This window comes from Taudactylus pleione, unplaced genomic scaffold, assembly GCF_031769625.1.
Source record: "Taudactylus pleione unplaced genomic scaffold, aTauple2 ptg000768l, whole genome shotgun sequence".
In the NCBI taxonomy this organism is placed as follows: domain Eukaryota; kingdom Metazoa; phylum Chordata; class Amphibia; order Anura; family Myobatrachidae; genus Taudactylus; species Taudactylus pleione.
The window spans coordinates 1,001,208-1,145,386 of NW_028285170.1; the positions used below are offsets into that span (position 1 = coordinate 1,001,208).

The following is a 144,179-nucleotide window of genomic DNA, read 5'->3' on the forward strand; positions in this document are numbered from 1 at the left end:
AGCAAGGATGTTAGCAGGACAAGTAGCCTCGTCCATAGTATTCCAAGGACAGGACGGAGGATTCTAATACCAATAAGAATAAACTATGCCTCCATATTATTATAGATGTGTTATCAGATTATGCCAGAAGTCATCCAGTGCTTGCATGCCATAGAAGGTAACAATCATGTTAGAGGGCGTGATAATGTGTAATGGTTCTGTAAATGACATGACCAGTGTATAAAAGGTCTGTGATTTGTTCTCCTCCTTGTTACTTGTGCACTAACCCTGAGAGATGCATTTATACTCTCAGTAAGATTATTTAATTAATTAATAAAGTAGTATATCCGTGCCGGAGGAATTACTTGGTGAAGCAGCACCTGGGAGAATTCATACCTGAATCTAAAGGATTTTTAAACAGAAGTAACAAACCATCACCAATGTGGGTGCCAATATATATAAACACCAAAGACCATAATTTATAAGTGTATGATTCATGAATTAATGATGGTGTTAATGAGCGCGCAATAAAAATATAATATGCAATAAAAATTGATAAACACTAAATATCTAACAGATATCACTACAGAAAGCAACTGTGAGACAAACCAATGTCACTGTCACCCTGACACTGATACGTGTTACTAAACCAGAGTGTTACAAGGTCAAATTCAGTAAGAATCTTGTTTGTGCAATCGCACACAATCTCACCTTGTACAGAAATGGTGATAAGCTTCTGCTCACTGAACAATGTAAGCATGCAGCTGCACATGTAAGACAATGAATAGTCCCCCTAGTGCTGCGTCCTAGATCTGTATGTCACCCAGCAGTGGTAGAATAAGCAGTAACATTATAACCACACACTAGTGCTGCACCCTAGGTCTATATGTCACCCAGCAGTGAAAGAATGATGGGCTGTAACACCACACACTAGTGCTGCAACCTAGGTCTATATGTCACCCAGCAGTGGTAGAACAATGAGCTGTAACACTCTATAACCACACTAATTACTAGGGTAACATTTCCCCCACTCAGAGCAGGGGCGGATCTAGACTTTTTTAGGGGGGGTGATTTAGTGATCTATCCTGACTCCTCCCCTTTCTGGTACCTACTCCTCTCCTTTACAGGTTTTTTTTTTTTAGTTTGTCAGTCACATTGATAATTCCAATTTCTATATGGGTGGGATGTACTAAGGGAAAAAATACAGACAAAACATCGTTTAGACCACATTTCCATTTGTACCTAGCTCAGGAATGTATCCTTGGACCTGGTGGACTATGGGCTTCTCTTTACATTTGCATCCGTGAGAGATCCAATCAGATCCCTACCAGCACCCCCTGCAGAAGGACTCCAGGGTCATAAACCCAAAAGTCCCTCTACCGCAAAGGACAGAGAGCTGTCCTTTACGATTCTATTTGCATTTCTAGGTGCATACAGGCGTTAATGCTGGTATGTTCCCGTTAAGTGGCGGGATGTATCACATGTATACACTGTAGGTGAGATGTATCATGTGCATCTCTCCCCATATCGCATGCATACCAGCATTTGTTAACGCCGCATGCATGATTACTTATGTACAGGACAGCTCTGACGTTAAGAGCTGTCCCAATGCGAAGTTACGACTTTCAGGTTTCTTACAGACGGCCAGCACATTTGAGGAAAAGGAGAATCCTACTGCGGATTTCTGCTGAAAGAAGCCCATAGGCTTCTATAGGCAACGCCATCTATAGATGGTGTTGCCTAGCAGCCTATCGGGCACATGCGCCGGAAAGTTACATTTTCTGGAATTTTGTACATATGGGAAATGCAGTCAAAACTCCAAAAACTACACATTTTGGAGTTTTGACCACATTTTAGCATTAGTACATTCTGTCCTGTGTGAGTCTGACCATGTATAATGCAAGTGTGCTAAATGCATCTATACAAACTCACAGGCTACAGTAAGAACAATAACAGAGCTGCCTGGCACACTGCAGGGTACCCATCCCTTGGCATCTCTCCTCCAGAAATGTGCAGCCAGTTTCCCCTGCACAATGCCCGGGACACAGCACCAGACCCTGCTGAAAGTAGGAGCTGGAAGGTGCCAATAGCCATGTGCCAGCCAGGGCTGAGTGCCCAGATTTGCAGCCACTTACCTGGGTGAGAAGGGGCAGGGAGTACATGCTGCCTGGTGTGCACACTAGAGAGGATGTAGTGTGGCCAGGGAGGGGACAGGATCACAATAGGCTACTGCTGCTATTACATGTCCTACTCTGCAAACTGCAGCTCCGTGAGCTGAACTTTCAGCAGCCCCCTACCCCAGGATCTCGGCAAAAGCCCCCCAGCACTCGGTGCCTGGCTTGTGCAGGAGCTGTGTGCCCTTAGCCCAGTTATAGGCTGGGAGCTGGCTGCACAAAAAAATAACTCCAGATACTGTAGCCCTCCCCCACCACCTCCATTCTCAGCACACCGGCAGCCTGACCATGCAAAAAGACTGATGAACTGTCTGCAGATGAAAGGCTCCGGGTGTGTGTACAGCTAAAGGGAGGAGTGGGACCTTAACCATTTCAGTGCAGGAGTGCAGCAGCATTGTTGAAACATAATCAAGGATGGACCCTGCTAGGGGGGGCGATCACCCTGATCGCCCTCCCCTGGATCCGCCACTGACTCATAGCATGTAACTGGTTTCTCACCTCTATGAATTCCCTGATGTGTAACAAGAGGTGGTTTCTGTATAAAACACTTCTCACACTAAGAACTAGGGATGGATATCAGAAACAAATAGTTACCAACCATCAATGTTCCTGATCCGTTTAAAGTACTCTTTTCCAATGAAAAGAGGGTTTTGCGACAGTTGCCAGCTATCTGCTGCTGTCTCCGATGCCCATCCATAGAGTGTCTGAATTAAGCCGAGGACACCCAAAAGTGGGTTCTGCAGCTTAGTTTCTATGACTATTGCAGCTGTTTTTTTCTATGCAAGGTTTAACCACCAATGGTTATGATGCGATAGCTAGTAGCTATCGTATTGCATGATTTGATGACAGAAGCTTGGCAATCAATCGACACCAAGCTCTGATGTCCATCCCTATTCAGAGCATGGAAATGGCCTCTCATTTGTATGACTTATCTGATGTCTAACAAGATTTGATTTCTTTATAAAATATTTCCCACATTCAGAGCATGGAAATGGTTTCTCACCTGTGTGACTTCTCTCATGTGTAACAAGAGCTGATTTTCTTGTAAAACATTTCCCACACTCCGAACACTGAAATGGTTTCTCACCTGTGTGACTTCTCACATGTGTAACAAGAGTTGATTTATGTGTAAAACATTTCCCACACTCAGAACATGGAAATGGTTTTTCACCTGTGTGAAATCTCTGATGTGTAACAAGATATGATTTCTGTGTAAAATATTTCCCACACTCAGAACATGGAAATGGTTTCTCACCTGTATGAATTCTCTCATGTTTTACAAGATCCGATTTCTGTGTAAAACATTTCCCACACTCAGAGCATGGAAATGGCTTCTCACCTGTGTGACTTTTCACATGTGTAACAAGAGCTGATTTCTTTGTAAAACAATTCCCACACTCAGAACATGGAAATGGTTTCTCACCTGTGTGACTTATCTGATGTGTAACAAGATGTGATTTCCTTTTAAAACATTTCCCACACTCAGAACACTGAAATGGTTTCTCACCTATATGAATTATCTTGTGTATAACAAGATCTGATTTCTGTGTAAAATTTTTCCCACACTCAGAGCATGGAAATGGTTTCTCACCTGTGTGACATCTCACATGTGTAACAAGAGCTGATTTATGTGTAAAACATTTCCCACACTCAGAACATGGAAATGGCCTCTCACCTGTGTGACTTCTCTGATGTATAACAAGCTCTGATTTCCTTTTAAAACATTTCCCACACTCAGAACACTGAAATGGTTTCTCACCTGTATGAATTCTCTTATGTGTAACAAGATCTGATTTCTGTGTAAAATATTTCCCACACTCAGAACATGGAAATGGTTTCTCACCTGTGTGACATCTCTGATGTATAACAAGATAAGATTTCTGTGTAAAATTTTTCCCACACTCAGAACATGGAAATGGTTTCTCACCTGTGTGACTTCTCACATGTGTAACAAGAGCTGATTTATGTGTAAAACATTTCCCACACTCAGAACATGGAAATGGCTTCTCACCTGTGTGACTTATCTGATGTCTAACAAGAGCTGATTTTGGTGTAAAACATGTCCCACACTCAGAAGTGACTGTATCACCGCTATGATCTGTACTATGTGCAGCAATATGTGAGTTACCAGAAGTACATTCCTCAAGAATAGAGGGATCAGATGATATATCTGCACTAAAAAGTGATGGATGTATATTTAGGGTTATGTAATTTTCTTCTGGAGATCCTTGTGTGAGGTTATCTTCTAATTTAAAATCTGGACACCAAACAAGATGTCCTTCCGAGGTCTTCCTTGTATTCGGTCCATCTGGTAGAAATAAAATAGTTATCCAAGTATCCCACAGCAAAGGCATAATTAATAAATATTAATCTCACCCCTATTCCCATAGGTTTGTGCTTAGTACAACATCATGAGGAACACTTTGGGCTTCTACCGTTCACACTCATAAACATAATATAGGAGAAGAAACAAACCTTACTAAATAGAGCAGACCCCTAGCACTCTAGGTTCTTTTTACTAGCCCAGGAGCCGGCCAGCCCTAGATAATGCCCAAGGGAACTTTCACCCGGTTCCCAAGTTATAGGCTAAGGGTGAAAGGTCAATCCCTCACCTCAGTATTTAGGCCATACTTCTTTATGAGGCTGTCATTTCCTTTGACATAAGAAAAAAAAGGCAGACATAAATAAAAAATGTGTAAATACTAATTGATTAAGGATGTAATATATCCTATATATTAATTTAATAGAAAATTTGTATATTAAAGTATACGGAAAAAAATAGCTGGTAGCTCCAATGAGGAATAGTGATAGTTCCACAAAAAGTGAAAACAAAGCAAAAAAACTGCTGATAAAGATAAATATATATATTTATTTATTATTCCATAGTCCTAAATAAAGGAACAGGCGGCACTCCCATACAAAGTACAAAAAAGTGCTGAATTCAATATATCATGGTGACAATTTACAGATACATCAACGTTTCAAGGCTTGACGCCTTTTCGTCAGGATGCGTCACTACAAGTGCAAATAAAGGCCTTTATTTGCACTTGTAGTGACGCATCCTGACAAAAAGGCGTCAAGCCTTGAAACGTTGATGTATCTGTAAATTGTCAGCATGATATATTGAATACAGCACTTTTTTGTACTTTGTATGGGAGTGCCGCCTGTTCCTTTATTTAGGACTATGGAATACTGTTGACTTATTAGGAGGGCACCCCACAGCTGCATGTATTACTCGAGTGCCAGGCTCATTGCTACATATATATATATATATATATATAAAATATGTACATTTATCTAACTTTGTCTAGCTATATAGCTCTATCTATTGTAATAAGATTGGGGTAGGAGGTCCCACTCCTGGGGTAAATGGAACCTCCAAATACACAGCAGTCAGGTAACAGCACACCAGTCCAGGGTTTTCGTGCAAGCTAGCTTCAGTTAGTTTTTATTGTGCAGTATAAAGTGGAAAATATAAAAATAAATCCTAGCCCATCTGGCCACTAAACAGATTCCCTCTCTCAAAGTGGTAGGGCCTATTTCCCTCACCACAAACATAGGCATATGCACATTACTTACAAGTAGTACAGGAGCCAAACCCTGACACAGCTTATATGAGCCTCTCACAGCTGCAGGCACTAATTAGCCTGCTCTCAGGCTGAAGGCCGGAAAAGATTAACTGGCCTTGTGGATGGAGCCCTCCCTTCACTCTCACATCCACACCCACAGGACCCATTATCCATCTTTCCTTAAAGCCCAAAACTCTCATTAAGCATAAACAGACATTTCCTGAGGGTTTAAAATACATAGGGTTAGAAACCTTGGAGAAATATATTTGCCATTTAGTACTTTACTAGTGCTTCTGTTACTCTATATATACAGTATATATATTTTACAAGTCGTCCTGAGTGCTGCCATAGATGCTATATATTTATTCCTTTCCTGACTGGGAAAGGTAATTGGTGGGCACGGGGCGCAGTACCGGAGGCAAGCATGGGTGTGCCGGCATTACCGAGTATCATGCATATGGTAGGGCAGTGAGAAATCAAGAAGCACCCATGTTGTTTGCAAATGAATAATATCAATTTAATAATAATTTACAAAGGCAGAAAATATATATTAAAAAAATGATTCAAGACTATAAAAAAAACTTCTAGCTTATATAAGCCCCATGAAATACAATAAAAAGCATAGATGCTGGTCTCATTGCTTTATCTACATAGATAAAATTTGGAATTGGCAGAGGTATATAGATGATCTGTTTTTCGGCTGGAATGGGTCCCATGAAGAACTGTAGGAATTTCTCATTTACATGAACAGTAATTCTCTAAATCTGGAATTCACAACCACCGGTGGTATTTCTGGATCTTGAAATTTACATAAAAGAAAACAGTATCCAAACAAGACCCCATATCAAGAAAGTGAATGGAAACAATATGTTGGCATACAACAGTAATCATCATAGACAATGGGTAAATATTCCAGGAGGACAATTCCGACGCGTAAGACGAAACTGTACAGAAGACCATATCTTCATGTAACAAACCAGAGAAATGAAGAAAAAATTTATCCAAAAGGGCTACAAAGAAACAGCATTACAACAAATAGACAAGATCTCAAAAATAGAAGAAAATTACTAACTACAAATCAAAAACCAACAACAAACAGAAACACAATCCATTTTTATCACACAATACAATGGGAACCATAAAGAAATTGAGAAAATCCTGAATAACCATTGGATGTCTTATTATTGGATGAAGACCTGAAAAAAAGTTCACCAACACAATCAAAAATCATGTACAGAAAGCAAGAAATTCAATACAAAGCTTCCTCCCCACACTACTTCTGCCAGGCTGTAAAAACCAAACATCAACCATGAAACCAGCTCAAATTTTCCATTCAAGTATCACAAAAAAAGAATTTAAAATCAAGAACTGTATGTCTTGTGACACTGAGGGAGAAATATACTTATTGGAATGCCCACGTGGCACCCAATATGTTGGCCAGACAAAAATAAAAACAAGAATATCCGAACATCTGTATAATATACAAAAAGGACTGAAAACCCACAGCCTTTCAGCACATTTTGCAGAACACCATAACAGAGCTCCAAAAGGGCAAAAATTTGTTGGTATGCAGAAAGATATACCCCACTGGAGAGAAGATCTGGTTAACTCTCAAGAAGAATGAAACGAAATGGATATACCAGTTACTAATGTCGGAGTCTAATGGTCTCAATATAGACATTGACCTCAAAGCCTTTTTAACATAATTTTAACACAATTGCAAACACGTTCACAACACATAACATTTTAACTTCAGTGATCTCTCATTCTCTTCTTTTATCGCCTATTTTGTATTTATCCTTTGATTTATATTTTATTTTGTCAAAATAAAGCACAGCAGTATATAGTTTTTAAATATGGCTTATAGGAACATGAGGTTGCTGCTATAACAGGGCACTTCAGGTTCCAGTCATTCCCAATTCTAAATAAAGTTTTTTATTCAAAGACCTAAAAAAATGACAGCAAATATCCTTGAAAAAGCATCCCAACGAATGTGAAATGCGCTGGTTTAACCGTGGACAGTGCGAGAGAATACTAGCTGGAGGAAGCGAGACTCTCGTGAATATAACGGTATCTGACATCACAAAGTGCCGCGACTATACGACCGGGTCCCAGCCACATATCGGTGACTGCAGGGAAAGGAGGAATGCCGACCTCAGGTAGGGGGAGGTAGGGATAGGGATACCTTCAACCCCAACAGGGTGAAGAACCCTCTGAAAAGCGGACACTGGACCTCCTATCACCGCACCCATAAAGCCCTAAAAGGCTATAAACATTAACAATATACACATAGTGGCCATAATACCCACTTTTTAACCATATATACTGTTGATGCTGAATTTTGTGCTTATGTTTACCTAATTATTTTATTAACATACATTGACGCTAGCGCTCAGTCCAGCCTTTGATGCTGTACACATAACCTAATCTATTTCCCTAACTGAGATGCTCATCTCCAGCGCAGCACGCCAATCCTTTTCTGTTCAAAAGAACGTTGCAGGTCAGTTTCACTAAACATCTCACCAAGGCAGAACAAGGCAGGTCCAGGCAAGAGGAAAGGAGAACCGGTGGTTAATGTCAGCCCCTGTGCTGACATTGGCCCTCATTCAGAGCCGTACGTTCTGAGCAGAGCGCACACTCTGAATGAGGGCCGTCCTCCATTAATATGGAGCGTCCTCCTGGAGGCTCATATAGCTGTGGGTCACCACCCACAGCCTGTACGAGCGTGCAGGTTGATGGCCGCGCTGGTCTTGACCATCGCCACTGCGAGCCGGAGCCTGCGGTTGAGTTTCTCAACCACAAGGCCCTGAGTGATTTTGGCTCTATCAGAGCCAAAATCACTCCCACTGACATCACTAGTGATGTCAGTGGGGCCGGCTTCTGACGGTAGGCGTTCCCTTGAGAACGCCCCCGTCAGGGAGGCACGCCCCCGGTACGCCCACCAAAGGGGGCGTGCTGTCAATCAACATCGACAGCACGCCCCCTTTGATCAGACACAACGAGCGAAGGAAAGTCCTTCGCTCGTCACGTCTGGCGCATGCGCACGACGGAGCTCCCGCCGTCGTGTGCATGCGCAGTGCACAACATCGACCCACTTGCGAGCGGAAAGCCGCTTGCGAGTGGGTCTGAATCAGGCCCTTTATCCACCGGTTCCCTGGACTCTATGCACAAGTAATGTATGCCCTTGTGGTCTATTGGAGTCCCGGATGGACCTGTGTCCGCATCGGCGCCTCTGGTCTGTCTCCAGAGACCGGAGGCGAGACTGCCCGCCTTACCTGTCCCCTTGCGTCCCAGCTGCAGTCTGGGGACAGAGGAGCCACGCTAACCAGGTCCCGCTCGATGCCCCGCCGAGTCCCGGTGTGCAAGAGGGATGATGGAGCAGCAGCACAGACGTCCAGAAGACTGTCTAGTACTGCTTGCTATGTTAAGGGGCCTATCCATTACAAAACTTTTTGCACGATCCAATTAAAACCAGGAGGTTTTGGTCACAATGTACAGAAAGTTGTGTAATGGATAGCCAGGAAGGACCAGCGATGCGCGTGCACTCTGGGTCCTTGCCGACCCCGACTATCTACTGAACATGCCCGTCAACCTGATGACGATCGTCAGGTTCCGCATGTTCAGAGATAGGAGGTCAGTCTCTGCACTGAATGATGTTCAGTGAACACCGTTCAGTGCTGGCACTGCACCTCAGCGACCTGAAGGTCTGAACGCTAGTCGTTCAGTCTTTCAGGTCGCCTAGTGGATAGACCCCATTACAGTAAAGTAAAATAAAAAGAAGAGATATGGTAAGAACCTACCTTTGTTATCTCTCTATCTATGAGGTCCTTAGGATCCACAGGGATACCTTGGGGTATCGTGATGGCAGAGGCATCTGGGCACCACATAGTTAATTTTTTCTTCCCAGGATGCACCTGGCTTCCCCTCTATACCCTGCCTCCCAGCCAGAAGCTCCTCAGTTTAGTAGTAAGCCAAAGGCCAGAGGAGGAGAAAATAAGAGAGAAAGAAGAAGTCTGGAACACTCAAGAATCACATTCTCACACCATATATCTTCTTTTCTACTTCAGGGTCCTTAGGGATCCACAGGGATGTCACAAAGCAATCACTTTAAGGGTGGGGACGTTCCTGTGCAAAAAGGAGAATCCACCGCCCAAAGGAAGTATCCTGAGAGGCGAAGGTATCAAAAGCATAATACCATACAAAAATATGGACAGAGGACCGCGGGGAGCTGCCCATGAAGGACCCACAGACCCTGTACAGTGAGCAGAAACAGAGGGCAGCACTGGAATGCCCTCCAGAGTGTAAGCCTCAGAGATCGCCATGCAAATCCACCTTGCCAAAGTTTGCTTATTGGCAGGCCAACCCTTCTTGTGGAAACCGTAGAGGACAAACAAAGAGCCCAACTTCCGAAGGGAACTGGTAGGGTCCACGTAAATCCATAGAACCCGTACCACATCCAATGAGGCCTCACCTGCTGAACGGTCTGGTGACTTAAAGGCCAGTACTATAATATCCTAATTAATGTGGAAACTAGACACCACCTTAGGAAGGAAACCAGGGCGAAGTTCTGCCCTGTCCCGGTGAAAAATTAGAAAAGGAGGGCGACAGAAGAGAACCCCCAAATCTGATACGCTTCTGGCCGAAGTAACAGCCAGAAGAAACACAGTCTTCACTGCAAGCCACTTGAAGTCCACTGAGCCCAGAGGTTCAAATGGAGGTCCTTGGAGAGCCCTAAGGACCACAGCCAAATTCCAAGGAGCTATTGGAGGGACAAAGGGAGGCTGAATGCGAAGGACACCCTGCCTAAAGGTGCGAAATTCAGGAAGCGGAGCAATCCTATGTAGAAACCACACTGACAGTGCAGAGACATGCACTTTTAAGGAGGCAAGGCAAAAACCCTGATCTAAGCCCGTCTATAGGAAAGCCAGAACCCTGGATATCCGAAACACCTGGGGATCGACCCCCTAAGGCGACACCATTTAAAGTAGGTATGCCACACCCTGTGGTAAAACCTGTAGAAGCCGGTTTCCAAGCTCTGAGCATGGTGTTAACCGCAGAGCTGGAAAAACCTTTCGACCTTAGGAGAAATGTCTCAAGAGCCAAGCCATCAAAGATAGACAACCCAGGTCCGGGTAAAAACAAGGATCCTGAGACAACAGGTCCAGATGTTGAGGTAACAGCAACAGAGTGTCGATGGAGAGACTCTGAAAATCTAAATACCAGTGCCCTGTGGGCCACACTGGAGCCAACAGCAGGATAGTGCCACATTCCAGCTTGAACTTTCGAAGTATTCGAGGAAGAAGGGACACCGGAGCAAAGAGGTACACAAATTGGAAGGTCCACTTGACTGACAGAGCTTCTACAAGGAGAGCGTCTGGTCTGGACCCGTACACTGGCAGTTTGCAATAGTGTCGGAAGGCCACGAGGACTACCGTCTGGAAGGCCCCACCTTTCCACTAGGAGTAGAAACAACTCTGGAGAAGAGACCATTCCCCAGGATGCATGTCGTGATGGCTGAGGAAGTCCGCTTCCCAATTGAGGACTCCGGGAATGAAAATTGACAGAGGTCGCAAATTAAACTGGGCATACTCCACCATGACAAAGGTCGATACCATGGATCCCAGTAGTTGCATTGCTGGGTGAATGAACACCTTGCTACCCTGGAGACATTTGCATATTTGCATCTGAAAAACAAAGATCTTGTCTGGTGTCAAAAAGATCCGTTGCTGTTGTGAATCCAAGAGGGCTCCCACGTGGAACATTCTCTGAGATGGAGTCAATGAGGACTTCTTCCAATTAATCAGCCACCCGTGCGACTGGAGCACCGAAATGGTAAGCTGCCGGTGGTGGAGAAGTACCTCTGGAGATACTGCCAGCAGCAAGAGATCATCCAGGTAAGGTAATAGGCGGATCCCTTGTAGTCTCAGATGGAATGCCATTACCACCATACTCTTGGTAAACACCCAAGGGGCCGTTGAGAGGCCAAAAGGTAAAGCCCGAAACTGGAATGTTGTTGCCATATACAGTACCAGTCAAAAGTTTGGACACACCTTCTCATTCAATGGTTTTTGTTTATTTAAATAATTTTCAACATAGTAGATTAATACTGAAGACATCAAAACTATGAAAGAACACATATGGAATTATATTGTAAATAAAAGTGTTAAACAAAATCAAAATATGTTTTATATTTTAGATTCCTCAAAGTAGCCCCCTTTTGCTTGTATGACAGCTTTGCACACTCTTGGCATACTCTCAATCAGCTTCATGAAGTAGTCTCCTGGAATGGTTTTCCAACAGTCTTGAAGGAGTTCCCAGAGTTGCTGAGCACTTGTTGGTGGCTTTTCCTTCACTCTGTGGTCCAACTCATCCTAAACCAGCTCAATTGGGTTTAGGTCGGGTGATTGTGGAGGCCAGGTCATCTGACACAGCACTCCATCACTTTCCTTCTTGGTCAAGTAGCCCTTTCATAGCCTGGAGGTGTGTTTGGGGTCATTGTCTTGTTGAAAAACAAATGATGGTCCCAGTAAGCGCAAACCAGCATGGCGCTGCAGAATGCTGTGGTAGCCATGCTGGTTAAGTGTGCCTTGAATTTTGAATAAATCACCAACAGTGTCAGCAGAAAAGCACCCCCACACCATCACACCTCCTCCTGCCTTGCTTCACAGTGGGAACCACACATGCAGAAACCATCTGCTCACCTTCTCTGCGTCTCACAAAGACACGGCGGTTGGAACCAAAAATCTAAATTTTGGACTCATCAGACCAAAAGTACAGATTTCCACTGGTATAATGTCCATTCCTTGTATTTCTTGGCCCAAACAATTCTCTTCTTCTTGTTGTTCATCCTCAGTAGTGACTTCTTCACAGCAATACAACCATGAAGGCCTGATTCACACAGTCTCCTCTGAACAGTTGATGTTGAGATTTATCTGCTACTCGAACTCTGTGAAGACTATGTGGTCTCTAATCTGAGGTGCTGTTGAGTAGCAGTTTCTGAGGCTGGTAACCCTAATGAACATCCTCTGCAGCAGAGGTAACTCTTGGTCTTCCTTTCTTGGGGCGGTCCTCATGAGAGCCAGTTTCATCATAGCGTTTGATAGTTTTTGCAATGGCACTTGAGGATACATTCAAAGTTCTTGAAATTTTCTGTATCGACTGACCTTCATGTCTTAAAGTAATGATGGACTGTCATTTCTCTTTACTGAGTTGAGTGGTTGGTGCCATAATATGGATTACAACAGTAGTCTAATAGTGGTGTCCACTGTGTACTAACCCTACCTCTGCACAACACAACTGATGGTCTCAAACACATTAAGAAGGCAAGTAATTCCACAGATTGACTCTTGACAAGGCACATCTGTTAATTCAAAAGCATTCCAGGAAACTACCTCATGAAGCTGACTGAGAGAATGCCAAGAGTGTGCAAAGCAGTCATCCAAGCAAAAGGTGGCTACTTTTAGGAATCTAAAATATAAAACATATTTTGATTTGTTTAACACTTTTTTGTTTACAACATAGTTCCATATGTGTTCTTTCATAGTTTTGATGTCATTAATCTACTACGTTAAAAATAATTTAAATAAACAAAAACCATTGAATGAGAAGGTGTGTCCAAACTTTTGACTGGTACTGTAGCTAGTCTGAGAAACCGCTGGTGCGAAGATGCAATCGGGATATGCAGGTATGTATCCTGGACATCCAGGGATACCATAAATTCCCCAGTTCCATTGCCAGTATCATGGAGCGTAGGGTTTCCATCCTGAATCGAGGTACCCCGAAGACTTTGTTCAGGGACTTGAGATTGAGGATAGGTGCTATGAGCACCAGAAAGAGGTTTGAATAATATCCCTGTCACCTTTGCGACATTGGGACAGGTACAATGACTCCTGCTTGTAGCCAGGAATGTACTGCTTTCTGGGCCTGCAAGGCTTTGTCAGACTAGTCAGGTCCTCAGCATGTCGGGACGCCTTGCGCTCCAAGCCTGTCTCTTGGACTTGCCAGTCTGACTGACTCTTTTAAACCTTACCTTGGTCCCTAAAGGGCCGAAAGGACACAGTTCTTGACCCGGCAGGCATGGACGCAGAAAGCAGGCATGCTGTCGAACTGAACTTTACCATTATAAGGCAAACCCTCCTTAGAGTTTGCATCTGCTCTCCAGGAGCAGAGCTACAAAGTACGGCGAGCCGCAATTGCGGCCGCCGACCCCCTTGAAGATAGGAGAGTAACATCCAAATCAGCCTCATTAATATATGCGGCTGAATCACGAACATTGCCCACCAGAGTCACATGGTCGCTATTAGCGTCTGAAGACAGGGACTCCTCCAGGGAGTCTGCCAAGGACTCCATAGCTCTGGCTACCCAGCAGAAAGCTATAGCCGACCTGGCCACCGCACCCGACAGGGAATATATAAACTTCAGGCAACTTTCCACCCTCCTACCTGTAGTGTCCTAAGGACGATATGGAAGGCATAGGCAAAGTCGCGCTCTTGACCAAGCACGTGACATGTGAATCCACCACAGATGGAGATTCCCATGTGGCAAAATACTCCCCAGCAAATGGATACGCGTGAGACAGGCGTCTTTGCACCTGTAACGCTTTCCAGGAGTTTTCCATGCTACCTCCAAATGATCCACTAGTTGATCAGAAAAAGGAAAAATGGTAGCAGTAATTCTGCTTGGATATAGAAGCCGGAAATGGTCCTCTATGGTCAAGACGGAGCGTACGGTCATGGGTCACATGGGTTGCAGCATATATAGCACAACCCGATCAGGTACTTTGAGTCTGATTGCAAATCCCAAGGGTCGGGAATCTGTGCATGCCCCAGACCCATACTGCAAATGTGCTACAAATCAAGCTTTGCTCTTCCAAGATAATTAATAAGCGCCTTCTTACTCCATCTGCAGTTGTCATGCAATGTCCCAAAAAGACCAAGCCTCACATACATTACTATATGTGTGTGTCTATATGTATATACAGTGCATCCGGAAAGTATTCACAGCGCTTCACTTTTTCCACATTTTGTTATGTTACAGCCTTACTCCAAAATGGAATAAATTCATTTTTGTCTTCAAAATTCTACACACAATACCCCATAATGACAACATGTAAAAAGTTTTTTGGGGATTTTTGTAAATGTAATGAAAAAAAAAAACCTAAGAAATCACATGTACATAAGTAGTCACAGCCTTTGCTCAATACTTTGTTGATGCACCTTTGGCAGCAATTACAGCCTCAAGTCTTTTTGAATATGATGCCACAAGCTTGGCACACCTATCTTTGGGCAGTTTCACCCATTCCTCTTTGCAGCACCTCTCAAGCTCCATCAGGTTAGATGGGAAGCGTTGGTGCACAGCCATTTTCAGATCTCTCCAGAGATGTTCAATTGGATTCAAGTCTGGGCTCTGGCTGGGCCACTCAAGGACATTCACAGAGTTGTCCTGAAGGCACTCCTTTCATATCTTAGCTGTGTGCTTAGGGTCGTTTTCCTGCTGAAAGATGAACCGTCGCCCCAGTCTGAGGTCTAGAGCGCTCTGGAGCAGATTTTCATCCAGGATGTCTCTGTACATTGCTGCATTCATCTTTCCCTCTATTCTGACTAGTCTCCCATTTCCTGCCGCTGAAAAATATCCCCACAGCATGATGCTGCCACCACCATGCTTCACTGTAGGGATGGTATTGGCCTGGTGATGAGCGGTGCCTGGTTTCCTCCAAACATAACGCCTGGCATTCACGCCAAAGAGTTCAATCTTTGTCTCATCAGAGAAATTTGTTTCTCATGGTCTGAGAGGCCTTCAGGTGCATTTTGGCAATCTCCAGGTGGGCTGCCATGTGCTTTTTACTAAGGAGTGGCTTCCGTCTGGTCACTCTACCATACAGGCCTGATTGGTGGATTGCTGCAGAGATGGTTGTCCTTCTGGAAGGTTCTCCTTTCTCCACAAAGGAATGCTATAGCTCTGACAGAGTGACCATCGCATTCTTGGTCACCTCCCTGACTAGGGCCCTTCTCCCCCGATTGCTCAGTTTAGACGGCCGGCCAACTCTAGGAAGAGTCCTGGTGGTTCCGAACTTCTTCCATTTACAGATGATGGAGGCCACAGTGCTCATTGGGACCTTCAAAGCAGCAGATATTTTTCAGTACCCTTCCCCAGATTTGTGCCTCGAGACAATCCTGTCTCGGAGGTCTACAGACAATTCCTTGGACTTCATGCTTGGTTTGTGCTCTGACATGCACTGTCAAGTGTGAAACCTTATACAGACAGGTTTATGCCTTTCAAAATCAACTGAATTTACCACAGGTGGACTCCAATTAAGCTGTTGGAACATCTCAAAAATGACCAGTGAAAACTGGATGCACCTCAGCTCAATTTTGAGCTTCATGGCAAAGGCTGTAAATACTTACGTACATGTGATTTCTTAAGTTTTTTTTGGTAACTCTGCAAAAATCTCAAAAAAACTATTTACATGTTGTCATTATAGGGTATTGTAGAATTTTGAGGACAAAAATGAATTTATTACATTTTGGAGTAAGGCTGTAACATAACAAAATGTGGAAAAAGTGAAGCGCTGTGAATACTTTCCGGATGCACTGTATTTGTGCAATATTGTCCAGATAAAATCACCAGTACATCCAGAGGGAAATGTGCCATAACCACGTGGTCCCGTCCCTAAAATAAACATGTCATATGATCATCTCACAAGAATGGTGAAAATGTTCACTCTAGTGCACCCAAAATAACTGGAAAAACAAGATAAATCCAAACGTAATATGATTAAAATATATCATTCACTTATTTGAAAAATCTTTTCAAAAACATTGAACATAATAGACACCGACAAATGTCTCCATCAGTCTATAAAACGCGTTTCGTCCTAACCACCAGTGTGGTCCGTAGGACTTCCTCAGGGTTATATACAATAATAACAAGCCTAAGTTATTCTACACTGTGACCTTCAACTAAAAATAGAAACCAGTGTAAATACTATGTAATAAAATGTATATCTGGAGTCCTAAGACGTCCATCTCTAGAAGATGGCACCTCTAGTAAGGTGGAGTCTTAGTACTCAGGGATATCCGTTTGCAGCCGTTTTGACCTTATTGCTAGTTTTTTACACTAGTCTGTAATTTTAGATGATGGTCCCTCTAATATAGTGGAGGGTTGGTGCACATTTTGTAAGAGCATCACACAGACACATTACTGTTGGCCCACTCTGCTACACAAGAATGCAATATAAAGTCATGTGTGTAGTATGATCTTAGGGAAAGGGGAATCGCCTCTTATTCTGCTTTAGTATAGCAGTATTAGTATACACATATAAAGAATGAACTAGTATGGTATTATTATTCAAGAGGATAATCTCACATGTGGTAGAACACAGGTATGGGCGCAGAGGGGTGGGACCGGGTACTAATTACCCAGACCCAGGCTTGCTGGTGTGGCCGGGCTCCCCTCCCTCTTACCTCACACCAGCCAAGCACACGTTGCAGCAGCCTCTTGTGCCTGTAGGGGGGAAGGGGGGGGGGGGTGATCACGCCTCCCCCTGGCTTTTCGCAGAGTTGAGGGGCTCACAGCGCACCACTACAAAATTAATATTTTTCCTTTTTTTTAAATTTAAAATCATAAGGGGCATGGCTACACCTCAAGTGATTAGCCAGTGATTTGGCGCAGCTCTTTATGGCCCTGAACACAGGTAGGATCATGCTGACATCCCTTCTACTGATGTATGAGATACAAGAGAGTGTGAGGAGGAGACTGGACAGATGTCTGGGCTGGTAACATACAGTGACATGATGTGAGGGGGAGAGCAGGAGTATAATAGGGGCTGATGGCTCCAGATGTATGAGATACACCAGAGAGTGTGGGGAGGAGACTGGTCAGATCTCTGGGCCGGTAACACACAGTGACATGATGTGAGGGGGAGAGCAGGAGTATGATAGGGGCTGATGGCTCCAGATGTATGAGATACACCAGAGAGTGTGGGGAGGAGACTGGTCAGATCTCTGGGCTGGTAACACACAGTGACATGATGTGAGGAGGAGAGCAGGAGTATAATAGGGGCTGATGGCTCCTGATGTATGAGATACACCAGAGAGTGTGGGGAGGAGACTGGTCAGATCTCTGGGCTGGTAACACACAGTGACATGATGTGAGGGGGAGAGCAGGAGTAGAATAGGCGCTGATGGCTCCTGATGTATGAGATACACCAGAGAGTGTGGGGAGGAGACTGGTCAGATCTCTGGGCTGGTAACACACAGTGACATGATGTGAGGAGGAGAGGAATATAATAGGGGCTGATGGCTCCTGATGGATGAGATACACCAGAGAGTGTGGGGAGGAGACTGGTCAGATCTCGGCTGGTAACACACAGTGACATGATGTGAGGAGGAGAGCAGGAGTATAATAGGGGCTGATGGCTCCTGATGTATGAGATACACCAGAGAGTGTGGGGAGGAGACTGGTCATATCTCTGGGCTGGTAACACACAGTGACATGATGTGAGGGGGAGAGCAGGAGTATAATAGGGGCTGATGGCTCCAGATGTATGAGATGAACCAGAGTGTGGGGAGGAGACTGGTCAGATCTCTGGGCTGGTGACACACAGTGACATGATGTGAGGGGGAGAGCAGGAGTATAATAGGGGCTGATGGCTCCTGACTCCTCACTGTCCAGGTACTTTTCACTCTATAGTTGGTACTGGAAGAGGATGGTGCAGAAGAGATTGCTGTAGTGACTGAGCAAAGCGAATGTGACATTTTTCTGCAAAAATATAAGTGCTGATTACCTGTGTTGATATCTGTAGGGATTTCATCCTCCTTGAACTGCTGATCACCTCTTGCATACATCTCTTCTCCCTCTGTATGTTCTGCTTTATTATCATCACTCACATTTATCTCTTCTTCCTCCTCTGTATTTTCTGTCTTCATAACAGAAACATTTATCTCTTCTTCTCCCTCGGTAGCTTCTGTCTTAAAATAAGTCTCTTCTTGTTTATTTATATCTTCTGCCTTCATATCAGTCACATATGTCTCTTCTTCTCCCTCTATATCTTCTGGCTTCATATCAGTCACATACGTCTTTTCTTCTCCCTCTATATCTTCTGCTTTCATATCAGTCACATACGTCTCTTCTCCCTCTATATCTTCTGCCTTTATATCAGTCACATACGTCTCTTCTTCTCCCTCTATATCTTCTGCCTTTATATCAGTCACATACGTCTCTTCTTCTCCCTCTATATCTTCTGCCTTTATATCAGTCACATACGTCTCTTCTTCTCCCTCTATATCTTCTGCCTTCATATCAGTCACATACGTATCTTCTTCTCCCTCTATATCTTCTGCCTTCATATCAGTCACATACGTCTCTTCTTCTCCCTCAGTATCTTCTGCCCTCATATCAGTCACATACGTCTCTTCTTCTCCCTCTATATCTTCTGCCTTATTATCAGTCACATACGTCTCTTCTTCTCCCTCTGTATCTTCTGCCTTCATATCAGTCACATTCGGCTCTTCTTCTCCCTCTAGATCTTTTGCCTTCATATAAGTCACATACATCTCTTCTTCTCCGTCTATATCTTCTGCCTTCATTTCTGTCACATACGTCTTTTCTTCTCTCTCTATATCTTCTGCCTTCATATCAGTCACATACGTCTCTTCTTCTCCCTCTATATCTTCTGCCTTCATATCAGTCACATACGTATCTTCTTCTCCCTCTATATCTTCTGCCTTCATATCAGTCACATACGTCTCTTCTTCTCCCTCTGTATCTTCTGCCTTCATATCAGTCACATACGTCTCTTCTTCTCCCTCTATATCTTCTGCCTTATTATTAGTCACATACGTCTCTTCTTCTCCCTCTATATCTTCTGCCTTCATATCAGTCACATACGTGTCTTCTTCTCCCTCTATATCTTCTGCCTTCATATCAGTCACATACGTCTCTTCTTCTCCCTCTGTATCTTCTGCCTTCATATCAGTCACATTCGGCTCTTCTTCTCCCTCTAGATCTTTTGCCTTCATATAAGTCACATACATCTCTTCTTCTCCGTCTATATCTTCTGCCTTCATTTCTGTCACATACGTCTTTTCTTCTCTCTCTATATCTTCTGCCTTCATATCAGTCACATACGTCTCTTCTCCCTCTATATCTTCTGCCTTCATATCAGTCACATACGTCTCTTCTTCCCTCTCTATATCTTCTGCCTTAATATCAGTCAGATCTTCATTGTAAATTTCACAGAAAACAATACCTTAATAATGTCTGAGTACATTATTTGAGAATAAATAGTATAATATCAGCATGTTAAAATATCAATTAGATGCAGAATAATTAATAAATACAGGTCAATTAATGAAAAGTCACTTTGGTTTTTGTGGTCATTGGGAAGAACCTATATTACCTGATGCTCCTGTGGGGTCCTGTGATTCTCCTCTGTACAATCCTGTGAATGTAGAGGACATCTCTCTGGGATATTTTTGTTACTGGGTCAATCTGTAGGAGACACACAGTGACTGAGTACATTGTATATATGTGATTATCACATGATGTATGTCTATTTGGGCCTACACACCTGCTCTCCCCGCACATAAATTACATTCTCCTCTTACCCAGTGATGTGAGGGGCCAGTGATTCTCCATCATCACGTCCTTGTACAAACCCTTGTGTTCCTCTATATACTCCCCCTCCTGCATGGAGACATAGACAGTGACATACTGACACCTTATAGGAACCTGACACACACAATGATACAGTCATCACCCAGACACATCCCCTGGTGTTACTGTATAATGTTCCATTCCCAGCAATCACCTCTCCAGTCATCACCCAGACACATCCCCTGGTGTTACTGTATAATGTCCCATTCCCAGAAATCACCTCTCCAGTCATCACCCAGACACATCCCCTGGTGTTACTGTATAATGTCCCATTCCCAGCAATCACCTCTCCAGTCATCACCCAGACACATCCCCTGGTGTTACTGTATAATGTCCCCTTCCCAGCAATCACCTCTCCAGTCATCACCCAGACACATCCCCTGGTGTTACTGTATAATGTCCCATTCCCAGCAATCACCTCTCCAGTCATCACCCAGACACATCCCCTGGTGTTACTGTATAATGTCCCATTGCCAGCAGTCACATCTCCAGTCATCACCAAGACACATCCCCTGGTGTTACTGTATAATGTCCCATTCCCAGCAGTCACCTCTCAGACACATCCCCTGGTGTTACTGTATAATGTTCCATTCCCAGCAGTCACCTCTCCAGTCATCCCCCAGACACATCCCCTGGTGTTACTGTATAATGTCCCATTCCCAGCAGTCACCTCTCCAGTCATCACCCAGACACATCCCCTGGTGTTACTGTATAATGTCCTATTCCCAGCAGTCACCTCTCCAGTCATCACCCAGACACATCCCCTGGTGTTACTGTATAATGTCCCATTCCCAGCAGTCACCTCTCCAGTCATCACCCAGACACATCCCCTGGTGTTACTGTATAATGTCCCATTCCCAGCAGTCACCTCTCCAGTCAGCAGCTGAATGATCTTTTTGGTGAGTTCCAGGATCTTCTGGTCATTGTATCGCTCATGTATTAGTGATTGAGGTGGAGGCACTGTGAAGGAGGCACAGCTGTGAAGGAAACACAAATGTCTTCTGACTACTGTGTAACCCTGTTTAATGAGAGACATCAATAAAATGTAAATTAGAAGTCTACTTTAGGAGATAATATGAAAATCGTGGACTGTATATAGCCAGGGTTATATATTTGTACCGTAGAGTCGTTTTGGAAGTTCATGTAAAAAAATTACGCCATCTGGAGCGGCGGTCCAGAACCGCATAATAATTTTTTTTTTAAAGTATGCTAGCAGTATACTACAGCGCACCATGAGCTGGGGGATCTCCTACCTGTTGCTCGCCAGCAGGACATCTTGTCTCTGACTACTGTGCTACTGACTGGGTCGGCAGCCATCTTGCAGAACACGGCTGGCTGCACATGGTCCTGCCAACGGCCCCCCTCGCCAATACAATTTTACTGATTCAGGGCCATCCGCAGCCGCGCTATGCCTGCACATGGCTGACTGCGGGAGGAAGGCAGAGGATGCTTCCTGGCCGCTCTGTCACAATGCGAGCAGCTGCACCCAGACAGCAGTCTCTGTTTCCTCCCAGCAGTCAGCCATGTCCATGTCTGCAGCTGCACATAGTGTGTGGGCCAGTGGTGCCACCCGTCTGGGCCATCGGCTGGGGCTGTCTTTCTCTGCTCTGTCCCCCTCTTTCCCCGTCCTCCTATTCTTTGTGCTGACTCCTTTCCGGGCCCCAGCACCCATGATCTGTCCCCCCTCCTCTTCAAGAACAAGGGGTCATCAGGGGCAATTGGGGTGACAAAGAGGAGTCATCAGGGAGAGAGCACTATCGGACTGACAAGGAGAGCTCACCTAGAGGAGATGATGGAGTCAGGAAGAGGGTACAGTATGGGGGAAGACATGGGACAAAAGCAGCGAACAGAGACCTTAGTTAGGAAAAGTGGAGGAAAGAGATTGAGGTCATTAGGAGTGGGGACGGGGTGGGGCAAATGGAGAGAGAAGTCAAAAGGGACACGGAGAAGGGGTAAAAAGGGCAGAGGAAAGGATAAGTCAGAATAGGAGATTATGTCATCAGGGACAGATGGGAGGAGACAGTGAGAGTTATAACAACACCGCCACAGCCCAAACTCTGTTTAAAAAGAAAAATGGTTTTATGCCCCAATTGATGCCCCACCCCTCTGTAGCTCCACCCACATTATTCACAGCTCCGCCCATCAATGCCTCTCCCCCTCCCAGGAGTTCCTGAACCTATTTTTCTAATATAGGATGAGTTTTATCATTCACGAGTGAAAGAACTCGCTGCGTAAGATAAATGATGATCCAGCCAATCAGCTCCCAACTGTCATTTTTCAAACAGATAACAGTAAGGAGCTGGTTGGTTGGAGTAACATTGTCATAGGAAACGAGTTTTTATCCCTCGTGTATTATAAAACTCATTTATAAATAAGGCCCATAGTACTTTATATAGCACTTACCTCTCCTATATGTGACCATTTATAATATTACCCCAAATGTACTAAGTAATACTACAAATTATATGCTCACTGATACAGCATTCAAAATAGCATGGAGAGGAGCTCAGCCATCAAACATACATAGGGGTCAATCCAACGAGGTGCGAATTGCGAGTAGTGAGTTTGTTTCTTGAAACTCACAGACTTCTCATCGAAGCGAGCGCCCAAGAATTCTCCGATCCAATTAATAATGGCTATTTGTGGTGCTCGCAGCGGAGGGGTATGATTTGACTGCCAAATGAGATTTGAGAGAAGTGCATGAAAAAGTGGGGAGACCATCCTGGACCCCGCAAAATGTATATAATTTTGTTAGAAGGACCATATAGTGGGCTGTTTGTGAGCATTAGGAAGGTACTGTAGGTTTTTAAATGGTGTCAAATGGCTGATTTTTATTTTTTAAATGCAAGAAACTGATAAAAAAACAAACTTTTTTGTTTAATCTCAAACGAATGAAACGAAAAATGCAAAAAAAAAGTAAGAAAAAAAATGTGATTTTGGGGTACTTTGAAGGCATCTTGAAAAATTGAAAAAATAATAAATAATTTTTCAATTAAAAAATTATTGTAATTAAATTTGGGGTGCCTAAAATAACGAAAAAGTTGATTTTGGGGTAATTTGAGGAATTTTTTTTTTTGTACCTCAAAAAATTACATGCAATTATTGGACTAATAATTAAGCTGACTGGAAACTTCCAATTGCTTAATTAGTCATTAGGGGGGGTCCAAGGGGTTCAGCAAAATATCCCAACAATTTAACCTTAAGATAAAGATTTTCCTTCCCATCTCTCACCCTCAGGGAGGTGCGAGTGGAAAGATGTGAATTCAGTCTGACTGATCAGTACGAGTTGCTAATTGGAGTGCAAAATGAATTTGCTATGCAAATTCGAAGAGAAAATAGCAACTCGCAATTTGCACCTAATTGGATTGACCCCCGTAGTGTTCATTCTAGCACCCTGCACCTGTCACAGCCCGTGCAGTTCCTCTTTCCTGCCTGGGGTGTCGCTCTCTGCTCTGGTGCCTCTAGCACACTCAGCTGATGCAACAAAGTGCTGAGATACAGACCAGAGTGTGCTAGAAGCACCAGAGCAAAGAGCATGCAGGTCTGACTGGAGATATCGCTGACAATGCATGGGAGAGCGCAGCATTAGTGACATTGAGGATGCACTAGACCAGGCCTGGCCAACCTCTGGCTCTCCAGCTGTTGTGAAACTACAAGTCCCAGCATGCCCTGCAACTGTTTTAGCATTTTCTAATAACAAAACTGTGGCAGGGCATGCTGGGACTTGTAGTTTCACAACAGCTGGAGAGCCGCAGGTTGCCCATGCCTGCAATGGACGATATGCCCGATATGTACCCGCCATTACACTGACCATTTGGACTATGACCATCACCAGCACCAGATGCAATGAGAAAGTGTCATTAGGCTACAGGGGCCCAATTGGCCCTCTCCCACCTCATCTGGTAATTCAGGGGGATGGGAATTGTGGAAATAGGTAATTTGTCAAAAAAACTCAACACCCAGCGCCGTAAAAACCAAACCACAAAGGAAATGTAATAAACCAACGCAAAGCGACCAAATACTAAAGTTACGCTGATGTTAAAATACAATAATTCAAAAGGCAGAACTAATTTACCATAGAACAGACTGAAATCATCACTCCCATAATGCAATGCATAGAAAAATGAATTAGCCAGTGTATGTATGTATCATTGACTATAGACCGGCACTCCTATATATTATCATGTACCCGGGTGCACATCCAAGGGATCCTCACAATACAATATACAGGCAGCACTCCAAAGGGATTTTTCAAGCAGACAATAAGCAATTACATATAGATATATATATAGATCTTTCAGCCAGTGCATTCATTTTGCCCAAAAGATCAGCTGTTATATAGACCTGCCTGTACCCTGAGGACGTCAGATTGCGGCAGGCGCTGCTATGAAGTAGGGGGATTCTCAGTACCCCGATCAGTCCTTATTGTTTTCGCCCATAAGACCCGTATGGTAGTGCTGCCATCCTCGCCATCAGTGCCAGTGCAGGGATTACGTACACTATGATGATAGCGGGCGCGTGCCAGTCGATGGTCGGCGCTGTTATACACCTCGCACACCGATTAACCCGTGAATTTCCCAGGTCTCAGTCCCTGACCCTAGTACAGAGCAGGGTCGTGGGCCTGGGACATTCGTCCCGGGTCGTTTGCTGTCACACATAGTATAAACCTGGGTCGATGTACATTGACGTGAGGTAATCCGCATCCCAGGGTGCAGGATCCCGACGGTCCAAATACGGGCTCCAGAATCCCGACTGCCGGCATCCCGAAGGTAAGTATTAGGGGAAGGGTCAGGGTTAGGCACTAAGGGAGGAGGCGAGGTTGGTTCAGGCACCGGGGAGTTAGGGTTAGGGGGAGGGTTAGGCAGTAAGGGAGGAGGGGAGGTTAGGTTCAGGCACCAGGGAGGGAGGGTTAGGGGAAGGGTTAGGCAGTAAGGGAGGAGGGGAGGTTAGGTTCAGGCACCAGGGAGGGAGGGTTAGGGTCAGGCACCGGGGAGGGAGGGTTAGGCAGTAAGGGAGGAGGGGAGGTTAGGTTCAGGCACCGGGGAGTTTGGGTTAGGGGGAGGGTTAGGCAGTAAGGGAGGAGGGGAGGTTAGGTTCAGGCACCAGGGAGGGAGGGTTAGGGGAAGGGTTAGGCAGTAAGGGAGGAGGGGAGGTTAGGTTCAGGCACCGGGGAGGGAGGGTTAGGGGGAGGGTTAGACAGTAAGGGAGGAGGGGAGGTTAGGTTCAGGCACCGGGGAGGGAGGGTTAGGGGGAGGGTCAGACAGTAAGGGAGGAGGGGAGGTTAGGTTCAGGCACCAGGGAGGGAGGGTTAGGGGGAGGGTTAGGCAGTAAGGGAGGAGGGGAGGTTAGGTTCAGGCACCAGGGAGGGAGGGTTAGGCAGTAAGGGAGGAGGGGAGGTTAGGTTCAGGCACCGGGAAGGGAGGGTTAGGGGGAGGGTCAGGGTTAGGCACCAGGGAGGGAGGGTTAGGGTCAGGCACCGGAGAGGGAGGGTTAGGGGGAGGGTTAGGCAGTAAGGGAGGAGGGGAGGTTAGGTTCAGGTACCGGGAAGGGAGGGTTAGGGGGAGGGTCAGGGTTAGGCACCAGGGAGGGAGGGTTAGGGTCAGGCACCGGGGAGGGAGGGTTAGGCAGTAAGGGAGGAGGGGAGGTTAGGTTCAGGCACCAGGGAGGTAGGGTTAGGGGGAGGGTTAGGCAGTAAGGGAGGAGGGGAGGTTAGGTTCAGGCACCAGGGAGGGAGGGTTAGGCAGTAAGGGAGGAGGGGAGGTTAGGTTCAGGCACCGGGGAGGGAGAGTTAGGGGGAGGGTCAGGGTTAGGCACCAGGGAGGGAGGGTCAGGGTTAGGCACCAGGGAGGGAGGGTTAGGCACCGGGGAGGGAGGGTTAGGGGGAGGGTCAGGGTTAGTCAGTAAGGGAGGGGAGGTTAGGGTCAGGCACCGGGGAAGGAGGGAGGGTTAGGGGTTAGCGTTAGGGTATTTACCTAATGGTGGAGGCTTTGTGACTGCCGGTCATACCTGGGAAAACCAGTCCTAGAGCCAACTGGCCTGGTATCATGGTGGAGGAGGGGGGTTCCTGTATGGTTCCGGCAGCCCCCAGGGGCAATTCATGGTGCAGGGGGGAACCCCCATCTCTCCCCCTGATTTTGGGAGTACCAGAGCTAGTAACAAATAGGGGGGACCCCAACATTGGGGGGGAAATGGTATATATATGATGTATTACAGTAAGAGTGAGACAGACAGTATACAGTGTGTGTCCTATGTACAGGTCACACACAGCCCCCAGGTCACACACATATAACACATACGTACATGTATGACGGGGGCAGCAGCAGCTCAGGCCGTGTCTCCTCCTCCTCATATTGTCCCGTCCGCGTTCTCCTCTCTCCTGCTCCACTGCGGCCTCCGTCACTTCCTGCCACTGGCCGCCGCCGCCATTACTCTTCCTGGCAGCTGCCAGTTCCTCCCCTACTTGCCGGTGTCTCCGCGCTGCCGGTGCCCCCATATTAGTGACGGATCCGGGGGGGGGGGGTTAGAGTTATCGCCCCCCGGTAACACAACTGCAAAAAGATTTTATTTTTCCCCATAAGGGGGCGTGGCCACGTGTCAGGTGCTGGGGAGGGGGAGGAGCAGGGGGAGGAGCAGGGGGAGGGGCACATACGGGATACAGCGGTGGCCGGAGCAGCAGACCCGGGAGGAGGAGGAGGAGCAGTGTCCCGCTGCCAGAGGGCAGGTGAGCTGGAGGGGGCCGGGGAGCAGGTGGGTTGTTCAGGTTACTCAGGAGGCTGCAATGACAGGGGACAGAGGGGGCTGGAATGACAGGGGGACAGAGGGGGCTGGAGGAGTCACAGGAGGCTGGAATGATGGTGGGCTGGAGGTGCAGAGGGGGCTGGAAGCTGGAATGATGGGGGCTGGAAGGGACACAGGGCTGAAGGCTGGAATGAGGACTGGAGGGGGTATTGGAGGCTGGAATGACAGAGGTCTGGAGGGAACACGGGGGGGGGGGCAGGAGGCTGGATGGGACACGGGGCACATTTCTGGTTAAGCTTCTGTTGTATGATGGTGACATTGGTTATATTCCTACACACAGGCATTTTCCGGACCATGTGATCTTCAATGTGCACAGTGACTACTGATTGAGGACACTGTCTGCCCACGGAGGATCAATTTCTTCAGAGGTTCCCCATTGCCGAGAAACCCCCATATAGGTAAGGTGAGATTTTTAGTACACACATAAACAGTATAGAATATTTTATTTTTTTTGTCCTTTTAAGTGGGGAACCAAAAGCAGTTTTCGCCCTGGGCTCTACTTGGTCTAGAACCGACCCTGATGTGATACACAAGGTCCCCCTCCTACAGATGGCTAAAACCATATTAATGAGGAGTCTGAGGACCCAGGCGAGTAACATACCTCTCTCCCAGGGGCCTCCATTGGTATCCATGATGGACGGATCACGGGCGCGGTGGCAAGCACATCCTTGACGCCACTGCACATGAAGAAAGGGGAGGGTACTTTGCTTGGAGGACCTCCCCCTCACATGGAACCACTTTTGCAAAGCTAATGAGAGAAGCTCCTCACCTTCTGAGCAAGAGCTTTCTCTAATGTCCACTGGCAAGGTCAGCAGCATCACTAAGTTCTGCTCTAAAACATTCTGCTGGTTCAGCTTACAATTCAGTTAAAGGGTAACTCGGAGAATAATCATATATCCGGATCTGTGACCCAGCATATATGTGTACAATTGTATTGGTGGATTTCATATGCTGAGCATAAAGGGCCTGACTTATATGTGACCCGTACAGCTACAATACAGATGCAGCAGGAGGCGTCTGTAGGAACTAGGCTCCTCCTACATTAAGTTACCATCCCAGTGCTGCGTCCATAGATGCTGCCTAGGATCACCGTTGCGATCATCAGTTGCAGTAGTCGCTGCCCCATCGTGACACGTAACAACGCCCCTCGTCACACATGGCCACGCCCAGTTTTCACAGCGTGTCTCCATACCCCCACTTCGAAATCCCCACCTCGACCACTGTGTGTTATAATATACCTTTATCCTGCGCTCACACAATGTCACAAATAGAGAGAATCCGATGGCTGCACCTTCACACCCGCCCCCCTGTTAGTGGGGTCACCATACAGACATACACATAGCAAAGGGAAAAGGGCGCTCAAAGTTGAATAATTGTCACAGGTTCTATAGAACATACAATAAATTGTACAGTGGCTTAATCTGTATAGAAAGTTTTTGTGACCAGTCTTTAGGAGGTATAGACGTACCAGGACTGATGGTAGCACTCACCTTTTCTTCTCCAGACATGGGTTTTCCAGATGCCCCAAACAATCTGAAAGGGGATTCATCAGAGAAAATAACGTTACCCCATTCCCCAGCAGTCCAATCACTGTACCTATTGCAGAATATCAGTCTGTCCCTGATGTTTTCCTGGAGATTATTGGCTTCTTTGCTGCTCTTCCTGACACCAGGCCATCCTCCAAAAGACTTTGTCCTGTGTCATGCCAACAGTAAAGCATGGCGGGAAGCCACCTGACAAAATCCCAACATCTAAATTTTGATTATCCGGGAGGGTTAGGTTAGGGTTCAGGGAGGGGGATAGGTTTAGGCGCCCCCGGGGGGACTTATGTTTAGGCACCACTCTGGGAGTTTTATGGTTAGGCACCACAAAGGGAGGTTTGGTGGGGGAGGAGAAGTGTAGGGTTTGCTAACTTACGTTCCCCGTCAGTATTTCACCTGGAAGTTTTTCAGCCACCAGGATTTCATACCCCACCGCGGTGATGACCTGCCGAGACGCAGTCCTGTTCCGCCAGGGCTGAGGACTCCCTGGGGATGACAGCATGGGGAGCCAGGCACTGAGTCCTTCGCTTCCACTAGGCGACCAGAGACTGCAGGCTGGAGTGATGCGGAAATGCTCCAGCGTCCCGGGGGTTAAACGCTGGCCAGGGCAGGCTGCCTTCCCTGTCTTAACAGCCGGTTCCTCCTCTCAGTTCAGCGCGCCTTTCCACTGCGGCCTGGCTACGCTGAGCTGCTCCCCTTCTTGGGCCACGCCACCTCTAAAGTCTCCAGTGGCCATTTTCTTGGATGGCAATGTGGCAGTTCTCTTTGCCCAGCATGTGCCCAGTCCCCCTGCATACCTCTCCCTTTTGGGTCAGTGTATGCAGCACTATTGCCTACCAGGCACTGAGTCTGTGTAGTTGATTATAGTGCCATGGTGCAGGTTAATTTCTGCATTGTATGTGACTTATGTTAGCGCTGTCTGTCTGAAACTATATATTATTTTTTTTTCACAAACTGTCATTTCTTAAATCCTTGCTCAAGCAGAAGTCATTGTACCTGTCCCGTTGCCTCAGAGGGGAACGGGTTGTTATACCAATCTTTCTGGTTCAAAATTCGACTGGATCCCACTGGCCTATAACTCCCTGAACAAATTCCTCAGGGTACCTCTGTTCAGGATGGAAACCCTACGCTCAGTTATATTGGCTATGGAACCTGGGGATTTTATGGTGTCACTGGATATTCAGGATGCATACCTGCATATTCCGATTGCTTCATCTCACCAGCGTTTTCTCAGGTTTGCTGTACTGCAACATTTCCAGTTTCGGGCTCTGCTGTTTGGCCTCTCTACTGCACCTCTGATGTTTACCAAAGTTATGGCAGTGATGGCAGCCCATCTGCGGCTGCAGGGAGTCCGCCTGTTACCATATATGGACGACTTTTTACTGTTTTTACAGCTTTTACTGTTGGCAGGGTCTCCAGAGGGACTTCACCACCACCACCTACAGCTGACTATATCTATGCACGGGTGGTATATCAATTGGAAGAGGTCCTCCCTGATCCCATCCCAAAGGATGCTGCATCTGGGAGCTCTGTTGGATTCACAACAGCAGCGGATCTTTCTGTCTACGGACAAGATCTCCACTTTGCTGATGCAAGTATGCAGATGCCTCCACAGTCGCCGAGTGTCCATCCACTCTGCAATGCAGTTACTCGATTCCATAGTGTCGACGTTCGACATGGTGAAATATTCCCTGTTTCCTTCCTGGCCTCTGCAGAAATTGATCCTCTCCAGGTGGGACGGATTACCCCATCGGATAAAGCAAACAATGGTGCTCTCTTCGGAGGTGCGTCTGTCTCTTGTTTGGTGGCTGCAGATGGGCCACCTCATCAGGGGGTGCCCCTTTTGGATGCCAGTCTCCAATTTTGGGGTGCAGTGACTGGTCCACACATTTCGGGGATGGTGTACAGCGGAAGAGGCCGCCCTGCCAATCAACATATTGGAACGTCGGGCGGTCTTCAGAGCCCTGCAACAAGCCATACTCTTACTTCACGGAAAGCCTGTGCAAGTTCAGTCAGACAACGCCACGACTGCGGCTTACATAAACCAACAAGGAGGGACTTGAAGTCAGGCAGCAATGACAGAGGTGTCACACATTCTGACATGGGCGGATGGCCATCTCCCAGTCATATCTGCAGTGTTCATCCCTGGAGTTCTCAATTGGGAAGCGGACTTCCTCAGCCGTCACAACGTGCATCCCGGGGAATGATCTCTTTACCAAAAAGTGTTTCAGCCCCTAGTGGATAAGTGGGGCCTTCCAGACATGGACCTCATGGCCTCTCGACAAAATCACAAACTGCCAATGTACGGGTCCAGGACAAGATACGCCAAGGCTCTCTTGGTAGATGCTCTGTCAGTCAAGTGGACCTTCCTGTTTGCGTACCTGTTCCCTCCAATCTCCCTTCTTCCTCGAGTTCTTTGGAAGTTCAAACAAGAAGGAGGCACTGTCCTCTTGGTGGCTCCAGTGTGGCCCAGACGTCACTGATACTCAGATCTTCCAAGTCTCTCCATCGACACTCCGTTGCTGTTGCCTCAACGTCTGGACCTGCTGTCTCATGGTCCTTGCCTTTGCCCGGACCTGGGTCATCTGTCTTTGATGGCGTGGCTGTTGAGACATCCCTCTGAAATTCCAAGGGTTTTTCCGGCTCTGTGTGTCATTCCAGAGGTTACGACCACCAAGTTTTTAGGATATCCAGAAATTTGGCTTTCCTGCAGGCGGGTTTGGTCCTTGGTCTCCCCCTTGCTTCACTGAAGGTGCAGTTCTGTGCTCTTTCAGTGTGGTTCCAGCGAAGGATTGCTCCTCTTCCTGATATCCGCACTTTCCTACAGGGGGTCCTTCACATCCAGCCTCCTTTTTGTCCCTCCTGTGGTGCCTTGGGATTTGGCTGTTGTCCTTCGGGCCCTCCATTTGAACCCCTGGACTCAGTGGATCTCAAATGGCTTACTGCTAAGACAGTTGTTTTTCTTCTGGCTATTGCTTCTGCCAGAAGAGTGTCAGATTTGGGGGCTATCTCTTGCCGTTCTCCATTTCTGTTTTTTCACCAGGACAGGGCAGTGCTTCGGACTGGCCCTGGTTTCCTTCCTAAGGTGGTCTGTAGTTTCCACATTAATGAGGAAATTATTGTGCTGGCCTTTAATTCCCCAGACCTCTCGACAGGTGAGGCCTCATTGGATGTGGACCGTACGAGTTCCCTTCGGAAGTCAGACTCCTTGTTTGTACTCTATGGATTCCACAAGAAGGGATGGCCAGCCAATAAGCAAACTTTGGCTAGGTGGATTTGCATGATGATCTCTAAGGCTTACACTTCTGAGGGCCTTCCTGTTCTGCCCTCTGTTACTGCTCATTCTACTCTGTCTGTGGGCAGCTCACCATGACACCTCGGCTGTTCAGCTTTGTAAGGCGGCTACGTGGTCTTCTGTCCAGACCTTTCTGAGGTATTATGCACCTGATACCTTTTGCCTCTCAGGATGCTTCCTTTGGGCGGCAGATTCTCCTCTCTGCACAGGAGCGTCCCCACCCTTAATGGAACTGCTTTTTGACATCCCTAAGGTTTTCCTGTGGAGCCTATGGACCCTGAAGTAGAAAAGGAGAGAATATGGTAAGAACTTACCTTTATCTCTCTTTCTACGAAGTCCATAGGGTCCACAGGGCACCCACCCTGATGCACCTGTGCCTCAGATGGGCTTCGCTCTGGTCACCGGTTTCTGGTTTCTTTCTTATGAGAATGTGATTCTTGGGTGTTCCAGACTTTCTTCTCTCTCTATTATCCTCCTCCGGCATTTAGCTTGCTACGAAACTGAGATGCCTCGCTAGAGGGACTCACCAGGGGTGTCCTCTATCTCCTGCCCTATTTGTGCTTGCTATTGAGCATCTGGCGTGTCTGTTACGTACTGCTCCTGGTATTCGTGGCTTTAGAGCTGGAGTATTGAGCGATGTCATAGCCTTATACGCAGATGATATGCTCTTATTTTTGGAGGATGCCAAGGTTTCTTTGGCTATGATGCTGGAATAGTCAATACGTTTGGTGGTTTTTCAGGGTTACTCATTAATTGGGACAAATCTAATATAATTCCTATTTCTGGTTGTCTCACTATAACTAATGAATCGTCTTGCCCACTTCAGTGGAGTCTGCGTTTTAAGTGTTTGGGAGTCTGGATTCATCCTCAATCTACAGACTTTCTCACAATAGACCCAATTACTTTAAATTTTAAATTGAGGGTTTATATGTGGAAGAGATTGCCACTTACCATTATGGGACGCATCAATCTTTAAAATGTCAATTCAGTCCAAATATTATTTATCACCGCATTCTCCAGTTTATATCCCTACAAAAGTTTTTTTTTCAAGTATTGAGAGTATTTTATCTTCATGTATTTGGGGTGACAAACCCACGCGAGTGGCCATTAAAACTTTGTTGCATCCAAGGCTTCGGGTGGTTTAGGCCTCCCTAATTTATGTTTGTATTCTATGGCCTCTCAATTGGTCCAATTATTCAGTTGGGTTTCTAGTGCTGGGGACCATACGTTACTTGGTTTTCTAGCCGAGTGGATGGGGTCCTCTATCTATCCTTTGCAATTTCTTCTTTCTGGTGTCTGTGTCTCTGGTCTTCCTCCGTTACACCGCCAGGCCCTTTTGTTATGGCGTTATGCACATACTTTATTTGATTGGAAAAATTTCGATGAGGATTCCCCTTTATGGGTTAATAAATAATATCCTGAACTGTCTAAACTTTCATATGATAACATTTGGAGATTGGGAGGGGTCTCTTCCTTGGGTCAATTATATGTAGAGGGTGTTTTTATATCCTGTTTACAGCTTCAGTCTGAGTTCGGTTTCCCTAGCACGGCCTTTTATAGAAACTTACAATTGAGACATGCAGTCCATGCTCAACTTGGTAGTTTGCCCCCAATGTTATCCCCTTCCCTAATTAAATCACTAGTAACTTGTTTGGGCTCAAGGGGTCAAATCTCCACTGTGTATGCTAACCTTAATACTAATTTTATGACAGATTTGTTAAATCCTCTTAAGCTGAAATGGGAAGTTGATCTGGATTCATTGAACAATGGATGCAAATTTAAGTTTATTACTCAGTGTGTTGGGTACCAGCAGGTTTTTTTGTTTTACATGGAGTATATCATACCACACTCTCCTTACGGCAGTCTGTTTGAGGACTAATTGCCCAAAATGTGGTGCACTGTATTCTGGTTTTTGGCATTTGATGTGGGATTGTCCAGCAGTATTTCCTTTTTGGTCTAAGGTTTGGGATAATATGAAATCAACAGCTTCCTCTCTCACTTCGTTAGACCCTAGGTTATGTCTGTTCAGCCTTGACTTAGAGGAAACACACTCCCTAATGCTATACCGATACACTTTGTCTTACTATCCTGGTGAAGGTCATTTGTAGCTAGAACCTGGTTTGCAGCAGATCCCCTTGATATTTTTTAAAAGGAGAGCTCTGGTCTGATGTTGCCAATCACGAAAGATATTAATTAAAAGTTGTAACTCTATGCTGAAATGAGATAGATGGTGTCTTTCCAGACAGGGGAAAGGAACCGTTAATTTGTCAGCTCCTTAATGTAATTAGTTTGTTCAGTTAATTTTCCTAAAATGTTTTCATTCCATGTTTTCAGTCCTAAGTGCAATTTTTCGTATTTTGTTATACCAGTAGTCGATACCATTTATATTTGTATGTTTTATAATTATTTTGCCTTTATTTCCAGAGCAATTTAATTGTGTGATTTTGTTTATGCTATCCATGTCGAACTGGAGTGTGTTTAGCTTTGTCCAGCTTTTGTATTATGATTTTTGTGCTGTTTTACTTTGATTCCATTTTTTGTTCTGTCTGTAGATTGTTTGTTTCTTTTAAAATATCTATAGTAATAATACAGGGGCATGACTGGGGAGGTGAGGGGATCTGGGAGAGTCACAGTGATATCACTTATATCTATAGTAATAATACAGGGACATGACTGGGGAGGTGAGGGGATCTGGGAGTGTCACAGTGACATCACTTATATCTATAGTAATAATACAGGGACATGACTGGGGAGGTGAGGGGATCTGGGGGTGTCACAGTGACATCACTTATATCTAGAGTAATAATACAGGGACATGACTGGGGAGGTGAGGGGATCTGGGAGTGTCACAGTGACATCACTTATATCTAGAGTAATATTACAGGGTCATGACTGGAGAGGTGACTGCTGGGAATGGGGCATGACAGAGCCACTAGGGGATATGTTTTTGCATGATGACTGTATCATTGTATGTGTGAGGTTCCTATAAGGTGTCAGGATGTCACTGTCTATGTCTCCATGCAGGAGGGGGAGTATATAGAGGAACATAGGGGTCTGTGCAAGGACGTGATGATGGAGAATCACCGGCCCCTCACATCACTGGGTAAGAGGAGACTGTCATTTATTGTACCGGGGAGAGCAGGTATGGGGGCCCCCTATATACACACATCACCTGATAATCACATATATACAATGTACTCAGTCACTATGTGTCTCCTACAGATGGACCCAGTAACAGAAATACCCCAGAGAGATGTCCCCATCCTCTTTATTCAAAGGATTGTATAGAGGAGAATCACAGGATCCCACAGGAGCATCAGGTAGTTGAGTCTCACCAATATACCACAGTGTCCTTATATGATCTATAGGAAGCTGTGTGTGTCTTTTTAACCAGAATTATTCTAATTAATGTGATTTAATGAAATCGAACATTTTTAAACTGTTATTTTATTGTTTTGTGTGTTACTAAGGGTGAAAGTCTGGCTAATATAAAGGTAGAAGATATAGCGGGAGAAGAAGAGATGTATGTGACTGATATAAAGGTAGAAGATACAGACGGAGAACAAGAGACGTATGTGACTGATATGAAGGCAGCAGATATAGAGGGAGAAGACACGTATATGAAGGATGATCAGCAGTGTAAGGTGGAGGAAATCCCTACAGATATTAGCACAGGTGAGTAATAAACACTTAGCAAGAAGAATATATGACTCTTTTCTGAGTAAGTCACTACAACAGTACAAAGTAAAAAGGGAAATGTGTTTGCCCAGTGGCGGAGTCAGGAGCCATCAGCCCCTATTATACTCCTGCTCTCCCCCTCACATCATGTCACTCTGTGTTACCAGCCCAGAGATCTGACCAGTCTCCTCCCCATACTCTCTGGTGTATCTCATACATCAGGAGCCATCAGCCCCTATTATACTCCTGCTCTCCTCCTCACATCATGTCACTGTGTGTTACCAGCCCAGAGATCTGACCAGTCTCCTTCCCACACTCTCTGGTGTATCTCATACATCAGGAGCCATCAGCCCCTATTATACTCCTGCTCTCCTCCTCACATCATGTCACTGTGTGTTACCAGCCCAGAGATCTGACCAGTCTCCTCCCCACACTCTCTGGTGTATCTCATACATCAGGAGCCATCAGCCCCTATTATACTCCTGCTCTCCCCTCACATCATGTCACTGTGTGTTACCAGCCCAGAGATCTGACCAGTCTCCTCCCCACACTCTCTGGTGTATCTCATACATCAGGAGCCATCAGCCCCTATTCTACTCCTCCTCTCTCCCTCACATCATGTCAATGTGTGTTACCAGCCCAGAGATCTGACCAGTCTCCTTCCCACACTCTCTGGTGTATCTCATACATCAGGAGCCATCAGCCCCTATTATACTCCTGCTCTCCCCCTCACATCATGTCACTGTGTGTTACCAGCCCAGAGATCTGACCAGTCTCCTCCCCACACTCTCTGGTGTATCTCATACATCAGGAGCCATCAGCCCCTATTATACTCCTGCTCTCCCCCCTCACATCATGTAACTGTGTGTTACCAGCCCAGAGATCTGACCAGTCTCCTCCCCACACTCTCTGGTGTATCTCATACATCAGGAGCCATCATTCCCTATTATACTCCTGCTCTCCTCCTCACATCATGTCACTGTGTGTTACCAGCCCAGAGATCTGACCAGTCTCCTCCCCACACTCTCTGGTGTATCTCATACATCAGGAGCCATCAGCCCCTATTATACTCCTGCTCTCCCCCTCACATCATGTCACTGTGTGTTACCAGCCCAGAGATCTGACCAGTCTCCTCCCTCACTCTCTGGTGTATCATATACATCAGGAGCCATCAGCCCCTATTATACTCCTGCTCTCCCCCTCACATCATATCACTGTGTTACCAGCCCAAAGGTCTGATCAGTCTCCTCCTCACACTTTCTCAAACATTGTGTGTTAGGTAAAATAACATTTACACAAAGAGTTGGTGTGAATCACAGCCATACACTCAACAGTAAAACATTGAAACAGTGAGCAGATAATAGTAATAAGAAGTGACTAACAGTCAGTATATGAATGTAAACAATGAGAGATAACGGACATACAGTATAGATAAATCTGCTGTATACAAACCCAAATAGAAGCAGATAAAAAAGAAGAGTGTAGACAGTAACTTCTATAAGGGAAGACAGTCATGCGAGTGAACTAACATTCCCGCTAGGCTGTTTTAGCGGGGCGCGGTGCCCTGCTTTCCTTCTGGAGGGCAAAAAGCGCCCTGCCCTCACAGCCTGCGGGTGCCGTCTTCACCCGCGGGTCACATTGTCCCGCGGGTGGGGAAATGTGTGGTGACCTGGTTACCGCCGGAGAATAGACGCCAGACGCATGCACCTGGCATCTATTCTCCGTCTTGGAAGCGCTTGGAGGCTGCCTGGCGTGTCCGTAAGTGCGGGCACGCCCCCAAGTGTAACGAAAAGGGGACGCGTCTTATAGACACGCCCCCTTTTCATTGGCCATGCCCCCTTTTTGGGCGCAGCTGCCGCCGGAGCTAGAGTGAACACTATGAACTATAAGCTAGAAATGAAACAAAGGGAACCGAGGAGACCATATTGCTTTCACAATCCAGGAGAATGGGAAAATGTGATCTAATTGGCAGTAACCGTCCCATAGGGTATGTTAGAGCGAGTCACATACTCTGAGTCTATAGTCTATGGGAAACGTATGTGCGTAACTCTCCCTCGTATCAGAGGACCGCTCTTCCTTATCTAATGTGCTCCCAAGGCAGTCCATGATAACCATGTGGAAGTTTCTCTAAAAATACAGTTGGGGTCGGATGGTCTGCGTTAATTAAACTCTGCAATATGGCCTTCCCTGCGGCAGCACTAATAATTACATGTTATATGGCCTTCCCTGCGGCAGCACTAATAATTACATGTTATACGGCCTTCCCTGCGGAAGCACTAATAATTACATGTAATACGGCCTTCCCTGCGGCAGCACTAATAATTACATGTAATACGGCCGTCCCTGCGGCAGCACTAATAATTACATGTAATACGGCCTTCCCTGCGGCAGCACTAATAATTACATGTTATACGGCCTTCCCTGCGGCAGCACTAATAATTACATGTAATACGGCCTTCCCTGCGGCAGCACTAATAATTACATGTAATACGGCCTTCCCTGCGGCAGCACTAATAATTACATGTAATATGGCCTTCCCTGCGGCAGCACTAATAATTACATGTAATACGGCCTTCCCTGCGGCAGCACTAATAATTACATGTAATACGGCCTTCCCTGCGGCAGCACTAATAATTACATGTAATACGGCCGTCCCTGCGGCAGCACTAATAATTACATGTTATATGGCCTTCCCTGCGGAAGCACTAATAATTACATGTAATACGGCCTTCCCTGCTGCAGCACTAATAATTACATGTAATACGGCCGTCCCTGCGGCAGCACTAATAATTGCATGTAATACGGCCTTCCCTGCGGAAGCACTAATAATTACATGTAATACGGCCTTCCCTGCGGCAGCACTAATAATTACATATAATACGGCCTTCTCCTGCGGCAGCACTAATAATTACATGTAATATGGCCTTCCCTGCGGCAGCACTAATAATTACATGTAATACGGCCTTCCCTGCGGCAGCACTAATAATTACATGTAATATGGCCTTCTCCTGCGGCAGCACTAATAATTACATGTAATATGGCCTTCCCTGCGGCAGCACTAATACATGTAATATGGCCTTCTCCTGCGGCAGCACTAATAATTATAAGTAGGTTATTTTACAACCTCTAGTTTCTCTCTGACAACTAGGTAAAATGCAGAAGATCGCCCATATCACTGGTTAGTGGTAAATAGTTGACTCGGTTTTCCAAAGCAACTTTCCTAATCTGTTGCCAAAAGCAGCAAAGGAAGGGTAAGCTCCAAAGGAATGAAGGCGATTGGCTGGTGGGGTCTTAGGGCGAGAAGAGGAATGGGAAGATGACATACCAGCTAATAACATGTCTATGGGGTGTAAAAAAGGCTTTGTGACAGATGTTGGGAAACGTTTCCTGATACTGAGCATTGGATAGTTCCTTACGCGATAAGAGGAATGAGAGGATGACATACCAGCTAATAACGTGTCTATGGGGTGTAAAGTAGGCTTCGTGACAGATGTTGGGAAACGTTTCCTGATACTGAGCCGCGGATAGTTCCTTACGCGATATATTGGGAGCACTGACTAGAGTGTTGTAGGAAAGAAATGGGATGACTTTGTAGCCAGAGATTCCTACCAGATTGAGTCTGATCATTGATCCATAACCGTTCTCATGTAGGAGTGATCTACATATATAGCATGATGGGGATCGGAGAGGATAGATGCCAACGGCCCAACGCGTTCTGCTAATCTTGGTCTGAGGACCACACAAATGAGGCACTGACGTAATGCTGTGCTTGGAAGAGTGCAAGGGGGGGAAGTGATGTAAAGTAGGAAGCTTCTGTATTGTCTGTGCTAATGTCAGTGGTCGCTTTGTTTATATGCCAAGCAGCCGATTGTCTCAGGATGGGGTGACCTCAATCTGGTAAATGGGAAATCCTGTGCACCACACCGACACTCGGGATTACCCAAGAATGGCACAAACCCAGATCTGTGACTATGCCACATTATGTACCACAATTACGTGTGGACTGCGATAAGGGATTCTCATGTATCTGCTGTGGAATTTCAGGATCATGTTGATAGAGGTAATGAAGAAAACGACAGTCAGTCAGGAAATACCACTCAAGGGATGTATTTGTGTAGGAATGATGACCATGAAGCCAGTCCCATAAATACCTCAGTATGGCAGCATGGTTGTAATGTGGCAGGTGTGGAAAGTTGATGCCTCCATTAGATTTAGATTGTTGATTTGCCAAACGAGTTTCCTAAACGGAAGTGAGCAGAAGCGGCAGGGACTGTAAAAAAATCCATAAACCGAGGAGATGTCACAATTCTGACCAAACTAACCCTACCCAGGTAAGATGAAAGAAGATTCCCTGAAATGCCAGAGCTCATTTTGGGAAGTCGATATAACCCCCAGGGGGCGCGTAGGTAGATGATTACCCAGTTAGGTGATTGGGTTCTTCTTCCAAATCGGAGAAGGTTGCTCCAACATGATTTCTTTATATAGGGTGCAGGAAAGGGCCCGTGGATGTAGTCATGTTGGCTGCAAAGTCTGAAACATCACCGAACTCCTGCAATTTATTCAGCATAATCCTGAGATTCTTTAGGATTGGTAATATACAGTAAGACGTTGTAGGCAAAATCTGACGGTTTGATTTCAGCATTGTCCACAGAGATAACTTTGAATGGAAACCAAGATTGTTAACTGCAGAAAAGTTGGTCTATTGAAAGATTAAAGAAGAGGGGCAATAAAGGGCACCCCTGACGTGTATCTCTGTGCATTAGTATAGGGTCCCTTAACCAACAAAGAAGTGATGAGCTGTGAGTAAAAATAACACATTAGATAGATAGAGGGGTCAGATTCAGGTCTCTCTAAACCCGTAAATAGTTGGGGCCAAGTGGCACAATGACAAACTTTGTGTTGTCTACAGTAGCTTCCCCCCAACACCTCTCCTTTCAGCAGTTATCACTGCTGCAATAACTGGCTTACCTGAATTCCCTACTAAGGGGCTGAAAGCTCTGTGGTCCCGGGTAGGAATCGGAGGTGAGGGGCCTGGATATATGTTCTCATCCACAAACAGCGGATGTTAACGAGACCAGATCAAGGTTACGGAATCTAACCTGCTGGGAGGTATTCAACAGTGACCCCTCCATGCGGTATATGGGTTTCAGTTGCACCAGGCAAGCAGGTCGCAGTCCCCTGGTCAGGAAACTGCTGCGAGTGGGAGTGGAGAAAGATACACCACTATGTCCCACAGGTAGAATAATCTCCATACTGAGTATAGAGTGGGTACAAGGGTGTTAATTCCTGGAGTGATACTTTGAGAAGTTGGAGAGAAGATCCACTGAGAGAGAGAATGTGTTGTTGACAATGGAGAATAGGTTGTACTGCTGACACTGGTGTAGAATGAGGATGCACTGCATACACAGTGTACGAATCCAGACACACCGGAGAGTGGCTCAGTATTTGTACACAGTAATTCATACTGAGTACACAGCATGAGAATCCAGACACACCGGAGAGTGGCTCAGTGTTTGTACAATAATGTGTACTGAGTACACAACATGAGAATACAGACACACCGGAGAGTGGCTCAGTATTTGTACAGTAGTGAATACTGAGTACACAGCATGAGAATCCAGACACACCAGAGAGTGGCTCAGTATTTGTACAGTAATGTGTACTGAGTACACAGCATGAGAATCCAGACACACCGGAGAGTGGTTCAGTATTTGTACAGTAATGCGTACTGAGTACACAGCATAGAGTGGTTCAGTATTTGTACAGTAATGCGTACTGAGTACACCGCATGAGAATCCAGACACACCGGAGAGTGGCTCAGTATTTGTACAGTACTGCGTACTGAGTACACAGCATGAGAATCCAGACACACCGGAGAGTGGTTCAGTATTTGTACAGTAATATTTAATGAGTACACAGCATGAGAATCCAGACACACCGGAGACTGGTTCAGTGTTTGTACAGTAATATTTACTGAGTACACAGCATGAGAATCCAGACACACCGGAGACTGGTTCAGTGTTTGTACAGTAATGCGTACTGAGTAAACAGCATGAGAATCCAGACACACCGGAGAGTGGTTCAGTATTTGTACAGTAATATTTACTGAGTACACAGCATGAGAATCCAGACACACCGGAGAGTGGTTCAGTATTTGTACAGTAATATTTACTGAGTACACAGCATGAGAATCCAGACACACCGGAGAGTGGTTCAGTATTTGTACAGTAATGTGTACTGAGTACACAGCATGAGAATCCAGACACACCGGAGAATGGCTCAGTATTTGTACATTAATGCGTACTGAGTACACAGCATGAGAATCCAGACACACCAGAGAGTGGTTCAGTATTTGTACAGTAATGTGTACTGAGTACACAGCATGAGAATCCAGACACACCAGAGAGTGGTTCAGTGTTTGTACAGTAATGCATACTGAGTACACAGCATGAGAATCCAGACACACCGGAGAGTGGTTCAGTGTTTGTACAGTAATGCATACTGAGTACACAGCATGAGAATACAGACACACCGGAGAGTGGTTCAGTATTTATACAGTAATGCTTACTGAGTACACAGCATGAGAATCCAGACACACCGGAGAGTGGCTCAGTATTTGTACAGTAATGCGTACTGAGTACACAGCATGAGAATCCAGACACACCGGAGAGTGGCTCAGTATTTGTACAGTAATGCGTACTGAGTACACAGCATGAGAATCCAGACACACCGGAGAGTGGTTCAGTATTTGTACAGTAATGCGTACTGAGTACACAGCATGAGAATCCAGACACACCGGAGAGTGGTTCAGTATTTGTACAGTAATGCGTACTGAGTACACAGCATGAGAATCCAGACACACCGGAGAGTGGTTCAGTATTTGTACAGTAATGCGTACTGAGTACACAGCATGAGAATCCAGACACACCGGAGAGTGGTTCAGTGTTTGTACAGTAATGCGTACTGAGTACACAGCATGAGAATCCAGACACACCGGAGAGTGGCTCAGTATTTGTACAGTATTGTGTACTGAGTACACAGCATGAGAATCCAGACACACCGGAGAGTGGTTCAGTATTTGTACAGTAGTGCGTACTGAGTACCCAGCATGAGAATCCAGACACACCGTAGAGTGGTTCAGTGTTTGTACAGTAATGTGTACTGAGTACACAGCATGAGAATCCAGACACACCGGAGAGTGGTTCAGTATTTGTACAGTAATATTTACTGAGTACACAGCATGAGAATACAGACACACAAGGAGAGTGATTCAGTGTTTGTACAGTAATATTTACTGAGTACACAGCATGAGTACACAGCATGAGAATACAGACACACCGGAGAGTGGTTCAGTATTTGTACAGTAATGCGTACTGAGTACACAGCATGAGAATCCAGACACACCGGAGAGTGGTTCAGTATTTGTACAGTAATGCGTATTGAGTACACAGAATGAGAATACAGACACACCGGAGAGTGGCTCAGTATTTGTACAGTAATGTTTACGGAGTACACAGCATGAGAATCCAGACACAATGGAGAGTGGTTCAGTATTTGTACAGTAATGTGTACTGAGTACACAGCATGAGAATCCAGACACACCGGAGAGTGGCTCAGTATTTATACAGTAATGTGTACTGAGTACACAGCATGAGAATCCAGACACACCGGAGAGTGGTTCAGTATTTATACAGTAATGTGTACTGAGTACACAGCATGAGAATCCAGACACACCGGAGAGTGGCTCAGTATTTGTACAGTAATGCATACTGAGTACACAGCATGAGAATCCAGACACACCGGAGAGTGGCTCAGTGTTTGTACAGTAATGCGTACTGAGTACACAGCATGAGAATCCAGACACACCGGAGAGTGGCTCAGTATTTGTACAGTAATGCGTACTGAGAACACAACATGAGAATCCAGACACACCGGAGAGTGGTTCAGTATTTGTACAGTAATGTTTACGGAGTACTCGGCATGAGAATCCAGACACAATGGAGAGTGGTTCAGTATTTGTACAGTAATGTGTACTGAGTACACAGCATGAGAATCCAGACACACCGGAGAGTGGCTCAGTATTTATACAGTAATGTGTACTGAGTACACAGCATGAGAATCCAGACACACCGGAGAGTGGCTCAGTATTTATACAGTAATGTGTACTGAGTACACAGCATGAGAATCCAGACACACCGGAGAGTGGCTCAGTGTTTGTACAGTAATGCGTACTGAGTACACAGCATGAGAATCCAGACACACCGGAGAGTGGTTCAGTATTTGTACAGTAATGTGTACTGAGTACACAGCATGAGAATGCAGACACACCGGAGAGTGGCTCAGTATTTGTACAGTAATGTGTACTGAGTACACAGCATGAGAATCCAGACACACCGGAGAGTGGCTCAGTATTTGTACAGTAATGTGTACTGAGTACACAGCATGAGAATCCAGACACACCGGAGAGTGGTTCAGCATTTGTACAGTAATGTGTACTGAGTACACAGCATGAGAATCCAGACACACCGGAGAGTGGTTCAGTATTTGTACAGTAATGCGTATTGAGTACACAGAATGAGAATACAGACACACCGGAGAGTGGCTCAGTATTTGTACAGTAATGTTTACGGAGTACACAGCATGAGAATCAAGACACAATGGAGAGTGGTTCAGTATTTGTACAGTAATGTGTAGTGAGTACACAGCATGAGAATCCAGACACACCGGAGAGTGGCTCAGTATTTATACAGTAATGTGTACTGAGTACACAGCATGAGAATACAGACACACCGGAGAGTGGCTCAGTATTTATACAGTAATGTGTAATGAGTACACAGCATGAGAATCCAGACACACCGGAGAGTGGCTCAGTATTTGTACACAGTAATTGCATACTGAGTACACAGCATGAGAATCCAGACACACCGGAGAGTGGCTCAGTGTTTGTACAGTAATGCGTACTGAGTACACAGCATGAGAATCCAGACACACCGGAGAGTGGCTCAGTATTTGTACAGTAATGCGTACTGAGTACACAGCATGAGAATACAGACACACCGGAGAGTGGTTCAGTATTTGTACAGTAATGTGTACTGAGTACACAGCATGAGAATCCAGACACACAGGAGAGTGGTTCAGTATTTGTACAGTAATGCATACTGAGTACACAGCATGAGAATCCAGACACATCGGAGAGTGGCTCAGTATTTGTACAGTAATGCGTACTGAGTACACAGCATGAGAATCCAGACACACCGGAGAGTGGTTCAGTATTTGTACAGTAATGCGTACTGAGTACACAGCATGAAATTCCCGACACACCGGAGAGTGGCTCAGTATTTGTACAGTAATGTGTACTGAGTACACAGCATGAGAATACAGACACACCGGAGAGTGGTTCAGTATTTGTACAGTAATATTTACTGAGTACACAGCATGAGAATACAGACACACCGGAGAATGGCTCAGTATTTGTACACAGTAATGCATACTGAGTACACAGCATGAGAATACAGACACACCGGAGAGTGGTTCAGCATTTGTACAGTAATGTGTACTGAGTACACAGCATGAGAATCCAGACACACCGGAGAGTGGTTCAGTATTTGTACAGTAATGCATACTGAGTACACAGCATGAGAATCCAGACACACCGGAGAGTGGTTCAGTGTTTGTACAGTAATGCGTACTGAGTACACAGCATGAGAATCCAGACACACAGGAGAGTGGTTCAGTATTTGTACAGTAGTGTGTACTGAGTACACAGCATGAGAATACAGACACACCGGAGAGTGGTTCAGTATTTGTACACAGTAATGCGTACTGATTACACAGCATGAGAATCCAGACACACCGGAGAGTGGTTCAGTATTTGTACAGTAATGCGTACTGAGTACACAGCATGAGAATCCACACAGGAGAGTGGTTCTGTATTTGTACAGTAATGCATACTGAGTACACAGCATGAGAATCCAGATACACCGGAGAGTGGTTCAGTATTTGTACAGTAATGTGTACTGAGTACACAGCATGAGAATCCAGACACACTAGAGAGTGGTTCAGTATTTGTACAGTAATATTTACTGAGTACACAGAATGAGAATCCAGACACTGGAGAGTGGTTCAGTATTTGTACACAGTAATGTTTACTGAGTACACAGCATGAGATTCCAGACAAACCGGAGAGTGGTTCAGTATTTGTACAGTAGTGCGTACTGAGAATACAGACACACCGGAGAGTGGTTCAGTATTTGTACAGTAATGTGTACTGAGTACACAGAATGAGAATCCAGACACTGGAGAGTGGTTCAGTATTTGTACAGTAATGCGTACTGAGTACACAGCATGAGAAAACAGACACACCGGAGAGTGGTTCAGTATTTGTACAGTAATGTGTACTGAGTACACAGCATGAGAATCCACACACACCGGAGAGTGGTTCAGTATTTCTACACAGTAATGCGTACTGAGGGCCTGATTCAGAGTTGGGAATAGTGAGATATCTCTCTCAACTGTGAACCTGAACAAACCATATTGCAGTGCAAGGGGTGTAAATACATACATTTTTTTTACATGTTGGGTAAATACTGGCTGATTTTGCATGTAGCCCACAGATACTGCACTGCTTTATTATTACACTACAGTTTAGATGTCAGTTTGGAAACACTCCTCCCAAATCTAAATCTCTCTGCACATTTTAAATCTGCCTCACCTGCAGTGCAGCATGGTTTCACCAAGATGATCAGTTGAGAGAGATCTCTCTCTATTCCCAAGTCTGAATCAGGCCCTGAGTACACAGCATGAGAATCCAGACACACTGGAGAATATAATCGATATGTTAGGAATAATTTGAGAGCAAGTATGGGAACCTGGAATGGAATGACAAGCATAAACAACTTCCTTATGTCCAGAGCCCAGTTATATACCCTAAGGTAGCAGCTCATAGGAGGACAGCGTCTGTTGACCAAAACAATGCTACCATTGGTTGAAGGAACAGTCAAGTGAGAAGGAGCATCATGTCAGCGTCCATGACTGCAACCTCAGAAACCCTGACACTGATACGCACATGGAAGTCCAAAGGCACCGAAGGCAAAATCCCCAGATCGTCACCCCCCACCGCACTTGACGTCTGACCGCACGAGAAGTCAAGCGAAGCTGTTGCTGCGGTAATGGCCGATCCTAGGCCGAACCCTGACAAGCTGTATGTACAGCTGTCACAAAATGTCAGCCATGAACGAGACCCATTTGGTGTGAAGACAACAAGTCTGTTAGTATAGTGCGCAGTCTATTAGCTGTTATTTTGGAGAGATGTTTGACGTCCATATTGAGGAGAGATATGGGTTGATAGAAGTCAACTAGAAGGGGATCTTTGTCAGGTTTAGGAATAAGTATCGCGTAGGCAATCGTGAAGGATGAGTAAGGTGGATTGTTTTGGAGAATTCTGTAGTAAGGTTATAACAATGTTGGCGTCAAGTGTGGTTGTAAAAGTTTAAAATATACCCCGGTAAACCGACACATCCTGGAGATTTATGTGGTTGTAGACGGGCAGTAACTGCCAGTTCCGACTCAGTAATGTCGGCTGATAGAGCATCTCTTTGAGTCTGAGTGTAGGCATATTTTCCTCTGTTCGAATTCTATATGGCAGAGGCCTGTCCATCGATGTAGATTGATAAAGTTCAGTATAGAATTCATGGAAATGGGAAAAGGTTTGGACATGGGTTTCGCCTGTAGCAGGATCCCTGATAGCTGTAATAAAGGAGCCTTTCCTCTACGGTCTAAACATCATTGACAGCAATTTCCCACATTTGTTCCTCCACCTTAGTGTAATCAATACATGTCTGTGCCTGCGCTGTAAGGCACCTCTCTAGAAGCCATTTACACTGTATAGGATCCCAGAGTGGAATCTGATAATACAGCAATGAAACTCCAAAGCTCCATCAGATCTCAGGGAAATTTACTGTTCAGAGTATTCTATTCTCAGCTTAGACACATAATTAAAAACATGATCCCTCATGACCCCCTCCGATGTCTCCAAGGAAAAGACCGTTACCCTAATGCTTCAGGTTGTCATCTAAATTAATGCCCAGGAAACCGCCAAAAATTTCTAACAGCCCTCAGACTTTGACAGATAATCTGGGAAATGCCAAAGGCGGTCAGTCGTCATGAAAGAAGCATGCCATAAGCTAAGCCTAATCGAGGCATGATCAGAAACTATAATGTCACCAATACCCACCGATCGCACCTGAGAATCCGAGTGGCCACTAAAAAGTAATCTCTGCAAGTCAGGGAGTGATGAGCTCTGGAAAGGGGGTAAATGATCTATCTGTCAAGTTGAGTAACCCCCACAGATCACTTAATTGAAAAATAGTTATAAGACCATAAATATGGTACCACGAGGGAGCTTTTAGGCGTGAAGCAGGAGAGGACTTGTCAATATTAGGTTCGTCCACTGTATTAAAATCGCCAGCTAGTATTAGAGTATGTAATGTTCGGAGAGCTAAAAATTGGGACAATTTAGAAAATAAAATCACTAGGAGAAATATTAGGAGCATATGTTCACCAAAGTACATTTACTACTTTCCATCTCCACAACCACACAATGGCCCATGGGATCAGAAACCCAATCCAGTATCATATAGCGTAATCATGATGAAAGACTAACTGCAATTTGTACCTATAAGAGGCTGATAACATTCCCCAATCCAGAATCATATAGCGTAAATCATGATGAAAGACTAGCGGCTCCATGTGATTTGTGCCTATAAGAGGCTGATAAACATTCCCCAATGCAGTATCCTATAGCGTAATCATGATGAAAGACTATAGCCACTCCATGTGATTTGTGCCTATAAGAGGCTGATAAATATTCCCCAATCCAGAATCATATAGTGTAAATCATGATGAAAGACTATACCTGCTCCATGTGATTTGTGCCTATAAGAGGCTGATAAACATTCCCCAATGCAGTATCCTATAGCGTAATCATGATGAAAGACTATAGCCACTCCATGTGATTTGTACCTAGAAGAGGCTGATACAGCATGAGAATCCAGCAGACCGGGAGGTGGGAGCCATCTACAAATATACCAAAGCTGGGCGGTTTGTGACTGTACTTTCAAACATCTTCAGTTTATCTATTTGTTGGTAATTCTAGAACTTTTAATCATAGATTTTATTTAAAAATATAAACTTGTCATAGAAGAAATTCATATTACCATGTATTTTATTTCCAGCACATGGATGTAACAGCAGGAATGTCTCAGAGGAATCTCCCATGCTATCTCCAAATTGTGAAATAGAAGGCAGTGACATCGCACGAGATTCTTCATGTGACAGCCCCATTATACACCCAGCACATCACCGTGCAGATGTGTCATCTAATCCCTCTACTCATAAGGACTGTTCTCCTGATAACTCTGATATTGGAAATTATAGTACAGCATTGAGAGCAGATAAAATATCCCACTGTTCTATAAATGACAAATATTTTAAACACAAATCACAGCTTGTTGTACATCAGAGAAGTCACACAGGTGAGAGGCCATTTCCTTGTTCTGAGTGTGGGAAATGTTATACATGCAAATCAGCTCTTGTTAAACATGAGAGAACTCACACAGGTGAGAAACCATTTCCATGTTCTGAGTGTGGGAAATATTTTGCACACAAATCACTGCTTGTTAGACATGCGAGAAGTCACAAAGATGAGAAACAATTTCCATGCTCAGAGTGTGAGAAATGTTTTACTTGCAAATCAATGCTTGTTAGACATCAGAGAAGTCACACAGGTGAGAGACCATTTCCATGTTCTGAGTGTGGGAAATGTTTTACAGAGAAATCAATTCTTGTTAGACATAAGAGAAGTCACACAGGTGAAAGGCCATTTCCATGTTCTGAGTGTGGGAAATGTTTTTCAGAGAAATCAGCTCTTCTTTCACATCAGAGAAGTCACACAGGTGAGAAACCATTTCCATGCTCAGAGTGTGAGAAATGTTTTACTTGGAAATCACAGCTTCTTATACATCAGAAAAGTCACACAGATGAGAGACCATTTCCATGTTCTGAGTGTGGAAAATGGTTTACACAGAAAGCAGATCTTGTTACGCATCAGAGAGGTCACACAGGTGAGAAACCATTTCCATGCTCAGAGTGTGAGAAATGTTTTACTTGCAAATCACAGCTTATTAGACATCAGAAAAGTCACACAGGTGAGAGACCATTTCCATGTTCTGAGTGTGGGAAATGTTTTACAGAGAAATCAAAGCTTGTTAGACATGAGAGAAGTCACACCGGTGAGAAGCCATTTCCATGCTCAGAGTGTGAGAAATGTTTTACACAGAAATCTCATCTTGTTATGCATCAGAGACATCACACAGGTGAGAAACCATTTCCCTGCTCTGAGTGTGGGAAATGTTGTAGAAACAAAACACATCTTGTTACACATAAGAAAAGTCACAAGGAAAAAGTAATGTTCATGAACTTATAAATCTGAAATGTTTGTAACAATATTCTAAATTTTCCAAAGGTGAGAAATGTTCTGTACAGAAATTAATGTTGTATAGATAAATCACATCTTGTTAGACATGAGAAAAGTCAAACAGGTGAGATATGTTCTAATGTGGACTATTAAAATTAAAAAGTCTAATTTTGTTGACCACCCAGCATACATAAAATACAATAACAGTTATATTACCTGAGATTCATCAAAAATGGATTGTCTGTAGTTTAGGCCACATGGTGTTTATGCACTAAGGGGCTTATTTACAAGTGGACACAATTTTTTTCTCATACATAAAACTTGCTAGCAAGAAAATGTATATATCCATTCGTAGAATCACTTTTTGGGATGCAGGACCAGTAGCTACACCTGATGTACATGTACTGTATATAAGCATTGGGTGTCTATGCAATGCAGAAAAAGCATTACACTATTATTAGCAACATTATATTATATACAAATAGGGTAATGCAGTGAGATGCACAAGTGCAGATATCTTATTGGTAAAAGAGAAAGTCGCATTAACCAGAATATTAAAAAGAAAGAACATAAAGTACAGATTTTCATGTTTAGGTGTCGTCTTTTCTGTGGCAGCTGGCATGGAGATAACATGTAATGGGATAGACTTCATATAATATACCTGAGGCGCTAATGTTTTCAATGCTAACAACTGGATAGTCCATTCTGAAGGGCCTATTCATCAAACGATAAGTGGGCCGGTAACAATGCGGAATCGCTAGTTTCCACATATTTTAGTTACCGGGCCATTCATCAATAGGGGTCCAATAGGATCCCCCCTCTTCCCCCAGTATTCAGCAAACTCCGAAAACTGAATAGGGTATCAGCACAAGTGTCCATGTCTGAGTGACAGTTATGTGACTGCCCTTATTGTACACGGTCCTCACCCCTCTCACCTCTCCTGGTGTAAGGAGTCACAGTCATCACATGTATCTGCACCTGCACTACATACACCTCCTAAATGGTGTATCTGCACAAGTGTCCATGTCTTGAGTCACAGTTATGTGATTGTGCACTTATTGTACACGGTCCTCACCCCTCTCACCTCTCCTGGTGTAAGGAGTCACAGTCATCATCACATGTATCAGCACCCACACTACATACACCTCCTAAATGGTGTATCAGCACAAGTATCCATGTCTGTGTCACAGTTATGTGACTGTGCCCTTATTGTACACGGTCCTCACCCCTCTCACCTCTCCTGGTGTAAGGAGTCACAGTCATCATCACATGTATCAGCACCTGCACTACATACACCTCCTAAATGGTGTATCAGCAGAAGTGTCCATGTCTGAGTCACAGTTATGTGACTGTGCCCTTATTGTACATGGTCCTCACCCCTCTCACCTCTCCTGGTGTAAGGAGTCACAGTCATCATCACATGTATCAGCACCCGCACTACATACACCTCCTAAATGGTGTATCAGCACAAGTGTCCATGTCTGAGTCATAGTTATGTGATTGTGCCCTTATTGTACATGGTCCTCACCCCTCTCACTTCTCCTGGTGTAAGATGTCACAGTCATCATCACATGTATCAGCACCCGCACTACATACACCTCCTAAATGGTGTATCAGTACCAGTGTCCATGTCTGAGTCACAGTTATGTGACTGTGCCCTTATTGTACATGGTCCTCACCCCTCTCACCTCTCTGGTGTAAGGAGTCACAGTCATCATCACATGTATCAGTACCTGCACTACATACACCTCCTAAATGGTGTATCGGCACAAGTGTCCATGTCTGACTCACAGTTATGTGACTGTGCCCTTATTGTACACGGTCCTCACCCCTCTCACCTCTCCTGGTGTAAGGTGTCATAGTCCTCATCACATGTATCATCACCCGCACTACATACACCTAAATGGTGTATCAGCACAAGTGTCCATGTCTGAGTCACAGTTATGTGACTGTGCCCTTATTGTACACAGTCCTCACCCCTCTCACCTCTCCTGGTGTAAGGAGTCACAGTCATCATCACATGTATCATCACCTGCACTACATACACCTCCTAAATGGTGTATCAGCACAAGTGTCCATGTCTGAGTCACAGTTATGTGACTGTGCCCTTATTGTACACAGTCCTCACCCCTCTCACCTCTCCTGGTGTAAGGAGTCACAGTCATCATCACATGTATCATCACCTGCACTACATACACCTCCTAAATGGTGTATGAGCACAAGTGTCCATGTCTGAGTCATAGTTATGTGATTGTGCCCTTATTGTACATGGTCCTCACCCCTCTCACCTCTCCTGGTGTAAGGAGTCACAGTCATCATCACATGTATCAGCACCCGCACTACATACACCTCCTAAATGGTGTATCAGCAGAAGTGTCCATATCTGAGTCACAGTTATGTGACTGTGCCCTTACTGTACATGGTCCTCACCCCTCTCACCTCTCCTTGTGTAAGGAGTCACAGTCATCATCACATGTATCAGCACCTGCACTACATACACCTCCTAAATGGTGTATCAGCACAAGTGTCCATGTCTGAGTCACAATTATGTGACTGTTCCCTTATTGTACATGTTCCTCACCCCTCTCACCTCTCCTGGTGTAAGGAGTCACAGTCATCATCACATGTATCAGCACCTGCACTACATACACCTCCTAAATGGTGTATCAGCACAAGTGTCCATCTCTGAGTTACAGTTATGTGACTGTGCCCTTATTGTACACGGTCCTCACCCCTCTCACCTCTCCTGGTGTAAGGTGTCGCAGTCATCATCACATGTATCAGCACCCGCACTACATCCACCTCCTAAATGGTGTATCAGCACAAGTGTCCATGTCTGAGTCACAGTTATGTGACTGTGCCCTTATTGTACACGGTCCTCACCCCTTTCACCTCTCCTGGTGTAAGGAGTCACAGTCATCATCACATTTATCAGCACCTGCACTATATAAACCTCCTAAATGGTGTATCAGCACAAGTGTCCATGTCTGAGTCACAATTATGTGACTGTGCCCATATTGTACATGGTCCTCACCCCTCTCACCTCTCCTGGTGTAAGGAGTCACCATCACATGTATCAGCACCCGCACTACATCCACCTCCTAAATGGTGTATCAGCACAAGTGTCCATGTCTGAGTCACAGTTATGTGACTGTGCCCTTATTGTGCACAGTCCTCACCCCTCTCACCTCTCCTGGTGTAAGGAGTCACAGTCATCATCACATGTATCATCACCTACATTACATACACCTCCTAAATGGTGTATCAGCACAAGTGTCCATGTCTGAGTCATAGTTATGTTACTGTGCCCTTATTGTACATGGTCCTCACCCCTCTCACCTCTCCTGGTGTAAGTTGTCATAGTCCTCATCACATGTATCATCACCCACACTGCATACACCTAAATGGTGTATCAGCACAAGTGTCCATGTCTGAGTCACAGTTATGTGACTGTGCCCTTATTCTACACAGTCCTCACCCCTCTCACCTCTCCTGGTGTAAGGAGTCACAGTCATCATCACATGTATCATCACCTGCACTACATACACCTCCTAAATGGTGTATCAGCACAAGTGTCCATGTCTGAGTCACAGTTATGTGACTGTGCCCTTATTGTACATGGTCTTCACCCCTCTCACCTCTCCTGGTGTAATCAGTCACAGCCAACATCACATTTATCAGCACCTGCACTACATACACCTCCTAAATAGTGTAGCAGCACAAGTGTCCATGTCTGAATCACAGTTATGTGACTGTGCCCTTATTGTACATGGTCCTCACCCCTCTCACCTCTCCTGGTGTAAGGAGTCACAGTCATCATCACATGTATCAGTACCTGCACTACATACACCTCCTAAATGGTGTATCTGCACAAGTGTCCATGTCTGAGTCACTGTTATGTGACTGTGCCCTTATTGTACATGGTCTTCACCCCTCTCACCTCTCCTGGTGTAATCAGTCACAGCCAACATCACATTTATCAGCACCTGCACTACATACACCTCCTAAATAGTGTAGCAGCACAAGTGTCCATGTCTGAGTCACAGTTATGTGACTGTACCCTTATTGTACATGGTCCTCACCCCTCTCACCTCTCCTGGTGTAAGGAGTCACAGTCATCATCACATATATCAGCACCTGCACTACATACACCTCCTAAATGGTGTATCTGCACAAGTGTCCATGTCTGAGTCACTGTTATGTGACTGTGCCCTTATTGTACATGGTCCTCACCCCTCTCACCTCTCCTGGTGTAAGGAGTCACAGTCATCATCACATATATCAGCACCTGCACTACATACACCTCCTAAATGGTGTATCAGCACAAGTGTCCATTTCTGAGTCACAGTTATGTGACTGTGCCCTTATTGTACATGGTCCTCACCCCTCTCACCTCCCCTGGTGTAAGGAGTCACAGTCATCACATGTATCAGCACCTGCACTACATACACCTCCTAAATGGTGTATGAGCAGAAGTATCCATGTCTGAGTCACAGTTATGTGACTGTGCCCTTATTGTACATGGTCCTCACCCCTCTCACCTCTCCTGGTGTAAGGTGTCACAGTCATCATCACATGTATCAGCACCCGCACTACATACACCTCCTAAATGGTGCATCAGCACAAGTGTCCATGTCTGAGTCACAATTATGTGACTGTGCCCTTATTGTACATGGTCCTCACCCCTCTCACCTCTCCTGGTGTAAGGAGTCACCATCACATGTATCAGCACCCGCACTACATCCACCTCCTAAATGGTGTATCAGCACAAGTGTCCATGTCTGAGTCACAGTTATGTGACTGTGCCCTTATTGTGCACAGTCCTCACCCCTCTCACCTCTCCTGGTGTAAGGAGTCACAGTCATCATCACTTGTATCATCACCTACATTACATACACCTCCTAAATGGTGTATCAGCACAAGTGTCCATGTCTGAGTCATAGTTATGTGACTGTGCCCTTATTGTACATGGTCCTCACCCCTCTCACCTCTCCTGGTGTAAGGAGTCACAGTCATCATCACATATATCAGCACCTGCACTACATACACCTCCTAAATGGTGTATCTGCACAAGTGTCCATGTCTGAGTCACTGTTATGTGACTGTGCCCTTATTGTACATGGTCCTCACCCCTCTCACCTCTCCTGGTGTAAGGAGTCACAGTCATCATCACATATATCAGCACCTGCACTACATCCACCTCCTAAATGGTGTATCAGCACAAGTGTCCATGTCTGAGTCACAGTTATGTGACTGTGCCCTTATTGTGCACAGTCCTCACCCCTCTCACCTCTCCTGGTGTAAGGAGTCACAGTCATCATCACATGTATCATCACCTACATTACATACACCTCCTAAATGGTGTATCAGCACAAGTATCCATGTCTGAGTCATAGTTATGTTACTGTGCCCTTATTGTACATGGTCCTCACCCCTCTCACCTCTCCTGGTGTAAGGAGTCACAGTCATCATCACATGTATCAGCACCCGCACTACATACACCTCCTAAATGGTGTATCAGCCCAAGTGTCCATGTCTGAGTCATAGTTATGTGATTGTGCCCTTATTGTACATGGTCCTCACCCCTCTCACCTCTCCTGGTGTAAGGAGTCACAGTCATCATGACATGTATCAGCACCCACACTACATACACCTCCTAAATAGTGTAGCAGCACAAGTGTCCATGTCTGAGTCACAGTTATGTGACTGTGCCCTTATTGTACATGGTCCTCACCCCTCTCACCTCTCCTGGTGTAAGGAGTCACAGTCATCATCACATATATCAGCACCTGCACTACATACACCTCCTAAATGGTGTATCAGCACAAGTGTCCATTTCTGAGTCACAGTTATGTGACTGTGCCCTTATTGTACCTGGTCCTCACCCCTCTCACCTCTCCTGGTGTAAGGAGTCACAGTCATCATCACATATATCAGCACCTGCACTACATACACCTCCTAAATGGTGTATCAGCACAAGTGTCCATTTCTGAGTTACAGTTATGTGACTGTGCCCTTATTGTACATGGTCCTCACCCCTCTCACCTCTCCTGGTGTAAGGTGTCACAGTCATCATCACATGTATCATCACCCGCACTATATACACCTCCTAAATGGTGTATCAGCACAAGTGTCCATTTCTGAGTCACAGTTATGTGACTGTGCCCTTATTGTACACGGTCCTCACCCCTCTCACCTCCCCTGGTGTAAGGAGTCACAGTCATCACATGTATCAGCACCTGCACTACATACACCTCCTAAATGGTGTATGAGCACAAGTGTCCATGTCTGAGTCACAGTTATGTGACTGTGCCCTTCTTGTACATGGTCCTCACCCCTCTCACCTCTCCTGGTGTAATCAGTCACAGTCATCATCACATGTATCAGCACCCGCACTACATACACCTCCTAAATGGTGTATCAGCACAAGTGTCCATTTCTGAGTCACAGTTATGTGACTGTGCCCTTATTGTACACGGTCCTCACCCCTCTCACCTCTCCTGGTGTAAGGTGTCACTGTCATCATCACATGTATCATCACCCGCACTATATACACCTCCTAAATGGTGTATCAGCACAAGTGTCCATGTCTGAGTCACAGTTATGTGACTGTGCCCTTATTGTACATCGTCCTCACCCCTCTCCTGGTGTAAGGAGTCACAGTCATCATCACATGTACCATCACCCGCACTACATACACCTCCTAAATGGTGTATCAGCACAAGTGTCCATGTCTGAGTCACAGTTATGTGACTGTGCCCTTATTGTATATGGTCCTCACCCCTCCTGGTGACAACTATCCACTTCTCTGTGACATTTATTCTCACCAATGTCTACATTCACTTCTCCTGAGACTGCGGTATCACCTGTACCAGACTCTAGATATAGCTCTCAGTGACAACTATCCACTTCTCTGTGACATCTATTCTCACCAATGTCTACATTCACTTCTCCTGAGACTGCGGTATCACCTGTACCAGACTCTAGATATAGCTCTCAGTGACAACTATCCACTTCTCTGTGACATCTATTCTCACCAATGTCTACATTCACTTCTCCTGAGACTGCGGTATCACCTGTACCAGGCTTTAGTCATAGCTCTCAGTGACAACTATCCACTTCTCTGTGACATCTATTCTCACCAATGTCTACTTTCACTTCCCCTGAGACTGCGGTATCACCTGTACCAGACTCTAGATATAGCTCTGTGACAACTATCCACTTCTCTGTGACAGCTATTCCCACCAATGTCTACATTCACTTCCCCTGAGACTGCGGTATCACCTGTACCAGACTCTAGATATAGCTCTGTGACAACTATCCACTTCTCTGTGACAGCTATTCCCACCAATGTCTACATTCACTTCTCCTGAGACTGCGGTATCACCTGTACCAGACTCTAGATATAGCTCTGTGACAACTATCCACTTCTCTGTGACAGCTATTCGCACCAATGTCTACATTCACTTCTCCTGAGACTGCGGTATCACCTGTACCAGACTCTAGATATAGCTGTGACATCTATCCACTTCTCTGTGACAGCTATTCCCACCAATGTCTACATTCACTTCCCCTGAGACTGCGGTGTCACTTGTACCAGACTATATAAATAGCTCTCAGTGACAACTATCCACTTCTCTGTGACATCTATTCTCACCAATGTCTACATTCACTTCCCCTGAGACTGCGGTATCACCTGTACCAGACTCTAGATATAGCTCTGTGACAACTATCCACTTCTCTGTGACATCTATTCTCACCAATGTCTACATTCACTTCCCCTGAGACTGCGGTGTCACTTGTACCAGACTATATAAATAGCTCTCAGTGACAACTATCCACTTCTCTGTGATAGCTATTCCCACCAATGTCTACATTCACTTCCCCTGAGACTGCGGTATCACCTGTACCAGGCTCTAGGTATAGCTCTCAGTGACAACTATCCACTTCTCTGTGACAGCTATTCTCACCAATGTCTACATTCACTTCCCTGAGACTGCGGTATCACCTGTACCAGACTCTAGTCATAGCTCTCAGTGACATCTATCCACTTCTCTGTGACATCTATTCTCACCAATATCTACATTCACTTCTCCTGAGACTGCGGTGTCACTTGTACCAGACTATATAAATAGCTCTCAGTGACATCTATCCACTTCTCTGTGACATCTATTCTCACCAATGTCTACATTCACTTCTCCTGAGACTGCGGTATCACCTGTACCAGACTCTAGACATAGCTCTCAGTGACAACTATCCACTTCTCTGTGACATCTATTCTCACCAATGTCTACATTCACTTCTCCTGAGACTGCAGTATCACCTGTACCAGACTATATAAATAGCTCTCAGTGAGGTGGATCCAGCTACTGATCTGACTCCATGTAGACTTAGATGCCACTGTAGCAATCTAAATGCACAACACACCTACAAAAACTCAGACGTAAAGTAGATCATCAGTATAATACAATACACTTTAATGTCATTAACAAAACAACAACACTGAAGTGTCAATGAAATGTGAATTATTAACACTCCACTATATTATTATATTATAACAAACAAGTAAAACATTTCCATAGTACTGAAGTCGGTGGTGTCTTTTGACAGACACAATCACATCCCGGCTCCAGCAAAATGCACCAACCAGCAGCACAATGGAAAGTACGCTGCTGGTAATTATGTGTCCACAAGTGTTCGTGTCTAACGCCGCTGTACACTAGCGCGCCGCCATCTTGGCGTAAATCTCGTACTCCAAGTGACTTCCTCACATGTAAGATTATCTATCACTCTTATCCTAATGCTCAGACACTGTCAGGCAAACATATTCCCAATCTCTCATCTCTGCTCAAGCCTCTAACCCAAGTGACTATTTAGTACATATAACTTCTTACCCCTCCCTCACCCAACCCACCAGCTACTATCTGTGCACAAGATCTGGCTTGTGAGTGACTCTACATACCGTGTGCTGGATGAGCTTGTGGCATTGCAGGCGGTGAGTGTACATACCATGTGCTGGATGAGCTTGTGGCATTACAGGCGGTGAGTGACTGTACATACCGTGTGCTGGATGAGCTTGTGGCATTGTAGGCGGTGAGTGACTACATACCGTGTGCTGGATGAGCTTGTGGAGCTGCAGGCAGACTTACACACTGTGCTGTGACTTGCCCACATTAGGGGAGGGTGTGGGGAAGCCCGATACCCATCAGCCTGCTAGTGAGATAAATCCTCCTGCTTCTATTCATCCCTGTATCTGGTTAGCTGCCTGATGGATTACCCCCATGTGATACATTTTATTTTCTCTGCTGGATTACAGATCACCCGGGAGGGAGGGAAGTGACTGTACAGCCGGAGTATCAGTCAGCTAGGATGCTCTGTGTCTCCTATGGCCGTTACCTATGCTGCCTGATGGATTACCCCCATGTGATACATTGTATCTTCTCTGCTGGATTACAGGTCACCCGGGAGGGAGGAAAGTGACTGTACAGCCGGAGTCTCAGTCAGCTAGAACGCTCTGTGTCTCCTATGGCCCTGTTACCTTTGCTGCCTGATTGGTTACCCCCGTGTAATACATTGTATCTTCTCTGCTGGATTACAGGTCACCCGGGAGGGAGGAAAGTGACTGTACAGCCGGAGTCTCAGTCAGCTAGAACGCTCTGTGTCTCCTATGGCCCTGTTACCTTTGCTGCCTGATGGGTTACCCCCGTGTAATACATTGTATCTTCTCTGCTGGATTACAGGTCACCCGGGAGGGAGGAAAGTGACTGTACAGCCGGAGTCTCAGTCAGCTAGAACGCTCTGTGTCTCCTATGGCCCTGTTACCTTTGCTGCCTGATGGATTACCCCCGTGTGATACATTGTATCTTCTCTGCTGGATTACAGATCACCTGGGAGGAAAGTGACTGTACAGCCGGAGTCTCAGTCAGCATTGCCATGTGGAATTACATATGCCACATTTAATGTTTCCTGTCTGCCATGTACACTTTATTTTATTATGTTGTTGTACTTTAAAAAAAAAGTGCAATAAAAATGACTCAATTAAAAAAATAAAGATTCTCTATGAAACATCTGTGTTGGGATCACCAATGAATGTGAAATAAATAGACATAAGAGTACAGAGAATAAAACGCTGATCAATATTGAGGGATTTGGAATAAATAATTTTTTATCACAATATATAACTATATACAACAAGTGAGAAAGACACGTATATATACACATAAATATGAGCAATTAATGGTAGGGACGTACAGCTCAGAATTTCCTTATTACACGATTCATTCTATAGTCACATTTCTAATTGTCTATCTTTTATTATCTCACTGACTGTATATAATCTATCCATGTTACAGCTAACAATAAGTTATATATTATACATGTGCACCAATGACAGACATCCTCATCTAGTTCTTCCTTGGTGTTAGCAGAACAAGGCAGTGACCCTCCTGATGAGTAGAGGAGACCATTGGGAGCATTGGTGTAACTGAAGGGGGGGGAAATCAAGCAGGGCACATGCACTGGGTACCAGGGCAGGCCCAGGAGAGGGGGTGCCACCGGCCAGGGCATTGTACCCGCACCACCTGCCCCCACCATTACATCCTGACTTTAATGAGAAGACAAGTGTGCCTGCTGGGTTGCCTGTAGAGGGCGCTGCAGCGGAAGCTTGCTACTTGGCCCAGACAGTCTTCTTCCCATTCTCTATCCTGACCTGAGAGTTGCCCCCTGCGCCGGTGAAGAGTGATTCTTCCTTCCCTGGGGCTCTCTACGCTTAAGTCACTGCAGGTATATATTGGGGAGCTAAGCTGCAGTGGTAAGGGGGTGGGAGGCTACCGCTCACCGCAAGTGTGTATAGAGGGGGGCGGAGAGGACCAAGCTGCTGCATGGGGGGAACCTCTGCTGACCGCAGGTGTTAGTATATTCATGTGTGGTGCCAGGGAGGGAGGGGGGGCTGGCTGCATGTGTTTATGTAGGCTCTCAGTGTGTATATATGTGAGTGTGTGTATGAGTCAGTGTGTATATGTGTCAGTGTGTGTGTCTGTGTGCTGAGAGAAGGTGGGGGGAGATTGTGTGGCTGAGAGCCTCAGGGGAAGTTACACAGGGGGAATGAGTCTGGTTGAACCACTGTTGTATGATGAACTTAATATTCCTACACAAACAGGCATCATCCGAACGTGTGATAACTGACAGAAGACGCCATCGTCTCAGGGAGGATAGATTTCTTTAGAGGTTCCAGGTTGTGAGAAACCACCATATAGGTAAGGTGTATATGGAATGGAATGTTCTCAGAGTGACAGAAATGGCTGGCGTGTGATATTGGCACGTCCTTTCCGGTATGTGACCACTTTCATTTTTTTTAATGTATTTTACTACAGGGTGGTAGTGCCAATCTTAAACTTGCCCTGGGCTCTGAAGGCCCTAGTTACGCCTCTGATTGGGAGATGCTGAGAGAGGTTACAGAGAGTAGATTGGAGGCATGAGGTGATTGGGGACTGTCAGTAGTGATACTGATATCACCCATGATGATGGTGGAGATGTCTGAGGATAGGAAGTGAGGGAACCAGGCAGAAATATGTTTCAGAGATTGTTGGGGTGGGCGACAGACAGCAACACGCAGAGAGAAAGGGGTGACAGTCCTGACAGAATGTACAAATGATGTAATGTGAGTGAAGGTAGCAGCACAGACGGTGTAAGGGTTAGCATTACTGCCTCACAGCACTGAGGTCATGGGTTCGTTTCCCATCACAGCCCTACCTGTGTGGAGTTTGTATATTCTCCCTGTGCTTGCGTGGGTTTCCTCCGAGTACTCCGGCTTCCTCCCACACCAAAAATATACTGGTAGGTTCATTGGCTCCCAACAAAAATTAACCCTAGTGTATATGTGCGTGTGCATGTGACAGCGAATGTTGGCCCTGATTCAGAGCCGGACGCTCTAACAGAGCGCTCGCTCTGAATCAGGGCCGTCCCTCTGAAATTAAGCGGCCTCTTGGCCGCTCGCATATCGGTGACCACCCACAGCTATAGCGAGCGGCCAAAATGATGGTCGCGATGGTCAAGACCATCGCGACCATTGGGCTTGCAACGAGACCCTTGCGGTAGGGTCTCATGTGCCGCAAGCCCTGGAGTGCTTTTGGTTCTATCAGAGCCAAAAGCACTCCCATGGGAACGCCTCCGTCTGGCCAGCCACAACCCCGGCACACCCACCAAAGGGGGCGTGCTGTCACTCACCATCGACAGCACACCCCCTTTGGTGCGAGACCCATAACGACGGTTTGGCCGTCGTTATTCGGGTCTCGCGCATGCGCACGACGGAGCCGCCTCCGTCGTGCATGTGCACTAGGGCAACATCAACCCGCTTGCGAGCGCTCAACGCTCGCGAGCGGGTCTGAATTAGGCCCATAGAGTGTAAGCTCCACTGGGGCAGGGACTGATATGAATGGCCAAATATTCTCTGTAAAGCGCTGCGGAATATGTGTGCGCTATATAAATAACTGGTAATAAATAAAAATAAGGTACCTGTGGGAGAACTGTGGATGTGATAGATTGGGACAGTAATATTCCAACCCCATTTCCTTTACTATTACCAGCCCTGGAGGTGTGTGTGACGTGTAGGTGACAATGCTGCAGGGGAGGGAGTGTCTGATTGTGTGAGCCATGTTTCTGTTATCGCCAGAAGGTTGAGGTTATTTGAGGTAAAAGTCATGGATGGATGTAAATATGTTGCAGACAGAGCAGCATTCCATAAGGCACATTATAGTGACTGGGAGGGTGATGGGAGAAACATGATGTTTGTGGTTAGCTGAATTTATATTATGTTATGAGTGGGGCCTGGATTTGAAGATATGTCACCAGCTAATAGAAGTAGGAGAGATAATTATAGTTGTAAGACGTGTATGAAAGATTTTTATGGTGACAGGTCAAGGATGTTTGTCAGTGTATATAGCTCATGTGTGTATATAAGAGGGGAGTAGAGTAATGAGGAGGCAATGTGTACAGAGGGGTGACATACAGGGAGAGTGATGGATGTAATAGCCTTAGAGAACATACCATGGAGTGATATAGGAAAAAGCTCATGTGTGTATATAAGAGGGGAGTAGAGTAATGAGGAGGCAATGTGTACAGAGGGGTGACATACAGGGAGAGTGATGGATGTAATAGCCTTAGAGAAGATACCATGGAGTGATATAGGAAAAAGCTCATGTGTGTATATAAGAGGGGAGTATAGTAATGAGGAGGCAATGTGTACAGAGGGGTGAGATACAGGGAGAGTGACGGATGTAATAGCCTTAGAGAAGATACCATGGAGTGATATAGGAAAAAGTTCATGTGTGTATATAAGAGGGGAGTAGAGTAATGAGGTGGCAATGTGTACAGAGGGGTGACATACAGGGAGAGTGACGGGTGTAATAGCCTTAGAGAAGATACCATGGGTGATATAGGAAAAAGCTCATGTGTGTATATAAGAGGGGAGTAGAGTAATGAGGAGGCAATGTGTACAGAGGGGTGACATACAGGGAGAGTGATGGATGTAATAGCCTTAGAGAAGATACCATGGAGTGATATAGGAAAAAGCTCATGTGTGTATATAAGAGGGGAGTATAGTAATGAGGAGGCAATGTGTACAGAGGGGTGAGATACAGGGAGAGTGACGGATGTAATAGCCTTAGAGAAGATACCATGGAGTGATATAGGAAAAAGCTCATGTGTGTATATAAGAGGGGAGTATAGTAATGAGGAGGCAATGTGTACAGAGGGGTGACATACAGGGAGAGTGACGGATGTAATAGCCTTAGAGAAGATACCATGGAGTGATATAGGAAAAAGCTCATGTGTGTATATAAGAGGGGAGTAGAGTAATGAGGAGGCAATGTGTACAGAGGGGTGAGATACAGGGAGAGTGATGGATGTAATAGCCTTAGAGAAGATACCATGGGTGATATAGGAAAAAGCTCATGTGTGTATATAAGAGGGGAGTAGGGTAATGAGGAGGCAATGTGTACAGAGGGGTGATATACAGGGAGAGTGACGGATGTAATAGCCTTAGAGAAGATACCATGGAGTGATATAGGAAAAAGCTCATGTGTGTATATAAGAGGGGAGTAGAGTAATGAGGAGGCAATGTGTACAGAGGGGTGACATACAGGGAGAGTGACAGATGTAATAGCCTTAGAGAAGATACAATGGGTGATATAGGAAAAAGCTCATGTGTGTATATGAGGGGAGTAGGGTAATGAGGAGGCAATGTGTACAGAGGGGTGACATACAGGGAGAGTGACGGATGTAATAGCCTTAGAGAAGATACCATGGGGTGATATAGGAAAAAGCTCATGTGTGTATATAAGAGGAGAGTAGAGTAATGAGGAGGCAATGTGTACAGAGGGGTGACATACAGGGAGAGTGACGGATGTAATAGCCTTAGAGAAGATACCATGGGTGATATAGGAAAAAGCTCATGTGTGTATATAAGAGGGAAGTAGAGTAATGAGGAGGCAATGTGTACAGAGGGGTGATATACAGGGAGAGTGACGGATGTAATAGCCTTAGAGAAGATACCATGGGTGATATAGGAAAAAGCTCATGTGTGTATATAAGAGGGGAGTAGAGTAATGAGGAGGCAATGTGTACAGAGGGGTGACATACAGGGAGAGTGACGGATGTAATAGCCTTAGAGAAGATACCATGGGGTGATATAGGAAAAAGCTCATGTGTGTATATAAGAGGAGAGTAGAGTAATGAGGAGGCAATGTGTACAGAGGGGTGAGATACAGGGAGAGTGACGGATGTAATAGCCTTAGAGAAGATACCATGGAGTGATATAGGAAAAGCTCATGTGTGTATATAAGAGGGGAGTAGAGTAATGAGGAGACAATGTGTACAGAGGGGTGACATACAGGGAGAGTGACGGATGTAATAGCCTTAGAGAAGATACCATGGAGTGATATAGGAAAAGCTCATGTGTGTATATAAGAGGGGAGTAGAGTAATGAGGAGGCAATGTGTACAGAGGGGTGACATACAGGGAGAGTGACGGATGTAATAGCCTTAGAGAAGATACCATGGAGTGATATAGGAAAAAGCTCATGTGTGTATATAAGAGGGGAGTAGAGTAATGAGGAGGCAATGTGTACAGAGGGGTGACATACAGGGAGAGTGACGGATGTAATAGCCTTAGAGAAGATACCATGGAATGATATAAAAAAAAAAAAAAAAAATTTTAACAAATGTTGATTTTGGATTAAAAGGTGAAATTTGTAGGACAGGACATAAACAAATGTCAGGTTTGAATATGAAATTAAACAAAAGAGAGAGAACCAAGGGTTGTTATCTCATGGGCGCACAAGAGTAGATATATTAAAATATAACTTTTATTATATTTAATTTAAAAATTATCCCATATTAGGGACTTGAGCAGTGAAATATAAGGTTAAAGTGATAAAAAAACAACCACCAATAAGTGAAAAGAAATAAATGATATGAAAAAATAATAATAAAAAGCAAGGTCCACTATATGATTTCTGCTAATGCTAAATACTGCCTTAAGAGTATATCCTTAACTGGAATATATGAGGATCCAATAGGTACCTTATCATAAGCCTAATTGGCTGGGGTTATCCACTATGGTCTTAGTATTAAATATTTAAATGTGGTTCCTAACACCAATTGCCTCCAATCAATATAGGAATGGTTTATCTATTAATAATTTGTGTCCGCACAGACCACAATCATAATATTCTTCTATGATGGAGAGAATATAATTGATTAAATTAATTTAAGAGTATGTATTTGCTCCAAATGTAACTACAAGGCAATACTTATTTTAATTTAAGTAGCTGAATATTAGTATTGTCTACTTCATACACTCAGAATATACCCCACATATTAGAGCGACAATTGCATTTATAGAGCAGCACATCCAATTTTACTGTTCTCTATTAGTGATAATCAATTCAAGGCTGCTAATCATAAATCGCAACTGTGTGTCACTAATGATACCTAATATGTGCCAGTTTTATTAAAATACCAGGTCGTAACAGATTGTAACAAATTGTAACAATAAATCAACAGCTAGTCAGATAATGACGCTGTTGCCCAGTATCAGCGCTTTACTTGTTATTGTCCAAGTGGTTCATGCAATAGGATATAGAACTAGTTGTCCATATAATGTGAGATCCGCTTAATAAAAATTCTCATTATTAAGGCATAAACTGTGTGATAATTTGTCTCTCAATAGCTGACACAGCGTTTAATGATTTGTCATAATAGATGAATTACATAGTATACATTGTTTTCATTTAGTTACATCATTCTCTAATCATCCGCTAGATCAACTGGTGCATAGTCCCATTATTAGGGCATAAACTATATGATGATTTATTCTTCAATAGCCAACACAGCTTTTAATGATTTGTCATAATACATGGGTTATATGCTATACATTGTTTTCATTTAGTTACATCATTCTCTAGCCGTCCGCTAGATCAACTGGTGCATAGTACCACAATATAATATGTCTTTAGGCAGTAATATATATTAATCTCAAATGAGGATATATTATAGTGGACCCGCTGAAACGCCGACGCGCGCGTTTCACTGCATAAGCAGCTTTGTCAAGCATTTAGACCATCGGCATCCACGACTTCATACCCTCAAACCACAATAAATTAGCCAAAAGATTTTAAGCATTTGAATTGCTTAAAGTATTGTGTTTTATGTCTATCAGCTCGTTTTTTTTATGTATTATTTGATGTGTAACAAGATTTGATTTCTGTGTAAAACATTTCCCACACTCAGAGCATGGAAATGGTTTCTCACCTGTGTGATTTCTCTGATGTCTTACATATAAATCAAATCTTGTAAAACATTTCCCACAGTCAGAGCAAGGAAATGGTTTCTCACTTATGTGTCGTCTCTGATGTCTAAGTAGACTTGATTTTCTTGTACAACATATTCCACACTCAGAGCATGGAAATGGTTTCTCACCTGTGTGACTTCTCTGATGTATAACAAGAACTGATTTTCTGGTAAAACATTTCCCACACTCAGAGCATGGAAATGGTCTCTCACCTGTGTGATTTCTCTGATGTATAACAAGAACTGATTTTCTGGTAAAACATTTCCCACACTCAGAGCATGGAAATGGTTTCTCACCTGTGTGATTTCTCTGATGTCTTACAAGATTTGATTTATGTGTAAAACATTTCCCATAGTCAGAGCAAAGAAATTGTTTCTCACTTGTGTTACATCTCTGATGTCTAAGTAGACTTGATTTTCTTGTAAAACATTTTCCACACTCAGAGCATGGAAATGGTTTCTCACCTGTGTGACATATTTGATGTCTAACAAGATATCTTTTGTCTCTGAAACATTTCCCACAATCAGAGCATGGAAACGGTTTCTCACCTGTGTGACGTCTCAGATGTATAACAACAGATGATTTATAGACAAAACATTTCCCACACTCGGGGCATGAAAATGGTTTCTCACCTGTGTGACATCTCTGATGTATAACAAGATGTGATTTATGTTTAAAACATTTCCCACACTCAGAGCATGGAAATGGTTTCTCACCTGTGTGACATCTCTGATGTGTAACAAGATCTGATTTATAGATGAAACATTTTTCACACTCAGAGCATGTATGGTGCTTTGCACTGGTCTTAGTTGGTTGGTCATTAATGACTTTTGTGTTCTGTTGGGGATCTATGGAACAGGAACACATTTTATCTACTGCATGAGCTATAATAGGTGTACCACTATCTGAGGTATCAGGATAACATTCCCCATAATCAGAGGGATCAGATGACACATGTGCACTGTGAGGTGCTGGATGTATAATTGTGGTGTTAGGGTTTTGTCCTAGAGAATCTCGGGTGTTGTTGTGACCTTCTATGTCACCATCTGTAGATAAGATGAGATGTCCCTCTGAGATCTTCCTTCTGTTACATCCATCTGCTGGGAATAAATTAAATATATGAAAAAAGTATTGTTTCTCTGTAACATGGATAGTTTTCCAATAGAGACTACGGTGACAGGTCCCCAAATTAGTAACAAATGGGGAAGTTCCGTTGTGTCATGGTACAATGTATAGCGGTCACATATTATGCTATGTTATAGCTATCACAGGGGTTACATGTTTATTCTAATACAAAACATAAAGACAATTGTTGTCGGCATTGGAGTCACCACTACAAACCTGGGTACATCTAGCAATCCAAGCACAAGGACTTCAGCAAAACATTTAAGCTTACAGCCCAGTATCAAGGTTCCTGCAAGTATCTATATTGTATATACATCAAACACCATTAGACTTCTGGTAACATGTGCTCACCTCCCAGATCCAGAGGCTAACGCCTAAACAAGCATAGGCTAGTGAGCCACACACAAAACAGCCTCATATCGGCATGATTGACAGCATTCAGGACTTTAGGCACAATTTTCAAACAAAAGAAAACAGGCCAGTCCTGGATGTTACCCATACGTTACATGGCACCAGACGAGTGGCAATAGGTTTTTGTTTCACAATTAGCTTCTGTAGCTGAGAGACAAGAAAGATGTAACTACAAGATAGTGGTGTATGAAGGATCATTCATAGAGTAACTAGCAGAATATTAGGAACTCCTGATGCCGGATTACAAGCTTAAATGTTTTGACCAAAATATGAACAAATCCCTATACTGTCCTTTCAGTGTTCGCAAATACGCGCTATAGAACGTATTTTACCCGCTACTGAGCAATGGGGACTCACTTTTTAAAAGTAGCCGGGTCCCCAGGGACGTGCTGTGGCCAATCCCTGACAGCAGGCTGCAGCGCAGCGCGTCCCCCTGAGAAAGACACAATACTGTCTGTTATTGGCTGCTGCTGTGGAAAGCCATGCTAGGATCAAGTGTCTGATCTGATCCCAGCATCGGCACAGCATCCGTGCCGGGCGCTGGGATAGTGTGTTTGTTCCCAGCGCCGGGTAAGCCACAATGGCAGGTACCTGGTGAAGGGGCCGCCTGGTCCCTTCCACCAACGTCAGTGGTAAAGTGGCGGCGGGAGAAGCTTGGCTCCAGGCGCAAGCTAAGCTGAGCTCGCTGCCCAGAAGCAGCGGTTGTTTGGCACTGGCCACAAGCCAAACACGGCTCGCGGTCCAGCAGCCAATCGGAGGCAGATGCGACGAGCCAATCGCGGCGTCTTGAATCAGACGCCGCTGAGAGGGAAAGTTCAGTCCGGTGGTGGAGGGGAGGAGTGAAGACCTTCCGAAGACAAGAGAAGAGTGGCGCGGCAACAGTTCCGGCGGCCACGCAAGAGGCCAGAAGACGGCGTGATCAAGGAGGAAGAAAGGAAGAGGCGGTGCCGCTGGCCAGGATGGGCCAACGGCAGAAGACTGAAGCTGAGGACCGAAGCCTCTTCCACCTTTACGGGTAGGCGGCCTTCGGCCACCGTTATTTACCCCCTTCCCTAGACCACCAGGGTTGTCGGGCACTAGGCCCGTGGAATAATTTCAGGCAATAGGCCTGTGGGTATATAGGTGGGCACAAGGCCTGGGCTACATAGGGGTCATTAGGCCCAATTGAAGGTGTGAGTGACCTGGGCATTAGGCCCAGGTCACCAAAGGGTAAATAGGTAGGCCAATACTGGGGGCAATGCATAGGGGGGATTACTACTGAGGGCAATGCACAGGGGGACTACTAGGGGCAATGCATAGGGGGACTACTAGGGGTAATGCATACGGGGATTACTACTAGGGATAAAGCATAGGGGGATTACTACTAGGGGTAATGTATTAGGGTATTGCTACTGGGGGCAATGCATAAGGGGACTACTAGGGATAATGCATGAGGGTATTACTACTGGGGCAATGCATAGGGGGATTAATACTGGGGACAATGCATAGGTGGACTACTAGGGATAATGCATGGGGGTATTACTACTGGGGCAATACATAGGGGGATTACTACTGGGGGCAATGCATAGGGGGACTACTAGGGGTAATGCGTAGGGGGATTACTACTAGGGGCAATGCATAGGGGGATTACTACTAAGGATAAAGCATAGGGGGATTATTACTAGGGGTAATGCATAGGGGGATTCCTACTTGGGGCAATGCATAGGGGGTCTACTGGGGGCAATGCATAGGGGGTCTACTACTACTGGCAATGCATAGGGAGTCAATTACTAGTGGCAATGCATGGGGGGGACTACTACTGGGGCAATGCATAGTGGGACTAAAGGGCATTAATGTGTGGCATAATGTGTAAAGGCCAGGCATGGCTGTGTGGCATAATATGTAAGGTCTATTACTGCATGGCATAATGTGTAAAGACGGGACATTAATGTGCGGCATAATGTTTAAAAATCGGGCATTAATGTGCGGCATAATGTGTAAAGGCCGGGCATGGCTGTGTGGCATCATTTGTAAGGGGTTAGGGGAGGTCTGAGAGGCATATGGGGAGCTCTAAAGCATAAATTATGATGGGACCCAGAAATGGTCAGGTAGGACCCCATTTTTTTTTTAAAGTGGAGGGTCCCTGGGACCCACATATTTTGTCAACACCGCGATCACTGCCTTTGCTGGATACACAGATTGTGAGTGGAGGTGACAAGCCCCAAAGTGTCAGATGTTCCTCCAGGTGATTGTAGAATTATTTTGGGCTTACTTTAACAATCCTAGGGACTGTCAGCAACCGCCTGTTACTAACTCCTCCCAATGCCTCCTGGGTGGTGCTGGCTAATTGCCACTGATCTCTCACTGTGGACCAGTCGGCACATGGTAGCTGGCAGAGGGACTGAGCTTGGAGACACTGGGCTCAAACCAGAACAGCTGGGAGTAGTGTTTGGTGCTTCTCTGGTAGTCACAGGATACGAGCAGATGCAGGTGTCTAAGGCAATTGGATATTTGTTGCTCATAGGATTTGACAGTTACTCCAAAGCATACAAGGTGTTACACAGGTTCTCTCCTCTCAGATAGTCAGAGCGTATACACCTTACAGAGCTACATCAGTTCTTTACATGCAGAAAATGTATATAACACAGCGGGGGTCCAGCCCAAACTCTACATCAGTTATCACATCAGGAAACCAAAATTAAATAGAATTTCAATTTCACAGTAACAGGTTAATTACATTCCTCCTGTGATAAGCCTGACACTTATTACAGTATATTTAGTCATTATGAAGGAATACAAAATTATTGTGACTTAAACATGACGTGTTACATGATTGGTCTCCTTAGTACGGAAGGCATGAACAGGAAACTCCAATATGCATGAAGACCAAAAGACAAAGGCGTCATTAGGCCAAATGGACAATATGGGTAACACAGGTGCGGACATGTTTGTTTTAATAATTTACTTGCGCTGGAGATTGCTTTGAGCCATCACTGGAGAGTATATCTCATATACTTTAGATATAGGGTCTCATTCAGACAAAGTCGCAAGCGCTGAGCGCTTGCAACCAGGTTGATGTTTTACTACTGGGCATGCGCACGTCGGAGCCGACTAGCGTCGGGCGCTCCGTCGCTATGGGTCTCGCACCAAACGATGGAGAGTGACAGCTCGCCCCGTTTGGGAGGCGGGCCGGGGGGGGGGGGGGGCTGAGCAAACGGATGTGTTCCTCAAGGAACACCTGACCGTTTGTGGGTGGCCCCACTGACATCACCAGTGATGTCAGTGGGGAGCTTCCTGCTCGATCAGAGCAGGAAGCTCCCTGGGGCTTCCAGATGCCGAGACCCAACCTTAGGATCTCGTCGCATGCCCCAATAGTCGTGATGGTCTTGACCATTGCGACCATTAACCTGGTCGCTCGCTAGAGCTGTGGGTGGTAACCCACAGCTCAGCTAGTGACCAGGAGGCCGCACTAAAAAATGCAAGCGGCCGCCCTCAGAGCGATCACTTGCATCAAGCGCCCGACTCTGAATGAGGGCCATAATGTGTTCTGATAACCTAGACCACGCCTGGCCAACCTGCGGCTCTGCAGCTGCTGTGAAACTACAAGTCCCAGCATGCCCTGCTGTAGTTTGGCTATAAGGAAATGCTAAAACTGTGGCAGGGCATGCTGGGATGTGTAGTTACACAACAGCTGGAGGGCCACAGGTTGGCCAGGCCTGTACTAGACCATGAAAGCTGAAGGCACGTGACCAAGACACTGCTGCCTCCAGGCTTACAGGAAAGATGCGCAATATCCATGGGATGTACGGAAAGAGAAGCTGGAAATGCACAGACGTCGCCATTTTGGGGAATATTTACATGAATAACAAGAGATATGGTAACAACTTACCTTTGTTATCTCTGTTTCTATGAAGTCCATAGGGTCCACAGGGTTGACCTTGGGGGTATAGGATGGGAACCAAATCCGGGCACCACGCAGTTAAAGCTTTTAGCTCCCAGGATGCACTTGGGTCCACTCTCCCTATAACCCCACCCCCCAGCCAGAGGCACCTCAGTTTGTAAGTAGCCAAAGGCCGGAGGAGGAGAGAAAAAGAGAGAGAAAACTGGAACACTCAATAACCATACTCACAGAAATGGGAGATGGAAAACCGGTGACCAGCCACACAGCCCATACGAAGCCAGGTGCGTCAGGGCGGGCGCCCTGTGGACCCTAAGGACTTCGTAGAAACAGAGATAACAAAGGTAAGTTCTTACCATATCTCTTGTTTTCTACTTCAGTCTCAAAGCAGTTCAACCAAGGGTGGGGACGCTCCTGTGCTGAGAGGAGAATCCGTCGCCAAAAAGGAAGCATTCTGAGAGGCAAAGGAAACCAATGCCTAGAACCTTAAAAAGGCGTGGTCACCTAGTAAGGCAAAACAGCCGAGGCGCCACAGCGGGCCGCCCTCGAGGGTTACATGGCCCGAGAAAACAAGCCTCAACAGAAAGGCCTACCCATGGGTAGGCCCCTGAGGAAGACATACAAGGCCATCGAGCCAACATTTGGTTATAGGCCGGCCATCCTTTCCTGTGAAAACCAGAAATCGCAGACCACCAATAAGGGGTCCGATTTCCGTAAGGACCTTGAACGGATCACATAAATCCCAAGAGGCCGGACCACAGTCAATGAGGCCACACCAGCCGAGAGGACTGGGGACTGAATGGCCGTACCATAAGTTCCAGAATATGGTACCTAAAAACCACTTTAAAAAGAAACACAGGGCGAGAGCAACTCACACCCTGACATGATGCCCTCCAGAAGAGGGAACCACATGAGAACGCTCCCAATTCAGACACTCTCCTGGTTGATATAAACACCCTGAGAGAAAGAGAGAGCCTAAGCAATAGACCATGTAATGGCTATCACAACCAGCGGTTCCATTGACTGTCCCCGGAGGGAACGAAGAACCACTACTAACTCCCAAGGAGTCCCTAGGGAGGACAAAAGGTGGCATAATCCAGAAAACACTCCAAAGGATGAACTGGATACCAGAGTGGAGCAATTCCATATCTTAACCCTACTGACAGTGTAGGGATCCGCACTGTCAGGAAGGCCAGGCCGAGGGAGAAACCCAAGCCAGCCGGAAGGAATGCCAGAATATCTGGAAATCCTGGACACCGGAGGATTGTATCAACAGGTACAATACCATAAGAATTATGGCTGCCACAGTTTGTTTGTAGGTCCCAGCAAAAGCTGATCTATGTGCTCTAATCATTCCAACGTTGACAAAGCCAGGGAAGCCGTAAGACCACTGTAGGGACGCAGTCAAAGACAAACGACCCAGGTCCTAGGCAAAACCAAGGACCCTGAGACAACAGGTCCGGGCAGTGAAGCATCAGGAATGGAGTATCGATGGAGAGACTCCGAAAATCCAAGTACCCCTGACATCTGGGGCAATCAGGAGCCACCAGCAGGAAAGCGTCTCCGTCTTGATTGAAACACTTCCCTCGAGGGAGAAGGGAGACCGGAGAACACAGGTACGCAAAGTGGAAGGACCACTTCACCGACAAAGAGTCACTGAAAGTTGCTTCAGAATCCCGAGAGCTGGACTGTAACACCATAGTGTGATAAAGTCAGAAGGCCATGAGGGCCACCTCAGGGGCCCCCCCTGCTCACCAGGAGATGAAACCTCTCTTGGGGAAGAGACTAGTCCCCGGGATGCACGTCGTGACGACTGAGGACTCCCGCTTCCCAATGGAGAGCTCCTGAAATGAACGCTGCCAAGATGGTCGGGAGGAGACCCTCGGACTATGTCCGAATGTGTGACATACCTGTCATTGCCACCCAACCAACAGTGTTGCTAAAAAGGAAGCCACTGTCCTGAACCTGTCGGACTGAACCTTTTCAAGTTCACCGGGAAACAAGAGTTATGCCAGAGTGAAGGCCCAAGACAGGCTAAAGGTCCAACAAGTTAATTGACAGGGTAGAATCGACAAAGACGTCCAACTGCACTGAAATGGATGCGAACCAGACACTGTCCATAGCAAAGAATACCCTGGACGAGATGGCCATAGCCACCCGGAAAGGGACCGACTTGCCTCCGGAGAGAGCACATCGTTCGAACAGTGATCTGACAGAAAAAACTCGTTCCATCTGGAGATAAGCCAATTATGGAAAGGCCTGGAATGGAACTGAGCCCATTCCACCCTTCAAAAGGCAGACACTGAATATTTGATCATGCATCCCAGAGTGTAAAGACATATGTCGACTGCGTAGACATCCATGGACTCCTAATGGAAGAGTGGAGACTCCGTCTTACGCCAGAAGAATTCTCAGATTCTGAGAATCCAGCAGGGCTCCTAGATGAAGAATACCCAGAGAGGGAGGACTTATTCCCCGTTGATTAAACGTCTGCACCCTGAAGAAGCCACGGTCATCCTGACCTGGCAGTAAAGTACCCCGGTGATCCTGCTAAGAGCAGGAGACCGTCCAGGTACAGGAGCATTGGGATATACTGAACAGGAGAACTGTCAGAAAATCCAAAACGCTGGTAAACCACTGTGGGGCTGAGGACAGTCCCAAGAGGCAGAGCCTGAAAAATTGTAAGTGTTGCTGTTATATAGCAAACCTCAGTCCATGCTGAGGAAAGGTCTCTGTAAGTACCCGTAAGCAGGCGTCCTGTATATCCAGTGATACCATAAAGTCCCCAGGTTCCAAACATAGTATGATGGAGCATAGGGATTGCCTCCTGAGCCCAGGTAGCTTTAGGAACTGGTTCAGGGAATTGAGACAGAGAATAGGCCAAAGAGAACCATTCAGCCACCACACCAGAAAGAAAGCAGAACAACCAGTCCCTGGCTGAGAAAGTGGGGATGGCCTAATCAGCTCCGCTGACCGCAAGCTTTCTGGATTAGTAAGGCCCTGTTCGGGTCTGAATAAGGGCCCGCGTACCATCACATGTAAAGAGGCCGCCTGAGCAAAGAGAGGGCGTATCCTCCTACCCACGTAGCCGCGGCAACCTGACACTAGTACCAGGCTAACTGAGAAAATCGCTATCTCCCAGTGGGAGGCCTGTCACGTCAGGCTGAAGATATATCCGTAGGTTCAGAAGCAGGATCGGCTGGCAGTCCAGGCCTGCTCGGGACTGGATATGTCGGCCCTTGTAGAGGCCGACAGTCTACGAAGAAACAGACCTTTACGGCTGACCCAGAGGACACAAAGACTTAACAGACTTAGTCTGAGGCCTTGTAGTGGGCATAGCTGAAGGCGGTAAACTGGTCGTTAGTAATACTGCCAATGTTACTACAATCTTGTCAAGGTCAGGACCAAACAAGATCTACCCTATAGATGGTATCTGCACCTCTGCATTCCCAGAGCGTAGCCATAGGGTATGACGGAGGATACAGTCGCAACCGGAACTCTGAAAGTTAGGAGACTGGTATCCAATATAGGCATTTCCACCTATGACAACTGCATATATTACGTGAGCGACCAAATACATTTGAACCCCAGACATTTTGGAGGGGAAAAAACATTACAAATGCATCAGCTCAGTATGCAATAGTATTAACCAACCATGCTATAGCCATGGTAGGATGGGTAACAACCCCTGAAAGCGAGTAGACTGATTTCAGGTAGAGTTACCACCTATGGATCCGAAGAATCCGACCACGCCGGAATGGGAGGCGTAGTAACATCTGTAATGAGACGAGTAACACGCCCATCCACCCCAGGAGGGTCTCGTGATGACCCTCAGGGAATTTGCGACAGGAGGCCAAACGCTGTTGTAATACCTCGTATCTGGCAACAGCCAGAGTCCCGCCATGCGATCCACCCGCTAGTCAGCAACAGGGAACCCGAAGGCACGTAAGACGGAGGGTGTATGATACAGGTGCAGATCAACATTCACTCTAACCAGAATGGACCTGCTACCAGCCCTAAAGCAGGGATAATAAAACCTGAAATAGGCTTCCCCCCGTGTAAGAGGGAAAGAGCCAAAAACAGTATCCAGTACACGGCAGAGCCAACTGGGAAGTAACCACAGGGCGCCAACCACGCCAATTTGCGTTTCATAGAAAACGACATCCACCCAGGGTGGCTGTGGTAATCCCTGCAAGGGGAATGACAGACTATTGTGGCACCAGGGGGAATTCATATACTTGGAAAAATCCCTGCAGGGAGCGGTAGTCTGTGTCACAGGGGAAGAGTGCAAGAAACTGCGAGATACCCTGAGATGAAGAGGGCAGTATGGTGAAGTAACCCCCAGGTGAGGTACAACAATGGGGCCCACCCGGCTATCCGCAATTGAGAGGATCCCAAGAAAACAAACTGCCCAAGGGGGTCGTGTAAGGGGCTCGGCACCAGATGGCGCCGCATACAGAACCCTTTATGAGTCAAATCCTCCGCACTAACACCTGCAGCACATGACTTGCAGGATAGTAAAACTGGCTGCAGTATAACGCTCTATCTCCTGGTCAGACATATCTGACCAATCTTGGCGGAAATATCAAGCAGCAATATACTGGTCCTGACTGATGCCAAAATTAGTTGCAGGGACCCATTTTCAGCGTATGCAACACACAGTTCCATCGAAAATATGGCAAAGTGCAGCACGCAACAGTATGTGACAAACCTCACAAATATTAACAAGTATATAAATGTGAGGCCTCAGAACCACCCTAAATACAGCTGTATTAGGGCAGATAAAGAAAAGGGATAGATATATATTGACAGGTGAGATAATAAAGTACAGACAGTCAGCACTAGCATAAGTCACATACCATGCAGATATATACATATATATACATAAACATGTCATATAATATACTGCACTATGTCACTGCATTCAACTGCCCAGATTCAGTGTCTGGGAAGGCTACAGCGCTGTGTACACTGACCTGATGGTGAGGTACGCAGGGGGACTGGACTCACTGCCATCTCCAGAGCTCTGCTGCTGCACATAGAAAATGACCGCCTGGAGACCGCAGAAGAAGCGTAGCCCGCGGAGGAAGCAGCTCAGCGACGCCAGACTATAATACTGAAAGGCGAGCTGAGCTGAGGGGAGGAGCCGCTGTAACAAGGAAGGCTTGCTCCCCTGGCCGGCTATTAACCCCAGGGAAGCCGGCTCCCTGCGCCGATCGTTAAGTCCCTGGTGGTCTAGTGGACACACGGGGTATGGGGGGCCCGCCGCCACTGCCGGCACCTCCGGTCTGTCCCCAGAGACCGGAGGCACAGGACTGCATTTGAAATGCGCGGATCACCGCAAGCGGTGATCCGCGACCTTACCTGCTCCCCGTGGATTCGGCAGCAGTCCTGGGCGCCCACAGAGTCCGGCTAGCACAGACTCTGGGGTCCCGCTGAGATCCCCAGATCTGTACTGGCGTCTCAGCGCCAGCGGGGCGACGGAGCGGCAGGTTAGACGTCCTATGGACAGTCCGACGCTGCCGCTCTGAAGAGTCCAAAGTTGGAAAAAACTTTGTCCCTAAAAAATAAAAATAAAATAAGCTTAGGGGCTGCTAATCAGCTCCCCCTGCACTAACGGTGACCCGACTCCGGCCGGGCACCAACTTACACTGAGGTGCCTCTGGCTTGGGGGTGGGGTTATAGGGAGAGTGGACCCAAGTGCATCCTGGGAGCTAAAAGCTTTAACTGCGTGGTGCCCGGATTTGGTTCCCAACCTATATCCCAAGGTCAACCCTGTGGACCCCCTATGGACCCTGAAATAGATAGGGGCTGATGGCTCCTGATGTATGAGATACACCAGAGAGTGTGGGGAGGAGACTGGTCAGATCTCTGGGCTGGTAACACACAGTGACATGAATTGAGGGGGAGAGCAGGAGTATAATAGGGGCTGATGGCTGCTGATGTATGAGATACACCAGAGAGTGTGGGGAGGAGACTGGTCAGATCTCTGGGCTGGTAACACACAGTGACATAATGTGAGGAGGAGAGCAGTATAATAGGGGCTGATGGCTCCTGACTCCACCACTGGACAGATACATTTCCCTCATTAGTTTGTACTGTTGTAGTGATTGAGTAAGTGTTTATTACTCACCTGTGCTGATATCTGTAGGGATTTCCTCCTCCTTACACTGCTGATCACCCCTCACATACGTTTCTTCTTCTCTCTCTATATCTTCTACCTTCATATCAGTCACATACGTCTCTTCTTCTCCCTCTATATCTTCTGCCTTCATATCAGTCACATACGTTTCTTCTTCTCCCTCTATATCTTCTGTCTTCATATCAGTCACATACGTCTCTTCTTCTACCTCTATATCTTCTGCCTTTATATTAGCCAGACTTTCACCCTAAGAAACCCACAAATCAATAAAATAACAATTTAGAAATGTCATATTTCATTAAATCACACTAATTAGAAGAATTCTGGTTAATAAGACACACACAGCTTCCTACAGATCCTATAAAGACACTTTGGTATATTGGTGAGACCCTAAATCCCACCTACCTGATGCTCCTGTGGGGTCCTGTGATTCTCCTCTGTACAATCCTGTGAATAAAGAGGACGGGGACATCTCTCTGGAGTATTTCTGTTACTGGGTCCATCTGTAGGAAACACACAGTGACTGAGGGCCTGATTCAGAGTGAGAAAGAGCATGTAACTGTGAACCAGGACAAACCATGTTGCAATGCAAGGGGTGCAAATACATACATTATTTTGCATTTAGGGTAAATACTGGCTGCTTTTGCATGTAGCCCACATATACTGCACAGCTTTATTTTTACACTGCAATTTAGAAGTCAGTTTGGACACCTCCCTCCCAACTCTAAATCTCTCTGCTCATTATACATCTGCCCCACCTGCAGTGCAGCATGGTTTCACCAAGATGATCAGTTACGTGCTAATTCTCACTCTATTCCCAAAGCTGAATCAGGCCCTGAGTACATTGTATATATGTGATTATCAGGTGATGGGTGTATATAGGAGGCCCCCATACCTGCTCTCCCCTGTACAATAAATTACAGTCTCGTCTTACCCAGTGATGTGAGGGGCCGGTGATTCTCCATTATCACGTCCTTGTACAGACCCCTGTCATCCACTATATACTCCTCCTCCTGCATGGAAACATAGACAGTGACATCCTGACACCTTATAGGAACCTGACACACAATGATACAGTCATCACCCAGACACATCCCCTGGTGTTACTGTACAATGTCCCATTCCCAGCAGTCACTTCTCCAGTCATCACCCAGACACATTCCCTGGTGTTAATGTATAATGTCCCATTCCCAGCAATCACCTATCCAGTCATCACCCAGACACATCCCCTGGTGTTACTGTATAATGTCCCATTCCCAGAAATCACAGCTCCAGTCATCACCCAGACACATCCCCTAGTGTTACTGTATAATGTCCCATTCCCAGCAGTCACCTCTCCAGTCATCACCCAGACACATCCCCTGGTGTTACTGTATAATGTCCCATTCCCAGCAGTCACCTCTCCAGTCATCACCCAGATACATCCCCTGGTGTTACTGTATAATGTCCCATTCCCAGCAGTCACCTCTCCAGTCATCACCCAGACACATCCCCCGGTGTTACTGTATAATGTCCCATTCCCAGCAGTCAACTCTCCAGTCATCACCCAGACACATCCCCTGGTGTTACTGTATAATGTCCCATTCCCAACAGTCACCTCTCCAGTCATCACCCAGACACATCCCCTGGTGTCTGTATAATGTTCCATTCCCAGCAGTCAACTCTCCAGTCATCACCCAGACACATCCCCTGGTGCCACTGTATTATGTCCCATTCCCAGAAATCACAGCTCCAGTCATCACCCAGACACATCCCCTGGTGTTACAGTATAATGTCCCATTCCCAGCAGTCACCTCTCCAGTCATCACCCAGACACATCCCCTGGTGTTACAGTATAATGTCCCATTCCCAGCAGTCACCACCCAGACACATCCCCTGGTGTTACTGTATAATGTCCCATTCCCAGGAGTCACCTCTCCAGTCATCACCCAGACACATCCCCTGGTGTCACTGTATAATGTCCCATTCCCAGCAATCACCACCCAGAAACATCCCCTGGTGTTACTGTATAATGTCCCATTCCCAGCAATCACCTCTCCAATCATCACCCAGACACATCCCCTGGTGTTACTGTATAACGTGCCATTCCCAGCAGTCACCTCTCCAGACATCACCCAGACACATCCCCTGGTGTTACTGTATAATGTCCCATTCCCAGCAGTCACCTCTCCAGTCATCACCCAGATACATCCCCTGGTGTTACTGTATAATGTCCCATTCCCAGCAGTCACCTCTCCAGTCATCACCCAGACACATCCCCTGGTGTTACTGTATAATGTCCCATTCCCAACAGTCACCTCTCCAGTCATCACCCAGACACATCCCCTGGTGTCTGTATAATGTTCCATTCCCAGCAGTCAACTCTCCAGTCATCACCCAGACACATCCCCTGGTGTTACAGTATAATGTCCCATTCCCAGCAGTCACCTCTCCAGTCATCACCCAGACACATCCCCTGGTGTTACAGTATAATGTCCCATTCCCAGCAGTCACCACCCAGACACATCCCCTGGTGTTACTGTATAATGTCCCATTCCCAGGAGTCACCTCTCCAGTCATCACCCAGACACATCCCCTGGTGTTACTGTATAATGTCCCATTCCCAGCAGTCACCTCTCCAGTCATCACCCAGACACATCCCCTGGTGTTACTGTATAATGTCCCATTCCCAGCAGTCACCTCTCCAGTCAGCAGGTGAATGTTATTGTTGATGAGTTCCAGCATCTTCTGGTCATTGTGTCTCTCATGTATCAGTGAGTGAGGTGGAGGCACCGTGATGGGGCTCTGGGTCCTGCTCAGTCCTCCTGTCACACGGGGACGGCTGCTGGGAGTCTCATGCTCACCGGATGTCTTCTTCACTACTGTGTAATCCTGTGTATTGGGGGAGACATCAATGAGGAGGTCAATTAAACTCCACCTAAATGGGGCTGTTTATTTAGATGATCACTTTGCATAATATACAAAAAGACTATTTCACTAAAGCAAATATTATAGCAATCTCCTATATACAGAAAAATGTAGAGTATATAGTATCTCCTGCAGCTCCAACATCTTTGTGTCAGTGACAGAAAGAAAACAACATATAATTCCCAACTCCAGTGAGGACTGTGGGACTGATACTAATATCTGAGACCAGCTCCCTGCTGCTTGTTTAATAATATAGATATAAGTGATGTCACTGTGACACCCCCAGATCCCCTCACCTCCCCAGTCATGTCCCTGTATTATTAATATAGATATAAGTGATGTCACTGTGACACTCCCAGATCCCCTCACCTCCCCAGTCATGTCCCTGTATTATTACTATAGATATAAGTGATGTCACTGTGACACTCCCAGATCCCCTCACCTCCCCAGTCATGTCCCTGTATTATTACTATAGATATAAGTGACGTCACTGTGACACTCCCAGATCCCCTCACCTCCCCAGTCATGTCCCTGTATCATTACTATAGATATAAGTGATGTCACTGTGACACTCCCAGATCCCCTCACCTCCCCAGTCATGTCCCTGTATTATTACTATAGGTATAAGTGATGTCACTGTGACACCCCCAGATCCCCTCACCTCCCCAGTCATGTCCCTGTATTATTACTATAGATATAAGTGATGTCACTGTGACACTCCCAGATCCTCTCACCTCCCCAGTCATGTCCCTGTATTATTACTATAGATATAAGTGATGTCACTGTGATACTCCCAGATCCTCTCACTTCCCCAGTCATGTCCCTGTATTATTACTATAGATATAAGTGATGTCACTGTGACACTCCCAGATCCTCTCACCTCTCCAGTCATGTCCCTGTATTATTACTATAGATATAAGTGATGTCACTGTGACACTCCCAGATCCCCTCACCTCCCCAGTCATGTCCCTGTATTATTACTATAGATATGTGATGTCACTGTGACACTCCCAGATCCCCTCACCTCCCCAGTCATGTCCCTGTATTATTACTATAGATATAAGTGATGTCACTGTGACACTCCCAGATCCCCTCACCTCCCCAGTCATGTCCCTGTATTATTACTATAGATATAAGTGATGTCACTGTGACACTCCCAGATCCCCTCACCTCCCCAGTCATGTCCCTGTATTATTACTATAGATATAAGTGATGTCACTGTGACACTCCCAGATCCCCTCACCTCCCCAGTCATGTCCCTGTATTATTACTATAGATATAAGTGATGTCACTGTGACACTCCCAGATCCTCTCACCTCCCCAGTCATGTCCCTGTATTATTACTATAGATATAAGTGATGTCACTGTGACACTCCCAGATCCTCTCACCTCTCCAGTCATGTCCCTGTATTATTACTATAGATATAAGTGATGTCACTGTGACACTCCCAGATCCCCTCACCTCCCCAATCATGTCCCTGTATTATGACTATAGATATAAGTGATGTCACTGTGACACTCCCAGATCCTCTCACCTCCCCACTCATGTCCCTGTATTATTACTATAGATATAAGTGATGTCACTGTGACACTCCCAGACCCTCTCACCTCCCCAGTCATGTCCCTGTATTATTACTATAGATATGTGATGTCACTGTGACACTCCCAGATCCCCTCACCTCCCCAGTCATGTCCCTGTATTATTACTATAGATATGTGATGTCACTGTGACACTCCCAGATCCCCTCACCTCCCCAGTCATGTCCCTGTATTATTACTATAGATATAAGTGATGTCACTGTGACACTCCCAGATCCTCTCACCTCTCCAGTCATGTCCCTGTATTATTACTGTAGATATAACTGATGTCACTGTGACACTCCCAGATCCTCTCACCTCCCCAATCATGTCCCTGTATTATGACTATAGATATAAGTGATGTCACTGTGACACTCCCAGATCCTCTCACCTCCCCACTCATGTCCCTGTATTATTACTATAGATATAAGTGATGTCACTGTGACACTCCCAGACCCTCTCACCTCCCCAGTCATGTCCCTGTATTATTACTATAGATATGTGATGTCACTGTGACACTCCCAGATCCCCTCACCTCCCCAGTCATGTCCCTGTATTATTACTATAGATATGTGATGTCACTGTGACACTCCCAGATCCTCTCACCTCCCCACTCATGTCCCTGTTTTATTACTATAGATATAAGTGATGTCACTGTGACACCCCCAGACCCTCTCACCTCCCCAGTCAGCAGGTAGATGATCTCCAGGGTGAGATGTAAGATCCTCTCAGTCCTGTGACTTTCATCCATGTCCATTTTCAGTGAATCAGTGAGAATATAGAACGTGTGATGTGTAATAAAGACTCTGGTTCCTCACAGCAGGATTATCTAGGAATAAATAGAATACACATCACAGAGAACACATGTAACACAGTCAGACATGTAACACTGAGTGACCAGTAAGTCTCCCCTTTCCCCCCAGCCATAGAGCCCTGGTCAGTGTCTGTCAGAGGTTCCTGTGACCCAGCCCCATAAGGCTCCTCAGAGGCCGTCACACAATGCTGTACTGTATAAGGTTACACCAATGCTCCTCTCCTGGCCGGGGGTCTTATTCCTCCCAGACACATATTTGGTGAAATTTGCTCCACGTGTATCTTGTACAAACACATGAATTAGGGATGTTGGGATTTTTTACTTTTGTTTTACATTTATTCCAGAAACGGAGAGAATCTGTGACTATACTGAGGTCATACAGGTAACAGGGGTGTGAGGGGAGAGTACACAGGAGAGCAGAAGGGGTGCAGATATGGGCAGAGGGGAAGTAACGTAGGAATACAGAGCACACAACAGGGGGTGTAACAGCTGTACAGAGGTGTCAGTAACACAGGGGAGGGGAAGGGAACAGAAGAGGTTAGTAACACAGGGATAGGACAGCAGGCAGCCCAGGGGACACACAAAGGGTTACACAATACAGAATCCCATCAGTCACTCTGCACAAATGATGAAATGACAAATGACCGCACCTCAGATGTATGTTACATGTGTGACCAGCCTGCCGGCCGTGTGTGTGCAGCGTAGGGTGGGGTGAGACATGTCCTGGGGGATAATCAGTGACACTCTGAGGATCTGGGGACTGTCACAGCCACTGGCTGTCTCTGAGAGAGTCTCTATTGCTCAGGATAACAAGACGCCCTGACAGACAGTCTCAGCTCAGGGAGTGCAGCCCTTTATTACATGGCCTGTCTGTGTCCTTCTCACACATCCTTTATGTATCATCTGGTATACACAGTACATACGTGTTATACCTATTATGTGTTATTCCCTGACCACTCATTACTGTTATTATTACTCTGCAGCTGCTGCTATAACAGGACACCACAGCCTGCTCCCCCTGTATAGGACACCACAGGCTGCTCCCCCTGTATAGTACATCACAGGCCACTCCTCCTGTTCAATAGGACACCACAGGCCACTCCCCCTCTATAGTAGGACACCACAGGCTGCTCCCCCTGTATAGTAGGACACTACAGGTCACTCCCCTATATATAAGGACACCACAGGCCGCTCTCCCTGTATAGTAGGACACCAAAGGCTGCTCCTCCTGTATAGCAGGACACACTGCAGGCTGCTCTAGCTGTATAATAGGACACCGCAGTCCGCTCCACCTGTAAAGTAGGACACCGTAGGCCACTCCCAGTGTATAGTAGGACACCACAGGCCACTCGACCAGTATAGTAGGGCAACACAGGCCAATTCTCTGTAAAGTAGGACACCACAGGCTACTCGACCAGTATAGTAGGGCAACACAGGCCACTTCCCTGTAAAGTAGGACACCACAGGCTACTCGACCAGTATAGTAGGGCAACACAGGCCACTTCCCTGTAAAGTAGGACACCACAGGCCACTCCCCCTGTATAGTAGAGTGCAACAGGCTGATCCCCCTGTATAGGAAGGCACCACAGGTTGCTCCCCCTGTAGGGTAGGACAATACATGTTGCTCCCCCTGTATAGTAGAGTGCAACAGGCAGCTTCCCCTGTATAGTAGGATACCACTGGATGCTCCCCCTGTATAGTAGGACACTACAGACTGCTCCCCCTGTATAAGACACCACAGTAGGACTCAATAGGCTGCTCTTCTTGTATAGTAGGACACAATAGGCCGCTCTTCCTGGGTAGTAGGACATCACAGTCCGCTCCCCCTGTAAAGTGTTGGACAAAACATGCCGATCCTCCTGTGCAGTAGGACAATGCAGGCTGCTACCACTGTATAGGACACCACAGGCCACTCCCCCTGTAAAGTAGGACACCACCGGCAGCTCCACCTATATAGTGTAGGACACCACAGGCCACTCCCTCTGTACAGTAAAATACCATTACCTTCTGCCGTTTGACACAGCAAGGTTGCATTTTTCGCGCTTGAATTAAAAAACTCTTCCGTCAAATCCTTTCTCCCTTATATAATAATACTACCACATATAAGTGTGTGGTGAGATCTGTTTTTCCACGCTGAAGTATCACTAAACAGTTCCCACAGCTCTTTATATTATTACAACATATCAGTCTGTGGTAACATCTGATTTAATCCCCATTATATATCACTGTAGTCCCTTATCCTTTAAATATTAATAATACAGCATTCTGACTAGGTTGTTTTAGTGGGCCAATTTCAAAGGGCAGAATGCACCCTGCCCCTTTGGCGGCGCCCTGTTGGCAAACCGCTAAAACATCATGCCGGGTGGTGACCCCACCTGTGGACTGCAGTGCACCTCGGGTGGGAAAAATTGCGGTGCAGCGCTCAACGCTGGTGAATATTCACAGAGAAAGGAGAGCTTGGGGGCAGCCTAGCTGGGCAAATCCCCAAGAGTGATGAACAGGCCGCATCATGCCCCCTTTGCAGGCGAGCGCTTGAGTGACATACCCCTTGCCGGACCTAGAATGAACACTAATAATACCACATATCAGTGAGTGCTGGAAGCAGTTATTCCCCCTCATATATCACTATACAGTCCCATTCCCCCTATATAATAATAATACCACATATCAGTGTGTGCTGGGAGCTGTGTTATTCCCCCTCATATATCACTATACAGTCCCCTCCCCCCTATATAATAATAATACCACATATCAGTGTGTGCTGGGAGTTGTGTTATTCCCCCTCATATATCACTATACAGTCCCCTCTCTCCTATATAATAATAATAATACCACATTTCAGTGTGTGCTGGGAGCTGTGTTATTCCCCCTCATATATCACTATACAGTCCCATTCCCCCATATATACTAATAATACTACATATCAGTGTGTGCTGGGAGCTGTGTTATTCCCTCTCATATATCACTGTACAGTCCCCTCTCTCCTATATAATAATAATACCACATATCAGTGTGTGCTGGGAGCTGTGGTATTCCCCCCCATATATCACTGTACAGTCCCCTCTCCCCTAAATAATACAATATTTCAGCGTGTGCTGGGAGCTGTGTTATTTCCCCTCATATTTCACTGTACGGTCCCCTCCCCTATATAATAATAATAATAATAATACCACATATCAGTGTGTGCTGGGAGCTATGTTATTCCTCCTCATATATCACTGTACAGTCCCCTCTCCCCTATATAATAATAATACCACATATCAGTGTGTGCTGGGAGATGTGTTATTCCCCTCATATATCACTGTACGGTCCCCTCTCCCCTATATAATAATAATAATAATACCACATATCAGTGTGTGCTGGGAGCTGTGTTATTCCCCCTCATATATCACTGTACAGTCCCCTCCCCCTATATAATAATACCACATATCAGTGTGTGCTGGGAGCTGTGTTATTCCTCCTCATATATCACTGTACAGTCCCCTCTCCCCTATATAATAATAATACCACATATCAGTGTGTGCTGGGAGATGTGTTATTCCCCTCATATATCACTGTACGGTCCCCTCTCCCCTATATAATAATAATAATAATACCACATATCAGTGTGTGCTGGGAGCTGTGTTATTCCCCCTCATATATCACTGTACAGTCCCCTCCCCCTATATAATAATACCACATATCAGTGTGTGCTGGGAGCTGTGTTATTCTCTCTCATATATCACTGTACAGTCCCCTCTCCCCTATATAATAATAATAATAATACCACTTATCAGTGTGTGCTGGGAGCTGTGTTATCCCCCCTCATATATCACTGTACAGTCCCCTCTCCCCTATATAATAATAATACCACATATCAGTGTGTGCTGGGAGCTGTGTTATTCCCCCTCATATATCACTGTACAGTCCCCTCTCCCCTATATAATAATAATAATATAATATATACAGGACACGTTACCTGGCTCCGGCTGTCAGGAATATCTATGACAAAATGGCAGCGAAAGCCCCTGTGGCCCCGCCCCCTCTGCTCTGTGACTGGGAGACTATAAGAATATGGCAGCCGGTCACCGCACATGAGGACACCATTAGACTATACAGCTGTTACTCTAGTGATGGAGATGGGAGCGGTAGGAGCAGGTGGCTTCTAGTTACAGGACGTCCTTCCTACTATATGCCTCCTGATTGGCTTCTCGCTGCTGCCAATCACCGCCCTGAAGGGAATGAGAGGGCGGTCACTATGATAAGAGGGGCGGGGCAGACAGTAGCCATAGCTACAGGGAGATGAGAGGGGCGTTTCTTCTTCCAGAACAGCAACTTACGTTACTGGATACAGTGTCAGTAGGAGGAGGAGGAGGCAGAGAGCGGCCATTGTTGTGTCTGGCAGCAGGTAATGGTGTTTATTTGTGTTATATAGGGGGAGCAGACTCCAATGTTATATATGACAGGTGATGCACTGCAGACTGTTGTTATTATAATACAGCTTTGGCGCTGCATTATCTTTATACAGGTAGGTTAGATTTCAGTGTTACATATATTACAGGTGGAGCAGACTCCAGTGTTACATATATAACTTAAGCAGACCTATGTGCTGCATTACCATCATACAGGTGGATCAGCTTCCAGTGTTTCATATACTACAGGTGGAGCAGACTCTTTTGTTACTTATCAAATACAGGTGGATCAGACATCAGTGTTGGTATAATACAGGTGGAGCAGACCCTGGTGTTACTATAATACAGCTGGAGCAGTCGCTGCTCGGTGGGTAACAGACTATTGAGATAGGGAGGTGTCCGGTGCACTCAGACCCCCCATACAGAACGTAGCAGCTGTAGGTGGCAGTCAGTACCCTTAGTAGGTGATTATTAGTGTTACATATAATACAGGTAGAGCAGACCTTGGTGTTACATATAATACAGGTGGAGCAGACCCTGGTGTTACATATAATACAGGTGGAGCAGTCACTGCTCGGTGGGTAACAGACTATAGAGAAAGGGAGGTGACCGGAGCACTCAGACCCCCCATACAGAACGTAGCAGCTGTAGCTGGTGGTCAGTACCCTCAGTAGGTGGTTATTAGTGTTACATATAATACAGGTGGAGCAGACCCTGGTGTTACATATAATATAGCTGGAGCACTCACTGCTCGGTGGGTGACAGACTATAGAGAAAGGGAGGTGTCCGGCACACTCAGACCCCCCATACAGAACGTATCAGCTGTAGCTGGTGGTCAGTACCCTCAGTAGGTGGTTATTAGTGTGGAAGTGACAGAATACACAGAGAGACACCATAGTGTACACCGGGTGATGTATAAGATGCACAGACGTCCTCTGTAATAGGCCCTGCTGAGTCCTCACCTGTCTGAGGATTTCTTAGCTTTCTTTTCATTCCTCTAATTATTACCAACCTGTATGGAGCTCCCTCTGCTCCCAGCACTTTCTCTCTTACCATCATGTGTGTAAGGACCAGCGCCAGTCCTCAGGGATTCATGACAGTGCATGTTTTCCAGGTCTCCTTCCAGAATCACCAGTGAGATCATAAGTACCACCTATGGATCGTTTAGATTGTGTTAGTCAGTGATGCAGGCACCTCTGCTTCTGCAAGAAGATATGGAAAACATGCCCTTTTAAGAACCTTTCGGGGCTGGAGCTGGGAAACACTGTTCTAGATTCTCAGTTTGTAAGTGATTATCCTCCAAGAAATGCTTCAGCCTCTCCCCTGTGCTACATAAATATGGCCTGGAGAATTGTCACACATGGAACGTACATCCTACAGTGGTAGGCTTACTGTGGATTCCAGCATGATAGGGCATGCTGGGACTTATGGTCCCACTCCAGGTGCGGAGTCAGACCATAAAACACTGCTGACACTCAGTAATTATTACAGATGTGGGAGCAGAGAAAATAAGATGGATGATTGTACACAAGTCGCCCAGATATTAGGAGACAGGGGAATAGGGCAGTAGTGGGGGAGAGAGGCTGGCTGGGAGATGTGGTGCGCTATCGGGGGCATATAATGGGGGAGGGGGAGCAGATAAGTAGGGTAAGATGATGGGGGCAGAGACTTTATCCTAGGTTACTGGGGAGAATGACCTGAGGGTGGAATGAGGAGGAAAAGGTGGGTGGTCTGTGAGGGATCTGGCCTGGGGAAATATCTTGTCATATGGTGTTGTGTACTTGTGTATTTTATACTGTGTGTAGTAATCACTGGTTATCAGGTGTGTGACCTGTGTATAGTGATCAGTATGTATCAGGTGTGTGACCTGTGTATAGTGATCAGTGTGTATCAGGTGTGTGACCTGTGTATAGTGATCAGTGTGTATCAGGTGTGTGACCTGTGTATAGTGATCAGTGTGTATCAGGTGTGTGACCTGTGTATAGTGATCAGTGTGTATCAGGTGTGTGACCTGTGTATAGTGATCAGTGTGTATCAGGTGTGTGACCTGTGTATAGTGATCAGTGTGTATCAGGTGTGTGACCTGTGTATAGTGATCAGTGTGTATCAGGTGTGTGACCTGTGTATAGTGATCAGTGTGTATCAGGTGTGTGACCTGTGTATAGTGATCAGTGTGTATCAGGTGTGTGACCTGTGTATAGTGATCAGTGTGTATCAGGTGTGTGACCTGTGTATAGTGATCAGTGTGTATCAGGTGTGTGACCTGTGTATAGTGATCAGTGTGTATCAGGTGTGTGACCTGTGTATAGTGATCAGTGTGTATCAGGTGTGTGACCTGTGTATAGTGATCAGTGTGTATCAGGTGTGTGAAATGGCTCAGGGAAGAGGAGGACTTAACAGGTATATATTACAAATACCCTGTGATATTTATTATAATATATTGATTACTCAGAGATACATGTAATCTGTGATGATTATTATATTTATTACTAGACACAAGAAGAACCAGAGAGTCTTTACTAGAAGTCATGTGAGGGTGAGACGTGTCCTGTATAAATCACTGAGGATGGACACAGACAGGACTCACATGACTGAGAGGATACTAAATCTAACCCTGGAGATCATCTACCTGCTGACTGGAGAGGTGAGGAGATCTGATAGTGTCACAGTGACATCACTTATATCTATAGTAATAATACAGGGACATGACTGGGGAGGTGAGGGGATCTGGGAGTGTCACAGTGACATCACTTATATCTATAGTAATAATACAGGGACATGACTGGGGAGGTGAGGGGATCTGGGAGTGTCACAGTGACATCACTTATATCTATAGTAATAATACAGGGACATGACTGGGGAGGTGAGGGGATCTGGGAGTGTCACAGTGACATCACTTATATCTATAGTAATAATACAGGGACATGACTGGGGAGGTGAGGGGATCTGGGAGTGTCACAGTAACATCACTTATATCTATAGTAATAATACAGGGACATGACTGGGGAGGTGAGGGGATCTGGGAGTGTCACACTGATATCACTTATATCTATAGTAATAATACAGGGACATGACTGGAGAGGTGACTGCTGGGAATGGGACGTTATACAGTAACACCAGGGGATGTGTATGGGTGATGACTGGAGAGGTGACTGCTGGGAATGGGACATTATACAGTAACACCAGGGGATGTGTCTGGGTGATGACTGGGGAGGTGACTGCTGGGAATGGGACGTTATACAGTAACACCAGGGGATGTGTCCTGGTGATGACTGGAGAGGTGACTGCTGGGAATGGGACATTATACAGTAACACCAGGGCATGTGTCTGGTTGATGACTGGAGAGGTGACTGCTGGGAATGGGACATTATACAGTAACACCAGGGGATGTGTCTGGGTGATGACTGGAGAGGTGACTGCTGGGAATGGGACATTATACAGTAACACCAGGGCATGTGTCTGGTTGATGACTGGAGAGGTGACTGCTGGGAATGGGACATTATACAGTAACACCAGGGGATGTGTCTGGGTGATGACTGGAGAGGTGACTGCTGGGAATGGGATATTATACAGTAACACCAGGGGATGTGTCTGGGTGATGACTGGAGAGGTGACTGCTGGGAATGGGACATTATACAGTAACACCAGGGGAAGTGTCTGGGTGATGACTGTAACATTGCGTATGTCAGGTTCCTATAAGGTGTCGGGATGTCACTGTCTATGTCTCCATGCAGGAGGGGGAGATGTATTACACAGGGCTGTGGGGTCGGTGTTACTAATAGGAGTCTGACTTGAAGGTTTGGCTTCCCGACCCCACAGCCCTGATATCAAAGCTCCTAAAGAGTGGAGAGTTTCTCAGAGCAACCAATCAGCTGTGAGCTAGCATTTATCATATACATTCTATAAAATAAAAGGTGGATGTTGATTGGTTGCTATGGGCAACTTCTCTACTCGTTCACTCTTAAGAGGCTATGATAAATCTCCCCAAGGTCTCTTAGAAGCCTGGGGTCTGATTTAGACCTGTACACAAACCCGATGGTGGGTGGACGGCGCATGTACTGCGATATCACTGCCACCCCGGATTACAGTGCCCTGGACACCTTCGCCTGATTGACAGGCTGCATCCATTTGTGGGTGGGGGGTGGCCGTGTGGTCTTCTGTCCACACCTTCATCAGGTTTTAAGCTTTTGATATGTTTGCCTCTCAGGATGCTTCCTTTGGGCGGTGGATTCTCCTTTCTGCTCAAGAGCGTCCTCACCCTTAGGGAAAACTGCTTTACTGCACATGGTATCCCTGTTTATCCTCATGGAGCCTGAAGAAGAAAATAAGAGTTATGATAGACTTACCTTAGTTAACTCTTTGTCTTCGAGGGTCTACAGGGCACCCACCCTGACACACCTTGCTTCAATGGGTAAATTTTTCTCAGGGTCACTGATTACCTCATCTTTGTGACAGTGTATCTGGTGTATAAGTTTGTGCCCCTTCCATACGTTGCACAGAAGTAATGACACAGGGATACAGGAAATGTGCACATAAGGTACCAGGGGTGGTAATAAGCCCCTATACTGGAGCAGAGGTAACTTTTTGGACAAAGGAAGCACAGCCCTCAGTGACAGAACTTAGCAGAGGCAGCTGGATGACCTCACTAGTCATTACCACTGGGATATATTATCCTCTGCTGATTCTCAGTGTGCGACACGTTCTCCACACAGCCATGTAATAAATGTATTATTATACTCACTGATAATTACATTTCATCATAGAGACCCCATGTCAGCCTTTACAATGGGATAACATCCCTCCCCCTATAGTTTAGATAGGACATTTTCTAGGGACAGTCCACCTGCTGGTATATATCCTCACTCCCCCCTTCCTCTGTGTCTTTCCAGTGTCTCCGTATAATTGGTTCCTGGAAAACACTACAAGGGGAGGATATTCTGAAGGCTGCCATGGGGTCTCTATGAAGAAATGGAATTATCGGTGAGTGTAATTTGCTACTTTCTTCTCTGATCCCCCCCATGGCAGACATCACAATGGGAAATACCAAAGCAGAATAAGGGTCGGGTCAGTAACGCCAACAAGATACTTTATCATGCCAAGTTATTCAGCAAGTGCCCTGTGCAGAACATGACCCCCAAAGTGGGCGGTAGAAATATTAAGGGGTCTATGTACTAAGACTTCGAGAGAAAGAGGTAAAGTGGATGAAGATAAAGTACCAACCAATCAGCTCCTAAATGCCATTTTTCAAACAGCCTGTAAAGTGACAGGAGCTGATTGGTTGGAACTTTATCTCTCTATAAGGCTTAGTACAAAGACTCATAAGAGCATAATGTTTAGAGAACATATGAATTGAAGACCATGTGGCTGCTTCACACATATCCCTCACTGAAGCTTGAGTTTCCTTACCCATGAAGTAGCCATTGCCCTAGTTGAATGTGCCTTCATCACAACTGGAACCTTCCGACCGTCATTTTTGTACAGGAATATGATCAGCTCTCTAATCCATCTGGAAATGGTTTTGTGGGAGCATAACCTTTTATAATTCCACCTGGAATAACCAACAAGTGTTTGAATTTTCTAATATCTTTCATTGTTTCTCCAACGTTTGTCATTTTTCCTCCTTTTCATTCTGAGGCTCAGGATAAAATGAGGGTAATATGATCCCTTGATTCCAATTGAAAGATGTTACCACCTTAGGTAGAAAGGCTGGGTTTGTTCTCAATACCACCTTATCGGGCAGAACATTTAAGTAAATCAAGAATAATTATTCTCAGTGCTTGTTCCATGCCTAAGCTCAATTACCACCACACCTGCTGCAGAATCATTAAGAGGTAATTGCCCACCTCATACAAACACTAGACTAGACTATACAAATATAATTCTGCGCTGGTATGATTCATAACAAAATATTTATTCAATAATACATAAAATCAAGTAAGGTTGTTTTGCCCACAAAGGTTGCAACTCACTGAGAAGAAATACAATTTTCCAAGTCAGAAATTTTAATGGAACATCCTGTAAAGGTTGGAATGGATGCATCATTAGGGAATTTAAAGCCAAGTTCAAGTCCTAATGAGCTACAAAAGATTTGATGGTTGGACGGATTCTTTTAATAGCCTGGCAGAATCTTTTAATGAAATCTTCTTCTGACAGCCTTCTATCCAATAGGACACTCAATGCTGCTTGATAGGTGAAATTGTCTGACTTTTTGAAAACCTCTCATGTAGGAATTGCAAGACTTGCAGAGTTATTGGCTTGGTAACCTCCTCAGCAGACCCTTTCCAGGTAATAAATCTATTCCAGACTTTATCATTTCTTCCCTGCTTGCAGCAGGACTTGGATTACTTGGTCGGTTAGGCCTTTATCCTTCAACTGGTTCCGCCTAATCTCCATGCCTTCAGAGTTTTTGTGGGTATGGGTGGTTAACTGGCCCCTGATGTAGAAGATCTGGCCTCACTGGCAGAGTCCACAGCTCCTGTACTGCCAAGAACATGGCAGTTGCAAACCACACTCTCCTTGGCCAGAAAGAAAGAATCGCCACTACCTCCACCTGGTCTTCTCATCTGTTTTAAAACTCAAGCTATTATTGGGAATGGCGGGAAGATATAACCCAGTTGGAACTTCCATTGTATTGAGAGAGCATCCACTGCTTTTGTCTCAGGAAGATAATATTTGGAAAATAAGTTTTCTACCTTCCTGTTGAGATGTGTTGCCATCAAGTCCACATCAGGCTGGCCAAATTTGTTTACAATCATTCGGAACACGTCGCCATTCATCTCCCGCTCTCCTGGAAGAAGAACTTTCCTGCTGAGGAATTCTGCCAATACATTCTGTTTCCCAGGCACATGCATTGCTGTTAGAGATTTCAGATTCTTTTCTGCCAATCTCATAATTTTTGCTGTGTCCTGCATTAATAAAATACTTCTTGTTTATGATTCAGATGCCCCATAACAGTTAGGGTTAGGCACTAAGGGGGGAGGGTTAGGTTTAGGATGCGGGGAGGGGGAGGTTAGGTTTAGGCACTGGGGAGGGAGGGTTAGGGTAGGGGTTAGTGTTACTATACTTACATATGGGTGTCAGGATTCTCACTGTTGAACTTCCACTGTCGGTATTTTGACCAGCGGCATCTTGACCGGCAGGAACTCATGGCCTATAACTTTTAGCCTCAATTGTTGTCTGGAGGATGTAGGCAAAGAAAATCTATTCCTTCTATCTTGCGGCAGCCTGACTGATTTTTCAAAAGATGATCTCTGTGTCATAGCATCAAGTTCAGCGCTAAATAGTAAGGTACCTTCAAACGGTAATGTTGCCAGCCTATTCGTGGAATGGGCATCTGCCACCCAAGCTCGTATTCATAAAGCTCTCCTTTCTGGTACACACCAGACACTAGAGACCTTGCTGAGAAAGATGTCACATCCAGAGATGCTTCACATAGGAATTCTATGGCCTTTTGCATAATCTACAAATGTCTCATTATATAAGGCTTAGAAATCTTCTCCTCTAGATCCATATGCATATTAGAACTCCGCAGCCTAAGGGACCTAGCTACTGAGGCTGTCGCCACTCCAGATTTTAAAGACGCCACAGAAGAAATGTGCAATCTTCTAAGAGAATTTTCCATTCTTCTGTCCATAGAACCACAAAATGTTGCACCATCTTCCCAGGGTATCGTAGTTCTAGAAGTCTGCCACAGCTGCATCTACCTTAGTCACTACACACCAATTAAGGAACTGATCACCCCTAAAGGGATACATATGCTCTATCCAGGACAATTTTTCTTGTCTCCTATCCAAATTCTGCCACTCCTTAGAAATTAACTCTTTCATTACTCTATGCACAGAAAATCATTGACCTTTTTCTATCCTATCCTCAAATAACGGATCGTGTTCCCCTGAAGGAACCACAGCTGCTTTATAATTCATGGTTTTCTAGATATTTTTTTTAGCATACTTTCAACCAGGTCAACATTAAACATTCTAGCTTATTCCCTTATCTCAACGGATTATTCACTGGAAATGTCACATAATTCATCTTCCAAAGGCTCCTCTGAGGAAACTGCACCATCATAATTTAGGGGGATGTAGTCAATTTACCTCCGATCAGGATGCCGGCAGTCAAAATCCCAGTGCTGGAATCCCAACATCAGTTGAGATGCCGACGCCTGGAATCCTGACAGCCAGCAGCCCGATCGTAAGTATAGCGGGCCGGGTAGTTGTTTGCAGCGGGGGAAGGTTATGTTTAGGCACCACGGGGAGGCTAGGGTTAGGCTGTGAAGAGGGGGGCTTAGGGTTATGCACCCCCAGGGGGAGTTAAGGTTAGGCACAAAGGGGGGAGGGTTAGGCACTAACCGGAAGAATTAGAGTTTGGGGTAGGGAGGGTTAGGATGCAGGAAGGAGGGTTAGGGTGTGAATGGGCTGGGTTGATACTTATCTGGCCCCTTTCGGGATTCTGAGCATCTGAATGCCGCTGTCGTTCTCCCATACCTATCCCTAATTTAGGATAGTTTGAGATCTAGACCTTTTTTTTCATAATTCTTTGATCATTCAAAATACAATTTAGTACATAAGAAAAAAACGGGTCAGAGAGACCCAATACAGACCAAATTTTATAAACAATACTAAACAAAGAAAAGAAAAATAAAAGCTACTCAAAATACTTGGTAGAAAAGAGAGGGGTAAACAGAGGGTAAGAGAGGAGGAAGGAGGGGGGAAGAGGAGACGACACATCTTCCAAAGAACCAATACATATCAAACATCTTCTGGACGGTAATCATCAGTCGTTGCCCATGGGTCGCTGTACAGAGTGTGTGGAAGAAAGAGGGGGACTATACTCAGCAGTCAGCCAAGGAGTCCAAACTTGAGAAAAAACAGGCCCTCGATCATGGAGGTAATAAGTTATCTCCTCCATGGTCGCAACATGCCAAATCTGATCCCTAAGTACAGAGAGGAGTGGTGGGGAGGTCTTTTTCCAATTTAGAGCGATAAGGGATTTTGCTGCTGCGAGGATGTGTGCAGCCAATTTTTTTTGAAAATTTGCCAATATTCGGGGGTGAATAGAACAATAAAAATATCCAAGGATCTTTTTGAAATTGGAGCTTCCAGAAGAGAATTTAGTAGTCCCAGAACTCGCAAGTGGGTCGATGTTATGGACTGAGCATGCGCACGACGGAGGGAGCTCCGTCGTGCGCATGCGCCAGACGAGACGAGCGAAGGAAAGTCCTTCGCTCGTTGTGTCCGATCAAAGGGGGCGTGCTGTCAATGTTGATTGACAGCACGCCCCCTTTGGTGGGCGTGCCGGGGGCGTGCCTCCCTGACGGGGGCGTTCCCACGGGAACGCCTCCCGTCAGAAGCCGGCCCACTGACATCACTAGTGATGTCAGTGGGAGTGATTTTGGCTCTGATAGAGCCAAAATCACTCCGGAGCTTGCGGTTGAAAACCTCAACCGCAGGCTCCGGCTCGCAAATTCGATGGTCTCGACCATCGCGACCATCACAATGCACGCTCGTATAGCCTGTGGGTGGTGACCCACAGCTATACGAGCGTCCAGGAGGACGCTCCATGAAAATGGAGCCCGGCCCTCATTCAGAGCGTGCGCTCTGCTCAGAGCGTACGGCTCTGAATGAGGGCCATAGTGCCCCTGCAGCCACAGTCCCGCCAACAATCGGGTGAAGAAGATAGAAACATTCTATGAAGTCTTTCAGGAGTATAATACCACCTATAATAAATTTTATATGCAGTCTCCTTGATTTTGGTTGCAATAGAACTTTGGCTATCCCAGTCTCATGTCGCCCCAAGCCTCATCATTCGGAGGAGATCCAAGATCTGAGATCTAGACCTTTTAACACTCTGCATCCCCAAAAGCTCTTCTCTGGACACACAAGTTTTCTTCATCCATTCCATTGACTCCTGAAGCTGCTTAGACTGATTAGCAATAGAAACTGGATTGTCCTCACAATCCCCACACAAAGTTTTATCCAGAGTCCCAGGAAAAACCGTATCACAGACAGCACATGTTAAGGATAAATGCTTCTCCTTAGCCCCCTTTTTTCTAGGTCCTAAAGTTACTGCAGACACACTGAATATAACAATAAAACCTGTCACTACCTAAAAATAACAGAGTAAAACCAAGCTCTTTAGAAAAGGACTTACCACTTTTGGGCATTATAATGCTTATGGGGGAAGGTTCTTTATCCATTTCTTAGCAGAGGTTCAATCCAGTAAGCAGCTCAGTAGCAATTCACAGCCACAACTCAGTTACTATGTTTGCTCTGTGGTAGCCGGCGTCATCTATAAAGAGGCAGAGTTCCCTTGGTTAGCTGCTGCACATGCGCGACCTGACCCGCTCGGCATCCTGGGACACATCTAACCCGCTGTGCACTGTGGGTCTTCCACGATCCCGGAAGTAGCAGGGAACTGCTCTGTTCATACACCCGATGGCCCGGCTCTACAGCAGCCACATGGGTAAGTCAAATGGCCGCTTGGATAGAAAGTTCCAGCCCCTCCAGCGGCAGTATCGGCAGGAATCTGAAAAGGCCACGCTCCCAACACCGTGGCCATTGTCCAGGGTGACTGTTAGTACACTCCCGGCAGCACACTTTTTGGGCAGGATTCTGTAAAGGCCACACTCCCAGGGGCTGTATTCTCTCCCTCGAGGTGCCACCCCGCACAGTCACGGAAAACACACCTATGCTGGCTAAAAAAGGGAGGTAACCCCTGACAGAAAAAAATAAACTTTCCTACACAATCTCCACTCACTACGAGACAGAAGAAAAGACACAGAGGGAAGAAGAGGAGTGTGGCTATATACCAGCAGGTGGGCGGTCCCTAGAAAACATCCTGTCTAAGCTATAGGAGGTGGAATGTTATCCCATTGTAACGGTTGTCACGGGGGATCGTAGAAAAAAAATTATTAGTATGCAGCATATGTTGCTTTATATGTATCTTTGTAGTCTTCGCTATTGTATAGCCTTTGTACGTCCTATGGTAAGGGCTGCCAAGGAGGACTAAAGGCGAAAATAGTGATTTATGTACCTGATAATTCCTATTTCTCCCAGCACTCCATGGCGGCCCAGTGTTCCCACCTATCTTGGTTCATATTATATATTTCTAGCTTGGGAAGTTTTTCAAAGACACAGGGCCTGATTCAGATGCGCTCGCGAGCGGGTCGATGTTTGGCCACTGCGCATGCGCACACCGGAGCTGGCTCCGACGTGCGCATGTGCGAGACCCGGATAGCAACGGGCGCTCTGTCACTACAGGTCTCGCACCAAAGCGGGGCAGCTGTCGATTTTGATTGACAGCTTGCCCCATTTTGGAGGCGGGCAGGGGGGGTGGCTGGCCAAACGGAGGTGTTCCCGAAGGAACGCCTGCCATTTGGGGGCGGCCCCACTGACATCACGAGTGATGTCAGTGGGTGAGCTTCCGTCTCTAATAGAGCCGAAAGCGCACTGGGGCTTGCGGGAATGAGACCCTACCACAAGGGTCTAGTCGCTAGCCGCGATGGTCGAGACCATCACCTGGCCGCTCGCAATAGCTGTGGGTGGTCACCCACAGCTAAGCGACCGGCCAGGAGACCGCACAAAAAAAAAAAGAAAAACGCCAGCTCTGAATCAGGCGCACAGTGTGTCAAATAACCTGGGTGTAAACTTAACCAGTGAGGTTAAGGGGAGGATTTCAGTGGCAATAGCGGGCAGACATACACCAGCTGGGACCTGTATACTATCTGCAGGAGGAGCAGAACAGGGTAGTCACACACCAGCTGGGATCTGTACACTGTATCAGCAGGAAGAGCAGAAGCGGGTAGTCACACACCAGCTGGGATCTGTACACTGTATCAGCAGGAAGAGCAGAAGCGGGTAGTCACACACCAGCTGGGAACTGTACACTATGTGCAGGAGGAGCAGGAGCCGGTAGTCGCACACTAGCTGGGATCTGTACACTGTATCAGCAGGAAGAGCAGAAGCGAGTAGTAACACACCAGCTTGGATCTGTACACTGTATCAGCAGGAAGAGCAGAAGCGGGTAGTCACACACCAGCTGGGATCTGTACACTGTATCAGCAGGAAGAGCAGAAGCGGGTAGTTACACACCAGCTGGGATCTGTACACTGTATCAGCAGGAAGAGCAGAAGCGGGTAGTCACACACCAGCTGGGATCTGTACACTGTATCGGCAGGAGGAGCAGAAGCGGGTAGTTGCACACCAGCTGGGATCTGTACACTGTATCGGCAGGAAGAGCAGAAGCGGGTAGTCGCACACCAGCTGCGATCTGTACACTGTATCAGCAGGAAGAGCAGAAGCGGGTAGTCACACACCAGCTTGGATCTGTACACTGTATCAGCAGGAAGAGCAGAAGCGGGTAGTCACACACCAGCTGGGATCTGTACACTGTATCAGCAGGAAGAGCAAAAGCGGGTAGTCACGCACCAGCTGGGATCTGTACACTGTATCCGCAGGAAGAGCAGAAGAGGGTAGTCACACACCAGCTGGGATCTGTACACTGTATCAGCAGGAAGAGCAGAAGCGGGTAGTCACACACCAGCTGGGATCTGTACACAGTGCAGAAACACCAGCACTTATAGATGTTTTCCAGTTAATATAAAGTGACCATGCTTCTGTCTCCACACTCTGGCACTCATTCAGAGGCAGTCGGAGGATGCAAGCGGTCGCTCAGAAACTGGGCGACCGCTTGCATCCTGACCGGCCGCCTCTGTTTCAGTCGTAAGGCTGTGGGTTTACACCCACAGCTCTAATGACCGCTAGGGTGATGGTCGCGATGGTCAGCGACCATCGGGGCTTACGACGAGACCCTAGGGTAGGGTCTCACTTGTCGTAAGCCCCGGAGAGCTTCTGGCTCTGTCAGAGCCGGAAGCTCTCCACTGACATCACTAGTGATGTCAGTGGGGCCTCCCCCAAACGGCAGGCGTTCCCATGGGAACGCCTCCGTTTGGGCTGCCACCCCCCCGGCCCACCTTCCAAACGGGGCGAGCTGTCAATCAACATCGAAAGCTCGCCCCCTTTGGAAAGAGACCCGCTACGACCGGCGCTGTCGGTCGTAGCGGGTCTCACACATGCGCACGAAGGTGCCGGCTCCCTCGTGCGCACTGGACAAACATCGAGGCGGCCGTGCGGTCGTAGACCGTATGGCCACCTCTGAATGAAGCCCACTGTACCTCATAGTATCCAGTGTCCCTCAGAGGACTGAGATAGAAGGATACATAATGTAAGTATAAAAATCCAATATTTCATTTTCTGACCTGTGTGCATCTAATACACTAATATTCTTAATGGAACATACATTTTAAAGTGTTATTATTTTATGGGTCATTTAGAGTGAAGATCTGACTGATATCAAAGTAGAAGAAGTAGAGGGAGAAGAAGAGACATATGTGACTGATATGAAGACAGAAGATATAGAGGGAGAAGAAGAGACGTATGTGACTGATATCAAGGTAGAAGATATTGAGGGAGAAGAAAAGACGTATGTGACTGATATAAAGGCAGAAAATATAGAGGGAGAAGAAGAGACATATGTGAGAAGTGATCAGCAGTGTAAGAAGGAGGAAATCCCTACAGATATCAGCACAGGTGAGTAATAAACACTTATTACAGAATAGTCACATTCTCTGCACCATGGTATAGTGTTCAGTTAGATTTTAACCATCTTATTATATGTGTGGAGTTTGTGTGTTCTACCCGTTTTGAGTGGATTTCCTTTCAAATCCCCCCAAAATACTGGTATGTTAATTGACTTCTCACACAATGCACCTGTGTGTTCGGGTATTTAGATAGTAAGCTCCAATGTGTGTGGGACATGTTAATAACTACATATCTTGCATATAGCACTAAGATTGGCTTATTATAAGTAAACATGAATAATAATTCAGTCACTACAATCTTATTCTACACCCTCCTCTGCCCCTATTATACTCCTGCTCTCCTCCCATACATCATGTCACTGTGTGTTACCAGACCAGAGATCTGACCAGTCTCCTCCTCACACTCTCTGGTGTATCTCATACATCAGGAGCCATCAGCCCCTATTATACTGCTACTCTCCCCCTCACATCATGTCACTGTGTGTTACCCGACCAGAGATCTGACCAGTCTCCTCCCCACACTCTCTGGTGTATGTCATACATCAGGAGCCATCAGCCCCTATTATACTCCTGCTCTCCCCCTCACATCATGTCACTGTGTGTTACCAGCCCAGAGATCTGACCAGTCTCCTCCCCACACTCTCTGGTGTATCTCATACATCAGGAGCCATCAGCACCTATTATACTCCTGCTCTCCCCCTCACATCATGTCACTATGTGTTACTAGCCCAGAGATCTGACCAGTCTCCTCCCCACACTCTCTGGTGTATCTCATACATCAGGAGCCATCAGCCCCTATTATACTCCTGCTCTCCTCCTCACATCATGTCACTGTGTGTTACCAGCCCAGATATCTGACCAGTCTCCTCTCTCTGGTGTATCTTGTATATCAGTACATGGGATGTCACTATAATGATTAAATCACTGGCTAAGGTAATGAGACCCCATGATCCTTCTCATGCACAGCTACATGTAATAGCCATTATCTTACTTGAGTAATATGTGACTGATTTTCAATGTGCTGCATACTACACATCACAATGCACACGTCACATGAACTCCACCTTCTCACACACACACAGAGCTATAACCACACACCCGTCATTGCACAATGGCTTCCTCCAGTCTCTCTGCTTAGATGCTCTGTACTGTTGCGCTTTATCTGCTGACCTGTCTCTGAATCCTGCTCTGTCCTTCTGTTTTGCTTTTTCTGCTGTTGCCCATCTGTGCCCTGCGCCTTTCTAGTACCCTGTCCCTCTGCCTCCCCCGCTTTACACCTGTGCCATTCCCCTACCCTGTTCTGCTGCCTCCCCCGCTCTGTGCCCTGCGCCATTCCGTTACCCTGTCCTGCTGCCTCCTCCACTCTGTGCCCTGTGCTATTCCCCTACCCTGTTCTGCTGCCTCCCCCACTCTGTGCCCTGCGCCATTCCGCTACCCTGTCCTGCTGCCTCCCCTCTCTGTGCCCTGTACCATTCCCCTACCCTGTGCTGCTGCCCCCCGCTCTGTGCCGCCATCATTCTGTGTTGCTCTGTCCTATCGCTCTCCTTCCCTCTCAGCGGTTATATACAGTGACTCATTACCCTAATTTAGTAACATGACTCTGGTGGGGCTTCTCTCCCTGAGGATGACCAGAGGACCATATAGAGGCTGATTTTGCTACATATATATCCTGGGGAACTTTGTGTAGTGACGCAGTTGGTGATTAGCCCACATGTTTCCCGTGTGTATGCGTGAGGGTGGTCTAGATGGATATTGTGGTTCACCACCATCACTGGCTAATGAGGCTTCCTGCGCTGTGATGATGGCTAGGGAACGTTACCCTGCAAAGTCTGCATTCGGGGTGAGATTTCCATTGGTGATGTACCATCTGCATATCTATGTGGAGTTTGTATGTTTTTCCTTCAAACCCTCCAAAAATCATAGTGGTAGGTTGCTTGGCTTCTGACACAAAATTATCTTTGTGTGGGTACATGTGTATCCATGTGGTAGGGATTCTAGATTTTAAACTGCACTGTGGCAGGGACTGATGTGAACGGACAAATATTCTCTGTAAAGTGCTGGTAATGTGTTTGAGCTGTATAAAGATCTCATAATACATTTATTGTATTCCCAGCAGATGGACGCACAAGCAGGAATGACTTGGAGGGAGATCTCATCTTGTCTACAGATATTAAGATAGAAGATAACATCACACAGGAATCTCCAGGAGACAAATCAGTTATACTTAATAAACATCCAGTACCTCACAGTGCAGATATATCATATGATCCCTGTAATCACGAGGACTGTTCTTCTGATACCTCAGCTTTTGTTACACATAGTGCAGCTCATACACCTGCTACAGTGTTTGCCTGTTCTGAGTGTGGGAAATGTTTTACATGTAAATTGTTTCTTGTTACACATCAGAGAAGTCACACAGGTAAGAAACTATTTCCATGTTCTGAATGTGGGAAATGTTTTACACGGAAATCAGTTCTTGTTACACATCAGAGATGTCACACAGGTGAGAAGCCATTTCCATGTTCTGAATGTGGGAAATGTTTTACACAGAAATCAGATCTTGTTACACATCAGAGACGTCACACAGGTGAGAAACCATTTCCATGCTCTGAGTGTGGAAAATGTTTTACAGAAAAATCACATCTTGTTAGACATCACCTGTCACATAGGAGAAAAGCATTTTTCTGAGCTGATACAAAACAGGGTTGTATCAACACTCCAGCCACACAGTAACAGTTTAAGTTATCCATCCGCAGATAATTGGGATGTGTGTCAATATAAAAAGAGGAGGGCTGGGGCGTGGCTTGACATCTGAGGGAGGAAGACGTGTCCCAGATCGGCTCCTCTGAAACCCCACTAAAAGGACACCAATACCTAAATACCGGCTGTGTTGGGGGGCCCTATCGATTACCCTGAGCCGCCGCATGTTCTACTGAGCCCCGCTGTTCGTTCCTGTTCGTTCCTGGGGTGACCTCCGGCTCCGGCGTCATTGCGGCCTACTGCACCTCCAGAAGCCGGGGACTAGATTTGTGAGCCCGCGGATTCGGCGGAGTTGCCGCGCCATCGCCGGACATCTCCACGGTCTCCCTGACCCTCCGCTGGGCTCTGCTGGGGACGTGGAGACAGGCGGTGGGTGAATTTAAACCGCCAACAGCCGGAAAACGCCCGCGGTCGGAGCCGCATCTCGCGGGGGGCCACCGTTTTGAGGACGGACTCCGAGACTTGCCTGCATCCAGGACTGGGCCAGACTTAGGGGTGAGTGCTCTGGGGGACATACCTATAGCATCTGGCTCTCCCTTGGCTGAATAAGACCCATGGGTCTATGCTGAGGAGTACAAACTCCTGGATAACTCACATACACTACTGGGCTTTCTCTATATACAGCAGCTTCCCCCCATTATGTGCTGGTTAAAAGGCTTCCCTTTGTGACCTGGAGATAGACCTCCCATAAATTTATCTTTGACAAGACAAAACTTCATAAAGGACTTTCCTGTGTGGGTTTTCCCTGCTGGGGTTTCCCCCCCAGGTAGACACTGCAACTTGTAGTTACACGGCCTAACTGCTTTTCTCTGAAGATGCTGCAGTTATAAGCTGCGTTTGTACTGCTGTTTGCTCTGACATAATCTTTCATCAGATACCACATTACCTCCGGCCACATTGAACAGCTGTCTATCTCAAATCAAAAGAGTGAATACAGTCATCATATACTAAAAACTTAATTTTACAAAGAAAGTCAATGCTGAAATCTGGTGGGCGGTCCTATTTGAGAGACTGCTGGCTCACGGAGTCTATATTAAAACACAACTGTCTTATCCAATTGAGACGAGTAGTAAGAAAAGTGGACGTTTATCACTAATCTTCCGTGGGGGTCCTGGTAAGAAGTAGTGGGCTATCATCCTTTCCACACACTCCCAGAACACCAGAATCAGAGCCCAATAACAAGGGCAACAGACATTTACATCAATTGACTGTACACACTTTCGTCATAATCCTTACTGTTAACAGTCAGATAGCGCTATGGATCGACATGTGGTCAAAACACCTAGAGGTCCTAAGGGACATCAGACAGGAAGGGGCAGGGGACGAGAGGCTCCATCGGCCGCCTCCTCATCTTCCCCGACTTCTCAGAATGCTAGCCCGGGAAGTAGCCCTAGGGACCGGGAGTCAGATGCTGGAACCAACAGTACTGCTGGCCCTCTCACAACACATGAGATTACCAACATCTTAGCTTCATTATTGGATCAAAAATTAGCCCCATTGAAAGACTCTTTAGACTCAGCCTTGACACAATTGACACAACATGATCAACGTATCTCAGAGGCGGAACAAAGGATTTCAGACTTGGAGGATGAGCTTGTTGTACTTAAGGCTGACTTCTTAACCCAAGAAAAGGCAGCAGTATCCATGCAAGATAAGTTGGAAGATCTTGAAAATAGAAACAGGAGGAATAACGTGCGCATAATTGGTCTCTCTGAGACCATTAAAACTACTGAGTTGATGACACTTGTTTCTGAATGGTTGCCTCGTGAATTAAAGAGTGTCCCTGACCAGGGAGTGCTGATGGTGGAACGGGTCCATCGTATTGGTCCAGACAGACAAAACACCAGAAACAGACCATGACCTGTTATTATGAGAGTATTGAATTATGCTGACAAAGCTCGACTAATGGAAGCATACAGAAAACAATCAGAGCTACGATATCAGGGAGCTAAGATACTCCTGTTCCAAGACTTCTCTTATATGGTTGCAACAAAAAGAAAGGAATACGCTCCTATCTGCAAAAGTTTATTTGAAAGGGGACACCGCTTCGCCTTATTATATCCAGCCAAGTTGAGAATTTCCTATGAAGGAAAAACGTATTTCTTTGAAACACCACAAGCTGCAAAGAACTTTGTGGACTCACTTCCATCTGACACTTCACCGCAGGGTTATGATTGATGGGTCACAGATGCTTCATTATATGTGAAGAATTCCCTATGAGTGAAGTACATTCAGGTTCTATATGCTAAATGTTCTCTATATCTGTTTGTTGATATTTGCATTTAATTATTTTAATATTATGGTACAGTTTTTTGTGATATACTATACTGCAGTGGTAATACTTTTATTGCTGTGGTGTTCTGGGTGGCCAAAATGTGGACCATTAGCAAATCCCATGCTAGTTTCTCTTCTAGTTTATCAAGAGTTTTTATATCAAGAAAAATTTTTGGGCAACATAATTTTATTGTGTTTACAATGGTCTCATGACACCTATATAGGTATTACAATTCTCTTTTCTAAACGTTTTTTATATCATTGTTATATAAGGCGATTATTCCAATCGCACTATTGGGTTCGTAAAAATTCACGAAAATTTTATTTGTTACTTACATGGTTATTTACGGAGATATGTGTTCTCTTTGTTATATTTATCATGACGTGGTTTCGTGAAAAGTGTGTTCTCTTACCCCGATACCTGCTCGCTGGGACGGGTGGGGGTGGTGCAAGTATTAGGATTATTTACTGTTCAGCACCCAGAGTGGGAATAGGTTGATATGGCAGTGATTTCTTCAGATTCCACGAGGGTTAAGTCAGTACTTAAATTCATTTCATGGAATGTGGAGGGATTAAATACGCCTGTCAAGAGACGTAAGGTCCTTAAACATTTAAAAAGCATGAAACCGGATGTGGCATTTTTGCAAGAATCGCATTGGAATTCTAGAGACCCCAATAAATTAAGAGATACATGGATAGGTGACTATAAAGCTGCCTCCTTCACGTCTAAGCGTAGAGGAGTTTTGATTCTTTTTCGCAAAAATATCCCATATACTATTAAAGACACATTGATAGACCCTGAAGGTAGATATCTCTTTGTAAAGATATCACTACATGATTCGATCTATACCTTGGCTACTATATACGCTCCTACTGGTCCAAATAAAGTATTCTTCACAAATTTATATATTAGACTGAATGACTGGATGGAAGGTGAATTGATTATAGGAGGTGACTTTAATTGTGTAATATCTCAAGGTTTGGATAGATCCAACATTCCAGGTAGAAATAGAGAGGCTTTGGTGTCCCCTGTACAGTTGCTAGTAGATTCACTGCAACTGTGCGACCCGTGGAGATGTCAAAATCCAGTATCTCGTGAATATACTTTTTACTCACATCCACATCACACTTTTTCACGAATAGATTTTTGGCTAATATCTCGCTCTTTATATCAAAGGATAGAGTCTTCAGGGATAGCACCCATAGCAGTCCCAGATCATGCTCCGATATGGTTCACTCTTTCATTACAATCCACCATATATACTTCATATAATTGGAGATTCCCGGCGTATTTGAGTAAATCAAATGATTTCCGTACCCATTTAGAAGGAGCATTTTGTAATTACTCAAATGATAATATTGAACACTTGGAGGATATTAACTTATTCTGGGCTACTTCAAAGCCGGTGCTTCGAGGACAGATTATGGAGTATGTGGCCAGGAGACGTAAGCTGCTAACTTCTAAATTGGATTCCTCTAACAAACACTTGACTAAAACATATGACACACTCATTCTGAACGAGACACCTGAGAATAGGCGAAGTTATGTGGAAGCTAAAAATGAATACGATCTTTTGTGTGAAGAACGTGCCCAATATTCACATAATATTCAACGTAACAAATATTTTAGAGGATGTAATAAACCAGGCAGATTATTAGCAAACTTAGCCAAAACCCACAATACATCTTCAAATATTCTTCAATTACAGAATAATTTGGGTAATTGTGTTACGGGTTCAGCCGATATTTTAGAACAATTTCAACAATATTATAAACAATTATACACGGCTCCTCCCGATTCTCCTGAGTCAGCTACAAGATTTTTGAGGGAAGCAGGTTTGCCATTATTAACGGAGGAGGAAAGAGAATCTTTGGTAGAACCAATATCGGAGACGGAATTGATACAGTTAATTAAAACATTACCTAAAGGTAAGACCCCAGGACCTGATGGCTTTGGAGCAGAATATTATCAGATTCTTTCCACTCAATTGCTGCCACATTTGTTGTCCTTATTTAATGCTATTATTGGAGGGAAACCACCGCCGACTGGTTTTAACGAAGCCAGAATTATAGTTTTGCCAAAACCTGGAAAGGACCCCACATTAGTTCAGTCCTACAGACCCATATCATTATTAAACCAGGATTTAAAATTGTTCACTAAGTTACTAGCTCAGAGACTTCAAAATATTCTTCCTAGGATACTCCACCCAGCACAAAATGGATTTGTTAAGGGACGTACATCTATACATAATGTACGAATGTTGATAGCAGCTTTGACACGATCTAAACAAATAAATAATAGAGAGACTATAATAGTTAGTTGTGATGCCGATAAGGCGTTTGATCGCGTCTCCTGGTCACATATATCACGTATCTTACACATGCAGCAATTTGGTACCGGCTTTATTAATATTTTTCGATTAATTTATACACGCCCCACTGCCTTCCTGACAATTAATGGATGGAACTCTTCTCCCTTTTGTTTGTCAAGAGGCACACGTCAGGGATGTCCCTTATCCCCATTGCTTTTTGATATTGCTTTAGACCCTTTAATACGCACATTTATCAAAGATGATCTATGGACGGGAGTCTTGCTAGGGAACTCTATGATTAAGGTATCAGCTTTTGCAGATGATCTTCTTGTATATTTTAGTGAACCAAAGAAGGCTTTTCCCTCATTATTGAGGATATTAAAAGATTTTCATGACATCTCAGGTTTTCTGGTGAATTTTAGCAAAACTGAAGCTTTAGCACTGTATGCGGAGGCTAGATTAGCATGGGGAGATCAATTTCCCTTTAGATGGGCTCAGGGTCACCTAACATATTTAGGACTAAAGTTTCCAAATAAGATAGAAAATATATATGCAGCTAATATTACCCCTTCTGTTCAGCAGTTGCTACAAGATTTTGAACGATGGAAACATTTGCCTTTATCTTTTTTGGGCAGATGCCAACTCTATAAAATGATTTCCTTCCCCAGATTATTATACCCACTCCAGATGCTTCCTTTTCTTTTAGCAAAAACTGATGTTAAACTAATTAATGGAGCACTATCCAAATTTATATGGGCTAACAAACGACCCAGAATTTCGTTATTAAAGTTACAACAACCATTATCATTGGGAGGGGTAAATTTACCATGCGCACAGGATTACGCCATTGCAGCCAATTATAGATATGCTCTCGATTGGATAGGGAATAGCAGTTGTTTTGCATATAAGGAACTGGATCAGGCTTTCAGCCCTGAGTGTAATTTGGTTAATCTATTACATACTCTGCCCTCACAAATTGCTCCAGAGATTAAATGCAACCCTCTGCTAAATACTACTTGTTCTGCTTGGCGACTGTTGAGGAAGAGACTTCATCTTTCACACACAGAGTCTTTGTTTCAAACTATTTTTTGTGATGTCACTCTACAAGATGATATATCTGCAAGGACTTTTAGGGACTGGAATCTTCGGGGACTTAGCTCGATCTACAAATTTTTAGATGAAGACTGTTCCACAATACTGTCTTTGTCTGTACTTAAGGAGCGTTATCCTAATATTAATTTTCCAATATTTGCTTATTTTCAAGTAAGAAGCTATATTTTAAAAAAAATGTCGCAACTTGATCAATTGAATAGAGTCAATGTTCTAGACACTGTAGTGAGGAGCAGGATGGGAGATCCATGGTCTACTTCAATGCTCTATGATTATGTACGAAGACGTTTGGATCTTGCTAAGGTAGATACAGGCTTAGCCAAATGGTCAGATACATTTCCGGAATTAACGCTCCAATGCATCATTACATCCTGGAATACACTAAATAAGCAGCTAGTCTCATCTTCATATGCTGAGATGCACTATAAAATATTGCATAGAGCGTACTACACACCAAAACTTAGACATTTAACAGGAATATCAGACAATTCTAATTGTTTTAAATGCTCAGCTCCCAATGCTGACATAGTTCATTGCTTGTGGTCGTGTGAGATTGTCCAGATTTTTTGGAAAGAAGTACAATCCTATATAAATAATATATTACATATTTCCTTTGAGATATCAATGGCATGGGTGCTATGGAACCATTATTCTAATGAGACACAACCAAGACTAACAAAAGGAAAACGTTTATTATTAGCCAGGGTGGCGGGAACAGCAAAAAAAACTATCTTGTCACAGTGGATTGATCCTAATCCCATTCCTTTAACGCTTATGCTACCGAGACTAATGTATCTCTATCAGATGGATTGGGTGGAAAGTTCACTCGATATTGAAAATAATGCAAAGAACTTCTTTGAAATATGGCTCCCCTATATCAATAATCTATCTCCATCTCTCAAAGAAAATATACGTAGAGTGGCAGTTATGACCACATGGTATAATATGGAGATACTAGAGAAAGGTCACCCACCATTCTAAGGATAAACCATGTCACGCATAAATCAATTAGGTTGTATGGGAATATTTTATACAAAATCGTTCTTAAATGGTTCATACTCTGTTTTCTGTATGAATTCTTTAAATTACTGACTATAGAGAGGAGAATGCTTTCTTTTTATCATTCTATGCCATGTGTTTTTGTTTGTTTGTTTGTTTGTTTGTTTGTTTTTTTTTACTTTTCTACATTGCCACGATATGGTATTGTTACTATTGTATGTTGAGAAATATGTTCTCTGTCAAATTTTATGCACTAATATCAATAAAAATATTATTAAAAAAAAAAAAAAAAAAGAGGAGGGCTATACAGTGCTAGAGAAATCTAAACAATGATACATAATTAATATAGGGCTTGATAAAGATGCAATAAAAATTTATAGTATTTAATAGTAACACCCCTAGGGGCAGTGACAGATTTCGCTGTCTGTGTCATCAGTAGTTGATCTGGATGTGCTAACTGAATTCGCTTCACTAAGATGGTTTCAACTAATCAATAAAACTCATCACTATCACCTGATATCTCTGTGGTCTTCTAGACTAGATAGACAAGAGTCACCTGGTCCTACCGACCACCAAGATATGTTATAATCCTCTGTGTGACTTCACTTATGTGATTTTATACCTTTTTGTTTATATGTGTATGTATGTATATTCTTTATTTATATAGCGCGCACACATATTCTGGAATGCTTTACAAAGAATATTTTGCCATTCACATCAGTGGATATTACACTATATTCCCTACCATTTGCTCACACACTAGAGTTCATTTTGTTTGGAGCCAATTTACCTACCAGTATATTTTTGGAAATTTGGGAGGAATCCGGAGTACCCGGAGAAAACCACGCAATCACAGGGAGAATATACAAACTCCACACAATTATGGCCGTAGTGAGAATTGAACCCAGAATATACAACCTCCACACAGTTAGGGCCGTATTAAGAATTGAAGCCATGACCTCAGTGCTGTGAGGCAGAAATGCTAACCATTACACCATCTGTGTATGTATATATTATATATCAGTATGATTCCATATTCGAATATACCAAGATATCTTACAGGTGGTTCTCATTATGCCTAAATCTAAGCTATCCATATTCTACATTATTACAGATTGAGGTTTCAATAGGGACGTAGGATGAATATTAATTTAATAACTTGGTTATACTGTATATTTAATAGATCACTAAAGATTAAGGAGGGAATTCAATTAGCCACTTCTTGCTCCATAGGAAAAATCTACAAAAAGTTTTCAGCACCTCCTGAGTAGGTGATAAAAAGTGCACAACTCCTATTTTAGGCCAAAAATGTCAGGACTTGGTTTAGAACCACTGGGACACCCTCCTGTATGACTAATTAGGAAAAAATAATCTTATAATTAGCTTAATTTGGCCAATATTGACATGTTGGAAAAAGTGGGTTTAAAGTAGTGTTACAGGTTTTTTGGGGGGGGCTGTATGGATGGGACAGGTGTTTTTTAGTTTGCTGGAAGGCGTTACAAGTGTATTTTTAGTGTTTTTTAAAAGTTGCCTATAATAACCCAAAAATATACTTGTATGCATTTTTATGCCCCCCCCCCCCCAATGAAAGCAGAACATTTATTTTGCAGGAAAAAAAACTTACTGTCATTATTTAACTGTTTTAGAAACGTGGCTGTAACAGTCATTCACCCTTTATAAGAACCCCAAATGCTTCTATTAGGGCCACTAATACACTTTTATATTATTATCCTACATCACTTTGCCTTTTTGGGGTACAGGCAGATTTACCTATTTTTTTCTTATAATTATCCTAGCAAAATACCTGAAAGATGATCACGTGTGTGCGGTTTTGTGACTTTTGTAATAGATTTGTGCGAACAAGGGGGGAGCATAGCAGAAAGAAGAAATGATCGCACAAACGTCATGAAGTGTGCGATAACTTAACACCCGTTAAGTTAAAGCAATATCGTGAGTAAATGAATTCACCCCTAAGTCTCCGATAGGGACCTAGGATGAATATTAATTTGCTATATGTATATAATATACTGTGGTGAGAGGGGTTGTCTCTCATCTTAATTGCCCACATTCTGGTATGATCGACTCCCTCCAAGGGAGAGGAAAACAAGATTAGCACATTCTGCAACTACAAAAGAAGTTTGGAATTCCAGGTTTTCTGGGCTGCACAGCTCAAACTGGTAATATAGAATTCCGGGTTTTCCTGGTCTCCCAGAGCCACTAGGAAGTCAGCAGCATAGGAAGGGTTTAAAACTCTCACACACCTATTGCTCATTGCTCCTGATGCTGGATAAGCTAGCCAGGCGATAGACAGGGGGTGGTGGTTAGCATTAAGTTGCCAGGACCTGGAAGGTCAAAGGGGTATGCTGGGAGAGCATGCCCAAATTGTGGCTGCAAGCCACTGCTGACTGATTAGCACAAGGAGTGCTGAGACTTTTATATTTGTTTTTGTTATGTGCCTGTATGTGCCCAGGCCTAGCCTCATGTATGCTAAGCTGCAGTGTCTGCTACCATTAAAATGACACTGCTTTACCAAGTACCCGCCTGTCTGGAATCCTCATTTCAATCCCCGTTGTACAGTATTATACTGTAATATATATATATATATATATAGTTCAAGGTCTGGCACTCCAATTTGCTTTCAATGCTGCTGCAGGTGCCCTCACAAATACTGAGATAATAACCATAAAGGTGCGGCACTCGGGGCATAAACTAGAAATGACACAGAAGTGGAGATACTTTCTCAACATTTCAATATATTTATCATATTGTCATCAGGATGAATAAGTAACAAAACAACATACCTTATATACCTTATCAACCACGTGTAATGGTGGCTTCCAGGCTGGGATCACATTCCCGCCCCAGCAGCGTGCTCATTGTAGACCTCATCAACAAAGAACGCTACAATGATACAGAAGTGTTTACCCATCACCATGGTTACAAAGTTAAAGGAACAGCAAAATCAAGTAACATAGCTATACAAAAATATACATTGTAGCAGAGATGAGGCTTATAGACACCATCACTATATCCAACGCCATACGATGTAATATCATAAAACATATGTCCTATAGTTTATTGGTTACGTCGCTTCACAAAAATACACTTTTGTAATTTTATTGGAAACATGAATATGGGATACTATCATTCAGTCCTTTAGGGTGATGTATCCATCTCGCCTCTATAATAACTGGAGAGGGCGATTCCCACCTCTTAACGATGGAAACTCAATCATTCAATATCTGAGACTACTTAGCGCATGTTTAAATTCCTGGAAGTGGCGAGTAACAGTTTGCTCACTCCCACCACTTGTAAGTGTGGCACAAATAACAGCTCTATATTCTCCCATGCGTTCTTTACATTTTTGTTCAGTTTTACTGATATAGCTCAGCCCACATGGGCAAATTATTCGATAAACTACAAAAGTTGAATCACAATTAAAGTAATGTCATATTTTAAACATTTTACCCATATGGGGGTGTGCAAATGTATCCCCTGTTAATAAATATTGGCACTTAATGCATGTACATTTAAAGCAGTCTAATTTAGTTCTGCGCAGAGAGTATTGTTTCACTGCACTTTAGTTGAAATTTCAGTTTTTATTAAAATGTCTCTGAGATTACGGCCTCTGGTATAACAAGGCAATAAATTATAATCAGGCACATGAGCTGCCTCATCTGAGTGGACTATAAACCAAACCTTTTTTAGCCATTTTGTTGATAATATATGAAGCAGAATGGTATTTATTAACCAATGGAAATTTTGCTAGATCTTCTACTAGTCTGGTTTCTGCAGTAATGTTTGTCTTTCCAGAGCTAATACTTTATTTTTACATGTATACAGGTTATTTCTATCATATCCCCTTTTTAGATTTTTTTTTTATTAATGAGTCAATTTGTAGTTCCGCTGTGCCTATATCACTATTTATTCGTCTAATCCGAATCAACTGGGAATATTGTAAGCCATTGATAAGGCTCCCAGGGTGACAACTTTGAGCTTTCAAAAATGTGTTGTGATCGGTAGGTTTGGAATATACGGTGGTTTTAATATGCTTATTTAGAATTACAAGGTTTACATCAAGAAAATCAATATTATTACAACTAAATTGATATGTGAATTTCACTAGGCTGTCTGAGCTATTATGATCATCTGTCAGATCACAAATAATTTGTTTATCTCCATACGAAAGAATTAAGAGATCATATATGAATCTACTAAACAGTAAAATTTGATCAACCATTTTCTTATTTGCAAAACAATATTTGATGTTCAACTGCAAACATGAATATATTTGCATATGATGGAGCCACATCAGAACCCATAGCGCAGCCTTGAGTTTGAAGAAAAAAATGGTCATCATACACAAAATAATTATAATTCAAAAGCAAATCAAATAAATAAAGTATAATCTCAATTTGTGTCATGTCATAATTACTTTCTTGATGTAAAAAAATTCTTAAGACATAAGGCCCATGTAATGCGGAATTATGGTATATAGATTGATAACATCAACACTAAAGAACCAACATTCATCAGGAAGTTCTGATAGTGTACCCAGTTTATTCAACAATCTAGTTGTATCCAAAAGAAATGTAGGTTATTTTTTAATTAATGGTTGAAGTAGAGAGTCCAAAAATGTCACTGTGGGCTGAAATAAAGAGCCTTGGGCTGACACAATTGGGCGACCTGGAGGCGGGTCTAAGCCCTTATTTATTTTAGGGATAGTAGAGTTGGTACTCGAGGAAATTCTGGTAACAATATTTCTTTGATTTGTTCAGTAACAAGACCACAATCCACTGCTAATGTATTAGTTATGAGTATTAAACAGCTTTTTCTTACAGATGTTAGTTGGATCGCCACTAAGTTTCTTATAAACCAATGGTTCCGGTAATTGTCGCACAATTTCTTTGTTATAGTCTGCTAAATCTTGGAAGTACAATGACGCCCCCTTATCAGCCGGGCGAATCATCGGGTTATTGTTGCGTGACAGATTGTTTAAGGCCTGCCGTTCCAATGGAGACAAATTAGGATGTGGTGGTGGTATTATTTTCATATTGTTTTTTACTTCCGGTTCCAATAAACTAGAAAAAGTTTTTATACTCGGATTGTGTGACTGAGGCTCAAACGATGATTTATTTTTAAATTTTTTAGCTGTTGTGGGATCGGGTTTGTAGTTAATGTTTTCTCATCCTTAATTCTTTTAACTTCAACTTGCATGTTAGTTCACGTTTCCCAATATTCCATGTAAATTCATCAAAATTTGTGTTGGGTACAAACGATAGTCCTTTAGATAATAAACTATATTCACTATCGGACAGATCGTAGGAGGAGAGGTTAAAAATGACGTCTTTCTGGATAGTGGTGGACGTCTCACCCATCCCCTGTCTCTTATACTGTTGCCCCCTTCTCATGAATTACAAGAGAAAGGTCTATTTGCGCTAATACGACACCATTTATTATTAAATAAAAATAGAATAATCGGGGGGTCTGATGTTCACTAAAAAATATATATACATTTATTAGTATATTTTATATTCAATGTATATTTATTGACTAGAATATGACTAGCCATAATGTAAACATTAATAATTAGACATGTAGCACATACATAAATACCAACAAATACCGCATATAAAAAAAATACGTACAACCAATACATTCGTTGTAGGTATTTTTTTTATATGCGGTATTTATGTATGTGTTATATGTGTAAATATTAATGTTTACGTTATGGCTAGTCATATTCTAATCTAGTCAGTATCAACTAGTTCCCAGATCTGCCGGCCATCCACTTGTACCATCATACAGGACAGGGTGGTTTCTGCCGGAGAGATGGTCTCTGCAGCCATGCTGACCATAGATCGGGTTACTTTCCCAGCGCTGCAATCCATCATTTCACCCTATTTCGGACGGTCCCACCGCATATTACAGGACTCACCGCAGTTGAAACACACCACAGGAAACAGGGTTTTGTCCTTAGCAACGGGTACCAGGGTTCTGAGCTTCGGCACTGGTTGCCACCCTTGCTTAGTTTTGGTTAATTTTCCGAAGGTAGAATTCCGCTCAACCACCACAGCTAACTCCTCAAATGTCTGGGGGTCAGCTTGCAGGGCCCAGTGTTGTACCCCACGGTCTAATAACAGTATAGCATGGTCTAAGGCAACAATATCTACTATGCATAGCGCTGCATGATTTTCTGGCTGTAACCACCCTTTCATACTTAGCCGGTTGAACTCTGGGAGGCACAGAGGGGTTCAGCCACCCATCATGGAACTCCTGAGCTTTACTGGGGCCAATCACCTCAACCCTGCTAAGAATGGCCTGCTTTAGATGAGGATATGAGCTAGTCTCCGCTACCGTCAGGTCAGTATAGGCTCGCTGTGATTCCCCTGTGAGACAGGGAGCTAACCGGGCAGCCCATTCCTCCTCTGGCCACTTTAATCGGGCGGCGGTACGTTCAAAAGTGCACAAGAATGTCTCAATATCACTTGAAGCTGTGCAAAACTTCACGTTCCTGCCACCTTTTCTTATTTCCCTCATCTCTTCATACAGTAGCTGGATTTGTGTTTGCTGCTCGGTAGCCAGTTTTTGTTGGCCTGCAGCCAATTCAGCAAACACCTTAAAAATGTCTTCCATATCTCCTTGCTGCTTGTACACAGATGTAACAGGTCTGACTATCCGGCTACGGCCAGCCAGATTCCCCAGCACACTATCCCTGCTGTTATCCTTTACACTGCAAGTCATTCCCTGGGCTCAAAGCCCGATACACAGGAATTAGTAACTGCTGTACAGAGCGCCTGATTCAGAGCCGGATACACAGGAATTAGTAACTGCTGTACAGAGCGCCTGATTCAGAGCCGGATACACAGGAATTAGTAACTGCTGTACAGAGCGCCTGATTCAGAGCCGGATACACAGGAATTAGTAACTGCTGCACAGGGCGCCTGATTCAGAGCCCGATACACAGGAATTAGTAACTGCTGTACAGGGCGCCTGATTCAGAGCCGGATACACAGGAATTAGTAACTGCTGTACAGAGCGCCTGATTCAGAGCCGGATACACAGGAATTAGTAACTGCTGTACAGAGCGCCTGATTCAGAGCCGGATACACAGGAATTAGTAACTGCTGTACAGAGCGCCTGATTCAGAGCCGGATACACAGGAATTAGTAACTGCTGCACAGGGCGCCTGATTCAGAGCCCGATACACAGGAATTAGTAACTGCTGTACAGGGCGCCTGATTCAGAGCCGGATACACAGGAATTAGTAACTGCTGTACAGAGCGCCTGATTCAGAGCCGGATACACAGGAATTAGTAACTGCTGTACAGAGCGCCTGATTCAGAGCCGGATACACAGGAATTAGTAACTGCTGTGCAGAGCGCCTGATTCAGAGCCGGATACACAGGAATTAGTAACTGCTGTACAGAGCGCCTGATTCAGAGCCCGATACACAGGAATTAGTAACTGCTGTACAGAGCGCCTGATTCAGAGCCGGATACACAGGAATTAGTAACTGCTGTACAGAGCGCCTGATTCAGAGCCGGATACACAGGAATTAGTAACTGCTGTACAGAGCGCCTGATTCAGAGCCGGATACACAGGAATTAGTAACTGCTGTACAGAGCGCCTGATTCAGAGCCGGATACACAGGAATTAGTAACTGCTGTACAGAGCGCCTGATTCAGAGCCGGATACACAGGAATTAGTAACTGCTGTACAGAGCGCCTGATTCAGTGCCGGATACACAGGAATTAGTAACTGCTGTACAGAGCGCCTGATTCAGAGCCGGATACACAGGAATTAGTAACTGCTGTACAGGGCGCCTGATTCAGAGCCTGATACACAGGAATTAGTAACTGCTGTACAGGGCGCCTGATTCAGAGCCGGATACACAGGAATTAGTAACTGCTGTACAGAGCGCCTGATTCAGAGCCGGATACACAGGAATTAGTAACTGCTGTACAGAGCGCCTGATTCAGAGCCGGATACACAGGAATTAGTAACTGCTGTACAGAGCGCCTGATTCAGAGCCGGATACACAGGAATTAGTAACTGCTGTACAGAGCGCCTGATTCAGAGCCGGATACACAGGAATTAGTAACTGCTGTACAGAGCGCCTGATTCAGAGCCGGATACACAGGAATTAGTAACTGCTGTACAGAGCGCCTGATTCAGAGCCGGATACACAGGAATTAGTAACTGCTGTACAGAGCGCCTGATTCAGAGCCGGATACACAGGAATTAGTAACTGCTGTACAGAGCGCCTGATTCAGAGCCGGATACACAGGAATTAGTAACTGCTGTACAGAGCGCCTGATTCAGAGCCGGATACACAGGAATTAGTAACTGCTGTACAGAGCGCCTGATTCAGAGCCCGATACACAGGAATTAGAAACTGCTGTACAGAGGGCCTGATTCAGAGCCCGATACACAGGAATTAGTAACTGCTGTACAGAGCGCCTGATTCAGAGCCGGATACACAGGAATTAGTAACTGCTGTACAGGGCGCCTGATTCAGAGCCGGATACACAGGAATTAGTAACTGCTGTACAGGGCGCCTGATTCAGAGCCGGATACACAGGAATTAGTAACTGCTGTACAGGGCGCCTGATTCAGAGCCGGATACACAGGAATTAGTAACTGCTGTACAGAGCGCCTGATTCAGAGCCGGATACACAGGAATTAGTAACTGCTGTACAGAGCGCCTGATTCAGAGCCGGATACACAGGAATTAGTAACTGCTGTACAGAGCGCCTGATTCAGAGCCGGATACACAGGAATTAGTAACTGCTGTACAGGGCGCCTGATTCTGAGCCGGATACACAGGAATTAGTAACTGCTGTACAGAGCTCCTGATTCAGAGCCGGATACACAGGAATTAGTAACTGCTGTACAGAGCGCCTGATTCAGAGCCGGATACACAGGAATTAGTAACTGCTGTACAGAGCGCCTGATTCAGAGCCGGATACACAGGAATTAGTAACTGCTGTACAGAGCGCCTGATTCAGAGCCGGATACACAGGAATTAGTAACTGCTGTACAGAGCGCCTGATTCAGAGCCGGATACACAGGAATTAGTAACTGCTGTACAGGGCGCCTGATTCAGAGCCGGATACACAGGAATTAGTAACTGCTGTACAGAGCGCCTGATTCAGAGCCGGATACACAGGAATTAGTAACTGCTGTACAGGGCGCCTGATTCAGAGCCGGATACACAGGAATTAGTAACTGCTGTACAGAGCGCCTGATTCAGAGCCGGATACACAGGAATTAGTAACTGCTGTACAGAGCGCCTGATTCAGAGCCGGATACACAGGAATTAGTAACTGCTGTACAGGGCGCCTGATTCAGAGCCGGATACACAGGAATTAGTAACTGCTGTACAGGGCGCCTGATTCAGAGCCGGATACACAGGAATTAGTAACTGCTGTACAGAGCGCCTGATTCAGAGCCGGATACACAGGAATTAGTAACTGCTGTACAGAGCGCCTGATTCAGAGCCGGATACACAGGAATTAGTAACTGCTGTACAGAGCGCCTGATTCAGAGCCGGATACACAGGAATTAGTAACTGCTGTACAGAGCGCCTGATTCAGAGCCGGATACACAGGAATTAGTAACTGCTGTACAGAGCGCCTGATTCAGAGCCGGATACACAGGAATTAGTAACTGCTGTACAGGGCGCCTGATTCAGAGCCGGATACACAGGAATTAGTAACTGCTGTACAGAGCGCCTGATTCAGAGCCGGATACACAGGAATTAGTAACTGCTGTACAGGGCGCCTGATTCAGAGCCCGATACACAGGAATTAGTAACTGCTGTACAGGGCGCCTGATTCAGAGCCGGATACACAGGAATTAGTAACTGCTGTACAGGGCGCCTGATTCAGAGCCGGATACACAGGAATTAGTAACTGCTGTACAGAGCGCCTGATTCAGAGCCGGATACACAGGAATTAGTAACTGCTGTACAGAGCGCCTGATTCAGAGCCGGATACACAGGAATTAGTAACTGCTGTACAGAGCGCCTGATTCAGAGCCGGATACACAGGAATTAGTAACTGCTGTACAGAGCGCCTGATTCAGAGCCGGATACACAGGAATTAGTAACTGCTGTACAGAGCGCCTGATTCAGAGCCGGATACACAGGAATTAGTAACTGCTGTACAGGGCGCCTGATTCAGAGCCGGATACACAGGAATTAGTAACTGCTGTACAGAGCGCCTGATTCAGAGCCGGATACACAGGAATTAGTAACTGCTGTACAGAGCGCCTGATTCAGAGCCGGATACACAGGAATTAGTAACTGCTGTACAGAGCGCCTGATTCAGAGCCGGATACACAGGAATTAGTAACTGCTGTACAGAGCGCCTGATTCAGAGCCCGATACACAGGAATTAGTAACTGCTGTACAGAGCGCCTGATTCAGAGCCGGATACACAGGAATTAGTAACTGCTGTACAGAGCGCCTGATTCAGAGCCGGATACACAGGAATTAGTAACTGCTGTACAGAGCGCCTGATTCAGAGCCGGATACACAGGAATTAGTAACTGCTGTACAGAGCGCCTGATTCAGAGCCGGATACACAGGAATTAGTAACTGCTGTACAGAGCGCCTGATTCAGAGCCGGATACACAGGAATTAGTAACTGCTGTACAGAGCGCCTGATTCAGTGCCGGATACACAGGAATTAGTAACTGCTGTACAGAGCGCCTGATTCAGAGCCGGATACACAGGAATTAGTAACTGCTGTACAGGGCGCCTGATTCAGAGCCTGATACACAGGAATTAGTAACTGCTGTACAGGGCGCCTGATTCAGAGCCGGATACACAGGAATTAGTAACTGCTGTACAGAGCGCCTGATTCAGAGCCGGATACACAGGAATTAGTAACTGCTGTACAGAGCGCCTGATTCAGAGCCGGATACACAGGAATTAGTAACTGCTGTACAGAGCGCCTGATTCAGAGCCGGATACACAGGAATTAGTAACTGCTGTACAGAGCGCCTGATTCAGAGCCGGATACACAGGAATTAGTAACTGCTGTACAGAACGCCTGATTCAGAGCCGGATACACAGGAATTAGTAACTGCTGTACAGAGCGCCTGATTCAGAGCCGGATACACAGGAATTAGTAACTGCTGTACAGAGCGCCTGATTCAGAGCCGGATACACAGGAATTAGTAACTGCTGTACAGAGCGCCTGATTCAGAGCCGGATACACAGGAATTAGTAACTGCTGTACAGAGCGCCTGATTCAGAGCCGGATACACAGGAATTAGTAACTGCTGTACAGAGCGCCTGATTCAGAGCCCGATACACAGGAATTAGAAACTGCTGTACAGAGGGCCTGATTCAGAGCCCGATACACAGGAATTAGTAACTGCTGTACAGAGCGCCTGATTCAGAGCCGGATACACAGGAATTAGTAACTGCTGTACAGAGCGCCTGATTCAGAGCCCGATACACAGGAATTAGTAACTGCTGTACAGGGCGCCTGATTCAGAGCCGGATACACAGGAATTAGTAACTGCTGTACAGGGCGCCTGATTCAGAGCCGGATACACAGGAATTAGTAACTGCTGTACAGAGCGCCTGATTCAGAGCCGGATACACAGGAATTAGTAACTGCTGTACAGAGCGCCTGATTCAGAGCCGGATACACAGGAATTAGTAACTGCTGTACAGAGCGCCTGATTCAGAGCCGGATACACAGGAATTAGTAACTGCTGTACAGGGCGCCTGATTCAGAGCCGGATACACAGGAATTAGTAACTGCTGTACAGAGCTCCTGATTCAGAGCCGGATACACAGGAATTAGTAACTGCTGTACAGAGCGCCTGATTCAGAGCCGGATACACAGGAATTAGTAACTGCTGTACAGAGCGCCTGATTCAGAGCCGGATACACAGGAATTAGTAACTGCTGTACAGAGCGCCTGATTCAGAGCCGGATACACAGGAATTAGTAACTGCTGTACAGAGCGCCTGATTCAGAGCCGGATACACAGGAATTAGTAACTGCTGTACAGAGCGCCTGATTCAGAGCCGGATACACAGGAATTAGTAACTGCTGTACAGGGTGCCTGATTCAGAGCCGGATACACAGGAATTAGTAACTGCTGTACAGAGCGCCTGATTCAGAGCCGGATACACAGGAATTAGTAACTGCTGTACAGGGCGCCTGATTCAGAGCCGGATACACAGGAATTAGTAACTGCTGTACAGAGCGCCTGATTCAGAGCCGGATACACAGGAATTAGTAACTGCTGTACAGAGCGCCTGATTCAGAGCCGGATACACAGGAATTAGTAACTGCTGTACAGGGCGCCTGATTCAGAGCCGGATACACAGGAATTAGTAACTGCTGTACAGGGCGCCTGATTCAGAGCCGGATACACAGGAATTAGTAACTGCTGTACAGAGCGCCTGATTCAGAGCCGGATACACAGGAATTAGTAACTGCTGTACAGAGCGCCTGATTCAGAGCCGGATACACAGGAATTAGTAACTGCTGTACAGAGCGCCTGATTCAGAGCCGGATACACAGGAATTAGTAACTGCTGTACAGAGCGCCTGATTCAGAGCCGGATACACAGGAATTAGTAACTGCTGTACAGAGCGCCTGATTCAGAGCTGGATACACAGGAATTAGTAACTGCTGTACAGGGCGCCTGATTCAGAGCCGGATACACAGGAATTAGTAACTGCTGTACAGAGCGCCTGATTCAGAGCCGGATACACAGGAATTAGTAACTGCTGTACAGGGCGCCTGATTCAGAGCCGGATACACAGGAATTAGTAACTGCTGTACAGAGCGCCTGATTCAGAGCCGGATACACAGGAATTAGTAACTGCTGTACAGGGCGCCTGATTCAGAGCCCGATACACAGGAATTAGTAACTGCTGTACAGGGCGCCTGATTCAGAGCCGGATACACAGGAATTAGTAACTGCTGTACAGGGCGCCTGATTCAGAGCCGGATACACAGGAATTAGTAACTGCTGTACAGAGCGCCTGATTCAGAGCCGGATACACAGGAATTAGTAACTGCTGTACAGAGCGCCTGATTCAGAGCCGGATACACAGGAATTAGTAACTGCTGTACAGAGCGCCTGATTCAGAGCCGGATACACAGGAATTAGTAACTGCTGTACAGAGCGCCTGATTCAGAGCCGGATACACAGGAATTAGTAACTGCTGTACAGAGCGCCTGATTCAGAGCCGGATACACAGGAATTAGTAACTGCTGTACAGGGCGCCTGATTCAGAGCCGGATACACAGGAATTAGTAACTGCTGTACAGAGCGCCTGATTCAGAGCCGGATACACAGGAATTAGTAACTGCTGTACAGAGCGCCTGATTCAGAGCCGGATACACAGGAATTAGTAACTGCTGTACAGAGCGCCTGATTCAGAGCCGGATACACAGGAATTAGTAACTGCTGTACAGGGCGCCTGATTCAGAGCCGGATACACAGGAATTAGTAACTGCTGTACAGAGCGCCTGATTCAGAGCCGGATACACAGGAATTAGTAACTGCTGTACAGAGCGCCTGATTCAGAGCCGGATACACAGGAATTAGTAACTGCTGTACAGGGCGCCTGATTCAGAGCCGGATACACAGGAATTAGTAACTGCTGTACAGGGCGCCTGATTCAGAGCCGGATACACAGGAATTAGTAACTGCTGTACAGAGCGCCTGATTCAGAGCCGTATACACAGGAATTAGTAACTGCTGTACAGAGCGCCTGATTCAGAGCCGTATACACAGGAATTAGTAACTGCTGTACAGAGCGCCTGATTCAGAGCCGGATACACAGGAATTAGTAACTGCTGTACAGGGCGCCTGATTCAGAGCCGGATACACAGGAATTAGTAACTGCTGTACAGAGCGCACACTCACCAAACTGCCAGACTCTGCTCTCTCTTGGTTCCTTTGCTACATAGTAGTGTCCAGCAAATCCGGTCCCTGTTCGGGCACCAAATATGACAAGAAATCACATATACCGGATAAAAGTCCAACACTCTTTATTGCCAGCTCAGGCAGGTCACAGCTTCATACTCCAGACTTGCAATTCACGTTATTTTGGCAGTTCTCCAAACAGCATATGTTAAAGCAGTACAGGTTCACATCAGCTCATAGTTGCACAGGAACATGTCAGTACATCAGCATAGCAGCAGCACTTCATATCACAGGAACATGTCAGTACATCAGCATAGCAGCAGCAGTTCATATCACAGGAACATGTCAGTACATCAGCATAGCAGCAGCAGTTCATATCACAGGAACATGTCAGTACATCAGCATAGCAGCAGCACTTCATATCACAGGAACATGTCAGTACATCAGCATAGCAGCAGCAGTTCATATCACAGGAACATGTCAGTACATCAGCATAGCAGCAGCAGTTCATATCACAGGAACATGTCAGTACATCAGCATAGCAGCAGCAGTTCATATCACAGGAACATGTCAGTACATCAGCATAGCAGCAGCAGTTCATATCACAGGAACAGAGGCCCCGACATCCCACCCCCCCCTCTGTATGCTAGTCACTGTCAGAAGCTCCATTCTGTGCTCTGCACATTCTTACAGGCTGATTACAGGTGCAAATGAATTAAGTAGATGACAAGTGATTGAGGCAACACCTAAACTGGACCCTTCAGTCCTACTTATTTTACTCTGCCAAACCTGAGATATCTGGACATTCCACATTCACTTGATGTGGAATTATGCTGACCCTGCCACAATCTATACTGTACATATTTTATTTATTCTATTTTCCACTTTATTCTCACATCTACATAATTTTACAATCGCCACCTTAATAATGACTAATAATTGGCACCATGACACTATGGTTTCACATGAAATTGCTTAACTAATACTTAGCATGGAGAGAGTTGCTAATTGGTTGAAAATAATATATAAGTAACACTTTGCCCTACACAGGATATATCCAGCCATCCTACCCTGATCCGCTATGATGTATGAACTCTTTAGCCATTTGTACAGCGGCTTAGCTGAGTGTAACCTGTTGTGGTGTAATGTGATTCTTCAGCTTTATTTATGTATTATATACTTACACCTTCAATGTAACAATAAGAAGGTTATGACTGCTTGTATAAACATACTGTATACATACAGTATATATATATATATTACTACTGCTGATAGTAACCCCGCCGCACATGGTCTACACCGGTATATCATATCCTTAATACACACTAATAGTGGCATTATCAGTATGTGACTAATTCATCTATAATCCAGTGCATAGATGCAGATATTATTATCATTATTATAGTAATGTGTTCTGTGCACAGTAGTCTCTGTTGTAAATATATGTAATGCCGTCATTTTAATTTAAACCAATAAAAAGGTATATACTTACCTTTTATTGGTTTAAATTAAAATGATGGCATTTACTATATAAACCCTCCCCTTCACTTTCCCCTTACCAAAGGAGTTATTTTCTTTTCTCTCTCCCTTATATACAGTATATACACTAGGGGGCACCTCCTTACACCCACCCAACCCAAGTCTGTGTGATATTATGAACCATATCTCCTGTGCAATTGAACTTATCTTCCCCTTCCCTACATGTATATAGATTATCTCCAAGCGCTACTGTCCCCGGCCAATCAAATTTTTTTTAGCCGTGACCCAGGTAATCAAGACCCAGGTCGCACCTTACAGACTTGAGCTGGGTCTTTGAAGTCCCGGAAGAAACAGATAGGGACATGATTGCGGACCCGGGACTGTCAACCATGGTCAGATCTTTCACACATATGCCAGACCTGGGTCGATGCGCGTTCACGTGCAAACACCTGGGATTTTGGCTTTGTGAAACGGCTATTAGACATTTGAACAATGGAGAGGGTTTGTGAGAATAAGAAAGAATGCATCCCCTATAAGTCTACTTACCTCAACTTTATCTTTACCCCTCTCCCCTCTGTAATACCACATATCAGTGTGTGCTGGAAGTTGTTATCCCCCATCATATATCACTGTACAGTCCCCTCTCTTCTATATAATAATAATACCACATAGTGCATGCTGGGAGCTGTGTTATTCCCCCTCATATATCACTGTACAGTCCCCTCTCCCTATATAATAATAATACCACATATCAGTGTATGCTGGGAGCTGTGTTATTCCCTCATATATCACTGTACAGTCCCCTCCCCCTATATAATAATAATACCACATATCAGTGTGTGCTGGGAGCTGTGTTATTCTCCCTCATATATCACTGTACAGTCCCCTCCCCCCTATATAATAATACCACATATCAGTGTGTGCTGGGAGCTGTGTTATTCCCCCTCATATATCACTGTACAGTCCCCTCTCCCCTATATAATAATAATACCACATATCAGTGTGTGCTGGGAGCTGTGTTATTCCCTCATATATCACTGTACAGTCCCCTCCACCTATATAATAATAATACCACATATCAGTGTGTGCAGGGAGCTGTGTTATTCCCTCATATATCACTGTACAGTCCCCTCTCCCCTATATAATAATACCACATATCAGTGTGTGCTGGGAGCTGTGTTATTCCCCCTCATATATCACTGTACAGTCCCCCCTCCCCTATATAATAATAATACCACATATCAGTGTGTGCTTGAAGTTGTTATCCCCCCTCATATATCACTGTACAGTCCCCTCTCTTCTATATAATAATAATACCACATATCACAGTATGTGCTGGGAGCTGTGTTATCCTCCTCATATCACTGTACAGTCCCCTCCCCCTATATAATACCACATATCAGTGTATACTGGGAGCTATTATTCCCCCTCGTATATCATTGTACAGTCCTCTCGCTCTATATAATAATACCACATATCAGTGTGTGCTGGGAGCTGTGTTATTCCCCCTCATATATCACTGTACAGTCCCCCCTCCCCTATATAATAATAATACCACATATCAGTGTGTGCTTGAAGTTGTTATCCCCCCTCATATATCACTGTACAGTCCCCTCTCTTCTATATAATAATAATACCACATATCACAGTATGTGCTGGGAGCTGTGTTATCCTCCTCATATCACTGTACAGTCCCCTCCCCGTATATAATACCACATATCAGTGTATACTGGGAGCTATTATTCCCCCTCGTATATCATTGTACAGTCCTCTCGCTCTATATAATAATACCACATATCAGTGTGTGCTGGGAGCTGTGTTATTCCCCTCATATATCACTGTACAGTCCCCTCTCTCCCCTATGTAATACCACATAGTGTGTGCTGGAAGTTGTTATCCCCCTCATATATCACTGTACGGTCCCCTCTCCTCTATATAATAATACCACATATCACAGTGTGTGCTGGGAGCTGTGTTATTCCCCCTCATATATCACTGTACAGTCCCCTCTCCCCTATATAATAATAATACCACATATCACAGTGTGTGCTGGGAGCTGTGTTATTCCCCTCTCCCCCTATATAATAAAAATAATACCACACATCAGTGGTATTAAATTTACTACCCCAGTATCGAAGTTGGGAAAAACTTGTACACCAGACAAAAGGTAAATCTAAATAATTTTCTTTATATGTTTCTATATCAGGGAATTACAAGTCAGCAGTCATTGGCATATATATATCACACAGTCAGCAGCAGTGACATGTATATCTCAGCTTCAATTCTGAAAGCTAATTATCATTACAACAGTCACTTTATATATAGCTCATTACAATATTCATTAGTAACCAGTGCCAACATGTAATCGGTGTCCTCAATCTTCATCTTGGAGAATGTAAAGTGACATTACCCTAATTCCTATTGCTTGTGTGCAAATGTCCTAGGCTGTAACTCAATGTCCATAGGTCCAGAGTCCTCTTGGATCCCAGGAATGTCTCATACATAATCCAGGGGATGGGCTCTCAGCTAACACCGTGCCAGCTTGGTTTGTCTTCTCTCCACAATATCAGGAAATTAAGTCACATTGTCACACAGGGCTGGTTATCTCACACACGAGATCTCACACAGCAGGGTGGTCATTGTGATTGTGCTTAGTCATTGGTGTGACCCACCAGAGCAGCTCTTATCTATGGGCTCTCAGATGGTCACACAGGGCTGGTTATCTCACACTTGGGATCTTACACAGCAGGATGGTCATTGTAATTGTGCTTAGTCATTGGTATGACCCACCAGGACAGCTCTTATCTATGGGCTCTCAGACGGTCACAGGTTTATGCGAGTCTCAGATACACGATTTATATATCACTCAGCATTAAAGGCATCTTGTCCTCTTGGAAGTGTAAAATACATAAATTTCTACAATTTGTATCATCTATATGTTACATTTTATTACATTACATTAATTACATTAATTCTAGATGAGATATATATGGTAATACAGCCTACCAATATTTGTATCACTTATAATAATTTCAAGGTTATTTTAATAGTATAAATCACTTCATACAAATGCTTTTGATCATAAGGGAAATTCCGTCACAGAACATGTGCACCACCGAGAGAACAACTGGTCACTATTCCAGCCTTACTAACAATTTAGAAAAACATACATGTCAACATGTGGCAAATACTAACAAACAAGCACCACACACAGCTGTGTTACCCCACATGGACGTCAGACAGGTCCATGCGGCGTTTGGTTTTCTTACTTGTTACCAAACTCTTTATCTCATATTTCTGTAGTTGTATAACAAAGCTTGTATTGTCCTTTCTGTGATTTCCTCACTACCAAATAATCTCCATCTCCTGACCCTGCACATTACTGGTAGTGTCACCACTGTGGGAGGTGAGACAGTGGGGAACGATCTGATATGAATGACTAAATATTCATTGTAAAGCTCTCCTCAGTATGTCTGTGGTATATAAAGTGCTTCTCAGTATGTCTGTGCTATATAAAGTGCTTCTCAGTATGTCTGTGCTATATAAAGTGCTTCTCAGTGTGTCTATGCTATATAAAATGCTTCTCAGTATATCTGTGTTATATAAAGTGCTTCTCAGTATGTCTGTGCTGTATAAAGTGCTTCTCAGTATGTCTGTGCTATATAAAGTGCTTCTCAGTATGTCTGTGCTATATAAAGAGCTTCTCAGTATGCCTGTGCTATATAACGTGCTTCTCAGTGTGTCTGTGCTATATAAAGTGCTTCTCAGTGTGTCTGTGCTATATAAAGTGCTGCTCGGTGTGTCTGTGCTATATAAAGTGCTTCTCAGTGTGTCTGTGCTATATAAAGAGCTTCTCAGTATGCCTGTGCCTATATAAAGTGCTTCTCAGTATGTCTGTGCTATATAAAGTGCTTCTCAGTATGTCTGTGCTATATAAAATGCTTCTCAGTATATCTGTGCTTTATAACGTGCTTCTCAGTGTGTCTGTGCTATATGAAGAGCTTCTCAATGTGTCTGTGCTATATAAAGTTCTCAGTATGTCTGTGCTATATAAAGTGCTCAGTATATCTGTGCTATATAAAATGCTTCTCAGTATGTCTGTGCTTTATAACGTGCTTCTCAGTATGTCTGTGCTATATGAAGAGCTTCTCAATGTGTCTGTGCTATATGAAGAGCTTCTCAGTATGTCTGTGCTATATAAAGTTCTCAGTATGTCTGTGCTATATAAGGAGCTTCTCACTGTGTCTGTGCTATATAAAGAGCTGTGAGTAATAATAATACAGTTATTTCTATCAGTATTTCTATCAGATGGACGCACAAGCAGGAATGACTTGGAGGGAGATTTCGTCTTGTGTGCAGATATTAAAACAGAAGATAACATCACACAGGAATTTCAAGGAGATAATCCCGTTACACTAAATTTACATTCAGTACCTCACAGTGCAGCTATATCATCTGATCCCTCTAATTGAGACCAATGTTCTGATACCTCAGCTTTTGTTACACATAGTTTAGCTTATACACCTATTAAACTATGTCCCTGTTCTGTGTGTGGGAAATGTTTTAGACAAAAATCATCTCTTGTTACACATCAGAGAAGTCACACAGGTGAGAAACCATTTCCATGTTCTGTGTGTTGGAAATATTTTACATGAAAATCATCTCTTGTTAGACATCAGAGAAGTCACACAGGTGAGAAACCATTTCCATGTTCTGTGTGTTGGAAATATTTTACATGAAAATCATCTCTTGTTAGACATCAGAGAAGTCACACAGGTGAGAAACCATTTCCATGTTCTGTGTGTTGGAAATATTTTACATGAAAATCATCTCTTGTTAGACATCAGAGAAGTCACACAGGTGAGAAACCATTTCCATGCTCTGACTGTGGGAAATGTTTTGCAGACAAATCAGCTCTTTTTACACATCAGAAAAGTCACACAGATGAAAAACCGTTTCCATGCTCTGACTGTGGGAAATGTTTTACAATGAAATCATCTCTTGTTACACATCAGAGAAGCCACACAGGTGAGAAACCATTTCCATGCTCTGAGTGTGGGAAATGTTTTATATGGAAATCACAACTTGTTACACATCAGAGATATCACACAGGTGAGAGGCCATTTCCATGCTCTGAGTGTGGAAAATGTTTTACACATAAATTAAACCTTGTTAGACATCAGCTGTCACACAGGAGAAAAGCATTTCTATGAGCTGATACAATAAAAGGTAGCAACCCTCCAATCACACAGTATTTTAACATCTGAAGTTATCCATCTGCAGATAATTGGGATGCGTGTCATTAATATAAAAAGGGGGTGTACAGCATTAGGGAAATCTAAACAACAAATAATTATTATAGGGCTTAATAAAGATGCATGTCTACCGACCACCTAGATATGTTATAATCCTCTGCATGACTTCACTCATCTGATTTTAACCTTTTTGTTCATCCATATGTGTGTGTATATATATGTACCCTTCAGCTAGTGTGTATGTATATATATATATATATATGTTGTATTATGTGATGTTATCCAAATTCTTCTAGTGGCATGCCCAGTACAGGCTCCATGAGTCAAAGTTCTGCCCAGCGTACTCCAACGGGAGGTCTGACCTGGACCCTAAACCCCCTAGTATGTCTTCTGGGATCCAAAGTTACCACTCTGTGAAGATTTCATCCAAATTATGTGATGTCGTCTAAATCCATCCAGTGGAAGGTCCAGAACAGGCTCTCTTGGTTAAAGTTGTGCCCAGCACACTCCGCGGTCACCAGGACCCTAATTTAGAGAATTTAGAGGTTGGGTTATGGAGAATTGAATCTCTCCCCCCTCTTTCAGCCCCTGCTTCCATTGCACCCCACACTTCTCCCTGCCTGCTTCCCTCTATCACCCCCTGTCCTTCTCTCTAACAGATTCCCTCTCACACCCTCCCTCTCTAACAGATTCCCTCTCACACCCTCCCCTCTCTCTGATTTCCTCTGGTCTCTCTAGGCTGAAACAGAGCCGGGAGCATTATGTACAGGCTGCTGTGCAGTTTAAAGTCAGGACCGGCCATCAGCCAATCCCGGCTCATGGACCGGCTCATGCCAATCAAAAGAAGGGGAGGCTTTTTAAATCCAGTGCCAATAGTGAGCCAATAAGAAGCTGCCATTTGGCAGTGTCTCATTGGCTGGCAGTCTGCAAGCCGCCTTTGGCCGGTTGGCCAGTGCTTTCTTTAAACTGCAGTGCAGCTGGAACCTGATGCTCCCAGCTCCGTACCAGTGCCACAACCAATCGAGATGTGTCCCCAGCGGGACACATCTCCTGACAATGCCACTGCTATTCTAGGGCTCAGATCCCATACTCGATCCCAATGCCGGTACATTCTCTTCTGTGCCAAATATGAAGTGGTGGAATGTCATACCACCCCACTTCTACCACTGTGTGTGTGTGTGTGTGTGTGTATATATATATATATATATATAAAGAGAAGAGGTTCTGCACCAGTCGGGGCCAGGTGCCAATGGTGTGGCGAATCGCGCTACGAATAGCGCGAGGCGCACTTCCACGATCGGAGACTCACATGCAAGTGCGCCACCATAGAAATGGTGCACACTGCGATCGCTCCATAGTGCACTGTAACGTGTGCTGGTGTGGGGAATTGCATAGCGCACGTTTGTGGCACGATCAGCCACAATGAACCTGGACACATCTGTGTTTTCCACTGCTCTGCTGAATCTATGCAACATTGATAGTGTATTCTGATGTCACCGCCTTGACAAAGCTCCCGGGTGGGACGGAAACATTGGGGCATGATATGTACATGTGATTTTGGTTATTGTTTGGACAATAAATGCACTGTTATGCTTTACTTACTAGTCTGGTGAGTGCCATCATTTCTGTACAGAATCTATGTGTGTGTGTGTGTGTATCTATATATATATATATATATATATAAAATATACTAGCTTGCAAAAGTCTTTGGCCACAGAAAATAATTAATAATAAAAGACAAAATGTAGTGAAATGATGAATATATTCATGTTTCACGTGATATTATAGCTAAACATTATTAACATTTATTATTTATAATTATATAGTATAACAATTTTCAGATTAAATTTGTCTTTCATCCTTTTCCTCCTTTGGCGCGTATCACTGCTTCACATGATTTGGTCATTCGAGGCACCAAGTTTTCTAACGTTTGGTAAATTACGCCTTTCCAGGACTCGTTCAGACATTTCCAGAAGTTTTCAGTATTTTTTAGAGCCGTTCCACAAACTTTTATGTCTAATTCATCACAGAGTTTCTTAATGACGTAGGAGGCAAGGATTGAGATCAGGTGATGTAGGAGGCAAGGATTAAAATCAGGTGATTTAGGTGGCAGGGATTTAGATCAGATGAATGAGGTTGCAGGGATTGAGATCAGGTGAATAAGGAGGCAAGGTTTGAAATCAGGTGATTTAGGTGGCAGGGATTTAGATCAGATGAATGAGGTTGCAGGGATTGAGATCAGGTGACTAAGGAGGCAAGGATTGAGATCAGGTGACTAAGGAGGCAGGGGTTGAGATCAGGTGACTAAGGAGGCAGGGGTTGAGATCAGGTGAGTAAGGAGGCAGGGATTGAAATCAGGTGATTTAGATGCTAGGGATTGAGATCAGATGAATGAGGATGCAGGGATTGAGATCAGGAGGCAGGGATTGAGATCAGGTGACTAAGGAGGCAAGGAGTAAGATCAGGTGACTAAGGAGGCAGGGATTGAGATCAGGTGACTAAGGAGGCAAGGATTTAGGTCAGGTGACTAAGGAGGCAGGGGTTGATATCAGGTGACTAAGGAGGCAGGGGTTGAGATCAGATGACTGAGGAAGCCATGTGATAATTTGTAGAACTTTCTGCTTTACTTTTCAAATAACAGATACACAGTTTAGATGTGTTCTTAGTGTCATTACGTTGTTACATGATGAACCCCTTTCAAATATTTTGAGTTCCACTCGGTACAGCGTGATGTACTAAAATACTGTGGTATTGTTTCTTATCCATAGTTGTTATTTTCACTAAATATCTGACCTTTCCTCCACCAAAACTACCGCAAATCTCCACATGACCACCACCATGTTTTACTGTATGACTTATACAATTATCTCACACACGTTCTCTGACCAGTCTTCGAACCTACTGACGTCTTCTGGTTCTGAAAGGTAAAAATTTGGACTTGTCTGTCCAAAATACTTTTTTCCACTGATTCAGTGTCCAATACCGGAGTTCTTTGGCCCATCAAAGGCGTTTTACTTTATTTTCAGACCTCAACAACTGTTTTCTGCAAGATAAGCTACCATTTAGACCTACATTATGCTGGCGTCTTTTAACTGTATAAACTGATACTGGAGCTTGTCTAATTTTATTGAGTTCTTTGATTTCAGCTGCTGGGAGTCTTGAGTTTCACTTACTCATTACAATAATGTATTTCTTTGGAGTCCATAGAGATCCACAGGGATACCATGGGGAATATTATGGTTGCAAGACCAGGCACCAAACAGTTAAAGCTTTAGCTCCCAAATTGCCCTGGTTCGTCCTCCATATATACCCTGCCCCTAGCCATAGGACTTCAGTTTATTGTTTGGTGCAGCAGGATCCAGATGCACCTTTGTAACAGGAGGACTGCGTAGAGGTAGGCACTCCCCTGGCAGCTCCTCCCCTGACCCATACGCAGTCCCTACGAGGGTTTGGTGTGTCTGGGTTGCTTCATCTACCCTCCACGTGTATGAGATGCTCATGGCCCACGCATTGCACCCAGTAGCTGTGTTCTCATGAAGGTCTAGGTCAGTCTCCCTGTATACCTCTCCCTTGGTTAAGGTATACAGTGCTCTATGTCCTACAATTCCTTTGCATTGCTGTAGTGCAGTGATTCCCAACCTCGGTCCTCAAGGCACACTAACAGTCCTGGTTTTAGTGATATCCATGTTTCAGCACAGGTGGTTAAATTAAAATAACTGAGGTACTAATTAAGTCACCTGTGCTCAAGTAGGCTATCCTAAACAGGGACTGTTAGTGTGCCTTGAGGACCGTGGTTGGGAACCCCTGCTGTAGTGGATTTAGAGCCAATTGTAATTATATTACATGTGCATTGTAAGTGACTGCTAGCTGCTGACTGATACTGTTTTTTATTTCTATCAATTATAACTATCACTGTTATATCTTTCTGTAGTACTTCACGTTCATTGAGATTTTGTGAAGGCTGTCACATAACTTTGCAATTTTGCTTTTACTTTGACTATATCAAAAGATAAAGCAGAGGGGGAGCCACTTGTGTTGGTTTCATGTAAATCATGTAAGGCTTGTGTGTCCTCACAGGACATAAAAGAGAGTTTGTGTGTTGACTGTTTTAAAGTGCCACCTTACCAATCCGGGTTACCTATTGTAGCCATCTTGTAGTCACAGTTACCTTTATATGCTAAGCGTAAACAGAAGCAGGTTTTATTTATCACTGCTATTGCTCCATTTGACCTTCATGATGGTAGGGGTTAAATTGTACTTCACATTTACTTGTGAAGACTGAGCTACCATCCCCCTCTCTCCTAATTAGGAGATGCTCAGCTGCAGTTGATCATGGAAATGTATGCTGAGGGGAGATTTGGGCTCTCTCTCTGAGTATACCTTTCTCCTAGGAACAAGGCACATAGCACTGGAATCCTAACATTTGTGTTTGTATAAGTTGATTTGGTGCCGACCTGTAAGTATATTTGTATGCATTGCACTTATACCTACTTATGTGATATTTATATGCATGTAGATCTTACCGAACTTATGTGTTTAGGTAGTTGATTTTAATGCCTTTTTGCAAATATATTTTATGCATTTTATGTGACTTATGCTAACTCTGCTGTAAAATTGTTTTTTGTTTTCTTTTGTTTTTCCTAACCCCAAACTACCTGATGTATAGGGGTTAGAGAGTACTTCACATTTATTTTTATCTGTGAAAAGGGTGATTGCAGTTTTAACCTTACAGAGGGTAAACATGAAACTGTTGTACCTGTGCTGGTTTCATGTAAATCCTATGCAGTTGGCCTTCCATGATTTCATACAGATTGGACTGTGGTTTGATATACACAAAAACAGTCCACCTCACCGGCACCTGTTCAGGGATCACTTTAAATGTCCTCCTGGTCTCAGGTTATGAAGCAGTTAGTAGACCGCATATCAGTTCCCACACTGCCTTCCACTTTGGATTACCCACAGTGATTACAGCCTGCTATGTTTCCTCTTCCCAAACATCCTTCCTGGATGGAGGGTTAGGTCCACTCAGTTCAGAATCTGGCTTTTAGCATCTGCCTATCTGCAGATGTTACAAGCAAATAAGGCATCAGCCGTCTAAGCATATAAATGGTCTGCACCATTCTTTCAGTCCACCCTGCTTTCAGATTCGGATATATCATTTGAGGAAGCAGAGGATACACAGTTTTCTCCCTCTGGGCCTATCTTGGAGAGGAGGAGCACCATTCATCAGTGAATGTTCCTCTCTAGAGGGGCGGTTATTCAATTCTCATTATACAAGATGAAGTACTGGCTCCTAAACCCTGATGAACCTGGTGTTCAGCACCAGAGGGTGAATTAGGCTGGATTCCCTCAATCTGAACAGCTCACTGAGCTTATGTGGGAAACATGGAACACTCCAGGTAGACTGTTCCAGATTCCAAAAACCCTAGTGTCTTTTTACACTTGCCCACAGGGAGAGTGCATTAGGTGGGAATTCCCCCTCCCTACTGGGGATTCTTACATGACACCTTCGTAAGGGGTTACTCCCCAGAAGGTTGTTTGCATAACCCTTGGTTCCTTTAGCTAATAAGGAAGGAGTTATTACTCAGATTTGTTCTTAATTCAGAAGCTAAAGGGTATCACTCCATTATGAATCTGAAATCTCTAAACATGTTCATCCATGTGCCCAAGTTCTGTATGGAGACCCTACGGTCAATTATGCTGGCAATGGAGCCTGGGGATTTCATGGTTCCCTGGACATACAGGATGAATATCTGCATGTACTGTATCTATTGCACTATCTACCTAGGGTTTCTGAGTTTTGCTGTTTGTCAACATTACCATTGCCTTTTGGTCTGTCCACAGCCCCTTGGGTGTTTACCAAGATAATGGTAGTCATAACTGCTAATTTCAGAAGGAGTCAGGATACTGCAATACTTGGACGACCTCCTGATATTAACAGTCTATGGAGGTTTTTACAACATCTCCAGCTGAACACTGCCTGTCTACAAGAGCAGGGCTGGATAATAAATTGTAAAAGGTTTTCTCCTTTTCCAACAAGATGGTACATCTGGGGGCGCTACTGGATTCCCTGGCACAAGGATCTTTCTACCAGTGTTCAGGTTTTCGGCTATACAATTGTGGATGGTAAAAATTGCTCCGAAATCATGGGGGTATCCATTCTCTCAGCAATACAGGTCCTGGGGTCCATGGTATCCACCTTCAACATGGTGGAATATGCCCAGTTACATTCCAGGCCTCTACAAAGATTGATTCTCTCCAGGAGGAATGGACAGCATCTTCTTATAGGGCGCCCGTTCTGGGGAAGATGGACAAATCAAGAAAGTCATCTGCCAATAAACATTCTGGAACTGCGAGCAGTACACAAAGCACTGATCAAGGCACAGGACCTGATACATGGCAGGTTGGTCCAGATCCAGTCCAACAATGTGACTACAGTGGCTTACCTCAATCATCAGGGGGGCACCAGAAGTTATGCAGACATGGAAGAAGTGACAAAGTTTCTGATTTGGGCAGAACATCATCTTGCCAATATTAGTACCAGGAGTGCTAAATTGGAAAGCAGACTTCCTGAGTCACCAGGACATACACGCCAGAGAGTGGTCTCCATCCAGGACTGTTTCAGCTATTCATAAACAAATAGGGTCTACCAGTGGTAGATCTCATGGCGTCATGCCACAACCACAAGGTCCCCCATGTATGAGACTAGGTCCAGAGACCTATCAGCAGCCTTCTTGGACGCACTGGCAGTAATATGGGACTTCAAGTCAGCATATCTCTTTCTTCCAATTTCCCTGCTCCCAAGATTTCTCAGGAAAATTCAAGCAGTAAGGCGGAACAGTAATAGTGGCTCCGGTTTGACCCAGATGTCATCGGTTCACAGACATACAGAATCTGTCGGTAGACAGTCCATACTCTTTTCTCTGTGGCAGGATCTGCTAATGCAGAATCCCTGCAGACGTTTGGACTTGCCCCGTCTGACTTTGATGGCGTGGCTCTCGAATCTTCCATCTTAAAAATGAAGGGATTTTTCAGTTCTGGAATTCAAATGATGCTTAGAGCACAGAAGCCTGCCTCTGCCCGTATCTATTACAGAATTTGGCACTCTTTTGATCAATGGTATTCTCATAAGGAATATGATCCTAGGATGTTCAGGATTTCCAGGATACTGTCTTTTCTGCAGGCAGGGTTAGACAATGGTCTCCGCCTGGCCACTTTGAGAGTGCAGATTTCTGCATTGTCAGTCTGGCTCCAGAGGAAGATTGCTTCATCACCAGATGTTAGAATTTTTTTCCAAGGAGTTCTGCGAGTTCAGCCTCCCTTTCTTCCACCGATAGCACTGTTGCATTCGTCTTTGGTTCTTAAGGGGTTATAAGCTTCCCCATTTGAACCTTTAGACTTTGTAAATTTGAAGTGGTTGACAGCAAAGACAATTTTTCTTCTTGCTATCTCTTCTGCTTGCAGAGTCTCAGATTTGGCAGCGCTCACTTGTCGCTCCCCATTTTTTACATTTTTTTTTCAGGATAAAGATGTTCTTCATACTAGGGAGGGTTACCTTCCTAAGGTAGTATCCCATTTCATGTAAATGAAGAACTTGTTGTTCCAGCTTTTCAGGCTCCAGACCTTTCTGCAGGTGAAGCCTCCCTAGATATAGTTTGTGCTTTCCATATTTATGTGGAGCGTACAAACTGTGTTTGAAAATCAGATTCTCTTTTTGTATTATATGGCTTTCACAAATGAGGATGGCCAGCTAATAAGCGGACTCTGGTGGGACGCCTACGCATGACTATCAGGTGTAAACACAGGCTGATCTTCCTGTCCCAAGCATGGTAACAGCACATTCTACTCGGTCTGTAGGGCCAACATGGGCATTCAGTCATGGTGCCTCTGCTGAACAATTGTGCAAGGCTGTTATGTGGTCTTCTGAGCACATTTTTCTTAGGTTTTATGCCTTTGATACTTTTGCCTCCCAGGATGCTTCCTTTGGGCGACAAGTTCTCCTTTTTGCTCAGGAGTGTCCGCCACCATAAGGGAACTGCTTTAGGACATCCCCATGGTATCCTTGTGGATCCCTATGGACCCCCGAAGAAATATAGAGTTATGGTAGACTTGCCTAGATAACTTTTTTCTTTGAGGTCCATAGAGTCCACAGCTCACCCACCCTGATGTGTCTGGCTTTATTGGGTGATTTTCTTTTGGTCACAGATTCCATCATCTTCTGTAAGAGTGTTTCTGGTGCATGATTGTTTTTCCCTCTCCTCTTTCCTTCTCCTACCTTTAGGCTTGTTAACTAAACTGAAGACCTATGGCTAGGGGTGGGGTATATATGGAGGAGGACCCGGGGCATTCTGGGAGCTAAAGCTTTAGCTGTTTGGTGCCTTATCTTCCATCCATAATATTCCCCATGTTATCCCTGTGGACCCTATGGACCTCAATGAAAAGCAGTTATCTAGGTAAGTCTACCATAACTCTATATTTATCTTCCCTTTTTGATGTACACCTGGGTTGTCCAGAATGTTTTATAGTCACATTTGTAACCTGTTTCTTTGAAACGAGTTGATGTATACATTACACTAGACCATGGAAGTTTTAAATTTTTTGCAGTTTGTCGATGAGTATAGTCTTCTTCAGAAAGAGTTTGAATGTTGCCACTCAATTCACGTGAATATTTGTGTCTTTTCTTAATTTTGAAAAAGTTAAGGTTATTATTGCTTTTAATGCTGTAAAAAAGGAAATTAAAAAAGTAAGATATAAAAAATGTAATTAATAAAAATACATATGTTATATTAAAAGAAAAAGTTAATAAAATTAATCAACATACATACTAGATTTATTCATGACCGGCTCTAAGTTATGTACTTTAGCATATCAATAAACTCCTGGGACTGCAATGAAAATTAAATACACTTGTGTTTACAAAGGATATGGTAAATTGAGTATAGTACATTTGAAGTAAAGTCCTAAAGTCTTGTTTCTAATCATGATAATGATTTTAGGGGGCAATTAACATTGATATTCATTAAGATAGAGCAATATAAGTAACCATATAAGCTTTGGCCAAAGACTTGCATGCTAGTGTATGTATGTATATATATAAATAATGGTAGATGACCAGCACTCCATATAAAATGTACCTTAAACCTGGGTGCCCTCCCAGAATTCATTCTGACTAGTACAAAACTTCCAACATAGGGCGGCACTCCCAGGATTTGAAAAAATTTCACACACCAACTGTATCATCACCGTTTCAGATGTATTGTCAAATCTATCGTCAGGATATATATATATATATATATATATATAGAAAGAGTAGAGTAGGTGGCACTACTCATGTCGACTTGTAATAAAGCTCAGGCCCCAGGTTTGGTCAACGTTTCATAAATATATCATAGAGTTCTTTCATCAGGATACATAGTATGAGACAGCTTTTATAACAACACAACAACTGATCAGATGACGGCAGTTTGTCACTGACGTGTGTGTGTGTGTATATATATATAAAATATATATGTATGTATATATTGTAATATGATCGGGGTCGGAGGTCCCTCTCCAGGCTAGATGGACACCTAACACACAGTAGCCAGGAAACAGCACGCTAGTCCAGGGTTTTCGTGCAAGCTAGCTGCAGCTAGTTTTATTGTGCAGTATAAAACATGGAAAACAAAAATAAATCCTGGCCCATGTGGGCACTAACTAAACAAAAAACTCCCTTTCTCAAAGTGGCAGGGCCTACTGTCCTCACCACAAACATAGGCATATGCACAGTACTTACAAGTATATCACAGTGTCTCTGACCAAACCTCACTGTCTGTTCTCCCCAGGTATATGAGACCCTGTGCCAAACCCTGACACAGCTGATATGAGCCACTTCCAGGTGCAATTGCTAATCAGCCTGCTCTCAGGCCGAAGGGCCCAACACCTTTTCTAAGGAATGTTAGTGGGACTGCAATGGTGCCAAAATTGGGTATAAATCTCCTATAATACCCCAGGATTCCTAAGAATGCTCTCCGGGACACAGAACTACAGGAGCTGAGGAACTGTGTACACAGTATAGCAGTAGGAAAAGGTAGAGAATATACAGATAAATGGATATCCTGACAGCACCCCCCCCCCCCTTTCAGGGTGGACTCCGGACACCTAGAAGGTTTATTAGGAAATCTATGGAAAATACGAATGAGCTGTTGAGCATAAACATTAGAGGCCTTGATCCACGAGTGTTCTTCTGGGCCATAGCCCTTCCAATCTATTAAGGGTTGGAGATGTTCCAGGTGGTGTTGAGAATCAAGACATTGTCTCATCTAGAACTCGACTCTACGTTGAGTGTGAAACCGATTAAGAATCAAAGATCGAAGGAAAGAGATATGAAAAGTGTTAGGTATTTTTAAATGAGGTGGTAGGTCCAATTTGTAAATACTGGATTAATGACCTTCTGAATTAGATATGGGCCGATGAAACATGGGGACCGATTCAGACCCACTCACAATGCTGCATTCGCCTGCAGCCGTACATACTATGCAAATCCCGTGATTGCACAGCAAGACAACAGTACGCCCACTATAAGTGATCAGTGATAATATAGTATTGTACTCCTGCTATACAAACAATAATAGACAGTATGTATGTTTAAAAAGTGGATGTATATTTATTAGGGATACAATGAAATGAGTAATATGTGACTTTAGTAACCAGTGGGTAGACAGTATCCACGGAGTCTGTTGGTCAAAAGGGGGGATGGGGGGGATGCATGAGGAGGGGAAGAGAGTAACTGGCGTGCACTGTGTACACGTTACTATGGTAACAAGCCAGGGGGTGGGTGTCCCTCACCCCTTTAGGGAAAGCACCAGAGATCCAATACTTGACAATGAGTAGGGTTATGGATAAAGTCTCGGTACAAGTCAGGTAAATGTCCTTGGTGAGGCCTCACCTAGTCAGGTCTTCTAGTATTAGTATACTAGAATTATATATATGTACCACTTCTATTTCCCATACCAATGTTATCCCTAAAATACCAGCACCGTATATGTACCACTTCTATTTCCCATACCAATGTTATCCCTGATATACCAGCACTGTATATGTACCACTTCTATTTCCCATACCAATGTTATCCCTGATATACCAGCACTGTATATGTACCACTTCTATTTCCCATACCAATGTTATCCCTGATATACCAGCACTGTATATGTACCACTTCTATTTCCCATACCAATGTTATCCCTGATATACCAGCACTGTATATGTACCACTTCTATTTCCCATACCTGTTATCCCTAATATACCAGTACTGTATATGTACCACTTCTATTTCCCATACCAATGTTATCCCTGATATACCAGCACCGTATATGTACCACTTCTATTTCCCATACCAATGTTACCCCTGATATACCAGCACCGTATATGTACCACTTCTATTTCTCATACCAATGTTACCCCTGATATACCAGCACTGTATATATACCAATTCTATTTCCCATACCAATGTTATCCCTAATATACCAGCACTGTATATGTACCACTTCTATTTCCCATACCAATGTTATCCCTAATATACCAGTACTGTATATGTACCACTTCTATTTCCCATACCAATGTTATCCCTAATATACCAGCACTGTATATGTACCACTTCTATTTCCCATACCAATGTTATCCCTAATATACCAGTACTGTATATGTACCACTTCTATTTCCCATACCAATGTTATCCCCTAATATACCAGCACTGTATATGTACCACTTCTATTTCCCATACCAATGTTATCCCTAATATACCAGCACTGTATATGTACCACTTCTATTTCCCATACCAATGTTATCCCTAATATACCAGTACTGTATATGTACCACTTCTATTTCCCATACTAATGTTATCCCTAATATACCAGCACTGTATATGTACCACTTCTATTTCCCATACCAATGTTATCCCTAATATACCAGCACTGTATATGTACCACTTCTATTTCCCAAACCAATGTTATCCCTAATATACCAGCATTACTGTATATGTACCACTTCTATTTCACATACCAATGTTATCCCTAATATACCAGCATTACTGTATATGTACCACTTCTATTTCCCATACCGACGTTACCCCTAATATACCAGCACTGTATATGTACCACTTCTATTTCTCATACCAATGTTACCCCTAATATACCAGCACTGTATATGTACCACTTCTATTTCCCATACCAATGTTATCCCTAATATACC

The 144,179-nt window shown here is 44.8% G+C and overlaps 4 protein-coding genes and 1 pseudogene across 9 annotated transcripts; 2 read left to right on the top strand and 3 right to left on the bottom strand.

The window, feature by feature from the left end:
• Positions 1 to 1,441: 1,441 nt before the first annotated feature.
• On the bottom strand, positions 1,442 to 26,690 carry LOC148476847 (uncharacterized). Of its 2 annotated transcripts, XM_088457551.1 has the most exons (5): positions 26,674 to 26,690; positions 21,246 to 21,354; positions 20,329 to 20,407; positions 20,121 to 20,212; positions 1,442 to 4,461 (listed from the first exon to the last, which is right to left on the bottom strand). In XM_088457551.1, exons 4-5 carry the CDS (start codon positions 20,179 to 20,181, stop codon positions 3,044 to 3,046), a joined length of 1,479 nt encoding a protein of 492 aa, XP_088313677.1. In that variant the 5' UTR covers positions 20,182 to 20,212; positions 20,329 to 20,407; positions 21,246 to 21,354; positions 26,674 to 26,690; the 3' UTR covers positions 1,442 to 3,043. The 2 variants fall into 2 exon arrangements, with proteins under 2 accessions (XP_088313677.1, XP_088313676.1); XM_088457550.1 differs by lacking the exons at positions 20,121 to 20,212; positions 20,329 to 20,407; positions 21,246 to 21,354; positions 26,674 to 26,690 and adding an exon at positions 18,507 to 18,820.
• Positions 26,691 to 27,042: 352 nt separating this feature from the next.
• On the top strand, positions 27,043 to 50,776 carry LOC148476848 (uncharacterized). Of its 4 annotated transcripts, none has more exons than XM_088457564.1 (6): positions 27,043 to 27,098; positions 27,456 to 27,578; positions 35,036 to 35,114; positions 35,234 to 35,331; positions 35,482 to 35,686; positions 48,922 to 50,776. In XM_088457564.1, exons 3-6 carry the CDS (start codon positions 35,081 to 35,083, stop codon positions 50,169 to 50,171), a joined length of 1,587 nt encoding a protein of 528 aa, XP_088313690.1. In that variant the 5' UTR covers positions 27,043 to 27,098; positions 27,456 to 27,578; positions 35,036 to 35,080; the 3' UTR covers positions 50,172 to 50,776. The 4 variants fall into 4 exon arrangements, with proteins under 4 accessions (XP_088313690.1, XP_088313689.1, XP_088313692.1 ...); XM_088457563.1 differs by having other exon boundaries at positions 27,456 to 27,573; XM_088457566.1 differs by lacking the exon at positions 35,036 to 35,114.
• A 14,570-nt stretch (positions 50,777 to 65,346) lies between these two features.
• Positions 65,347 to 87,903, bottom strand: LOC148476849 (uncharacterized). 2 transcript variants are annotated; one of them, XM_088457558.1, is made up of 7 exons: positions 87,823 to 87,903; positions 83,730 to 83,879; positions 81,245 to 81,436; positions 79,500 to 79,578; positions 78,971 to 79,068; positions 78,557 to 78,812; positions 65,347 to 68,110 (listed from the first exon to the last, which is right to left on the bottom strand). In XM_088457558.1, the coding sequence occupies exons 2-7, from the start codon at positions 83,805 to 83,807 to the stop codon at positions 66,834 to 66,836; spliced, it is 1,980 nt and encodes a 659-aa protein (XP_088313684.1). In that variant the 5' UTR covers positions 83,808 to 83,879; positions 87,823 to 87,903; the 3' UTR covers positions 65,347 to 66,833. The 2 variants fall into 2 exon arrangements, with proteins under 2 accessions (XP_088313684.1, XP_088313685.1); XM_088457559.1 differs by having other exon boundaries at positions 65,348 to 68,107.
• Positions 87,904 to 88,169: 266 nt separating this feature from the next.
• Positions 88,170 to 104,615, top strand: LOC148476850 (uncharacterized). Its single transcript, XM_088457570.1, has 4 exons — positions 88,170 to 88,251; positions 90,749 to 90,899; positions 101,586 to 101,841; positions 103,966 to 104,615. Exons 2-4 carry the CDS (start codon positions 90,822 to 90,824, stop codon positions 104,538 to 104,540), a joined length of 909 nt encoding a protein of 302 aa, XP_088313696.1. The 5' UTR covers positions 88,170 to 88,251; positions 90,749 to 90,821; the 3' UTR covers positions 104,541 to 104,615.
• LOC148476851 (lamina-associated polypeptide 2-like) lies at positions 95,341 to 96,230 on the bottom strand (annotated as a pseudogene).
• Positions 104,616 to 144,179: the final 39,564 nt, after the last annotated feature.

Excerpts from the sequence above, each read along its gene's own strand:
- LOC148476847 (XM_088457550.1), bottom strand. The coding sequence starts at position 18,783 with ATGAAGCCAGAAGATATAGAGGGAGAAGAAGAGACATATGTGACTGAT. Across the intron at positions 4,462-18,506 it reads CCCTACAGATATCAACACAG|ATGGACCGAATACAAGGAAG; the intron begins GTAATCAGCACT and ends TATTTCTACCAG.
- LOC148476848 (XM_088457564.1), top strand. The coding sequence starts at position 35,081 with ATGATGGAGAATCACCGGCCCCTCACATCACTGG. Across the intron at positions 35,332-35,481 it reads GGATCCCACAGGAGCATCAG|GGTGAAAGTCTGGCTAATAT; the intron begins GTAGTTGAGTCT and ends TGTGTTACTAAG. Across the intron at positions 35,687-48,921 it reads CCCTACAGATATTAGCACAG|CACATGGATGTAACAGCAGG; the intron begins GTGAGTAATAAA and ends TTTTATTTCCAG.
- LOC148476849 (XM_088457558.1), bottom strand. The coding sequence starts at position 83,807 with ATGGACATGGATGAAAGTCACAGGACTGAGAGGATCTTACATCTCACC. Across the intron at positions 81,437-83,729 it reads TCTACCTGCTGACTGGGGAG|GATTACACAGTAGTGAAGAA; the intron begins GTGAGAGGGTCT and ends CCCAATACACAG. Across the intron at positions 78,813-78,970 it reads GGACCCCACAGGAGCATCAG|GGTGAAAGTCTGGCTAATAT; the intron begins GTAGGTGGGATT and ends TGGGTTTCTTAG.
- LOC148476850 (XM_088457570.1), top strand. The coding sequence starts at position 90,822 with ATGGACACAGACAGGACTCACATGACTGAGAGGATACTAAATCTAACC. Across the intron at positions 90,900-101,585 it reads TCTACCTGCTGACTGGAGAG|AGTGAAGATCTGACTGATAT; the intron begins GTGAGGAGATCT and ends TGGGTCATTTAG. Across the intron at positions 101,842-103,965 it reads CCCTACAGATATCAGCACAG|CAGATGGACGCACAAGCAGG; the intron begins GTGAGTAATAAA and ends TTGTATTCCCAG.